The following is a 144,179-nucleotide window of genomic DNA, read 5'->3' as shown; positions in this document are numbered from 1 at the left end:
ACTGGCAAGAGCCCTGACTGGTGTGGCCCGCCCAGTGGATTGAGTGCCAGTCTGTGAACCTAAGAGTCTCTGGTTTGATTCTCACACATCAGTGTTTCTCTCCCTCTCTCCCTCCCTTCCTCTCTCTCTAAAAATAAATAAATAAAATCCTTTTAAAAAACTGACAAGATATGTTTATGGCACATTCTCTCATTCCCCTCTGGTCTCTACTAAAATGGATCTCACCAGAAAGACCTTCCCTGACCACCCAAAATGCAAGAGTGAAATGGCTGTCCCCAGCTTTCCTTTTATAGTCTATGTTTTCCTTGTTTAGTGTCTATTTTCCTCAACTAGGATATACATTTTTTAAAAAGATTTTTATTTATTTTTAGAGAGTGAGGAAGGAAGAGAGAAAGAGAAAGAGGGAAACATCAATCCGTTGCTTCTCATATACCCCCAACCAGAGACCTGGCCCACAACCCAGACATGTGCCCTGACTGAGAGTAGAACTGGTAACCTCTTGGTTTGCAGGATCATGTCCAGTCCAAGTTTACTTGGCATGTAAACAACTGCTGTACCAGGTTCAATTTGCAGAGAAAGGTCATGATGGAGATATAAATTTGGGAATTATATATGGTTTTCAAAACCAAAGAACTGCTTTAATTCATATAGGAAAAAATATATTCAGAGTAAAGAGAGGGGAGAGTCAGAGAGAATCCTGTGACTCTCCAGCATCTAGGGGCCAAATGGAAGAGAGATGGCATAATGAAGGAAGGGAGGGAGGGAGGAAGGATTGAGAAGGAATAGGAAGGAAAATTAAAAAAAAACAAGCATGTAGAGTCTTGAACATCAAGAGAAGAAGTGAGGATGCAACAGTTAAATTAGTATAAATTTTATGCAGGGAAAGTGGCAATATGTATCAATGTCTTAAAGATAATTACACTCTTTATTAAGTAATTCAACTCCTAAACATGTAGCTTATAAAATTATGAAAACTGTGGAACAAGCTTTATGCACAGGAAAGTTTTGCTGAAGCATTATTTCATAAAAGCCAAAAATTATGTACAACATAAGTGTCCAAAAATAGGGCATTAGTTAAATAAATTGTGATGCAGTCATACAATTGAATATTATGCAGCCATTAAATTATGTTTATGAAGAGCTTTTAATGAGCTGAAAAATGTTTGTAAGATGATATAGTGTTAAATGAAAAAAATAACAAGCAAATTTTTCTGTATAGTATGATCTCAATTATTTCATCATACATATGCATTAAATGCTGGAAAGAAATATGCTGAGATAGTAATATAACCTTTAAGTCATATAATTATGAGTAGTTACTGTTATTTTTCTTTGATTTTTGAATTTTCCCCAAATCATTATGTATTTTCTCAAAAAGCAGAAAACATTGAAAAGAATTCTTCCTTAAATTGAGTTAAAATCTGTCTCATTCTTATAAACTGGTTCTTTTTTATTTTTAAATTATAGTTGACACACACTGTTATATCAGTTTCAGATATACAACATAGTGATTAGACATTTATATAACTTATGAAGTGATAAGTCTAGTATCCACCCAACACCATACATAGTTATTACAACATTATTGACTGTATTCCCCATGCTGCACTTTGCATCCCCATGGCTGGCTTTATAACTGGCAGTTTGTACTTCTTAGTCACTTTACCCTTTTCACCTGTCCCTCCAGTCTCCTCCATCTGGAAACCATCAAAGTGTTCACTATTCATGAGTCTGTTTTTGTATCTTGTTGTCCCTCTACACAGATGACAATGTGAGCAGTCTACCCTCTTTTATCTGTGACAGCCTGCAAATGTCAGAAGGGAGCTGCCAGCCAAGAGCTTTAGCTTCACCTGAACTTCTGTGTCCCTCTGCCTAGCAAGCTTGGAGGAAATAAAGCACCTGTGTCTCTTTCATTGGTCCTAATACAGTCTTCCATGTCATTTATCACTTGCTCTGTGATTAGCCTCTCTAAACTTCAATTTTCTCACATACAAAATGGGAACACATTGTTGGGAGGCCTGCAGTTAGTGCAATGCTGTACATAAACGACTTTATAATCTAAACACCATACACATTTGGAAGAGAAGATGCACACCAGAGGATTATCAGAGAGAGTAGAGTGGGGGGGGGATAAAGCAGGTCACCTGACCATGCCCAACTCTGTCACTCACTACAGCAGTGGTCCGGCCAGTTGTAAGACCCTCCTTCGTCAAAGGGACTAGAATAGGTTTTCCTATTTAGGGTATTTTTTTTTCCTATTTACCTCTCAGGGTAGTTGAGAAGAGGTCAGATGAAAAATAAAAACACTATTAACCTGAGAAAAAAATAATGTGTATGCAGAAACATATTCTTTCTACTTTGGTACTTTTTTCTCTACCCACCCTCCCATCCTGTGATGCAGTAGAATCTACTGGGGACTTCTGATGCTGTCACAAGTGGGTGTACTGGCAGGGCACCCACTTTTCCAGGGAGGACCAGCTCACAGCCTCTGAATCGGTACATTAGCAACATCAAGAGATTACTCAAGACGCTAACTACCTGATCTCACCATCCATCACCAGGTGCTCTTTAGGATTTCCAGCTCATCCTTGAGGGTGCGGCCCCATAGACATAAGTTTATATTACTTTCATATTTACTTGCTACGTGACTACAAACATAATTTTTCTAGGCCTCAATTTCTTCATTTATAAAACAAGCCTAATAGCAGATACTCACTACAGTTCTATGGATTAAGTGATTAAAATATGTGAAATTTCCAACATAGACTGATACACAGAAGGAGATTAATACATCTTAGTTTTCCCTTTCCTTTTTACTCTCCTTCACTCTTTTTCTTTCTTTTTTCCCCAGGAATCTCTCCCCTTTCCAGGTCTGCTCTTGCTTATTCTGCCCATCTAATATGCTTTCCCTGTTTCTCTGAAAGTTCAAATTCTACTCATTCTAACTGACACTCAGGCTGTGATATTTCTTTGAACCTACTCCCTGAAGTATTTGTTCTTCCATTGTACACTTGCAGATTTAGTGATTCCTCCCCTTGGGACTCATCAGTTTTTAATTTGCTATTTAGCTTTGTATTCATAATTTTACTGCCTGAAATTAAATTTCTTAAGAGCAGGAGTGACCTCTATAGCATGGTGGATGTGTGAGGCCTTGTAATCTACTCAAGCACCTTCACTTTGAAGATGCATGAAGAAACTGAGACTCAGAGATGTGAGGGTATTCTGTTCAGTTGGAGACAGAGCCAGGACTGGGTTTGGATTTTCTGACTACCTTTTCTATTGGTTCACATCAGTGGAAGTGGATGAATTGCTGCAGGCTTTCTCCTCAAACTCTGCTTCAGGGCTCCAGCTTCCCCCAATGGTAAAAAAATGTCTCCCACCACCACTCCAAAACTGAAGGTCAAGACAGTTCTCAAATTTGAGTGGGTGAATGGCCAGCTGGCTACTTCTGGTGGGAAGTTAGGTATTGATCAAAGTTTTCTTTTGGGGTTGGTATTCTGTTTTCCTTAACTGACGACTTATCAAATGTCTTCTGCATGTTGAACCATTGGACATCTTATTGATTATACACAGTTAGGATCCAAATTCCACTGCAATTTTGTCTTCAATCCAAGGATTCTATCTTCCTTAGGAGAGTTCTCTAGTTAATTGGCATGTAAATTAGGTGTTAGAGCTGTGGGTATATCCAGGGCTTCCCATAGTTCTCAAAGACTTTCTCATCTCATTTTCAAGGCTATTTGCATACTTCCACTCTTAGTCCTTACACTTCTCTTTGAAGAAACCTCTTATGCCTGTGGGTGTTCTGTGTATACAACTCCCTTGACCTAACACTTGTGCTTTGCTTGCCCCTGAGCGATGGCATTGCCTTAGGTGAAAGTGACACATTTCCATCACTGATGAGCATCCTGAAAGACTCAGAAAGTGTCTTGGGTACTGGCTTGAATTTATCTAGACCCGGGGTTGCACATCCTGTCCTCTTTAGAGATTCCAGGCACAAATGAAAGAAAAAGTGACTCTTTCACAAATAAAGTTCCTTTCTCTTTGCTGTGCTAATTAGATTTAGATGGGTTTGGTGAAGAAGGTATTATTTTTTCTTCTTCAGCCTTCTGTTCAAATGGCATTAGACAGCAGTGTCTTCCTGAAAGATGAACCACTCTGCCCCTTGACCTACATTTTGGTCATGTTCCATTGTTGTGGAAGAAGGGAGCCCTTTGCCTTTTTCTGAAATTGAGTTTGGTGTTTACTGGTCACCACTTCTTTTCATATAACAAAAAGCATGTCACTTTGAATGATTAGATGTATTTTGTGTCATTTATTCATTCCTTTATTCAGAAAACAAATGCTAATTGAACGGCATTGCATGCCAGGCATGCTGCTGGATTCTAATGAAAGACATTCTGCCTCTAAAGGTTTTGTGGTGTAGCACAGGTACTTTGATATATAGTCGGGGGTGGAGTGGGCCAAGAATGAGGAAATGTGGATTAATCATGTTTTGTGATCCTGGACATGACACAAGGGAGGAAATATGGTTCAAAATGTACTTCCATGTTTTAGTAAATTTAGTTGCTATTGATTGTAAGATGGGCCTTATTTTATGAACCACTAAACTAGGATAAATTCTCTCTTCTCCAGTTGGAAATTTTATTTCAGTACTGAAATAGCTCTTTGAGATTTAAACATATATTTCCTAAATCGGACCTTGCTGGCATGGCTCAGTGGATTGAGTGCCGGACTGTGAAGCAAAGGGTCGCCAGTACAATTCCCAGTCAGGGCACATTCCTGGGTTGCAGGCCAGGTCCCCAGTAGGGTGCACACATAAGGATGTTTCTCTCCCTCTCTTTCTCCCTCCCTTCCCTTCTCTCTAAAAATAAATAAAACCTTTTTTTAAAAAATCATGCACCTTTTTGGATATACTCCAAAGGACAATTCAAGCAGAATAAAATAGAGGTTCAGGGTGGAGGCTTCTGCGTTTTCAGCTCAATGTTGCTAGTGGTTTTCCTTCCACATCAGTGTCTGCATCATCAGGAGCACTGGTGGTATGCATTTCTTTGAAAGAGGATGCCACTTCTGGTTCTGGTGGTGTCATTCTAAGCTACTGATACCCATTTAGTAAGTTTTGACACCGAAAGTTTCTTGGTCTTACCAGATGTGTCAGCCGGTGGTTTTCAGGCAACTACTAGAATTTACCAGCCTCCCTCAGCGCTTAGTTGACTGAAAGGTCTAAGAATGGAAGTTGTTTGATTATCCCACCTGTAATACTATGTTTCTTACACGCAGGCGATCACAAGCTTTTTAAGCTTACCACCTGGCAGACAATAATTGGGAGACATCCAGTGTTCAGAGATGTTAAAATATATGTGTGTGCCTTTGTGTGTGAGTTCATATTGCAAATGATGGCATAAGAAACAGTCTAATGAGGCATTAAAGCTACCAGTAGCAATGGGAACAGCAGCCATGACTGTGGCAGGGGATACCTAGACTTGCCCCCAATTCCATCCCCAGGACAGAGGAAGAAGCGGATCAGGCACGATGCTCTCCATCATTGACTTACTGGAGATGTACCAGCCCTGTGAGAAGATAACTCTGAATGGGGAGGACATCTGCGTCTTCTTAGCATCATAAAGTCAAGATGAAACTATGCTAATAGGGGGATTTGGTCCTCTGTGTATCCTAGGGAAGCAAGGAGTGTTAGTGGGGGAGTTAATTCGAGTGGCAGCCAAACACATCTGATTTTGAGCACTCTAAGCCCTGCTCCTCAATGTGTGGTCCAAAGACTAGGAGCATTGATGTCACTTGGGAGCACGATAGAAACGCAGAATCTCCAGGGCCCACCCTGGACACACAGAATCGGAATCTACAGTATAGCAACCTCTCCATTACAGTCTGAGGTTCACTGCCAAAGGGGCGTTTTTTTTCTCTCCAGGCAAACGTGTGTACACCATCGGGGCACTGGGGTCCATCAGTCCTTAAGAAGCAGATATCCAACACCTGAAGCTCTTAAGTGTGTCATCTACTTGAAATGTGTAGTGGTGGCTGAGCTTTAATTGGGTTTGTAGATATGAATGGAGAGTTCTGGTGTGATAAAACCAGAGGCAGAGCTGGCCTCTACATGGAGCAGGATTTAAAGGGAGAGGGCTGTGGGGTGCAGGGAGGTTTGACAGTGGGAAGAATCCAAGCAGAACACCCTCTGGAAGCCTGCAGAGAGAACACTTGAGCACCCCTGCTCCGAAGTCCCGAGGGGAAGCTTTGCTGTGGTACAGGGCGCACGAGAGCCGCAGCAGGATCACGCCTCATTTCCCCATCCCAGTCTTCTCGGCAGGGTTGGTGACACTCTGAACTCTCAAGGAAAACATTACCTAGAGCGGTAGCTTTCAAACTTTCAAATATTTCGACTTTCAATTCACAGTAAGAAATACAGGATGAGGCAAAAGGAGGTTTATAGTTTTGAGTGTGTGAAACAGAGAGTTCGTTCTTGAATTATCATTTATTAGTTGTTGCATTATTTTACATCAGTACAACTATAAACCTCCTTTTGCCCCACCCTGTATGTTTTATACTAGTTAAAACTGAAGTAAATATTCTATTTTATAAATATTTATTAAATAATAGGATGAATGATGATCAGTATTATAAATAACAGTATGCTTACCCTCATATCTAGTGCATTCCAATATTTATTCTATTATGTTGAGTTTAAAAAAATGACCTAGTAACATGATTTCAGTCCACCAATGGGTGATGACCTGCCATGATACACTAATGCAAGCTGTTTTCACTCGGAGGAAAGGGGTGAGAGGTATTAGGAACAAGTTCAGGGGGCACTCCCTTTCTCCCTGGGCTTCAAGGAGATCAGGACCCTGTGTCCTCAGGGTAGATACCTGCTTGGCCTGCAGACAGAAGCCCACCGATAATATGGTGAGTCCGCCCCCTCCTCTCAGGAGACCCATTCTGTGGGAGAGCAGAAATGAGGAGGAGGGGTAGCAGCAGCTGTCGCAGCGTCCACACAGGTCACGTCAGCAATTTGGTATCAGAGCACACTCTTTGTTTTCACAGCAGTCATGACAAAGTATTTTTATAATAGGACCAGAAAATTACACTGAAAATATCGATCACATTTTCTCTTATGTGGGCTTTATATGAAGAAGGCTTTGATTTGAGAGGATTTAAGGAACAACCAGACTTCGTACCTTAACCAAAGAGGTGGTCACTGTCATGTCCTTTTGGGCTGCTGTGACAAAGCAGCAGAGCCCGGGGAGCGTGGAAACAGCACTGGTTTGTTTCTCGCAGTTCCGGAGGCTGGAGGTCTGAGTTCGGGGAGCTGGCAGCAGCGTTGGGTGAAGGCCCTCTTCCAGGTTGCAGGCTTCTCACTGTGTCTTCACAAGGTGGAAGGGGTTGGGGGCTTTCTGGGGACCCATTTCTGAAGGCCCATCCTCATGACCTATGCACCCCCCACAGGCCACAGCTCCTAACACCTCCAGATGGGGCTTTAGGGTTTCACCGTGAACTGCGTAGGGACACAAGCATTCAGACCACAACAGAGACAGAGAGAAATGGACAGAAATGAGGCTGCAAGGACCAAAGGAAGGACCACAGGAGAAGAGAAAGAGTGGGTAGAGAAAGTTTGAGAAAGAAAAACTGGGAAACCTGCTATGCCATTGAGGTATTTATAAAATTCATACATTTCAAATACAGTATGAGTCTTCCCTTGACATACTACCCAACTCTAAGAAACCTTTAGAAAGGAGTTAATTACCCTTGAAAGTTTTTGTGGATATGTATATACATGTGCATATTTTGTGTATGAAGAAAAGGGCCTTAAGGCCACAACCAAGGGCCAGTTTAATTTGGATTACAGAAGTAAAATGAAACAGTAGCTTCAACTAGTAAGTTGACTCTTTGCTGGTTGAGCAACTGAGGGGGTCACCCAACAGGAAGGATGAGTGGGGCGCAGGTGGGTTACAAATGTCCGATTTGCACTCCTAAGCATTTGAATGCGAGGCTGCAAATGCTCCCTGTAAACATTTTCTCAGCGAGATCAGTGTGGGCCTGGTCAACCATGTGGTCTTTGTGTGTTAAAACATTTTTTTAAAATTTTTATTTATTTACTTATCTTTAGAGGGGAAGGAGAGAGGGAGAGAAACATCAATGTATGGTTGCCTTTCGTGCGTCCCCTGCTGGGAGTTGGCCTGCAGGGAATCCGCCTGCAACCCAGGCATGTGCCCTGACTGGGAATTGAACCGCAATCCTCTGGTTCGCAGGCCCGTGCTCAATCCACCGAGCTACACCAGCCAGGGCTGTGTGTTAAAACATTTTAAGTGGCCTTATAAGTTTCTGAAGGCAGTATCGATGTTGTCTCTATAGGCTCTGATCTCACCTAGGTCAAAGTCCTAAAATGAAACACAATTTTCTTTATTTCTACAAAGTTGAAGTAAATCTGTCAAATATTTATAGACAGGAGGTTTCTCTAGCTCCATAAAATTAAGTTCTCACAGAACATCAATTGATTAAAAAAAAAACATAGGTAAGAAGGGAGGATGAAACACCTTTCAATGAGATGTCCTGGGGAAGATGCAGCAACACACCGTGAAGCTGAGTGAGCCTGTTTCCCTACGAACAGAGCTGGGCATATTCCATGTGTTGAGATTATTGAGAACTATCCTACCCAAAGAAAAATATTGATTGGACTTTCGTTGAACTTGGGGGTTTGATGAGACCTCTAACTCCCCCCGTGTTCTAAGAGTCCCCTCACTTCTCTCAGCAGATAAGGATGTGCCAGATGAAGTGATGGGCAGGACATCAGGGTTCCTAGGGCGGTCTCCTTAAAAGTCAGGTTTTAGGAGTACGGAGGTGAGACGATGACACCCCACCACCCCAAAGACAGTAGATGAGTCCTCCTTATCCTCCGGGATGTTGCAGTGCTGTCCATGGGCTCTGAGAGGTAGTGGGTTTGTAGCCTTCTCTTTGGACGCCTGGCTAAACACTCACAAGGGCCATTTCCTTCTTTTGGTTTATCGTAGGGATATGTCAGGTGACTGTGCATGCAAACGTACTGCCTCAGCACCTGAGTAGCTTATGCTGGTAGCTAAGTAAAACAGACTGTAGGCAAATCAGGACTCAGAATAGAAAACAACAGCCAACCCTATAAGCATTATATTTCTTCTGTCTACCGATAGTCATTGGGAATTATATTTCTTTTACTGTAGATGTCATACATATTTTAAAATCTTCAAATGGGGTGGTTTTTTTGCATGTGGGGAAAGGCTAAACCCATGATTCTTTGCTTCAGACCATCCTATGACTTTCAAGAGCTCAGTTTTCCTCTGTGTCCTATTTCATCTTCATAAAATGAAAACCTCAGCCCAAGATTTCTAAGGGCTCACCCAACTCTATTTATTATTATTATTATTATTATTATTATTATTATTTCCAAGTGCTTATCACTGCCATCCTCCAGCGTGCTGGGGTCAGCTCCCCTTGGTCCCCACTGGCAGCTCTTCCCAAATTTGCCTTCAGTGATATCAGATCAGTAGCTGAAAATCAGGTATTCCAGGAGCAGGTACACCACAGAATTTGGCAAGTTAAACAGTCTAGAGTGCTTTCCTTCCTGGAGAACCAATTGTTGAACATTATCAGTGCCCGCCCTGCACCCCTTTCAGCCTGACAGACATTCCTATTTGAATTGATCATGGCATCTCAAATTCTCCTGTCAAAAGCTGGAAGTTGAGTCTCAAATTTCCTCCCTTCCTCTTCTCTGCTCCTTGTCTCATTTGAGAAAGGAACTACATATTTTTCAATCAGCTTTGCATAAAATCTTTTATCATCTTTATTTTATCTCTTTCTGCCCGCTGAGGCTATACAGAGGCTTAATGGCTGTTGCTTTAAAGTTTTTCTTAAAACCATCATTTTTCCTCATTTCCCTTGCCAACTTTCATCATGTCACACCTGAATTTATTCAAGAGACTCAACATTTTTTACTTCTGTCTCTCCCAATTTTTATACATGGCAACAAAACTTTGTTAAATCCTATCTTTACCCCAATTAAAAAATATCTTTCATGGCTCTGGTTCCCTGATCATATTTCATGTCTAACACCCTCTGCCTGGCTTATAAAACTCCTGTCAGTCTGGCACTATGTCAGGCATCTCATATTTTTTCCTACTCTGTCCCATCGCAGTGTTACAATGACTCTTCCTGTCACCTAACATAAGCCCCATCTCCCAATCTGTTCTCTCGAGGACTCGGGACACCATCCCTGCAACTGCAGGAAAGAAAGAAAAGCTGCAGTAACTGCTGACATGGCAGGTGAACCTCCCAGGCTTAACCTTACGTTGGACCATGTTGAGTCCACTCCCATCCACCTTCGATGGGCTCTCCTTTTGCTCTGTCCAGCCTGGCTTCATAACTTGGGATTACCTTTTTGTTTTGACATCTTTGAGAATGCCAACCTGACTCTGAATTGTTGATCGGCCCTGCTGAGAAGAGATCCCTATAAGATGCTGGTCCTAGACTTTGTGTGTACTCTGATCATATCCTGTTAACCCCACAGGTTCAAAGTCCTGAGCCCTAAGCCATGTACATGGAGAGAACAGANAGCTGCAGTAACTGCTGACATGGCAGGTGAACCTCCCCGGCTTAACCTTACGTTGGACCATGTTGAGTCCACTCCCGTCCAGCTTCGATGGGCTCCCCTTTTGCTCTGTCCAGCCTGGCTCCATAACTTGGGATTACCTTTTTGTTTTGACATCTTTGGGGATGCCAACCTGACTCTGAATTGTTGATCGGCCCTGCTGAGAAGAGATCCCTATAAGATGCTGGTCCTAGACTTTGTGTGTACTCTGATCATATCCTGTTAACCCCACAGGTTCAAAGTCCTGAGCCCTAAGCCATGTACATGGAGAGAACAGACATGCCTATTTATGCCTATGACCCTTTCCCTTTTATTTCATCATTCATTTATTCAAACAAAGTTTAACGAGCCTATACTGTATCAGGCAGCAGAGTGGGCAATAGCCTTGCATAGCTCAAAAGACATGATCTGGGACATGGGTTGGGAAATTGAGGCTCATGTGCCAAATCCAGTCCACTGACAATTTTTGTACAGCCTGTGAGCTAAGAATTGTTTAAACAGTTGGGGAAAAAATCGAAAGAAGAATATACAGAACTCAAATTTCAATACTCAAAACAGAACTTCTGAATCCCCCCTAAATTGGCTCCCCTTGCAGTTTCCCTGTTCTAGTTAAGGACAGCTCTCTTCTTCCAGTCATGAAGACATAAACCTTGGCGTCTGTCATTGACAACTATCAGTATGCTCACATCCCACAGCCAGTGAGCCAACGAGTCAGTCCTGTCAGGATCATCATCAAAATGTGTTAGGAATCTGATACTTCTCACCACCTAGGTTATCAGCGCCCTGGTCCATGGCTCTGCTCTGGATTATTGCTAAAGCCTTCGAAGCATTCTCCCTGTTTTATGCCTTGCCCCCTGCATACAGTCTACTCTTAACACAGCATCCTGAATGACCCTTCCCAGATCTAAGTCAGATCTGTCATTCTGTTTTCAGAACTTCCAACAGGCTTCTCATCTGAAGGACCAGAACTATGTCCTTGGTTTTCTTAGATAAGGGAAACCGGGTAGTTCAGTGTTTTTGGTTTGTATCCTTTGAGACACAGGAAAGGAAGAAGAGGCATTTGAATGTTTTTCATAGTCTATCCATGCATTTTCACAATGTGAAAAAATGCACAAAAACAATAAAATACTTCAGAAGGATATGAAAAAATGTGAAAAACAGAAATGGAGATGTACACCATGTCCATGAATGGGAGGACTCAACATCTGCCTTAAGCAGTTGTCCTGGAGAAAGTTTCAGCAGACCTGTAGGAAAGCGTGTGTGAGGGTGTTCATTGACACATTGGCTATGATAGCAAAGAAATGTAGTGCTGAGACAAACAGTCAAAAGAACAAAGTATGATTCAGTCACACAATAGATTGAGTCTTATACATCTTCAAGGATGACTTTGAAAAACTATATATTGAACTTGAAGAATGATATCATTTTGTAAATTTTTAGTAATGTATACTAATATCTGTATAATGTCTACCTCACTTGTGAATGATAAATACCAAATTCAAGATAACGGCTACTTTGGAGAAGGATGAAGAATAGGGTTGAGGAGGAGTATATGAGAGGTTTTATCTACACCAGATGGTGTATTTCTTTAAAAAATTATGAGGCAAACCTGGCAAAACTATTTACATTAGTAATTGTTAAATCTAATTATTGGATTTACAAATGCACATGAGTTGTTTCTTACCTTTTCTATGTGTTTTAAATATTTCACACAAGCAAAAATTTATTTAGTCTTTTACTTAAAGGCATTCACAGTGCGCACGTTCAGAGGAATACCGTTCTGTACCCGCAACTAATTTGTGTTTGGATTTTTTCGATGACCAGACAGAGTCCTTCAAGCCAGCTTCAACATGGGGACATTTATTATAAAGTCACACAAAGGACACTCACTCAAATTGAAGGACAGAAACCAAAGTACAGCCAGGACTCCAGGAGACTGGAACTGAGAACTGGGAAGTAGCCAGGAACCTGGGCTACTTTTCGTAGAGGCTGCAGGGTTGTGTATTCTCTCTCTCTCTCTCATTTTCTCTGGATTTCTGCTTATGTGCTTCACTCTGTGATCTCTACTTCCCTCACTCCTCTGATTCATCCATAGGAGTTAAGATGAACTTGCCCTTCTATCACTGGCAACTCCCATTTGTGATTCTGTTCCGACTGAAAAGGAGAGTATATAATTCATACATATCATTTCAAACCAGACCACACAGGTCTTGCATCCACACCAAGGCCCTGAAAAGGCCCCCTCCTATGCCTAATCTCTTGATCAATGTCAATGGCCATCCTAATGCAAATAGCAGCCCTGGCTGTTTCCCTGAGCAGGGACTGTGGGAGGTACCACTTACTACTGCTACTACTACTAATACAGCACTAATAGATAACACTTATTATTTAATGCTTACTGTGTTTCAAAGACTGCACCAAGCCCTCGACATACATCATCTCATTTGCTTCATACAGCAAACCTATGCCATAATGCTATTATCTCCACCTTACAGATGAGGGAATTGAGTGAGGCAGGGAAAAGCTAAGTAATTTACCCCATGTCAAATTGTAAATGGTAAAGCCAAGATTCTCAGGCAATCTGAGAATAGCTGGCAAGTTGAGTGGCATCTCTTGCTCTTGCTCCAGCCAGAGCCAGCCCAGATGGGTGTCATCCTACAGAGGCAAAGTGCAGAGACAGGAAAGGTGGCCATGAAACAGGGCGTGGAGGATGAATTGCACTTCCTACAATGGAGAAGACCGGGCTCAAAGGTGGGAGAACAGCAAGGAGAGTTTAGACACCCTGATTGGACCCCAGGCTTGAGATGGTGTAAGCGGAAGGGAGTAGAGAAAGCACACCAGCAGCATCCTTCACTGAGTGACCCGTGGCCTGAATTGGCTTTCTAACCACAGTCTTGCAGCAAGCTGCCTGATACACAGGCCACCCAGCATTTGGTGGTTACCAGATGAGAAGATACGAGGGGACAGGAATTTTTACTCTTAAGTGCTTTGAAGAAATGATGGGTTTTTATCATGTGACCTCCTATGGTCACAGTGGAACCAAGCTGCTGTCCCCTTGCCTGCTTTCAGTTGTCATCTGTCACTGCTTCCTGCACAACACCGTCCTGTGAGCCACGTCCTCCAGCCCAGGGATTCTCAGCCAGGTGTCCCATTGCTGGGGAGTTTTCATCAGTCCAGAGTTGTTGAGAGGGTGTTGTTACCACCGGTACTGAAAGTACTGACTACATACAAGCTATTGACTCCCTTCACTTTATTTCATCTTTTTAACATTGTTGTATCATGCTTCTTCTTCTGTATTAGCTTCTCCGATTAGCTTCTCTAGTGACAAAACTTTTGAAATAGAATGTTATTTTAATTCATCCATTCAAAATAGCTTTCTATTTCTTCTTTAAATAGCAATGCCTAGTCAGAGCAGGAAAAAAAAATCCAAGCAGGTCAAAAGGATATAGACTTCTCCTGACTTCTGTCCCCCGTCTCCTGGTTTTCACCCCTCAGGCAACCAATTTGCTGGTTTCTTGCATATCCTTCTAGAGAACAAAGAAACTATTCTGGTTGGGTGCGCACACCCAGCCCTGTATCTTTTCTCTAGGCCACAAATCAGGGGTAGAGTGCTCACCGCGTCAGAAGCTTGGGAGTGGAACAGAGGTGCTCTCTGAGCTCACACCCTACTCTGGCGCCTGCTGTTCAGTCCTTTCTGTGCTTCGTCACAGTCGTGAGTTTGTGGCTCAATGTCCAGGTCACAGGAGCCCAGCTTTGTGACGACCCCCCTTTCCACCTCATCCTGCCAGCTGCTTCTCCTGCCCAGGAACAACTTGTCATCCCCTTGAATGCTCCCCGGGCATGCTGCACATGCCGGACTCCAGCACTGTCCCAACAGCCATAATCATTGGAATCCTCCTCTGTCCTTGCTCCCTGTGAGTTCCTGGAGAACAGAAGCCCTTCATTGCAAATTTCTGTGATCTGACATTGGATAATCACATAGTTGGGGCTCAGTAAATTTTTGAAGATAAAAGAAGACACAAGCCCTTCCTGCTGGAGAGTGGAATCTAACTGAGATGTGATTGAATCCCAGGAGCAAACCCTGGCTGGCCTCCTCCTCAAGAAACTGTGAATTTCTCACTACAGCTCTCCAGAGGGGTCTGCTTCTCAGGGCTCGGTGTATGTTGTAGAATCCTGTGCACCAACATATTGCAATGCAGTAGCAGTGTCTCAGAGATGCATTAGATAGGAGGCAGTGCTGTCATGTATGAAATGGCTAGAGAAAGAGACGGCTCTTCCTCTTCCGATTTTGAAAGTTATCAGGTATTTTGGAGGAAGATGCAAATATCAGCTCCCTTTCAGATACACAGACAGGGGCAGACACACATGCGCACCCGGAAACACTGTGTCTTTGCTAAATATAACCCTTTGTAGAGACAGTATCTCAGTACTTTTCAAGTGAAAAAGATAAGGAAGGGGAGCCAAGTCTTTCATAATGAATGCAAGCCTATAGCTTCTAAGCAGGGCTAACATATGGGCCACTGATGTGAATGTGAATGCAAATTAGATACTTTTGATTGCTTGAAATAAAGTCAGCAGAATCAAAGCCTCACACAGCAAATGGTGCAGCTTTAACTACTTCTGTGCCAGGTTGGAAACAAGAGCTCTCAACACATCCTCAGGAAGACAGGCTTTCGGGCTGGCCTTGTGGACTGAGACCTTTCCCGGGAGAACAAAGACAGGGCTTGCCCTACTTCTGTGGCCATTCTCGTTCTCCTTGTATAGGAGAAGCTTTCATTTGTATTCACAGGACTAGATTAAAGATCTGCTCTAACCTCTGACCTTCCCAACATATTATGTTGTCAAAAATCTTGAGGTAGAAGAGCCTTTAGGGTCATTTTATCCAGCCTCCTGCCTTCAGACAAATGATGTCACACTCCCCGAGGTAGGCACTGTCCTAGGTGGTGGGGAGCCAGGGGGGACTAAAACATTCGCTTTGCTCAAGGAGATTGCCGGGGTTTGGAGTCCTGAGACCAAAAACCTCACTGTGGTGTTGTGCGGTGCTTGCTCTGGCCGAGGTGAGCCTAGAAAGCTCTAGGAGCACAGGATGGGGCACCTCTCCTGAGAGAGAGAGCATGGGTATGTGTGTGTACATGGTTCATGGAAGGGTACGGAAGGAGTGACCCCCACGGCAAGCCTTTGAAGGGTACAGAGTAGCAGGCCAACCAGAAGAAAAGAGACCAGTCTACCCAGAGGCACAGACACAGGTGAGAGCAGTGAGGTGCGCAGCTCCGTATGGGGAGAGCAAAAGAGGGGAGTAGGCAGGAAGTCCATGCCACAGAGGCAGCCCTGCTCCTGGCACCCCTAGCCACTTGATGTGGTCCCCAGGAGCTGTAGGCACAGGAGCACAGCCAAGAGAAAGCCTTTCCGAATGTGAGGCTTCTGTCTCCTTGAAAGAATGAAGTGCCTTCCAACTAGGCTGCACCGTGCAGCGGGCTCCCGCCAGACTCAGGCAGGTAAAGCGTGAGAAACAGAGCTGATCACGTGGCTCCTGGACCTCTGTCCTTTCGGCCCGGGTTTGAGTTGCAGCCTCCACAGCTTATTATTTGTAGGGACTTCTACTGTCAAACCAGCCCAACATTTCTGTCCCCTTTTAGTAAATGCAAGATTTTCCCCACCCCTCCCCTCCCCTCTAGCCTAGGCTTTCTCATTTTCACTGCTATTGACCTTTTGGACTGGACACTTCTGTGTTATAGGGGACTGTTCTGTACATCGTAGAATGTTTATCGGCATCACCGACCTTCAAACACTGGATGCCCACAACACACCCCCTATATACACATCAGTTGTGTATATGTCTCCAGACATTGCCAAATATCCCCTGGGGGTGGGGGCAGGGGCTAAATCATTCCCTGTTGAGAGCCCCTCCCATAGCTCGAACACAAACACACTTCTGGTGAAGGCTTGTTTCCCTGTTCCAGTGTCAGTGCGACCCTGATGGCGGCTTCTGGGCCTCATGGGAACCCCCACCCCCTGCCCCTTCTCAGCCAAAATGTTTACAGGCCTGGACCCCTGCTGTGAGCTGCTGCTGTCAGAGCACTTCCTCGGCGCTCTCACTGGACCAGGGAGGTGCTCACGCCCTTCCAGTCTCCACTCGGGAAGGACATCGTCAGCCTGGGAGCTGTTGGTGGCCAGACAATCACCGTAGCCTGAGCTTCTTTAAGAGTCATATTAAAGGGCAGAAGTCACAGGGAGCAAAGTAGGGTGGCATCTGCACTGATGGGGCAGTGCTCTCTGTCCAAAGACCTTCGCCTTTATGAGCACCACACTCTCCTTCACTCTGAGTCTGGGTAAGTTTAGCTTGAGTCATTTACACCCAAAACAGACCTAATGAACATATCATCCCGTGTTGAGGAAGGCCTGGTTGAAGGAAGGTGGCCAAGTCCACAAGATGAAGTGAGAGTGAGCTGTGTTTATGTCGATGCCTAGGGCATGGGTAGTCTGGGCTGCCCATCCCAGGCTGACAAAAAATGGCAATGAGTCAAACAACCCAGATTCGGGTCTTGTGTGGGATGAGACCTGTACCCCTCCTGCTTATCCCAGTGAAAGTTTCTGTCTCCAGAATTGTGACCTAGTAAAATGCCCCACCTTCTAGTTGTGTCTCATTCTTCCAGGGATGGAGTCAGGAGCGGAGCGGAGGTTCAAGGAGAGCTTGAACCTCTGTAGAAGACATCACTCCTCTACTTCTTATCCTTCCCTCAGTCCCAGTGACCTTGTTTTTCAGGACCATTGCCAAACAGAGATGCAGCTGTCCTCTCCAGAGAGGAAAACTACTGATCGTCCTTACAAAACCCGCTTCGCTTCCCTTCAGAATCCTCACCTTTATTCCCAGGATCCTGCAGGGCCTAGCTAGCGGGTAGATGGCTCAACTCCCAAAGCCTTTCTCAATGTTTGTCAAATGCTGCTTCCAGCATTGGAATGGATTTCTACTGGATATTCATAAAATTCACACCAAATCAGAGAATTTACAGTTAACCAGATCTGAGAAGTCAACTGCGTTTTATGTCCAATTTTAAATTCTAATCAGTCATATTTTTCAACCAAATTCAATGGAACATATGTCACACATCAAGGAGTAATGTGGTCCAAAAATCAATGTTAGCACCATCGGACCTCACCCTGTCTGTCCACAGCACATCCTCTGGTTCTAGTGGAAAATGAGAATGCAGGGAAGGGAAAAGAGAGCAAGCTACGTCCTTGGTCATTCACCCTATCCTCAAGCATGCTGTGTGCTGTGTTTAAACACCCTTGCCTTGGATAACCCAACCCATGTAATTGTGACAGAAACATCCATTTTGTCACAGTGCCACAGCCTGCTGTCATAGGACTTGACTCTGTAATTCTAAACAAGCCCATCAGCTCCTTGACCATGGCTAAGAGAGAGGTGAAAGGAAAAGTAACCTGTACCAGCCAACATCAGGCCACACCCGTGTCTGACTCCTTCAGTCCAAAAGGGCCCAACGCTACACATCCGAACCCTGCTAGTACAGAAGGAGCCTGCCCCAGTTCTAGAAATAAGCCCTACACTGGCTGTGTTCCTAGCTGTGGGAGGTTACGAAGAATGCAGCTGCACAGCTGCCCAAGGTTCCCGGGCGAGCTCTTCTCATCCCAACAAGTCGCTGTTTGGCTCATACCATTTCCTGCTTGCTCTACGTGGGGCATTGCTGACTGGGCTGGAGCCGTGGTTTGTGTTTTAAGGGTATCTGGGATTTGTTTTAATCAGTTATGCCAAGACATGCAGGCACAGGAATGACTGCCCATGCAGCTAAGGAGTTTATGCAGTTCCTCAGAAACAGGAAGCCTGGCTCGCCATGCAGGGCCAAGTGGAGAGGCACCAGGGTGGGGCAGGAGGCCAAGGGAGCCGCTGACCGTGTGGATATATGAGCAAGGGCCTTCCTCGTGGTTTCTCTTGGAAGGAAGAGGCAAAGTAGGGTAAGCAGGTTTAGGATTGGTGAGTTTAAATGTTTCAGCTGGCTCTGGGGCTTAGGGGTGGCTCCCAGAGGTCTGGTACCTTGCCCTGGGGTGATGGGGCCAGAGAATAGTAGCCTGGAATGTGAGAACCTAATGAAGACTCCTGATTAGGGGTGTTAGTTGGTTTGGGTATGAAAGGCGTGTACCTAGCTGAGTTGTTTATGTTCCTAGGCCTTACTGATTCAGCAAGGCCTGAGAACTCAAAGAACCATAATGTCCCTTTCTTGCTTCAATGCAGTTACTATTAATGTAAGTTTAGTGTGCTCCACTGGCCTGAAATGGCTGGGAGACCCTGAAGATTTCTCTCCTGTTCCCCTGAATTTTCTGAGTCTGTGTTCTCCTGAGCTACGGTAGCAATGAGATGACATTGCTGCTGTTATCGCCACAGTGCCTGATGACAGGACAGATTTGGAGGGTTACTCGAAACCTGGGCTGAAGAGTCCGTCTCCCTAATCATGGAACCACTGCGTGATGCCTGGGAACTACCTCTCATCCTGTTCCTTGTGCTCGTCAGGGACCATTCATTGTCCCCGCCGGCACCTCTGTGCCCTATTCCTTCCCACGTTCTTTCGTTGTGGGAAAAGCATTCATCAAGAGGGAAGAGTGAGCTTCCTGTTAGAAACCCAAGTTAGAGGATGAAGCCCCGTTGTTTTGCACTGTGGAAAATTTTAAGTAACATCTCCTAGAAACAGGAGGTCTGACAACCTACTTAATCACATATGGCTCAGCATCAGGCAGTGGCCTATTTTTTGGCGTATTTCTTCTTGATTTTGAATTCAGGACTGCGTTCTAAAGAGTTCAAAGATCTTGCCAGAAGGCTGACCTCTGAAAAAGCAGAATAATGCTCTACTTTTTCCCAAGGCAGCTCTTTAAATCCTAGAACATCCTGAACGCATAAGGAAAGCACCTAAGTGGAGGAATGACTTTGTGCTCAGTGGAATTGCTGTCATGTTAGCCCCAGAAGAAGCCTGCTGTGGGGGACTCAGACATCTTAGAAAGAGCCCTTGATGAAGATTTAGAAAACCGTTTTGTCATTCAGGTGCTTTTGCCGACTGGCTGCATGGTTCTGAAATCCTCTTTCACTGTCATTCATATTGACAGGAATGTTGGATGTTCAAGTGAGATGATTTATATAAAACTTTTTGAAATTTATACGGCGATCCATTTATGGGTTGTTACTGCATGTCATTATCTGAAATGAAAGTAGCATATGTGCAGTTAGTTCTGCACTTACTTTCTCGGCTTCTTAGATAATATCGAAAATTCGAAGTTCATTTTAACTCATAGGACAGGCAGGTGAGGGAGGAAACAAGCCCATGTGGAGATGGAAAGGAGCCGTCCTTGAGCAGATGAGTGATGGTGGAGGGAAGCAGCTGGCGGCGGGGCGGTGTTCCCAGCCGTGCCGGTTCTGGCATAGCAGCCTCGTACACTTCCAAAGCTTTAGGGGCTAGTACTTAAATGTGTAACATAAAAAGCTAAGGTATTTGAAGAATATGATAATTTCAAGGTTAATTTAGCAAATATATTTTTAAAATATTAATGGAGTCTATTTACATATGATTAACACACTGAGATTTGAATACCCTCAGAAATGTATAAAATGCACTGATGTGGAGATCAGCCCAGAAATTATTCAAAGATATGATGTGGAGATTCTGAGATGCTCTGTAATTATGAGGGGTTTTTTTCTTCTATCATTTTGGATTACAAAGTGCTAGAACCTCAAGTGACATAAGAGATACAGAGGTACAATTGTCTCATAATCCACCTGGTAAACCTAACTTGCAAGGTGGTAACGGACCTCTCCCAGGGTCATGCTCTAAATCTGTGTGATTTATACACTGGCTGCTGAGTGCTGGAAATGGGACTAGAGAAACTGAATTTAAAATTTTACTTCATTTTAATAAATTTAAACTTAAAAACGGATATTTATTAGTGACTGGGAAATTTTAAGTATGTCTAGAGCAACTCGGCTATGTAACCTGCTTTTGTAGATATAAAGTTTATGAAATCTAGATGCAGGTCAGTTACTTCGGAGGAAAAGGTAACATCTCTGTTGAGGTGTGCTGTGAGCATAAACCGTGCATCAGATTCAGAGACGTATAGTAAGTAATGCAAATATCTCCATAATAAATGATATATCAATAGTATGTTAAATAATGTTTTGGATATATTGATTTTAAAAATCCATTAAAATTAATTTTGCCCGTTCTGTTATGCTTTGCTTTAACGTGGCAGCTAAAGTTTTATTTACACATGTACTTCACGTTCTGTTGTGTAGTACTGCTCTAGAGGATAAAACAAATAAGACCAAAAATCTTGTTTTTTGCTTTTTGGTGTCTTCTTCCATTGGACTATGCTACCTATTTAGGATATTTTCTTATCTCCTCCATTATCTTTGCAAAAGCTGGTATATGGGCTTTCATCAAAAGTTAATATAAATTTTTTTAAAAAACCTATGGGTAAAGAGAGCATTTTGGAAAGGTGAAGAGGTAGGAGGTACCAGGTATCTGTCTCCATACCTAGATGACAATTGCACTGGCAGAATTTGTCTGATACAACTCTTTGGGAATTCTGAGATGTGTTGAAGGTTTGTAACTTCCAGTGGAAGCCTTAGGAGGTAAATTGCAGTTACTTTCAGTCAACTTCAGCTCTTACCACAGTAGCAGCAACCCCTCTGCCACCCCATGACCATCAGCTGTGTGTGTGGCTCTCAAGCAGCCTACACACAGCTTGCAGGAGACAGGATGGACAGATATGAGCTTGTTCTCAAAATGTCAGGGGGCTGTGCCCTGATCACTGGCTGATACTGTTCATCACAAAGGTGCAGACAAAGAGGTCTGTGCCCCTGGCTGGTGTGGCTCAGTGGATTGGCCATTGTCTCGCAAACCAAAAGGTCACGGGTTCTATTCCCAGTCAGGGCACATGCCTGGGTTGCAGGCCAGGTCCCTGGTTGGGGGCGTGCAAATGGGAACTGGTCTGTGTTTCTCTTGCACATCGACATTACTCTCCCTCTCTTCCTTCCTCCCTTCCCCTCTCTCTAAAAGTAAATATAATCTTATAGAACAAGAGGTCTGTGTTGCTGCAGCAATAAGGCTTTTCCAATTATAGTGACCCCCCTTCCCCCCACCCCAGCCAAAGTGACTTTCAGGGGATTTAAAGGCTTTCTGCTCTTCCTTTTTCTTTTGACCTGTTAGAAGCTAGACATTGAAGACTAGGACTTTCAAAAGCAAATGCATACACGGGAACATTTAGAGAGTGGCTACATGTGTCTGGGCAAAGGCTCCAGCTCAGAAAAGTTCTGAAAAGATCTTTGGTTTATGCTGCAGGGTGATCCTGGGTATGTGTTACAGAGACAGTCTACAATAGTAAACAAATGCAATAAGAACTGCCCACAACAAACAGTATGGAATTTTCTAAGAAAACTAAAAATGAACATGCTTTTTGACCCAGCAATTCCACAGTTAGGAGTATATCCTAAGAATCCTGAAACACCAATCCAAAAGAACCTATGCACCCCGATGTTCATAGCAGCACAAATTACAATAGCCAAGAGTTGGAAGCAACCTAGGTGCCCATCAGTAAATTAATGGATCAAAAAGCTATGGTACATTTACACAATGGAATTCTATGCAGCAGAAAGAAAGAAGAAGCTACTGCCTTTTGCAACAGCATGGATGGAACTGGAAAGCATTATGCTGAGTGAAATAAGCCAGGCGGTGAAAGACAAATACCATATGATATCACCTTTAACAGGAACCTAATCAACAAAACAAACAAGCAAGCAAAATATAACCAAAGACACTGAAATAGAGAACAGGCTGACAGAGACCCTAGGGGAGAGTGGAGAGAATCACAGGGGGAAAGGGGAAGGATTCACAGGAACAAGTATAAAGGATACACGGACAAAAACTAAGGCAGGGGGGTAGGAAATGGGAGGGAGGTGGGGAGCACTGGGGGGGGTAGGCTGGGTGGGAGTGAAAGACAGAAAACTGTACTTCAACAATAATTAAATTTAAAAATAAGTGTTAAAAAAAAGAACTCCCCACAACAACCCTGAAGAAGAGGGAAAATCTGATTTCTAGAATTACAACTTTATTAGATTCAAATGTCCAGTTTTCAACAACAACAAGAAATCACAAGACATAGGAAGAAGTGGGAAAATATGGGCTATTTAAAGGGAAAAATAAGTCAACAGAAACTGTCACTGAAATAGAACTGATGGCAAATCTACTAGATCTACTAGACAAAGACTTTAAAACAACTTTCTTGAAGATGCTCAAAGAACAAGGGATGTGGATAATGTCAAGAAAATGATGAATGAACAAAATGGATACATTGATCAAAAATAGAAAACCTAAAAAGAGGCCAAAATGAAATTATGAAGTCAAAAAGTACAGTACCTAAAATGAAAATTCACTAGAGCAATTCAAAGGTAGATTGGAAAACAGAAGAAAGTACCAGTAAATGTAAAGACAGGGCAATGGAAATTATCAAGTCTAAGGAACATGAACAGAGCCTAGGAGATCTGTGGGACATCATTAAGGAGAGCAGCATGTGCACTGTGAGAGCCCAAGGAGTAGGAGAGAAAGAGAATAAGAGGAAGAGAGAATATTTGAAGAAATAATGGCTCCAAACTTCCCAAACTTGATGAAATATGTGAATATAAAGATCCAAGTAGCCCTGTGAACTCCAAGTAAGATGAACTCAAAGTCTCTGAGACACAGTATAATCAAATGATCAAAAGTCAAGGAAAAGAGGCTATCTTGAAAGCAGCAAGAAACAATCGTCACATATAAGGCCTCCTCAATAAGATTTTTAGCAGATTTCTCATCAGAAACTTTGGATGGCAGAAGGCAATGGGTAGATATATTCAAAGGGCTAAAAGTAAAATCCATCAATCAAGAACACTACATCCAGCAACCTGACCTGTACAAGTCAGGAAGAAATTAAGACTCTCCAGATAAAACCTGAGGAAGTCTATTACCACTAGACCTACTGGGCAAGAAATGCCCCAAAGTGAAAGGAAACTAGACAGTAACTCAGAGCTGTATGAGGAAATAAAGGTATCAGTAAAGGTAAACTAATGGGCAAATCTAGAAGCTAGTGTTATCGGGACAATGGTTTGTAACTCTACCTTTTAAAACATAATTTAATAAACTAATGCATTTAAAGTAAGTATTAGTTTATGTTTTAGGGCACAAAATATATCTGGACTTAATTTTGTGATTTCAAAAACCAAAAGAGATGGGGATGGGGCTGTAAAGGAGTAGAGTGTTATGTTGTTGAATTAAGTTTGTACAAGTTCTAATTAGAGTGTAATAACTTCAGAATGTTAAAGTTAATCTCCGTGGAAACCACAAAGAAAATTGTGTATATACAATATACACAAAAGGAAATAAGAAAGAAATATGAACATTTCACTCCAAAAAGTCAACTAAAAACAAAAGAAGACAATATGCACATAAAAGAAGAAAATGAGTGACAAAAAAGGTTAGGCATATAGAAAATGAATTGTGAATGACAGAAGTCTCTCATCAGTAAGTGCTTTAAATATAATGAATTAAACTCTTTGATTAAAAGACATAGATTAGCGGAATGGGCAAACAAGCATTATTCAACTATATTCTGTCTACAAAAGATACAAATAGATGGAAAGTGAGCAGATGAAAAAGATATTCCATGCAAATAGAAAACAAAAGAGCAAAGGAGGCTATGCTAGTCAGACAAAGTAAACTTTAAATTAAAAACCTTTTGAAAGACAAGGGCATTATATATTAATAAAAGGTTCAATGCAGCAAGAAGATACAACAGTTACAAACATTTATGTACTTAATAACAGACCATCGAATTACATGAAGCCAGGTTGACAGAATTGAAGGGAGAAACACAGGTCTGCAATGATAATTGGGGACTTTAATGCCCACTATCAATAATGGAAAGAACAACCACAACAGTGACAAGTAAGAAAACAGAGAACTTAACACAATAAGCCAACTAGATCTAACAGAGCACTCTGCCTAGCAACATCACACCTATTCTTTAGTGATGGAATATTTTTTAGGACACAACATATGCAAAGCAAATGTCAATCATTTAAAAAGATACATGTCATATAATGTATCTTCTTCAACCAGGTGAAGTTAGCTGTAATCCCATGAAGAGACTTCAACTCAGAGGTTGGAACCTGAAGTCCTGTGGAGAATGACTTCAGGCCCCTGAGGGTAAGATTCGTCATTATTTATCTCTGAATCTCCTGCACTTAGTCCGGGGCCTGGTACATGGGAGCCCTTTCTTCAGGGTTTGTTGAATGACTGAGTAACAGATAATTATGACAGAAGAAGCTAAAGAAAGTATGGGAATTTCAGAAGAACTGGAGACATGGTGTTTGGAGTACACAGGATTGAAAGAAAACTCTAGAAAAGCTTTAGATGCAATACGCTTCATGGCTGTGTGGCCTGTGCCCATGCTTGGAAGGGCCCCAAACTTAATGCTTGGCTGTTGCTGTTCTGAAATTCTTTCATTTTGCACTGGATCTCACGAATTATGTAGCCAATCCTGGGTACAGATGCTAGCAGTAAATGGGAAATTAAATATTTAGAAAATGTTTGGAAAGATGAAGTTGTCCTTAATGGCTACATCTGGATGAAAGTGAGGAATGGGGCATTTGGAATCTTCTAATCTCTTGCTTCTCCTTAAACAAGTAAAACAGTATATGTAGTCCCTTGTCATCCTTGCTTTTAGGTCAGAAAATAGACGGGTAGCTGACCTGAGGTAGCAGTGAAATTAGGGGTGTGATTCCATCCGAAAGACATCAGAGTAAGCAGCTCTCTGCTGAGTGGGGAAATGAGAAGTTGAAAAACAAAACTCAACCAGTTGTTTGGAATGACAGATGACAACTTAGGCTATAATAGCAATAATTGTGATGGAAAAAGTTCAGTGTGTGCTGAGATAAGTATTTTACTTGTGTAGAATTCAACACCAAGTTTATTTTTAAATGAGTGATTTTTACTTACCTTAGTACATAAATGAAAATAGTCATCAAGACTCTGAAGTTTAGCAACTGATAAAACGAGATTCATTTCTACATGTGTGCCCTTTTGTATGCATGCACAATATATTTGTGCACGTGTGTATCTATGTAACACATGTTAATGTGGAAGAGGGTGCCAAGCCTGGTGAGTTCTGGCTACTCACAGACAAAGGAAACACTGATAAAGGGCCAGAATCATAGTGGAAAGACTGATTCCCGTAAGGCTGACTTCAGAAGCACATGAGAAGTTGAAGCCAAAGTCCCTTTGAAATACCTAAAGGAACTGCAGTAAGTAATCTTAGGAATTCACACATTTGGAAATCAAAGGAAATCTCTGGTCTGGAGACATGAAGTTGAAAGTCACCAGTGTATAATTGGTGATTGAGGTCTTGGCTGTGGGCTGAGCACAGAACTATGGGAGAGAGGAGCAGCATCAGGTGCCCAGTCCCGCAGAATAAATAAGCCGGCTTGTGTTACTGGGAAGGGGCTGCAGAGGAGGGAGGAAAGCCCACCCTGTGTTAAGAACAGACACCAAGGGAAGTGGTAGGGTATTTTTCAGGGTAAAGCATATGCTAGGTCACAAACTAAATGTCAGCAATTCAAGAATTATGGGGCCTCTTTACTGTTAAAAAGGAATTGCATATGGAGATAAAATTGAGAGAAGGTGGTGATGGGGGACTTCCTGCACAAGTTCAAGGGATCTCTTGGATGCTTAGCCTCTGTGCTCTGCAGGTACTTGAGATGAGGGTAGGTGGCTTGTTTTCTCTCGATGTTGTTTACTCAAATGGCCACTTCTGGCTGGAAATCTGTCATCAGACACCTGACCATACAGGCGAGGCCAGCTCTATTGTTGCAGTAAAAATTAATGTATGGAATTGTAGTTCACAAGGAATATTCAAGTTTTTGGTGTTTATCAGATAGACTTAGGGCACTTAGGGCTTTCTGGAGGCTGGAGGCTGGAAAAAATGGAGAAAAAAATGCTTGTCTGATTTAGCTTAATGGGCAGGCAGCAGATTTTTACTTTTCATAGAAAAAAAGAATTGTTAAAAGAAAAGATTAAATATTGTACATACTTACTCAAACCAGGTGAATTAGTCTTTGGAAATTCAGAATGCATGGGTACATATTTTAAGAGCAACATCTTTGCTACTTTTTACTATCGTCAAGGGAAGAAAATAGTCACATTAAGTGACGGTATTTCTGAGCACCAATCAATTTCTCCTAAAAGGCACTCTAAATACCAGAAACATATGACCGTCTTGGCACCCTCCCCAGACTGTGAAGGGAACAGATATGGGACTTAGGAAAGCTAGAGCTGCAGGCCGGGAGAGGGAGAGACTAGCTCCCCATGAATTCCTTGTAGACACCTCTGGACCAGGTGCAGGTAGAGTCCGTGGAAGCAGGTGAGAGAGGCTCAGGTGTGAGCCTCTGGGCTAGGGCACTTCTCTTGGACGCAGAGCATCTCGCAGATGATCTTTGCTGGGCTCTGCATTAATCTGGGTTGAAGGCTGAGAAGATACATGGGAGGGCAATAGTGCTGTGACCTCTAGCACTCACTTTTTGAAAATTATTTTATTGTTGTTCAAGTACAGTTGTCTGCATTTCCTCCCACCACTCCCCCACCGCCCGACCTCACCCATCCCCACCTCCCTCCCCTGCTTCCACCCCCCCTTGATTTTGTACATGTGTCCTTCATAGTTGTTCCTGAAAATCCTTCCCTCATTATCCCCTCTTCCCTCCCCTCTGGTTACTGTCAGTTTGTTCTTTATTTCAATGTCTCTGGTTACATTTTTCTTGATTGTTTGTTTTGTTGATTAGGTTCCACTTATAGGTGAAATCATATGGTATTTGTCTCTCACCACCTGGCTTATTTCACTTAGCATAATGCTCTCCAGGTCCATCCATGTTCTCACAAAGGGTAGGAACTCCTTCTTTCTTTCTGCTGTATAGTATTCCATTGTGCAAATGTACCATAGCTTTTTTATCTACTCATTTACTAATGGATAGTTAGGTCACTTCAGCACTTGGCAATTAGAAATTGTGCTGCTATGAACATTAGGGTGCATAGGTTTTTTGAATTGGTGTTTCAGGGTTCTTAGGCTATAATCCCAGCAGTGAGATTGCCGAGTCAAAAGGCAATTCCATTTTTACTTTTCCTAGGAAGTTCCATACTGTTTTCCACAGTGGCTGCAATAGTCTGCATTCCTACCAACAGTATACTAGGGTTCCCTTTTCTCCACAACCTCTCCAGCACTTGTTGTTTGTTGATTTGTTTATGATGACCATTCTGACTGGTGTGAAGTGGTATCTCGTTGTGGTTTTAATTTACATCTCTCTGATGGCTAGCAGCACTCCTTTTTAAATAAACTTTATTTACCAAGAGGATAGGTATTACATATCCATTTAACAAACAGAAGAAGCAGGCTCAGTGAGTGCAAGCTCTCCCAGCTCACATGGCTGGCAGTGTAGCGGGCAGATGTGCACTTGGGTCAGACCCTGTGTTATTCACTGTCACACATGATCTTTTCTGCTTTGTCCAAACTACCTCTTGCCACACAGTTGGTTTCCTCAGTTCATATATGTCTTGCTGATGACACTGGAAGGTGTTTTTAACCAGTGAACAGCACACACAGGTCACACGAATGCAGCCGAAGCTGCGTCATGGGGTCAGAACTACCTGCCGAATGAACTACGTGCCATTCATTCTGCAGTTCCCCCCAGTGTGATCAGTATATCCCTGCCGACAGTGTTTGCCATGCCTGCCTCCTGGCAACTGATTAGTTAATCGGCAGATACCTGTCTTGGTTCTGAAAGGGCACAAACAGTTCAACAGGTTAAAACTTTATTACAGAGGAAAGCAGAAGAAGCAAAAATAAGGAATGAGGGAAAGCTACAGAAAGACAGTAGTTGCCATTAGTATGTGACTGGGGCAGGACCTCACTTTTCCAGGGCCGCGGCCTGTTCTTTCATTTCCCAAGTCGCACAAAAACTCCTGCCTGCACTCCAGCCAGCTCATGGCACAGGCTGATGGGTGGCACAGGGAAGGCCAAATAGATCAAAGGTTAGAATTTGCCCCTACTGTCAAAATACTGGTTTATTCCCTTCCAGTACCTTGTCTGTGTGTATGCATAAACATTTACGCAGAGTTGAAATTATACCATATACATAATTTTATATTCTGCTTGCTTTTCAGTCAACACTGTATTGTTACAGCATGCAGAGTTCTATGGCAACACTGGAAAGCAAATGTAATTATTAGTTTTGAAACTGGGAAACAAATGCATTCTTCCGTGGCAGACAGCTCAGGGGTATCCAAGCGTGTGGTCTCTGCTTGGTGCATCCAGGCCTGTCTCTTCCCTGGACACCGGGCTAAAGCGCCTGCCAGGCCTTGTGCCAGGAGGGAAGACCTCTGACCCTCTCTGGGGCTGTGCCCGCCCCCAGTGTCATGGCAGCTAGCAGCAGAAACGGGGTGGGGGTGTTTGCATGTGGCTTCCCTGGATCCCTGGCCAAGGGCATTTCTTCCTTGATAGTTTTTGTCTGTAAAATACTACCTCCTACCCTGGCTGCCAGAGGTCAGTTCTGCAGCTTGGCTGCTTTATAATGACCTTAATAATATCGCTTCTTGGCCTTTTGGCTAAGATCAAGTGTATAATGACCTTAATATTGTGCACTTGGAGATCTGGCCATTTGTGCCAGTTTTATCCGTCCTTAGGCCTTTGGGCAGGAGGCTTGTGAGTTTGTGTGTATGGTGGGTGGCAGGGGGCTGTGCGTGATCCATCCGAGCACCATGGCCATGTAGGCTGATGAAGCAGACTTGAAGCAACAAGGTGCTCTAGGTTGTGCCCGCGCTCTCTAGCCACCTGTCCTTGCTCTCGATTTCATGGCTTTGGGTTCTGAGCTCTCTGTCCAACTTGGAGCACTGCCTCTGGTATCCTCTGGCAGCTTTCCTTCCTCTTGTTACTTCTCAGTCTTTGGCTGCTTTGGGCCTATGGTTTTCAGCATTCTGTGTTACCGTGTGGGTTTTCTCCATCCTAACCTCATGGCCATATGGGATTTCAAGGCTGGCCGTGGAAGCCCATTCTCCCTTTCCTCGTGTTGGGATGGAGCAGATTCTGACACTTTGCCTGTGTGTTGTTGGTAGCTCATAACCCACGCTGGGGCAAAGCATGAAGTCTCAGCCACTTTCCCAGCACTCGTACCTGGGGAATTCTGAGCAGCAGGAAGGAAAGAAAGTCATTGTCATTGTCCAAAGGAGAGCTGAGGAGACACTGGGGCTGACCCTGAATTGACCAGAGCTGCTCTTTGCTTTGTCGCCACCACGGCCTGCTGTTCTTCTTGTGGGGCAATTCTGGGATAATTCCAGTAAATGCCCAGGCTCTCAAGCCCAACAGGTAAGGACAGACAGGATGAGCAGGCCCACTATCCAGGCTGCTTGTCTGGGACAAGGCAGAGCCAATGGCCCCTCTGTGGAGGTATTCCATGGCCATGGTTCTCTGCCTCCCTTGGATGCAGGGCTGGTAAGCTCACTGACCATCAAATTCAGCCTGACTAGCAGCAGGACATATTCTCAGAAGACTTCAGAGCATCCCTTCAAGGGGGGGCCCTCTGGCCCCTCACTGTGGTGTGAGTAACATGACCCCCTTTCCAGAAAGCACTGAGAACCATAAACCGTAATTACATGTCCTTTTCCCAGACATTCTGTTTCCAGGAACCCGTCTTTTAGGGAATTACTAGGCAGGTAACTGTAAGATTGCTGATGACAGAGTTGGTTATTAAAGCCAAAGACACTGAAAAAGGAGAGGGAGGAAGGGAAGAGAGAGATTAATGTCCTACAATATGGAATTGGTTAAGTAAACCGTGGTTCATCATAACTGAAATACTACAATATAGAGCAACTTTTCAAGATAATTTAAGGATGGTTATTAGCCCGGAAAATGTTCTTGTTACATTGTTAAGTCGGAAAAAGCATTCTACCTGACAGTATCCTTTTAAGGATATGCATTAAATGTTAACAGTGGTTATTTGTGAGTGGTGTGATGTCAGGTGAGTTTTAAAAATTATTTTGTTTATATGCTTGTTTGGAAATCATGTATAACAACATGCATTACTTCTGTAATTAAAAATAACAGCCAAAAAGGAAAGTACCAAGTCGAGTAACTGAGCCCCAAGCCATTTTCATCTCACTGTCTGTGTGAGCAGTAGACAGGCACCTCTGGGCGCCAGATGCACCTTCCCTACCTGGGCACGGTGCTCGCTCCCGCAAATCAGGGCGAGGAGAGAAATCTGGATGAGAAGCTCACACTTGCCAGGCGGCCTCAGTATAAATCCCTGGTGTTGGCAATCCTGAGACCCCTTAACAGGCCAGGCCAGAGTCCAGAGGAAGGCTGCCTTCTTTTTCAGGGAAGCTTCTGCATAGCGCCACCCAGAGGACAACCAAGGAAATCCAGTGGCTCATTAGTTGTTCAGACCCCTTTCCAATTTCAGGAAAGAAGCTGCAGTGGTCTTTGAGTCCAGTAAGTGGGGGTTCTCCTGACCAGCTTAAGCCTGTAGGACCACCTGGGAACGTGTTAAAAGTTCACTTTCAGGTGCCCCATCTCAAACGGGGTCAGAATCTCTGTGGGCAGTGCCTAGAAATCTCTTTTTCCCTCGAAACCAGTCACTTTTATTTATTTACGTTTGCCAATTACAGTTGACATTCAGTATTATTTTTTAAAGATTTTACTTATTTATCTTTAGAGGGGAGGGGAAAGAGAGAGAGAGAGAGAGAGAGAGAGAGAGAAATATCAATGTATAGTTGCCTCTCGTGCGTCCCCTGTTGGGAACTGCCCTGAAACCCAGGTATGTGTCCTGACTGGGAATCGAACCGCAATCTTTGGGTTCACAGGCCCGTGCTCAATCCACTGAGCTATACCAGCCAGGGCACATTCAATATTACTCTATATTAGTTTCACATTAGACATTTACAAAATTTACTGAGTGATACCCCGGTACGTCCGGCACCACACACAGTTATGGCAGCGTTTTGGGGCTGTGGTTCCTGTTCTGTACGTCACTCCCCCATGACATGGAGCCACCCTGGTGCTGCTCTGCCCACTACAAGGCAAGGGGCAGTTAGGCCGCCTTCACCCCTGCCTTCTTGCACCCTTAGAAACTCATGCCCACTGAACTAATTTCTTCTGTCTTTCTATAGCAAGGTGGCCAGGTGTGTAGGAATCGGGAGAAGCTGAATCTCCATGAGTTCCTACCTTCATTCATTCTTACCGCCTGTCACTGGTGGTAAATGAGTAACCCTTTGCTTCCCAGGATAATGCCAATAGAGGGGATGCCGGCATGCAAACATGCCGTTATCGTGCAGGGTGTTAGGACTGTGAGAGGTCGCAGGCAGGGAGATGGAGACGTGACCAGCAGAGACCTGGGAGAGCCCTGGTGCGCCGGAGCAGCAGCTGCAGGGCAGGTGAGGGGCTGCAGCGTCAGGGAGGGACAGCCTGAGCCCACTGCACACTGAGGAAGCAGAGGAATTTGGAGTGAAATCAATCTGCTTGCGGTAATACAGGGAATCAGGGTTAGAAACAACTCTTTCCTGCACAGACATTGGCTGGGGTTCCCACCTCACATCCGGATTGCTGTGTTTGGCCTTGTGACGCCAGAGAAAGGGCTAGTTTTTCGTGACTTTGGTGTCATGAGTCCCTTTGAGAATCCCGTGGACTATGCATATGCACACATACTTTTGAAAAAAATACAGCCCCCTGAAGTACTCCTGCAATTTATAAGATTAAAACTCCTGACTCCCGGGAAGGGACAGAGGGAGGTGGGGAAGGGGCAGAGTGCAAGGAACTACAATCTAAGAAGATGTGCATCGTTGCTGGGAGAACAGGCCTTCATGAAGGGCGGGAGGGGAGCAACAGGGTGCGTCGGCCAGCTGTGTGGCAGGCTCCCGGCCAGCAAGCATCCAGAGCCATGACAGCGGACATGCAAACAGTATTTTGGGATCTCTGCTACACTTGCACGCTGTTACCTAGATACGCTGACAAAGGCCCTGGTTGGAGATTGTCCTCTTCCCGTTGTGGCCTCTCTGTCGAAGCCTGACAACCAAAAAGGGCGGTGGCCCTGGAGGAGACATGAGCTGTTGGAGTGATGGAAATGGTGCCATGTGCACTAAAGAAGTGTTCGGTTCATCTCCCACAGGCTTCCAGAACGTTCTCATTTGCCTCGTGGTGACACTGCTTTCCCTGCGGTGTCTGTCCCCCAGACATCAGTTACCCCGTTGCCTGGGAGAGCAGCCACCGTCCGTGTTTGCCTAGCCCGCCCTCGGCTGTTCGGGTCTTGTTCTGTCCAAATACATGGGGTCCACTCACTCTCAGCAAGTTACGGTTGCTGTTCGTGACATAAGGAGTGACAGCTATTTGGGTGACGGCTGGCATGAAGCAGCTGTTCCAGTGCCTCAATTAGGAGAAACTAGGAATGTAAGAATATGAAGGATGAAGACAGTTTGGTTCCTTAGACCTGAGATTGTGTAGCTCATCTCCAACAGTGCTGGCCTTGACACCTAGACCAAGGTCAAGTTAAAAAGTACTTAGAATATTTGCTCCATGGAACCTGTGTGTGTAAAACCTCCCACAGACAGGACGCTCCCAGACAAGCTCCCCTACCTCCATGATAGGAGCCCTGGAGGAAACCTTATGGGTCAGCTTCTGTTTCACACCTTGCATGGTATCGATAACTGGTCCTTCTGCTCACTGGAGGAAAAAAGTGAGTGCTCTGTGGGAAGCAGAGCATGGGGTTTGGCCCCGTGGAGTTCTGGAGTCAGAAGAGTGAGCCTCACCACCCTTAGCTGTAAAATAGGGACATAGCCCCATGCCACTGCAGGGATGAATCAGACACTTCATTCCCAGTGCCTAGTGCACTGTCAGGTAGACAGCACATGCTCAAAAAACAGTTTCTTCTCTTGACTCCCTGGCCCAAAGTTACTCTTCTGGAAAAGGGCAGAGCCAGCTGTTCTGCCAGCAAGTCCAGGAATCATGTCACACACCCGCTGCCACCCTGCCTGCTCTCCTGTCTTGTCAAGCCATCATGGAAAGAGCTTCCAATTCCCACATGGAGACTTGGAGATTCACCTTTCATGACAAAGATTCTTGCAGAATTAATTCACAGCCTTGCTAAGGTGGGGTGGTGGAGGATGCGAGTGATTTTTTTTACAGCGTTACAATAATTCATCATCTTCTCTCCAGCAGCCGCGCTCTGGCTGGCAGCTCTAAAAACCCCACGGTCCACGAGAGAGCAGTGAACGGAAATATTTTCAAGAGCAGATGGGACATACCTTCAAAACGCAGGATTGTCCCACTGAAACTGGGACATCTGGCAACCCTGAAAAAGCCCCAACTAGATGAAATAAAAATTATGGGATGGAGAAGCAGAAAAATATGTCTTTGCATTGATTAGCAGGGAATGTAATTAATCTCCTTCAACTCCCTTTTCAGTCCTGTGGTGTAAAACAAGGAGAAAGCGCAGTTGTGCTGCCTTCCCCTGTGACAATTTTTACGTGATAATTTCAAAGTGGTAGGTGTTTTAAAAGTTCGGAGTAACGCCCCCCCCTTCCATTGCTCGGAACTGTTCGGGGAGTGATAACATTCATTCGGGGAGTGATAACATTCATGCCCAAACTTCCTCAATACAATGCTTTTCTTATTAGCCTGGCCAGCAGGGGGTAGGGGGTGGGGTGGGAAGGAGGGTGGTGAGAACGTTTAGCTGACTAGAATCAGGCCAACTTTTACAGCTTTATTAGGAAATTGTACAAACACATTTTTTTTTTTTTGCCTGTTAGGTAGTTTTATTCCAATTTCTCTTTTCGTGGCATGTGGAAGCAGGAGGGGAAGAGCAAACCAGCCCAAGGAGAGGAGGGAGGCTCTGTAGCTTTCCTCCCCCACTGCCCTTCCTGCCTCTCCCCCTGGTTTGGCTCCCAGTGGCCTATGTATTGGGGCCATTTTCTTCTTCTCGAATGTACATTCCATTTAGACTCAGCGCTGTTAGCCCAGACACCAGTGTCAGTGTGTGGGCTCATACCTTCATCTCCTTTCGCGGCCCTGCTGGAGTCCAGCCTGGTGTCTGAGTCACTTAGGTGTGTAGTGATTGTGGCTGCGACCAGGCTGGACCCCTCCTGCCCACCACCAGCTCTGCATTGGGTCTGGAAGTCAGTGACCAGGGTTCAACATATCACCTGCTAGTGGGGAGGCCACAGGAGCAGGAGCAAGGACAAAATCTAAGAAGTAATCTTTTCAAAGCTACAGATATTATCCACTCTATGAAAGTGTCTTACAATTGCACACCCCCTTTGATGTGTTGAAGCCCCAATCCCAGCAGGATGGTGTTAGGAGGTGGGGCCTTTGGAGGATGATTAGAGTCAGAGCAGGCCATGGGGGGTGGGGCCTTCACAATGGGATTAGTGGTCCCATAAGAAGAGGAAGAAATGCACCTCTCTCCTTGAATTTGCTCCAAGGGAAGGCCTCGTGTGGACACAGCCAGTGGCGGTGGACACACCTGATGGCAACTGCCCACAAACCAGGAAGAGAGCTCTCAGCAAGAAATGAGCCAGCCAGCACCGTGATCTAGGGTTCCTGATGCCTGGAGCTGTGAGAAATGAGGGGTCTCTGTTGTTGAAGTGCCTGGTCTGTGGTGTTGTGTCACAGCAGTGAGTGACTAATACCAGGAGCAGTGTGTCGGATGGTTGAGCACCGTGCCCCGGGGCACACGTGTGCAGATGGAAAGCTACAAGAAAGTCCCATGTCTCTGACCCCAAGCCAAGAACAGTGTCCGCCACTCCGAGTGGCCAGCTCCAAGTTCATGACCTACTGTGTGTGCCTGACTCTGTGAACTGCCCGTGGTGTTGGGAGCTCTTCTATCCTAGATGCGGTTTCCTGGAACAGCCCCGCCAATGTTGAGCCGTGCATGAGAGAAGACCTGGGCTCGTCTCAGCCTTGCCACAAGAGAGCTGGGCAGGCAGCCGCCTGCTGCTCTCCGCCGAGGAGGAATGGGGATCTGTGAGAGTGTAACTGGATGGTACACTTAAAGGAGATTTGTGAGCCCTGGCAGTACCTTAAAAAAAGAGGTGGCACATAAATTTCAGTCCAAAGCCCCTCAGGGGTGATAGAGACTGTTTTTCTTACCTCGCAGATAAGGAAACTCGTAATAAACGGTGACCTGTGAGGACTAACCCTGCCGGAGTCACCTTCAGTTCACCCTTGAGCGGGAGCAGCCGAAGGCCTGGGTTTGCACAATTAAAGGGGGACGTCAGAGCCAGTGTGTTCCTTAGGCGCAGAAGGCACCCTTTCTAGGACCCACAAGACTTTCAGGGCCCATCGTAAATTTCTTGTAACATCAGAAGAGAAAAATGAACTTTAGGTTGAATAAAATATTTTAATATATAATATTAATGCACTCATCTTTATATCAATGCAGTTGTAAAATATAAAATTTTGGAACTGTTTATGAAAGAGGGGGCCTGTGAAGGCAAAAGTGCCACGGGCCCATAAAAGTCCTAACGCCAGCTGGAGAAAAGCACCAAGTAACGAAAACACTGGTAACTTCCATTTCGTGCACTGGGATTCAAGATTGCCCTGGAGTTCTGTAGCTGTGCTCGGCTCCCTAGTGTTCTCCTGCCACCCTGCAGTCTTTCCAGAGTCAGGTCTGCTCACACCGCTCCCTCTGTCTGCACCGTCCGTTCTCTCCACCTGGTGAACGCTCCAGCCTCGCCCACCTCTGTGCCCTTGTTGAACTGCACCCCAGCTCTGGGCCTCTGGGCTTTGGCCATTCTCATCATTCTCTTCACCTCTTGCTCTGTGTTTTAAACTTCCATCCAAAACTTGGAGAGCACTCTGTGCGATGCAGTCAAGAGCCAGAATTCTGGTCCTGAGTTTGAAACTTTTGCCATGTGCGAGCCGTGTGATGTTTGCCTAGACAGTTTGCATATTTACCTCTGTGTTTTAATCTGTAGAATAGGAGTAAGGATAGTGTTAACCTCACAGAGTTCTGGGGAAGATTATTTAAATACACACCCATGTGCATGCACAGTCAAATACCCCACTTTACTCCTGGGAACACAGTAAGCACTGTGTAATGGTAGGCATTGTCATTATTTATTGTTATTTTTATTAAGTATCCATTTCTAGGCCCTAAGGATACAAAAAGCTCTTTAAGGAGTGCACAGCCCAGTGGGAATAGACACATAAGGAAGATACATTGAGATGTACATTTCTACGCATTCTGAGAATACTGGAGGCAGCATGAAGCTGGATCCTGACAGAGGGTGGGGGTTCTTCCCACAGGGCTCATCAGGCTGCACTTCCGGAAAAGCCACACAGCATGGGCTGTTCAGGGTGAGTGGTGGAAATTATGGTAAGAACCCTGTGAGTCCAGAGAGCTGGGTCCCAGGGTCAGCTCTTGCACTTAGCACATGTGTGACCTTGGGCTAATTTCTGCATTGCTCAGGGCCTCAGTTTTCACTTCTGTGAAATGGGAATAGTAACTCCTGCCCTTTCTAGTTTATACAATTTTTGACTCAACCATTGCATAATGTGTATGCAAAACAAATGCAAATGTAAAAATTAATGCATAATGTGGGTAAAAAACCCCAGAGGATTGTGAAGTTGTCCACAGTGTCAGTGGTCTCTTTTCTTGTTATTCAAATGGTCAGTAATGAAAAGAGGACTGTTTGGGGTCTCTGAAGATTGAGTCATAGGTAATATCTATCATGTATTAATTTAGACCCTAAATTCATCTTTTTTCTTAAAAAGCATTATACATGTTTTAACTGTTCTACAAACTTTTTTGAATCAGCCTGACTACATTTCTTATAGAAATTTCTTTTCTCTGGCAGAAGTAACTCATTGTCATTGTCATCACTTCGATAAACACAGCTTTGAGAGCTTAAAATGCCCCTGAGAATAGAACTGATATTTGCCAAGGGATCCTTTGGTCCATGAATCTCACCAGTTTGTACAGTTCCGTGAATGAGGAGAAGGACCTGGCTCTTGGATCTGGGGCATCTGAACTGGCTCCTGCCAAGTGGCAGGGACAATTTTAGTGGTGCTGAGAGTCTGACTGCTGTTTCCACCCACTCCCGCCTCCCTCCTTCCTCCTGTCCTTGAGTACGCAGATGCTGCCTGCCTTCTGCTCTCTCCTCTACCAGTGTCTTGCATCTCCACGTCTCCTTGCACCCGTTTTCCTTACTCTAGACTCTCACTGAGGTTTCCTCTTTGTCCCACGCCATACCCCTTGTGCACAGCTATGTACTGCTTGGTTTCTCCACTAGATCTGTGCTCTCTCTTTTCTTATCCCTTGATGGGGCACAGACTAGGGGGAGCAGGGGTGATCTCAGTCTTGTGTTGAATCCTCAAAATGCAGTGATAAGAATCTTCTCCCAATGTGACCAGTATCTTCACTTTCTTTTTTCTTTTTCTTTTTCTTTTTTTTTTACCGATTTGCTGTACGCTTCCATTAACCAGGCACCTGTCTCCACTCTATCCCACTCCACTCTACCAAGTCACCCACGGCACTCAGAGTTAACTTCCTAGATATCAGAGCTGACCATGTCACTTCTAGAATGCTCCAGTAACCCCAGATAAAATCCGTATTCCTCAGCTTCACATTCAAGGTCACTGATCATTTGGTCCCTTCTTATTGCTCCTAACTTGTCCATTTCCAGCTACACGAGGAACATACACTTAATGTTGATCTCTGTTGGCATTGCTAGTGAATGAATGAATGAATGGATGGATGCTAAATGCCCCACAAGGGCAGTCGCGTGGTACAATGAAGAGGGTGTGGATTTTGGGTTGGGCCTGTGCTCAGGTCTCTGGCACTTATTTACCTATTGAGTAATTAGCCTTGCTTCGCCTAATTTTCTGTGTATATAAGAATAGTAACTCATGCACTTCCTCAGGGCCAGGACTAGGGAGAGGTAAGTAAGTGTTCACCTTGGATGCAAAATTTAAGGGGGCACCAAAAAACCTCCCAAAGTATTATTTTAACATAACATTTTTAAGAATCAAAATCAATGCAAAAACCCATAAAGAACACAATTTTAAAATTTAGTGAAAAAAGTATTTGACCCTGTGTGTACAAGACCCACCTTACTCTCTTCATCCCGCCCTTCTCGTGGGGTCCCCGTGCACACTCCACACAGGTTGTGAACGGCACCGAGCCCAGGGCCCCTGGCTTCCACTCTGACTCAGGCTCTCTGAGAAACCGTCAGGCCCTGAGTGGGGCCCACAACCAGTGTTGATCTGTAGACCACTGTTGGTCTGCAATGAGATTTATTAAGTGTAGAAGCTATGAGTATTTATATGTTTTCATTATAATTGGACAGAATGACTTTATGTTTGTTCAATCCCTTTACAAATATGGGCTTTTATTTTGTATGTCTTTTTTTTGGTCTTTTTTAGCAATTATTTTGTATTGTAGTTTACAAATGTTTTGGTGAGCAGTGGTTTGGAAATAATTTTATGAAGCTGGTTTCACATGCACTTATCTCAAGTTTGAGATGGCTCAAAAAGCCTGTGATTTTCTAGAATCGATTCATTTGCTCCTATCATGGAGGTGAATAAAACTGGGAGGAAGTGGTCCAGATAATACTAATACCCTGGGACCCAGGATCACTGCAGTCCGTGCAAATGGTGCCCCCTGGTGTCGTGAGTGGAGCAGCCCTCTGTGGGTCCTGCCCTGCTCCCCAGGATCCATGCTCTGAATCCTCTCTCTGACCGTTCAGGTTGGATTTTGTTTTTGCTTTTTATTCATTGCTTGCTGCTGGATTTATCTGGACAATGTATCCATCCGTCTATCCATCCATCCATCCATCCATTCATTCATCAAATGCTTATGAGCCCCTACTGTGGGTGGGGCAGACTCACGGATGCTGGGAATGAAGTAATGAAAGGAGCTTACAGTCTTGTAGTGAGGCTGATGAACAGTCACACAGATACATCAATGACAAACTGGTGACGTATCATTTTGTAAAAACTTGACAGAGTGCTTTGATACATCAGAGAGCAAGGCTGACTTCTAGGCACATTTAGTGAGGCCCTTTCTGAGGACAGAAACCCTGGAATAACGAGGTCTTCCCATGCAGACAGCCAAGGAGAAGCCTTTATAAACAGAAGGGATGAAACACATTAAGCCTGTCAGAGGGAAAGGGCCTGCTGTGCTCCAAGACCCAAAAGGAGGGCAGAGAAATTAGACGCAGAGGGAGAGAACAGGTGAGCTTGGGGGTGGTGGCCACACCCTGTGGCATCTGCAGGCCACAGTAAGCTGTGCACTCCCCACTCTCAGTGCAGTGAGGTCTGTCCCAACTTTCAAACAGGTGCCCCGTCCTCAAACTGTGTATTAGTGGGATGTCAGTGTGACTGACAAGCCAGCTCAGCCTGTGAGGCCGCCTGTGTAGGACACTGTGTTCCTCTGGGCAGGGAGCCTCCACCGTTGTCCCCTGTACCTGCCCACCTGTCCTCCACTTATTTTTGTGCAGATGCTGATCCTGGGGAACCAGGTCGGGCAGGTGTGATCTGCTTGGACTTTGTGGTTAGTCCTGGTTGGTCATGGGAAGTTGTGTGACTGAAGCCCCACTCATCAGGTGACTTCCCTGAAGTTGTTCTCACTGGAAAGCTGTGGGATGGACTCCAGCAGACTGTGACCACATTGCCTGCCTCCAGAAGAACACGTGTGTGCACTAGGAACAAGCGGACTTTTCCCAAAGCCCTATAACAGTTCATCCTTTGGCAGATCTCCACGTGGTCTTAATGCATCAAAGCTGAGAGGCTGGCCAGCGCCAGCAGGAGCAGTTTGTCTGGGTGGCTGCATATTGTCGTGTGCCCATCTATCCATCTACTTCTCCCGCTCTGAACCTGGTGACCTTTAGCATCCATTGCAAAACCCAGATGTTCAGTCTGGCTTGGAAAGCCCCTGGAGAACTGACTGTTGGTGTATTACAGAGGGGCAGGTAGATATTTTCAACTGCCAGTGATAAGTTAATGAGGAGGTGGCTTGTGGAAGTCTTGGAAGGAATGATCTACTGCTGGAAATTGGATTTTTCTGTGGCTTACTCCACTTTTAAGACTAAATTCTGCTGTAAATCCTAAATTCTTACTGCAGAGCTCATGAAGGCATCGTTCTACGTAGAAAGGTATGCCCACTTTAAGAGGACCATTTGTACAAAATTCTGAGCTTCAAGACACATTAAAAATGCACTTGTCATTTGAATTTCAGAATAATTCTCTTTATACATTTTTCCTATCCAGTGATTCTTATAAATATTCAGCTTTTCCAGTTCCTCTGAAATGGACTGTTTGTGACTTCTTGTGCATATTTAGTGGAAAGAAGTGTTTAGAGTATGGCGGGGAATGCATGTGTTCTGAAACCGAGTATCGACTTGGAAGCTCTAATCACCTGGCTTTCCTGATAAGAAGACTGGATGCCCGATGTGGTCACGTTTGATCCTGGGGAGGTTTTTGCACGTCTGCAGATTCCTGAGGCTCTGTGGCTGAAAGAAGGGTTCCAGGTGGCAGTTAGTGGGGCAGATTTGGGGAGCCGCTGCTGAAGCTGATGAGGTGGTGCCTGAGAAACGTCCCTGGGTTCTCTTTACCTGCCGCCTGCACCATGACAGGGGTGTGGGGAGAAGTCTGGGCTGGGATTCGGAAGCCTGGGTTAGAGCATCCAGGATTAGGGCCTGGTATGGATCATCCAAATCACCCTTTTACAAGTCATTTCTTTCTCAGGCTTCATGGGGCTTGTTCTCTACCTGGGAATAATCCCTGCCCAAACTCTCAGTATTGTGATGGGATTTAAATGAGATTTTACACGGGAAAGTGCTTTCTCTTTGGTTTCTGAAACTCACCAGAGGTTCACTATCATCCTCCTCATCTTGTCCATGGGATCCTGGTGCTCCCTCTGCCTGGAATGCTCCCTCCCTGCATCACCACAGGGTGTATCAGCTCAGACTCCAGCACGAAGCAGATTTCTTCCCAGGTTTTTTAATGCAGAGACTATTGTGAAGAAGCAGAGGTATGACTAGGGCGAGGGGAATGACCAGGGAAGGTGAGAAACCTGGGGAGTAGCAGCAGCACCAGGCCGTTGCTACCTGTCAGGCCAGATGGACCGGAACTGGGAGCTGGACCATAGAGGAGGGCCTCGGTCCCCACCAGTCTGCANTGGAATGCTCCCTCCCAGCATCACCACAGGGTGTATCAGCTCAGACTCCAGCATGAAGCAGATTTCTTCCCAGGTTTTTTAATGCAGAGACTATTGTGAAGAAGCAGAGGTATGACTAGGGCGAGGGGAATGACCGGGGAAGGTGAGAAACCTGGGGAGTAGCAGCAGCACCAGGCCGTCGCTACCTGTCAGGCCAGATGGACCGGAGCTGGGAGCTGGACCATAGAGGAGGGCCTCGGTCCCCACCAGTCTGCAAGGGCTCGGGCCCTACACGGAAGGAGTAGGAGAAATAGCACCCCACCCTCCCTCCTCCAGCTTGGGGGGTTCCCGACCTCAGCCAAGTCCCACTGGCAGCTGGTGGGAAGGGAGTCGGGGTAGGGAGGAGTGGAGCAGGGATGGGGGCGAGTGGAGAACCCCCAGTTCACCTGGCTAAACCCTTCACGATAGTGAGTCCTTACCTGTTCAGAAGGCCTTTCCTTGCCGCCCAGTCCAAAGGACTTTGTACCAATCCTTTTCAGCTTTACCACCTTGTGGTATTTCCTTCATAACTGTTACTACCGCTTGAAATCATTTTACCGTTTGTTCGCCCGGTTATTCATTGTTGGCTCCCCTGCTAGGGGGTCCAGTCCATTGGGGTGGAGGGGGCCTTGTTGGTTTTGTTCGCTGCTCTAACTCTAGAACTTGCAACCTCGTAAATGCTTGTTTAAAACCTCGAGAACAGTGACAGCAGGGCACTCAGGGAGAGGCAATGCCGTCAGAGAGGCCGTCACATGCATACCCAAGTGGTAGCTCTGCCGGCAGAAATGACCTCCATTCTGACCCCTGGCTGCTCACAGCAGTCAAGTCTCACCATCCCAGAGACCTCAGACTGCCCGCTCAGGCCAGGGCGGAGGGTGCTCACCAACGACGTGCCCTCAAGGACGCCCTGCTTCCTCGGGCTGCTGGTCCAGGGCAGTGGGAACAGTCATTTCAGGCCAAGCCCAGGCAGCACCCAGGCCTCTCAGTTTCCGTTGGCATCTGGAAGTGCGACTCTGCTATTTTCAGGATGTCCAGCCTCTTGGCATCTCTGGGCTGCACTGGAAGGAGAGTTGTCTTGGGCCACACATTAAATGCACTGCGACACGTCATCATAAAAAAATCTCATACTGTTTTAAGTAGATTTCCGATTTTGTGTTGGGCCACACTCAGACCCATCCTGAGCCACGCACGGCCCATGGGCTGCAGGTTGGACATCCTTGCTACACGTTTCTTATCACGTTGCCCCCAGAGCCCTGCACAGGTCAGGTCGTGGCAAAGCCTGAAATACTAGCGATCCCCTCTACTTATTGTATACAGTGCCTTAGAGAGTAGGATACACTTTCCTACTCCTCATCCTTTAATCCTGACACTGCCCTGTGAGAGAGGCCTCTTGTTGCTGTTGCTGTTTCTTACCTAAGGAAAGTAAGGCTCAAAGAGGTTGGGTAAAGTGCTGTGTAGGCAAAGGGGAGCTTAGTCTCCCACCCAGCCACCTTGGGAGCTGTTCCCCCAATCAGGATCATGGAAGAGAATGGAGAACTCTACAGGCAAACAGCCTGTCACAGGCCAGGAAAGCCCACGGTGGGAGGCTTGGAAGGGTCTTGTGTAGCAATTGGTATGGGTTCATTCGGCCTTTGTTAGTTGCCTAGGGAGCTGGGTCAAGTAACAAAGACATGGATTTTGGACTCTGACCTAAATGTAAGGCCTTACCTTGGGACACATTGGCTTTTTGATTTTAAGTAAGTCACTTGTCTGAGTCACGGTTTTCCCATGTCTCCTACATGGGCTAACAACACATCTTCCATAGTCTTCTGAGAGTCATCCTGCCCCGAGTGGCACCATCGGTCAAGGGCACAGCCAGGCACTGATGCTCAAGTTTCCCTTATGACCTGATAGCATTGAACATGAGACTGGAAGTTCCCCAGGCCCTAAATCTCATTTGCCTGCTCAGCCAATCTCAGTGATGTGCCCACCCATTGTTAGAAAAATGAGGGTGGGGAAGGGAAATGGGACTTGACATGATGTGTCCTTGACCTTCAGCAGGTGTTAAGTCTGAGCCTAGGGGAAGTAGAGGAAGCAAAAGATAGGAGCTTAGGCAGAGCGTCCACCCATCTTCCTCCTACTGGGGAATTTATCTCGACTAATCCAGGCCCAGAGTCTGTGTCTTCCAACTATGAGACTATTCCAAGATCCTTAGCGTGTGCCTACCCTATCCCCCCACCTTCACTTTTCAGTGCTCTCACTAAGGGGAAAGCAAAATCCGGGGGTCCCTTTGATGCCACTGCCTTGGGGACCCACATGAAGCAAAGGGCAGGAGGCTTTCCTGCTGTTCCTGCCAGGCAGCAATAGACAGCCACCCGTCCCCAAGGGAAGCGGACCTCACTGCTGATGTGAACAGAAATGCCCGGATTGCATCCCGAGACGATAGCAGGAAGGGAGTCCTTGCTGCTCGGGAGGGCAAGTGGACTTTGCAGTTAATCAAGCAGCCGAGTAGGCATTGCAGTTAATCATGTCACATACTGTGGCATCAGCTCTATTTGAAACAAAAGAAGGGCAGAGGTCACCAGTGGCACCAGGCAAAAGGAATGACAGGTGGAGGAATGTTTCAGCTATGAGTTACCCTTTAAAACAGAAAGGCAAAAATATGCTGGTTGTGGTTTTACTGTGGGTCAAGGTTACTTGAAACATGAATGGCAGTTATTCTTGTGAGGCAGAACCGGCAGTGGTAAAGGCCCGGGTTCACCCTGAGAGAGGTGCTCCCACCGTCAGATACTTGAAACTGGAGTCAGCTTCCTTGGCAAGTAGAGTGATTCTCATTTCTAGCCGTGTGTCCAGCAGACTAGGAACACATGGGTGACCATGAGGGGGATATGTGGGGTGGATTCAAACCACTGGGTGGCAGGGAGTGGATGATCACTCCAAGGCTTGGATGATCTCATATTGTTTAAACCATGCCGTGAACATGGCCATATCAGGAGAGTAAGACTTGTAGCCCCACTGCCTATGAGACCGATTGCTCAGTTAATGCGTGCATAATAATGCGTACGTATAGTTATTAAACCCAGGGCCTACCAGGTATTAGGTATTGTGCTAAGAGAGTCACACAGCATTCAAGGCCTAGCACCTACAGGTTGAACGGGGGTACAGAACCTGTCCCCTGAATGTTGGCCCTTGCACACACTGTCCCCAGCCACTGCTCTCTTTAGGGTGCTTGCCGGTTAGTAGATGTTAACCTGAGAAGCCAGCTCACACAGTGGTAGCAAGTGTTGTTACCGGGCCCTCAACATTTTGGTGATGACTTCAATGCTTTAACACAAATGTTCAATGTATGAAGTGTTTGGGCACCTCGTAGAGGTTTGAGGGCATTTGAGAGGTTTTCTTCAGCTCCTAGCCACTTGTTGGAGATCTGTGCATTTGAGAGGGTCAGCTAAGTTCATTATCATATTCGAAAATGTTTTGCCAGAAGTGAATCTTCAGAGGAAAGGAGACAGGCATGCTGCTAGGCACTTGAGCAAAATTATCATTTAATCCTCACAATGACACAGTGAAACTCATGTTATTATTTATATTCTTAAACTAAAGTTTAGAATGTTTTCCCAACTTAACAGAGGTCATGTAACAAGTAGCAGAATCTACTTTTAAATACAGGTCTCCAGCCCTGGCTGGTGTGGCTCAGTGGATTGAGCATCAGACTTCAAACCAAAGGGTGGGCAGTTCAATTCCCAGTCAGGCTACATGCCTGGGTTTACTGGCCAGGTCCCCAGTAGGGGGGTGCATGAGAGGCAACAACACATTGATGAGTTTCTCTCCCTTTCTCCTTCCCATCCCCTGCCTACAAAAAAAAAAAAAATTAAATACAGGTCTTTACAATTCCAAAGTTTCCTAATCTAGAAAGTTTTGGGGAAATTGGGAAAGGTGTTTAGTCCACTGTTTCTAAAACTTGCTGTGGGAAAAGCTGCAACCCCTGTGAGATATGCATGGTCTAAGATACTGCTTAGCCCGCCCTGCTTTTGGAGATTTTCAGTGCCCATTTTCAGTAAAGATCCTAAGAATTCCTGCTACGAGAACTGTTTATGTTGAATCAGTGTTTTCCAAATGCATTTGACCACTGAGGCTCCCTTCGACAGCCGTTCGTCGTTGTTACTACCATTCTGGGAATTGTTCTTTGTTTCCATGTGGAAACAATATAATTAATGGTCTGCGGTCCTTGACTTATAATTTGTGAAAACCCAGTTTTCTTATGAGAGAGTCAGAGTTGTATCAGAGACAGGCAGCCTTCAACAGTGTCTTTGTGCGTGTGTGCCTGTGTGTGTTCACAAGAGAAACAGAGAGAGAAATAGCACACCTGAGAGCTACAACATGCCTAATTGGGAAGAGGGAGCAGGTGACTGCAGGTAAACAAATTCTGTCACTTCGCTTCCTTTCCCCACAAGGGAGCTCAAGGATCGCTCCAACTTTCCTTCCTGCCCTTCATTACGTGAATACTGCAAATGGGGATTTCATGGGGAATAATTTTGTCAGAGATTAGCCTGTTTTGCTGGTATGGAGTGCAGAGAGAAGGAAAAGAAGGCAGAGACGTGAATCTACTTGGTGGTGTGGACGGATGAGGCTGGGGCTGGGATGTGACAGAATGTACCAGCTTCTCTTAGGAAAGTGAGGGGGTGGTGAGGACCCAGCTTCTCTGAGCTATTGCACTTGTGCCCCTGACCACCAGCCAGGGAGGCATAAGTCCCCTCTAGAAAGAGGGGCTGACAGGAAAGTTGGAGGATGTCCTGTGAGGACTCGGCATAGCTTGGCGTCCACCTGGGTACATGTTCTTCCACCGTTCTGTGTCTCAGCTGGATGAGGCCAGACTAGATGGTGTGCGAAGCTTACAGCAGGTTAATGCTCAAATGAGACTGGACGATCTGACCATCTTCACAGAAGGGCTTCTAGAAATTGATCGTATTGGAATTCTTCAGAACTCTGCCTGGTCAGAAGCCCAGTGCAGGCCCTTGAGCTGTATGCTAAACCAATCATGAAGATGTGGAATGAGAGAAAGTCCAAAGCATTAGAAACTGAGATGTATAAATAACTCATTGTCATGATTTGGAAAGTCTTGTCATTAAAAAAACACAAATGGAATTATTTTAAGAAATAAAGAAGTACCAGTGGTGACATGACCTGGTCTAATGTCATAGAACAGTATCATTAAGGCAATAATGGATGTTTTCTTCCGTTCACAGTATCTCCTCAGACATAAGGACAAGGCCCTGTATCCATGAGATGAGCAGGGTGTCATCCCCCGTCCTTTGCCTCCTACACGCTTTGTTAACTCTGAGGCGGGGACTACAAACCTTAGAACTCAACTAGGTGACATGGAGTGCAGGGCTTGGGCAGCATGCATTCTGGAAATTTCCATTCTATAAAGAAAACAGTGAAGCCCAAGCCTGAGGAAGGTAAAAGTTTGCAGAGCACAGCAAGTTGGTGTGACCAAATTTTCTGTACTGCGTGGACTCAGAGCAGGAGAGAAGTAAGGCAGGAAAGCAGCAGGAAGAGGACGCCCTAGTTAAAAGCTCACTAGAGACCGGCCATGGATCCAGGAGATGTGCTCACGAACCCACCCTCGGACTTCAGATTTGAGAAGGGAAATCAACAAGTGGGAACAGAGCAGGAAAAGGGCTCCTTTCACCCTGTCTAAAAATAAACGTGATGAATCACTAGATCTCACTTTTCTTTCAGGGTGGACAATAACAAGAGGAAAACAGCATGGGGACTGTGAAGGGAAATGACCCCCAAATAGGAAATCTGGCATACCATTGGAGAAAATAAGGAAAGGGAGCTGTTTCTTTGAGTGATCCATCCATTCACAATCCCAAAGAAAACTTGGGGAAGTGATTTGGTGCATTTGGCATTGAGCAGAAGGACACAGTCAGTGTGACATGTGAGCAGGAGCCATGCAGAGGGGTCAGACTGAGGATGAGAGGTTGGACTCAAATGAGGTACTATGGAATTTCCAAGGGTCATAAAGCACTGGAGCAGCACTGAAGTTGACACCGAAAGCAGGTAGAACTGAGGTGTAAACAACGTATCGATTCATGAGAGACAAATTTGTACACTTTTTCCAGAATGCAGATGCAATGGACAAAAGAGGAGAACAATGCCAAGCAAAAAAGATGATGCACACTGAAGACAAATATAGATGACCAACTTGCAAATAACTATTATTTCAGAATGGAACCCTGCGAAAAGTAGAAGCGACATAGAATTATAATGAGAACATTTTCTGCAAATTCCTCCAAGTGTAAAGTCAAAGAAATGACACATACACCTACCTAGACATTTGCATAAAGGCAAACAAAGTAGGATAAAGATAAAAATCAATTATGATCTGAGTGAGAAAAACAGGTTTTCTACCAAGAAACACACATTAATTTAGCTCAGTTTCTCATTTACAAACTTAAATGCCAGTAGACAATAAAGCAGTGTTTTTTCTTTCTCAGTGAAGAGTGTTTTAGACCCAAGAATTTTAGACTTGATCAATTGCAAGAAGGCCATAGAAATACATTTTCTGACAAACAAAAGGTCATAAAATACACCAATCACATAGTTATCTTACCTGATAAAATTGTTTGAAGATCCACTGCAGTTAACCAAGAAGTGAAGCAAACTGCAGAGCTCAAGAATGGCTCAAGAATGGCGGTGCCATAATATAAACAGGGTGAGTTTGTGTGCAGGCTGGGCTGGGTAACAATTCCCTGTCAGAGCACACATCCGTCAGCGCCTGGACAGGTGCACTGGTGTGGATGTGGGTACACAGGTATATTGATGTGGACATGGATATACACATGGAGATATCTACATATACAACTATAAGCAAGGTTATATATTATATGATTATATGAATAATATAATTAATACAGGTGATATAAAATGTCACACATCCTTACAAGCTGAGAAGCTAAACCCCAATGCCTGTAAAACATACAGAAACCAAATATATGTTAACTCATGTAGACAGCATCAAGATTTCCAAAGAAACAATGCTGGAAGCCTCAGGGTCTTGATCCCTGGCCTCGTCCAATCATACAAGACTTTAATAATGAAAGGTTAATCTGCGAAAGCATCAGTAAATGGAAAAGCAAAGTCTTCAAGTGAACCAGGTTGAGTTTTTGGATTTTGGGTTTCAGCTGAAGGGCTCCCTGTGGGCAGTCCTGGGAAGACAACCACTTTTGGTGGCTCTAGTCTGAGGCATGGGTATGCGATGAAGAGGGTGTCGCATTGCCCACCTGGGGGAAAGCCAGCCGTGAGATTTGTAGAAGACGGGACTTTTTTCTTAATACCTCTTATTACCAAGTGGTGCCTCACCCTTCAGGTCAAATTGCTTTTATAACAAATGTAAAGAGGAAATTTGACTCCAAACTAGTCAAAAACGTCCTGTGGAGAATGAGAGAAACAGAAAACGTTTGCCAGATTGGGAATGTGCTCAGTCACTGACTGTCTATCTCAGAAACACCCAGGATCGGAGCTTCACCAGGGAGGGCAATAGTATCACTAAGTCCCATTCTCCACCTCCCCCTTGGTCTGCCTTGAACAAACTTACCTGAAATATTCATTGTTCTTTGCTTCAGTTGAAAAACCAGTTCTCCAAGACTGTAAAGTCTGCCCGGAAGTCCAGGCCCCGACTTCTGGCTCTTCTCTAAGCCCTTCTCCGTGGGCTGCCTGCAGTGTGGTTGCAGGCAGGGGGCCTGGCAGTGTCGCTCAGGGCCCCTTGGCTGTGCCCCACCAGTGGTTTGGGGTGGCTCTGCTTCCTTCCTTGGCTTGGGTGTCCATCTGTGTCCTGTGCCCTGTGCCCTGTGTCCTGTGCCCTGGGCAGCGGGATGTCTCTCCCTGGAGCACAGTGGCTCAGATACCATCTCAGTGGCTTGCAGTCCTTTGGGGGCATGAAGGCGGAACCGCCTGTGGTCCCCTGGAGCCAGGGTGGGTCACTCCTTCAGTTCCTGAAACAATAGCTCTTCACATGCATTAACTACTTATTAACTAGCTCTTCACCTGCATTCACAAGCTTATTAACTATTACCTAAAACTAAAATTTCCCAGCTCTTGAATTCCCTTATCAAACTCTGTGTCCCGGCTCTACTTCCACGAAGAGGGCCAGGTTGCCAACACGTGTGTTCCTAAAATGACTAGAAGGGACAGGGGAATTCAGGAATGTCTCAATACCTTTCAGCCAGGTGTTGTTCACTGCCATTCCTGCTCCTTAACAGACCAAGAGGGTATGTGCAGAGGGGCCTATGATTCTTTAGTTGTAAAGAAATATTTTATTTAGCATCACTTACTTTGTGCAAAGGTTGTAGATTCATTCCACTTTGGTGGGAGCAGGAAAGGAGCAAGGAAAGACTGTTGCATATGGGAAAAGCTTTCATAGGGACAATCCCATGATGCTGAAAGCACGAGAGTAGCCTCCTAATCTAACTGGGCCAACGTGTTTTCTTTCTCAGTGGAAAGAGAATGGACTCTATCACCAGGCAGAGCCACTCCCAGCCTCGCTGTGGTGGAACGACAGCATCTTAGCCGATTTCCACCTGTGCCATGATGTTTGGCCAGTGGCCTAAAATACTTGGCCGCAGAAGATGGAAATTAGACTGTGAGTAACTGGTGTGATTCACTCACCTCTAAATTTAGTGTAAGCAAAACTCCCGTGGGCGGTGAGGTGGCTGTGGGGAGGGAAACAGGTTCTAGTAGTTACAGCACTTGTTTTCAGCCCTGAAGAAGAAATGAGCACATGAACTTGAACCCAGTGACTCATCAGTAATTGAGAGATAAAGTACCAGATTCGATCACACAGTCTGGCCACATTCAGGGACTCACAGATCCCCTGAGCTGGTCTGCAGCACTCCATGCATAGGGCTTCTTCTCACAGTAAAACCTTCTAAGGCTGGGGCTGAGCTACAAGTACGCAATGCATCTGGACTGTTTTTAAAGCAAATGGATATCTATTAATATTTTTGTACCTCAAGACCACACTACCCTGTCAGTCGGGAAGGTATAACATTGTTTTCCCCATTTGCCAGATAAGGAAACTGAGGAACAAAAGGGGTAGGCAGCTTGCCAGAGCCAGTCAGTGGCTGTCCAGTTCTTAAACCCACAAGTTACGTACCATTTAAATTTACAGAGTCTCTCATACATTCCAGATTCCTTTGCTCCAATCCCAAGCTCTTCCCACTGTATCGACGTGTGTTGTCCTCAGGCCCCACATCAGGGTCACTTTGAGTGTCCCCCCAGGCTCTTGGGCACAGCCCCGGCCCTGCATTTCCACCAGACCAATGTTCAGGATGGTCAGCTTTGTCTCTGCCAGGTCTAGGATGAGCTGTTGGCAAACTCACAAAGGTTTTAGAAACTCTTCTCTTTCCGAGGTTCCACGGACATGCTCTCTGTCCCGAGTGGTCTGTGCCTTCTGACCTGTGTACCCCCAAGGATTAAGGAAGACAAAGACAGCCCTAGCCAACCTACACAAACCATGAGACATGTCTGGGTGACAGGAGGACGAACACCACAGGTGAGTGAGTGGACAGGGGAGGAAGTTCTGCATGTGCTCTTCCCCCATCCCTGCCACCCCCACATCGCCCTGGGAACACTGTGACCACCCTGTTACCTCTGAAAATCAAAGTCAGCAGCCCGCCCAGCAGGGCTCGGGGATCCTCATCAGGGTGGGATTGGAGGCAGGGCACAGTCAGAGCTCATAGCCACAGATATGTGACAACTGGACCAATGCATAACTGAGCTTTTCCTCTTTAATCACTAACCTTCCCACCCCAAGGGGCTGGTCAGGTGAGGACCGGTGAGAAAGAGAGCCAGTGCTAAGGTACAAATGCAGCCCCAGCTCTCCTGCCAAGGGGCATCCCTTTATCCCCCACCCACTACCTAAACTCCTGTGGACGTAAAGGAGCCAGACTTCAACTGTTTCCCACAGGTACTTATCACCACCTGAGATACCCACTGTGTCCATGGGAACATGAGCCCAGGGGAAAAATAGCAGCGTAGCTGAGGAGCATACCACACAGAGAGGAAGAAAGCAACGGGCACAGCCCACAATGGAGAAAGGAATGTTGGTAGACCCTATCAGGCAAGACACCACCCCAACCAAATGATCAAACTTAGCATCGCTAGTAATGGGACAAATCAACTTCATGTGATGCTGGATGTGCTGCACAGACAAGATCGCACTTAGGTACCATGTACCAATATTGTTCTTCTACACCAGTGTATTAGTTATGGTTCTTCAGGAAGTAGAACCAGTAGCATTTGAGCTTGTGCGTGTGTGTGTGTGTGTGTGTGTGTGCGCGCGCGCGCATCAGAGGGTCTCTCTCCCTCCCTCCTTCCTATTATCTCTCAATATATAGATATCTATAGAGAGATATGCATATATATATATAGAAATAGACAGAAAGAAACAGAGAAACAGAAGAAAATGATATATTAAAGAAATGGCACTATAAACAGGAGTAAGGAGAAGTATACTGACTGGAGATTTTTAAATGAATGATATTCAGAAAACTGGCTTACCATATGCATAAAATAAGTTTGGGGGCACACTCTATACCATATATGAAGGACCTACCAAGATATAAAAGGTCTGTATAAAAAAGTAAAGGTATAAAACAGAGGAAGAGAAACATGATACCTATTTTAATCATTAGGTAGGGAAGTACTTCTTAAATAAGAATCCCAAAGCACAAACCATAAGGCAAAACTTGGATTGACAACATCAAAATAAAAGACCTCTGTTCAGTGAGCCACTCTATAGATTACTCTAACACATGGGTGACAGATTAGGAGAACATATTTGCAACTTTAAAAAGCAATAAGGGATTAATCTAGAAGATACAAGAGAGTTCTATGAATCAATGAGAAACAAAAATGAACACAATGGAAAAACAGACAAAGCTTATGATGATCCGATTTAAAGAAAGGAAAGCATAGAAGGACAACAGGTATATGAAGAGATTCTCAACCTTGTTACTGAAAGTGTAATAGGAGAAACGAACGTTAAAACAGTGCAGCCACATCGCTTCACAGCTCTCTGAATGAAAATCAGATAACACCCAGAGGGAGCAGGTGCTTGGGAAGCGGGGGTGTCTCCTGAACTGCAGGCGGGAGGCTGGACAGTACAGCACCTTCCAAAGAGCAGCGTGGAGAAGTGGGGTGACCGCAGGAACACATAAGCCCTCCCGAGGTGGCAGTGGCCTGGCCTGTGGTGAGGAGTGGGAACCCTGATGTCACCAAGGAAAAACAGAGCAGCAGCCAGATCACGCGGTCCCGCTGTGGTGTAAAGTTCCTGTGGCTGTAACAAAGTGGCCCATCGATGCTGATGCTACCCACACCCACCCTCGTCCCCACCCGAAACAGCAAAGGGCACCGCCCAAGGCTCCTGGCCTCTCAGCTATGGCACGACTTTCACTCTGTCAGGCCAGCGGAGACCTCTAAATTTAGGAGGAGTCCCCTTGAGTTAAAAAAGAGACCCGAGGGAGCTGTGACCATTCAAACGCCATAGATCTTTGGTCTGAAGTATATCATTGTCCCACAAACAGATGAAAAATCTAAGCTTAGCCATATCTAGGTCATCATTCTCACCAATCCATGACTCTGGACCAGCCTTTGTAACTTTGTCTAACTGACCCTGACCCTGACATCTGACTACTAGGTGTATATCCCAGAAAAGCTTATATACAGGACACGAAAGACATGAACAAGAATACTCACAATTTCGTTGTGGGGGATGGGGTAGCACTGGAGCCCAACTGAGTGTCTTATCAACAGTGGAATGGATAGGTAAAATAATTGATTGGTGGAGTCTCATATGACGAGTGGGAACTATACAGCTAAAGAAGTAAGGGGAAGTTTGTCCCCAAAGAGGAAATAGCATCTACATGGGAGTAATGTGTTGGGAAAAAATGAAGAAGACCATTCAGGTACTTTAAACAATTACATGCTAAGAACTGGGTGCTGTGGTCGGATCACTGCTCACAGAGAGGATAGACTGGAGCAAGGGGAAGTGAGAAGGTGGGAAGACATTCAGGCTTAAACGGGACTGGTGGTGGCGATAGAGAGGAAAGGGTAAATTTGAGAGGGATTTAGGAAGAAGAATATGATGCAAATGAGGAAGAAGGGACACATTTAAAGTAATCCCATTGCTTCTGACTTGAAATATGAGTGGATGGTTATATCATTAATTGAGATCAGAGATACAGGGGAGTATATTCTGGGGTTGACAAGTACAAAGCTATGAATAATTAAGTCATTGGTTCTGTTCAGAATTTTCAAGTTCCGTGAACATAAAGCCACACAGACAAGTGGTATCACAGCAATTAGCACAAGGTAGTCCTGGCATCAGGGAGGGGAGATTCGCTGCCCTGGGGGCACGTCCGTAGCAGTTCAGAGTACAGACTGGAGTCAGCCACCAGGGTTTGAATCTAGTTCTCCCTCTGACAGATTGTGTTCCTTGACCTTTCCAGGTCTCGGGTTCTTCGTCTGCAAGATGGGAATCACAGCAGTGCCTGTCCCACAGGGTTGATGGGGGGTTTCATTAGGACAGTGCTGGGGATGTACATAGAGCTTCAATAAATTGGGGCTAAGGCATCAAGGAGAGGTTTATACAGGGGAAATCTGCAAGCCCAGCTCTGCCAAAGGGATATGGCCCTTTCCTCCTGATCATATGTGTATCCTTAGGCCATTTACCCAGTCTGCCTTGGGTAATTAACCCTTTTGGACTGACCTGTCCCAGAGCATCCATTTGGGCTCTTGTGTGACTTGGAGCAGGCCTATACCTGTTCTTGGTCTTTGGGGACAGTCAGGTTTATGCTTGTGGCCCAGGGCCTCATCTTCTCTGACAAGTCACCAGAAACTTGAGATGCTGAGCATGGGGTGGCACCAAATATAAGGTGGAGACATTACTCCTTTCATTAGCTACAGTCCATAGTCTTCCTGGGAATGATAAAAAAAATCAGTATGGTGAAAGGAATAAGTTGAGGATAGATGGGCCATTTAAAAGGGACGTGAAACTTTAGGATGCTAAGCAGAGAACAAGAGTCCAAGTAGCAGCAGGAAACAGAACCTGGGGAAATCAGGCAAGTGCAAGAGAGGTCAAGGGCAAGGTGGAAGGAAACAAGCCAATTTTTATTAGGTGGAGACCAGCCAGGACATTGGAGAAGGCTAAGGAAGATGGACAGCAGGCCATCTACAATCACTGGGGCATTATGGAAAATGGTCAGGAGTTCCCCGAGCCCAACCCAACAATTTACTGACTGTGTATAACTCTCTTTTAAGAAAATGTGCTAAAGGCAGTATTACATGGCATCAAGAGTATTCAGACTTGGAGACAGAAACATGCATTGTAATTACAGGCCAAGTGACCTTGGACAATGGAATTCACCTTTCTGAGTCTTAGCTTCTTATGTGTTAAGTGTAGGAGGGGGAAAAACCAACCTTCCTGCCCTTCGATCCAACAGGTCCTTAGAAACAAGGTAAAGTAATGGGTGTTAAAACACTTCACAAAGCCAATGCTAAAGGCGCACGTTAGAATCATTAATGTGACTTCAGTGGGGGGAGTAATGCTAACAGTCAAGTGGACTTGCTAGTTCAAGGGTTTGCCGTTCCGTGGGAACAGGGAAATACCAAAGACCGAGGGCTGACCTAGGGATAGGATTACCACTTCATTCCACCTTCCTTTCAGGGCTCCGATGACAATTAACTTGCCAAGTTTCAACCACAAGACCATATGTTTCCCAGATCATGTGGAGAAATGTGGTTTATTCTGATTATTTGTTTGTACTAATGTTCTTAGTGCAGGGCTTCATTTATTACATTGGCCCAAATTCAGTCTGTCAGGAGGCCTCACAGCACGTGAACATGTAAAAATACTCTTAACTGCAAGTGTTTTTTTTTTTAAGATTTTATTTATTTATTTATCTTTAGAGGGGAAGGGAAGGAGAGAAGGAGAGAAATATCAATGTATGGTTGCCTCTCGTGTGTCCCTTGCTGGGAACTGGTGGGCCTGCAACCCAGGCGTGTGCCCTGACTGGGAATTGAACCACGATTCTTTTGGTTCCCAGGTCCGCACTCAATCCACTGAGCTATACCGGCCAGGGCTGCAAGTGATTTTTAAAACAGGAGAACCCTAAGCTCACCTCCTGCCTCACAGACCATGTTGGAAGTGACCTTGGACCCTCCACAGAGTGGCGTTCATGCTGATCACAGTCCTGACCCTTTGTAAAGTGTCGAAGGTCCTTCTGAAGTGTCAACAGAACATTCATGTGTACTAACGACAGCTTTCATGTTGAACACACTCTAATTATTCTAGTTGTGTGGCATTGGTATTCAGTGTCCCGATTCAAACTCGGTCATTTCACCAATCAGACACCCCATTTGGTGAGCACACGGAATAACTAAACGGACACTCAACTCCTCCCTTCAGTGCTTCTCTCTTGCAACCACAAAGAAAGTGCTAAGTTCAGTCATTACCGAGCGGATTTGTTCCAGTACCCAAATTCCCAATGATCACTTTCTGAGTGGCACGTCAGCCCACCAGCTGAGGCTTCCTGCTTCTCCAGCCTCATCCCTCCCTTTGTTCCCACCATGCTCCCTGTTTTAGCCGTACAGATGACGCTGCAGCTCCCAGAACGCATCGTCCTGTCCCTCAGCCTGTGCCCGTGTGCATGCCACTCTCTGCTTTTCCCACCTTTCCCAGGGCCTCAAGCCTAGCTCACCTCTCACTCCTCAGGAGAGCTCCCCCGCCCCTGAAACATAAGCTTCAGGACTCAGAGCAGGTGTGATCTCCCTGGTGAAGCCTACTCAGATCCCCACTAGGTAGTGGGCCCCTGTCCCTGTGTGTCCTCCATCCTCCGCTGTGTGTGTTATTGCTTGTGGCTCCCAAAGGCTGCAGGCTCCCCTTGAAGAGAAGAGCCATCCAACCCCCTTCTGGGCCTTTTCTGGTCCACAAATCTGCTGGGGCTCCTCAAAACAGGAAGTCTCAGGGCCCTGTTTTGAATATTTCCTAATACAAACAAGATCAGGAGAACAGGTTTTCCTTAGGACAAGGGGGCGTGGATTATGAAAATGTTATGCGAGATTAGTCAAATGCCACACTGTTCCCTTCAGGAACCGCCCAGGTCCACAGCCAGCCCAATTCAGAAAGCAGAGCTTCGGCTGCAGGTGGATGGAGGCCACCGAGGGGCTGGACGATCAGCTTCCTTAGGGCAAGGACTTAGCTTGTTCCGAGCCGAGCGCCTACTGAGGGAGGTACGATGATTTACTAATTTTCTTTGTGCCGTGGCAGCCTCAGTGTTCTCCCCATCCCTGAAGGTCAGCTCCCTGCCTCCCTCTTCATCCTGCGTGTGAGAACCTTGGGACCGTGACCCAGCAAACAGGTGCTGGTGGAGCACAGGAGACACTGGGGAGGCTTCGGTGGTTGCGAGAGAAAGGTGTTAAGTGCTCTTGGTGCTGAAGGGGTTGAAAAGTTCACTGAGGACCAGACCGAAGGAGAATTAAATCCGAGTCTCTCTGTGGATGGGGCAGATAAAAAAAAAAAATCAAAGTCGTGGTTTAGAGTAGACAGATTAGTGCTGTGGTTGTGAGAGCTAGCCTCTTCAGAGGAGGGGTGTGGAGGGGAGCGAGAGACACCAGGAGGTAAGAGCTGCTTGCAAACGTGGTGCTGTGCTTCTGGTTTCCAGATGGTGATGTTTTTGCGTGAGGCTGTCATTCAGAACAATGTTCAGAATGCCATAATTACAGTGGTATTTTGGTACTTCATCTTTAACAGATATAAGTTGTCACAATGACATGTGCCAAATACTAATGCAATTGAATGTTCCAATCAGACAATGGAGCCTATTTACACAATTTCTTATATGTTTATGTATTCACAGACACACACATATATACATATATATGTCTGTCTCTGTCTGTCTGCCCCCCTATAGAATAAAAGCACTTGTAGTTTCAGTGGATACTTTGCTGAAATCAGCCCAGGCCCCCCCTTCTCCTGGTTCTGCTGTGAGGCAGGGCCCTTTCATCGCCTCCCCTGGGGAGCCGGCAGGAGAGAGGGAGATGGCACCCTGGTAATTCCCGGACCCTGTTTGGTCCCGTGCTAAGTAGCAACTTCATTGAACCACTTCCCCAGCTCCTCCAAGACAAAGGTCGAGAAGTGAGGGAGTTTGAGAGAGAGAAAATTGGTTTTTGTTTGTTTTTCTGGAAAATTAGAGTAGGGCTGCCGTTTCATTCCTCTTTGGTGCTTTTCCACTAGATAACACATGGAGTGATAAGTGCAGTGCAAGGAACAGTCTGCCTTCTGCAGCCCCTGTCGAGAAAACTAGAGAGAAACGCCACGGTGGTCAGATTTAACGTAATCATTTTTAAAAAGCAATTTCAGTTCTCTTATCAACTTTGATCTATTCTGTCAAGTGGGTAAGCTAAGTCCTAAGACTACACATTTCCCCCCAGGGGGATCAGTAAGGTGAAGTAGTAAAGAAAGGTCTTTGTCTTTGTCATCGCCAGTAATAACGCAGCTCAAGAACTTTACAGTGTATCTTCAATTGCTCTGCTTCTAAAAACTTTCTTCACCCACCCTCTGTTATCTTCCTTAGTTTACACAGTGTCAAAACTTGTTTATGATTCTGCCTCTATCCAGAAAAGAGAGCTCTTTAGTTCAGGGAGAATATATCTTATTTTTTTATATCTGTAGTACCTAGAAGGCAAGCCCAGAGATGATGCTCAATACATACTTGTTGAAATGCAATTTGAATGAGTACATTTGAGTTCAGATTGAAAACCCAGCCTAGATTCTCTTAGCGAGTGCTAGACCTATGTATCCAGACTGCAAACTCTGTTATTATTACTGTCTTCATCACACACGCCATCGCCACAAGGCACCTCATGGTGACCTTGCTGAGTGCGAAGGCCATTTCTCAGGTCGCTGCAGTGACCCCCCACAGTAACTCTCCAAGGAGAACATTTGTAAAATGAGTGCCTGCGTTGTACCGCCGAGAGCACTGAGTCTCAGGAATCGAGACTTGCCCAGTGTCTCACAGGTGGTTAAGTGTTGGAGCCAGAGCTGGACCTAAGCACTTGTGGCTCTAAGTCCTAGGTGGTGTAAGACTTGGGCATTTGGGACGGAAACATTCTTTGTGCATAGGTGCAGTGGCTGTTGGGTGTATTACAGCGTGCTTACCAGTTTTCTTGGCCTCGATCCAGTAGATACTAGTAGCATTCTCCACCCTACCATGACAACCCAAAATGTCTCCTGGCATTGCAAGAAGTCCCCCTGGGGGCAAAATTAGCTCCAGTTGAGAATCACTGATGTAATAGCAGGCACAATGTGGTAAGTGCTGTGGGACAAGCATAAGCAAAAGAAGGGTAAAACAGAGGGTCCCCTTCATGGTGAAGGTAGAATTTGATTTGAATCTTGATTATAGAAAGATTGGATTGACTGAGCAAGGTTTACTGTGATGAGTGAATACCAAACAAGTGTCGAGCATGTGTGATGTGTCAAATATAACTCTAAGGAATAACATATAATAAGCATTGTTGAATGTTCTCCTAAAATGAAACACCTTCTTAACAACCATCAGGTGGAACATAGAGCTATTTGGGGTCACTTAATCTCATGATATTCATTTTGCATCATATTACCTACTAAAGATCACTTGGGAAAGAACTGTCTCCCATTTATTTTTGTAGCTTCCTAACCTATGTCAGTCAGCCCCAATCATCATTTAATTGTGCTGTACACGGAGTCATTATTTTCTAGTCAGTTTCTGGCTCATTGGGAATGTTCAAAAAACTTTTGAGCTTGATTGTCTTTGCGTGAAGGTGGAAGGAAGGAAAGCCCTTCGGCTCTCGTCTCTGTGTGGTCAGGGCCATGTCGGCCCTACGTAGAAGCTCCTCGACAAACAACAGCCAGTTCTCTGACTTACCTTGATGGAACCAGTACAACTGGGCTAAACCTACTTCAATTCAGAATCATGGAAAAACTGAGAAAGATTCTGACATCTCTGAAAAATATGCTCTCCCTCCCTGAACTAACCATTTGGAATGTGTAAGAGCTATTGGTGTAGTCTTTTTGGAGAACATATATTATTGTTAGAAATACAGATTTCAGAATTGGATAGGCCTAGTTTTACCTGGGCCCTGGCTCTGTTTATTATGACTTGTATCACATCTGTAAACCTCAGGGTCCTCATCTGTAAAATGAGAATGAAAATAAATATATAAACTATATTTAATATAATTAAATATAAAATACAGTTTATCTAATATTAAATATAATAAGATATATAAAATATAATTCCTACTGGCACCCTTCAGAAGGCTGCTTCACACCAAGGGGATTATAAGTGAACCCAGTTATTTGGGAAGATACTTAAACTGTGCCTCTTCTTTCAGCCTGTTTTCCCAGGATGACCCTTTAATAGTAGAAGCATTAGGCAGGGGTTTCTGAGACCTTAGTTCTAGCCTAATGTTCCAAAAATTTATTTTGTGATGCTGTCAAAATCATTTAACTTTCCTGGGTCTTGCTTTCCTTATGTCTTCCATCTGTTATAGGGAGTACTGTGTACATCCACAAGGACCAAGGTAACGGGCATGATTGACATATTGAAAACATGGAAAATGAATGGCGTCTCTTTTCCAGTCTCACTTCAGTCCTGCCCTCACCTCCCTAGTAACTGGAGCATCTCTCTCTTCTAGTCACTTCCTTCTCCCTAACTCCTTGACTAACTGGTATTCTCATTTAGGATCAAGTTTAGACTGTATATGTTCCAGGATGCTTTTTCCTTTTTTCAAAATGTTTTATTCATTTGGCTATTACAATTGTCCTAATCCTCCCCTTTGCCCCGCTCTGTCTGGTATCCTATTCCCTCCAACAGTCCCCTCCCTTAGTTCATGTCTATGGGTTGTACATGTGAGTTCTTCGGCTTCTCCATTTCCTATATTGTTCTTAACCTCCCCTGTCTATTCTGTGTCTACCAATCATGCTTCTTAATCCCAGTACCTTTTTCCCTATTTTTCCCCTTCTGCCTCCAAGCTGTTAACCCGCCGTGTGTTAACCCTCCATATTTATAATTCTGTTTCTGTTCTGCTTGTTTGCTTAGTTTGTTTTCAGGTTTGGTTGTTGATAGTTGTGAATTTATTGCCATTTTAATGTTCATAGTTATGATCATCTTCTTTTTCTTAAATAAGTCCCATTAACATATCACATAATAAGGGCATGGTGATGATGAGCTCCTTTAGTTTAACTTTGTCTGGGAAGCACTTATCTGCCCTTCCATGCTAAATGATAGCTTTGCTGGATAGAGTAATCTAGGTCATAGGTCTTTGGTTTTCATCACTTTGAATATTCTTGCCAGTCCCTTCTGGCCTGCAAAAATGTCTTTCGAGAAATCAGCTGACAGTCTTATGGGAACTCCTTCATGGATAACTATCTGTTTTTCTCTTGCTGCTTTTAAGATTCTCTGTTTATCTTTGGCATTTTAATTATAGTGTGTGTTGGTGTGGTCCTCTTTGGGTGCAACTTGTTTGGGACTCTCTGTGCCTCCTGGACTTGTATGTCTATTTCCTTTGCCAAATTAGAAAATTTTTCTTTATTTTTTTTCAAATAAGTTTTCAATTTCTTGCTCTTCCGGCACCCATATGATTTGAATGTTGGTACAGTTGAAGATAATCCAGAGGTTCTTTATTCTCTTCACTTTTTTTGAGTTCTTTTTTTCTTCTTGCTGTTCTGAGTGAATGCTTTTTTATTCCTTTTGTTCCAAATCATTGATTTGAATCTCAGCTTCATCCCCTCCATTGTTGGTTCCCTGTGGATTTTTGTTAATTTCACTTAATGCACCCTTTATTTCTGCCTGGGTCGTTTTTATGCTGTTGCAGTACTCAGTGAGTTCCTGGGGCATGCTGATCACCAGTGTTTTAAACTGTGCATCTGATAGGTTGCTTGTCTCCATTGCATTTAGTTCTTTTCCAGGAATTTTGCTCTGTTCTTTCATTTGGGCCATATGTCTTTCTCTTGTCAGTTTGGCAGCCTCCCTGTGTTTGTTTCTGTGTATTAGGTAGAGCTGCTTTGACTTTTTTTCAAAATTTCAAAACTAGGCTGAGAGTTCTTCCTGTGAGATCCCATAGAACACTCTCCTTCTCCCCCGAAAACACTGAGCAACCCTCTTGTCACTTTGATTTACTTTGTTGCCTTCTTCCCTAGACAGTGAACTACTTCGACTTTCTATGGTTTTTAAAAAATATTTTATACATTTATTTTTATAAAGAGGGGAAGGGAGGGAGAAAGACAGGGGGAGAAACATCAGTGTGTGGTTTCCTCTTATGTGACCCCTACAGGGGATCTAGCCCCGAAACCCGGGCATGTGCCCTGAGTAGAAATCGAATCAGCAACTCTTTGGTTTGCAGGCCAGCACTCAATCCACTGAGTCACACCAGCTAGGGCTCAACTTTCTTTTACGTATCTCTATGTCACTAAGGAGAATATTCTTCTGGGTGGTGGAGACAGACATGCAAGGGAATTGTTCTGTGTGGAATATTGTTCTTAGCATAACAGGGTATTGGCTGTCAATTGTCCATTGCATATATTTTGAGATATATGACATCTTTTTAAAATTTTAATGCAGAAAGCTTTTAAAAATAATTCAGTGATGTGCACATTATTTTTCTAAATTATTATGTCTCTGAAGAGGAATTGATTTTCCCTAAACCATTCTAGTAGAAACTGGGTTTACATAGGGTCCTGTTCTCCTAATTTCTAATGCAGATTTCAATGCATTGTGTTCTACAAAATCCCAATAAATAAACTACACAAATAAATTTATGTATAACTAATGGGTAATTAAAATATGGGTAATTGAGGGTTTCTTTGTAAATGTAATTACATTTCTATTTTTATTAATATTCACTTTTATGAAAATCATTTAAAATAAAAACTGTTAAAATAGAAACTTTGTTATCTAAGTGTAGTTCTGAACATCGTTTTTCAATTAAAACATGCTTTGTCCAGGAGCCTTTGCCTGAGACCACACCTCCTGATGGCTGGTGCAAAGGTCTCAGTCTCCTCAGGCCTGAGTGCCCAGTGGCTGCCACAGGAGGAAGAGGAGGCCGGGTTGTGAGCTCAGGCCTGGAGACACTCCTAGGCTTCTGAGAGGAGACATCTCAGATGCTGGTGGTGGAGCGGGAGGAATTCTAAAAACCAGGGAAATCTCCAAGGACAGGTTCAGGGACAGTGCAGAGGGCCATTCCAGTCCCACTGACGGGCACTAGGAGCTCTGCAGAGAAACCTCAGCTGCTGTCACAGAGGGAGAGGGAAGAGCTGGTAAGGCCCTTTCCCTCCTCCTCCTCCAAGACAAGCTCAGCACTTCCTTTTTATATGTAGGGGGTTCCTGTTTGTTTGAAATTCAATATAAGCTGAAATGCACAAGGTGTTTTCCATCATTTCCAATTTTAGTAATGCAGGGTATCAAAATGAAGGGTATTGCTGTCATGCATGACTCAAGTATGTAGTAATTATTAGGTAGTGATTTACTATTATGTCCTGTACAAGGACGCATGCTGAATGTGACTGTGAAACTTAATGTTTAAAAAAGGAGGTTCATCATGTGCTTATTTTCCTGTCTCAAGTGAAATTGTCTGAATCTTTCAACTGAAATATTTCATAGACACTGAAATTTCATGGAGGATAAGACTGACTGTTAGCCATCATAGTTTGGTGCCTTTTTTCTGTGTTTGGGAGTATGCATGTATATCTATGTTTTGCTCCCTCTAAACTTGCCAGAAGTTCCTGAAAATTGAATTTCCACCCCGAACATCAAGTTCTGCTGTCCCTGGTTCCAGTGATGGTTTGCAATGCAAATCATCGAGGCTGGTGACACGCAGCACCATAACCATGGTAACCAAATGAAGGCAAGTTTATTCTACTTCCTCCGCTAAGTATTTTTCAGACCTGCACTCACAGCTCAGGCTTCTGCCAGCAGGTTAAAGGGCATGGAAGAAAAGCAGAGGGGTCCACAGAAATAGAAGCTCGACTGGAGCCATTGTGTTCGTTCCCCACACACTCTTCCCCTGAGTCCCAGGCCCAGTCCTCGCAATGCCAGCCACCTCTAACTTCTTTCTCATGACTTTCTTCTCTCTTTGGAGGGCTGTGTACAGAGAGTGACTATGTATCCGTATCCTCAACTTGACCATGGATTTTGGCAAGAACACGCCCTGGCTCTCTATGACTAACTTTTAAGTAAGAGCAGATGGAAACTCGGGTTTGAGTTCTGTGGTCCCAAGGACATCTCAGTGTCAGCAGCTGTGATGCTCACGCAAACAGGAAGGCGTCCAAGACCTCTGCAGGCACTTCAAGAACAAGCTCCAAGGGCCACTCCTCTGCTAAGAGGCTGTTATTCTAGCATAGTAGCACTCATCATTTGTGTTTGTTTCCAACCTGTGGGGGAGGGATTATTAGTTCTCTGCTCTCGTTTTCTCTCAGTTGGAATGAAAGGGCAGCTCTGGCTTGTTCTGAAAATTTCTCACCTGCTGCTGTGTGACTGGGTGAGTCCTAGGAAGAAAGACTATTAGCAATAGTCTTTGTGGCACATTCTGGCCTGGATGATCCCAGCATCCTCTGTTCCCTGGGTAGTGCCATTAGCATGGGAAGGTCTGAAACACCAGGAAGGGAGCTGTGCCAGGCTCCGAACCGTCAGCTTCTTTCCCCCACATTGTGAGTGCTACCTCAAGCAGGTGGGACACATAAATTGTGTTTTTCTTCTCTGTGTAGCTATTCTTTGTAGCTCAGGACTTTTGTATCACGGTTACTGATAACTTTTCTCCTTATCATCAGAGAGAGGTCTGATCATTAAGATGAAGCGAAAGAGTTAAACTCTGGTTTTTAAATAATTGGTGAATTCACTAAATATAAAAACTGAGCTTGAGGTGCTGGGGCCCTGTAGGCTGTTTTAGTACAGGTGGAACTTGTTACCGAAATGAAAACTCCTTTTGAAAGAATGGAGAAAACTAGGCTTTCTCTTTGGTAGAGTGCCGATAGGCTTGCCAAATAGATAAAAGACACCCAGCTACATTTGAATTTTAGATGAACAGCAATATTTTTGTATTAAATATGTCCCAGATAATGGGCCGTACTTATGTTAAAATCATTCATTTTTGATCTGAAATTCAAATGTGACCCCACGTCCTGTATTTTTAGTTGCTAACCCATGCAACTGGATTTAGGGATGAAAGTTGGAGAAAGTTTTAAGAAAACAAAAGAGCATCCACTTTTCTCATTATAAACGTTTCACTATAATTTTCCACTGAAAAATCACCTGATTATCATTGTCTTATTATGCTGGAATTATTAGGAATTATTCGATAACGGGGCTAAAACCTTAAAAGGAAAAAAAGAATAGTCAAAATAATAAACGAGTTCAGAGTTCAATGATGCTTGCCTCAGGGTGTTACCATGAGGCTTCTTCTCATTTGCTTCCCAACTAGATATTGAAATTGATTATGATCATGACTTTATGTAGGGTTTATGCCTGGTTGATGGTTAAGGCGCCAGATTGCTGCCTGAATAGACTTGCTCAGCGCTTCTCCACCAGTGTGCCCAGGGGGTGTCCTGTGCGCTGGCAGGCACCGATCCCCTGTCCCTTGGCGCTGCCCCTTGGGGCAGGCCTGGGAGAGCCTCAGGGCCAGTCGTGTTCCCAGCTGGGCTCCTCCGAGGGACTGTGGAGAGAGCCACAGGGGGCTGCACACAAAGGTGGTCTCAGAGCATGGACCAGGCACAGAGAGGGCCGCCAAGTGTGTACCCTGGGTGACCTCTGCACATGACAGAGGGCGATCAGTCAGGATCATGAATGTTTTAGGAAGGAGAAAATAAGCACTTGTTTTACAATGCTTGTAATTGTACTGCAGGGTACAAAAGAAAATATTTTATAGTATTGATTTGTCTTTCATGACATTGCTACTTTTTTTCCATAGAATAGGTTGGTCACTTTGTACAATGCACCTCAGATTGGTCGTGCTGGATAATTCTTTAAGATTGGATGCAGTTTGTGCATGTTGGGTAGGAACAGCACAAAATGGGGAGACGTCCTTTCACTGCATCACATTAGGAGGGTCATAGTGTCACAGTGACCCGCCCCTGAGACGTGGCTGTGACCACTTGTGTGACGTGGTGCCTGCTGAGCTCCCTCACCGTGCGGTTACTCTTCCCCTTTGTACTTCTTAAAGGGACATGTTGAGGAGGTCTAGATATCCTGTTCCCCATGTAACTCTTACCAGCTCAGTTTTGCACCTAATCACTGAAATTGTTTCTTACTACGATGTGTTTCAGTTGGTAATTTTCTAACTTCACCTTTCCTTTTACCACTATTTGTTGACATTCTACTCTAAGAAAATAACTTTCCCTCTCTCCATAGTCTGCACCTTTTAGACATGGATACATATTACCTCTGCTTCCCAGGAAGGTTTGTTAATTAATATTTTGACAAATATTGATTAGTGTCCACTTCCTCACCTTCCGGGTGATCTTACTCTAATGAATTTCTGTCGGGGAATCAAACATGGTCATCTACTATGTGTTTTTTTAGTTTTCATTCCTTGAATATTAATGAGTGTTTCATTACATCTATGTTTCTTAGTCATTCATAGATTTTCTGTTTCTGAATTGCCTGACTTGGCTTCTACTTCCATATATCTTTTTCTTACTGATTTGCAATTACATGTCCTCCATTAAGGATATGAAAACTATAATGTTGCATATACTACAAACATTTTTGCACTTATTTGTGTTTTTAACTCTTTGACATGTTGGTCATTTTACCACAGTGAATGTCACGCCTCACCTGGTTAAAGTCAGTGTGGTTTCCCTTTGTTGCCTTTTGGGTCACCTCTCTGCAGGCAGCCCTCACCACCTCGGGGCTAGAAAATGTTTGCCCAGATTTTAGTCTAGGACTATTTTTATGTCATTATTTTTCACATGAAATCCTTAGTACCACTGAAATTTATTTTAATGAATTATTTCAACTCTTTTTGTTTTGCTTTGTATTTTGTTCATTTTTCATTAACTTTCAAATGTAGAAAGAATCGTAAATTCGCATCGAGTCCCAGGAAATTATACAAAGTCCGCCTGCCTCAGTGGGGGATATCTCTTCAATGATGCCTGAGTAACTTATTTCTGCATGCGTGGGTTTTTATCTAGGACAAGCTTTGTCTCCCCAACGTAATCCATAGGGACAAGGTTGTAATGTAACAGCTTCATGAAATCACTGCGAATGATAACTGCTCCTTCTCTGCATCCCCTGAGATTTTACAGTCATGGTTGTGGTGGGAAAGGAAGGTGGCCAGCCCCTCTGGTGTCAGAGGGGTCACAATGGCACAGTTAGTGGGAGGGGGTTAGACTGGGGAGCTGGCTTCAATCCTGGTTCCTTCTCCTCACTACCAGATATTCCTTTGTGTTTTGGGACAGAACACTTCCTCACCTGTATAATTAAGGATTTTACCATCGTGATCCTTTCCTACAAGACTGAAATATAATATGATTTTTATTGTACAATAATGTATTTTAAACTTGAGATCTGCACAATTGAAGATCTTAAAGTGAATGACTTAGCCAGCCATTTATTTGATTTTTAAATTTGTTGGGGTGGCATTGGTTAGTAAAATTATGTAGGTTTCAGGAATACCATCTGTATATTGTATTGTGTGCCCACCACCCCAAGTCAAGTTTCCTGTCGCCGCTACCATTTACCCCCTTCGCCCCTTCCCCTGCCCTCACCCCACTTCCCTCTAGTAGTCACCATGCTCTCATCTTTGTCAATAAGGTTTTTCCTTTGTTTAATCCCTTTACCTTTTTCACCCAGCCCTCCAATCCCTACCCCTGGCACCCCAACCAGTCACTTTTTAAAGGTATTCAGAAAGGTGTATGGAAGGGAGGTGTAACAGAGCTCAACTAAACATACTCATAAGAGAAATCACCACCTGCTTTGGTCAGAGTTCTAGGGGGAAAGGAAATAGACTTTATATATTTATCTCTATTTCTGTATTTATCTACATCTATGTAGAGAGAAAGACAGGGATAGAGAGACATGTCTATTTCTACATCGCTTTTTATGAGTATAGATTTATTATAAGGAATTGGTTCATACAATTATGGGATGCAAGAAATTCCATAATTGGCCACCTGCGAGCTGGAAACCCAGGGAAGCTGGCGGTGTCATTCCAGTTTGAAGCCAAAGCCTGAGACCAGGAGTAGTGATGGCGTCGATCCCAGTTCCAGAGCAGGGAGAGGCTGATGCCCCAGCCCTGGGAGCACAGGGAGGCAGAGAAAAGAGAACTTTCCCTGCACCTGTTCTTCTATGCAGGCTCTCAGCAGACTACACGAAGCCCTTCCACACCGGGGTAAGAGTCTGCATCACCCAGTCTGCAGAGGCCAGCACTGCCTCTTCTGGAAACACCATTGCAGACATACCCAGCAACAGTGATTAGCCAGATATGTGAGCACCCCATGGCCCAGTCAAATGGAGACATAAAATTAATCATCACCCCATCAGTTAAGATGACTTGTGATTCCAGTAAGCTAACATTGAAGAACATCTGTTTAATTGTTGCAAAGCCACTGCTTAATAGCCCTTTGGTGGAATTTATGCTGTAATTGCTTGCATACATTTCAATCCCCTTGTCTGGAACCTTCACCTATCCATTATCTCATCTTCAAGAACCAGAGCCAAAACTTCTCCTTCCAAGAAACCTTTCTTTATGCCCCTGAATGAACATTTTTCTCCTTTAATATTTGAGAACAGTTGTTTTGTACTTCTCTCAAAAGGCATATTATATTCTGCTTCAGTATATATAGTTAATAAGTTCTATTTCTTGTAATCAGCTGTAAGCTCCAGAAAGTTTCTTTGCACACAATAGACAGTGTTTAATTTAATTAAATTGGTAGATATCATTACTGAACACATATATCTAATAGTTCATTTATATAGTGTGCTTTTGTGAGCAACTCCTAGCACACAGTTCTGTGCCTGACCTGATGGAAATCACAGAGATGAGTCAGCCACAATTCCCACCCACTGAGAGCAAAGACAGTCCACGGTCGAAAGTAATCATCCACTCATTAAACAGTTATTGCTAATCACTTACTATCATTCATGTCCTAGACTAAGTACTGTGGGTACAAAAATACCCAAGTCATGGCCCTTGTCCCCAGGGAGTTCATTTAGTTGAGAGGGAAAGAAGAAACATGAATAAGCCATGTGACTTGAGCGTGGCCAGTGCAGCAGCAAGCATCACACAGGTTGCGGGGAGTGCCGGAAGCAGGCCAGGGTGGCAGAGGAGAGGGGTGAGGAGAAGTTTTATAGAATAAGCTCTGTGGAATAAATTCCATTTGAACTCGATGAAATGGTGCTCAGGAAAGACAAGGGAAGAGCTAGTAGGGGAATCCGCACCTGGTGGGCTCAGTGACGAGGGTGCCTTTGAGAACTGGTAGTCTTGTGGGTCCGGGATATGGTGTGCATTGGGGGACCTGCATTGCTGTGGGAATGGGGGCCCTGAGGTAGACCATAGATACTCCCCCTTCCCTTCATTCTCCCCCCTCAGGAGGAGGCAAGGCAAGTGTTGAGAAGACAAGAATGGAAATGAGGAGAAAAGAGGGATTCATTGAGAAAGAAAAAACACTTTAAAGCTGAAAGGGGATTGGAACAGGGTTAGTGGTAGGTAAATCAGTCGATCCAACATTACCAGCCTCGAAGGCATTGCAAGTCTCCAGGAAGCCATCTGATGGTTCCTGAATTAATCACCTTTTGCTTGTTTTCACCAGCAAAAGATGAAACCTTGAAGTCCAAGAGAAGTGGCTTGGGCTTCCAAAGTGGGCACAACTGCCTCATCTTTAAATCCAGCTTGCTCCGAAGTGGCAGGACTGAGCACCCTTCACATATTTCATGGTGGGAGGAAGCCACCCACGGAGCAAGTCATCACAGGCTGCTTGTTCCTCCCAGCCAAGTGCTACAGAACACTCTCTTCCCCGGAATCTTCCCTGACTTCACTGAGTCACTTGGAAGTCTTTACAAGTGTTTGTGGGACTTCGATGCTTGGATGGGGAGGAAGAGCAGAAGGGCATTGCTTGGCTCCGCTCTGTCGCTTGAGTTTCTGCGTGATCTTCCAAACTTATGAGTAACAGGAACAGTGTTTGGTTCTTCTGACTTTTGTAGTTTTGACAGACACAGCTTTAAAATATTTCTTAAATTCGAGCTTCATTGGTCAAATATTAAACAGTCCACGTGGAGGCTAGAGACAGAATAATCAACTTACCTAGGTATCTCATCTCATCCAATTTTCTCATACATTCCAAGACAAGTTAAAACCACATGCTCAGTGTCAGGCAACCGATTAACTGTTTGTTGATTCATTAAAATAAATTTCTTTTTTGTTTCCCTGGTAATGAATTCAGATCTAAGATCTTTATCTGCTGGTTCGCTGTTGGAAGACACATAGGAAAAGGTAAAAGAAGGTATTACTCAAAAGAAGATAGTTTTGGTCGACATGGCAGCAGTGGACATCAAGCGATTACTCAGAAAACTTTGCTTCAAATGGAAGTAGAAAAATATGTCGCACACAATACACATACACATATACATATGTGTGTATATGTGTGCATATGTATAAAATCCTTAATGATTTCTTAAGCACATTTGCTTTGGTATTTCTCGACTCCTCGTTGGCTTTCATTTAAACAGGCATTCATTTAACAAACATACACTGAGTACTACCTTTTTTTTTGTACAATTATAATATGAGAGCTAGGATCTCAGTCCTGAATAAAAGCTCAGTGTGTTTAAATGGAATGCAAACACGGACTTACCAAAGCAATGTGAGAATGCTTTAATAGTGTTTTACACTGAACTGTGGGATTCCAGAGGAGAAATTAAAGCCACACTCATGTAAGGAGAACATGTAGACAGAGAGGAGAAGAAGGGGCTGAGGACTGAGGCATAAGTCACTCAAAACATAGAGGCCAGAAATGAGGAAAGCAGGGAACAAGCCTCCAGAAAAAGCTGTGAGCAAGAGAGGAGAAAATCTGGATGAGTGTGGTGTTAGAAAATAAATTAAAAGACTGTTTTCACCAAGAGAAAGTGGTCTACTCCGTCAAATGCTGCTAACCATTCTAAAATGATAAGAACTGATAGTTGACCAGTAGCTACTGATTTGCGTGGGTCATAGAATGGGAGGGACTGTATTGGTGTCTTTGCTGTGATCCAAGTGAGATGACAGGTTCTCATGGACATGGACCTCAGGTTGGTGGCCAGGAGGTGGCTGGTCTGAGATACATGAAGGGCCCTCCACCTCTCTCTTTTTTGATGGATGAATGTGAAAGGATTGGAAGAATCAAAGAAGACTCAGAAGTTCTTGGACTGAATAGTAGTGCCGTTTATTGAGGTGAGAAACACTGGCACAGGACAGGTGTGTGTGTATGTTGGGGTGAGAGGTCAAATAGAAATCAAGGAAAGAATAAGGAATTGAGGTTGGCACATGCTAAGTTAAAGATGTCTGTAACTATGCAAGTGGAGGTGTCAGAAAACGGGGAGTCTCCCATTCAGAAGCCCAGGCACCCTGTTTAAAAGCTCTGGACCAGATTTGGACCTGTGAATTTGGGAACCAACATCTGTTTCACAAAAAACTAGAGTAGGAGGTAAAGGTTGAGGGGGTTCATGGGGAGCACTTTTACGATGGGAAGCATTATAGCATGCTGTAAGTTGAAGGGGATGACCCGGTGGGGGGTGAAATGATGCCCAAGGACAGTCAGTAGGTAGAATAGGAGGGATGCTTGGATTGGGACTCTGGAGGGTGTTCATTTACACTAACCAAGTTGACCATGGGCATCAGTGGAGAAAACATTGTTGGAAGTCAGCAGATTATTGAACTGAGTTGTTAGGTATTATTGCATCATCTAGACTGACAATGAAATCATTCAGAAAGACAGTGGAAATGCCATTTTACGGTTCTCAGTAAGTGAGGGGAAGTGCCATAGAGGTGGATGCCTGTGTAGTCTGATGTACATGCTTCAAAGAACCAAAGAAACAAAGTCTGCCAGCAGCAGTGAAGGACGTGGATGAAATGTACAGTCTCTCAGGCTATGGTCCCGATTCAGTGGTTGAAAAAAGAAAAAGCCGCATCTTGAGAGAGTGACAAAGGAAGTCATGTCCACATTTCAATTAGAGAAAGGCGGTAAAGGGACCTACAGTGAAGAGCTCCGGATAAAGGGGGTTTGGTGGTGGCAGTCCATGAATTCCACAGGGCACAGGGGTTGGGAGGGTCTAGGAAGGGTGGGAGACTAGACCAGATGAGGCAGCATTCAGTGTCATAGGGACATGGCTCTAGGGCATGACGGGCTCAGTCCTGCAGGCTCCTAGGTAACAAGTGTGACTCCATTCTCTTTGGGCTCTCTCTTCATGTGCTGAGGGAGACGAATGGCATTGGGCTCACGATAATCATCTTTTCTAGAGCATAGAGGTTCTGGAGCTTTCCCTTTTGAACTTCTCTACATGGTGTTATAGCTGGGAAACGGGCAGATCTTCATGGAGCACACGCATAGCTCTATGTCGACTTCTCTTGAGTCCTGTTACTGGGGCAGTCACCGTGCATGGAGGGAGCAAGGCAAGCCTGGGTGCTATTTCAGATCTTAGGAAGGCTTAAAGAGAGCTACGGCACTGAGGATTCATGACAGAGACTTGAAGACGGTGAGGTCCTGCTCTGGCTGGTGTAGCTTCATTGGCTGAGCCTCAGTCCACAAAGTGAAAGGTCACCAGTTCAATTCCGAGTCAGGGCACCTGCTTAGGCTGCGGGTTCGGTCCACCATTGTGGTGTGTGTGAGAGGCAACCAACCAATGTTTCTCTCTCACATTGATGTCTTTCTCTCTCTCTCCCCCTTTCCCTCTCTGAAATAAATAAATAAAAATTTTTAAGAAGATGGTGAAATGCCTTGTGGGCTCAGTGCCTTGGGGCTGTTTTTTCATTATGGTATTTTCTTTTTGACCACAGTGGTGGCCAAGGCTGAGCAACAGCCTTTGACTGTAATCTTGAAATGCCGTCCATAGTTGAAGGAATTTCCAGACTTCGATGTGGCCTCTGATAGGCTCAGGGACATCTGTGTCTGCAGGGTCACAGAAATATTTTATTCTCACATTCCCCACGCATATCAGCTTCTCAGGGATCTCGACCCACGGGTCACCCACAAAGGAGAGTGTTGCATTTGTCTCCTATGAGAAAGGTGCTGCATTAGCTGGTGGTTCTGCTTCTCCCAGTGACAGTTCTGGACATTACAGTGACCGGAGGCAATGTGGAGAGGAAAGGGAAAGAGGAAAGAAAAGCTGACCGACGTGGCTGTTGATTCTGTTATGCACATTCTCATCACTGAGAATGATGAGAATGGGTTTTGGGTTTCCCAAAACCCTGTAGAATACTTATTTGGTACTCATTAAATGAGATTGTCATCCCTGGCTGGTGTAGCCAGTGGATTGAGCACAGGCCTATGAAGCAAAGGATCACAGTTCGATTCCCAGTTGGGGCACATGCCTGGGTTGCAGGCCGGTTCCCAGCAGGGGACGCATGAGAGGCAACCATACATTGATACTTCTCTCCTTCCCTTCCCCTCTAAAGATAAATAAAATCTTTAAAAAAGATTCTGGGTATCTTATAAAAAAAAGAGATGGTCAGAGGTGTTAGGAAATGTCCCCAAAGAGATGCCAGGGAAGCTGCAGAGCTGGGAATAGAATCTGGAGTTATCTGACCTGAAAGCACCTGCTGCTTTAACCACGTAAAAACCAGGATACTGGCTCTGACAACCCGATGTGCCTTCCCCAAATGCCCATGCAGTCAGTTAACAGACGGAGGTTATTCACCCTGGGCAGAGGGCTGTGCGGGGACCTAGGGGGAACACAGAGGTGGATAAGGAACAGCCCCCAAGTTCTAACATGAGCAGCCTGTGTGCAGGGAGGTGCAGAAAGTTAGCCCCAGAGGACCAGACCATATCATTGCTGCTGCTTTTAGTGTCAAGGTATCAATGCCGTGACTTTGCTGTGGGCTGGAGGCTTCCCGGTGAGCAGGAGCATGGACAGTTCGGTTTGCTCAAGTGAAAGAATGTGTGATGCAATTTAACGTGACAAAGCCATTTTTTCCTCATTTTGATAATTGTTAAGATTTTAAACCTTGATAACATTTTTTATCCTCACCCAAGAATATGTTTATTAGTTTTAGTGCGAAAAGAAGGGGTGAGAAAGAGGGAGGAACTGATTGGTTGCCTCCCCTGCGTACACTGACTGGGATGGAACCTGCAACTTTTTGCTGTACTGGCTGATGCTCCAACCAAGTGAGCCACCTGGCCAGGGCCTTGATAACATTTTAATACATTGCTTTTTGTTTTTTTAATACATTGCTTTTTTGTTTTGTTTTTTACAAAATTGAGTTCTTGGTGTATGGACAGTTTTGCATTGTCTTTTAAAAATTAAATATGGTAAGAAATTTCCCACATTAATGGAATTTCTTCATACACATAAGGATTAATGACATAGTAATCAGAGTAGAAACAATCTGAAGACAGGTAAGGGACCACGTGTGGACGAGGTGGTCCAGGAAGAGGATGCACTTTGGCCCAATCAGTGTTGGCAAGAATTTGGTTCCAAATGACCTGGGGACAGAAGGGTTAACTAGGGGGGATCATCAGAGGCCACATGCCATAACTTCCACATGTCAGTCCACTCAGCAAGTCGGGGCTGCCACCTGCTCTGTGTCCCTTTGCAAAAGGCTACTCTGGAGATCAAGCCAGTGGGAGCCAAAGGGAGGTCATTCAAGCACCAGAGAACCCATTTCCAGGAGCAGGCGTGTTCACTGACTGGGAAGGCATCTTCCCAAACTGGGAGCAAATGAGTGTTTTTATAGTGGCCCCTGACTCTGGCCTTTAGCCAGGGCCACCACTTTCCCCCACAGGCTTTTCCCTGCTCCAAAGCCAAGTCCAAGTGAGCTGGCAGCACTTTGATTGGAAGTCTTGATAATGTTTTATGTTATATTTGAAAAAGGGGTAACGAGGCTAAAATTTGACATTAGGGTCTCGCAGCAGTGCTTGGGGGCCATCAGCTTTGAGACAGCGCCTGCCTCCACTGCAGAGCAGAATCGTTCCTGCCTGTAGGAGCAGGAGCCCGCCTTCAGCCGGGCTCGATAACGGTGAGATTGTTCTGGGGGTTTTATTTTTCCATGATACACAACTCCTTTACACACCCTGATGCTTTACCGAGTCCGGTAGCCCCATATGTGTGTGGTTTAGCGTGAGTTTGGGGTCGTTCCTCCTGGTGAAATCTTGTGCTGTCAGTTGATGCTCTGATTATAATTCACACGCACAAGATACTGCCAAAAAAACCTTTTTTTTTACTCAAAAGACCCAAAGCTTATGTAAAATTAAGTAACTAAAAATTAAATGCAGCTTCTGTAGGTTATTTTTGTATATTATGAATTCTGGTCTGCCAAGCAGTTCTGTAAGGGTTAGAGATATAATTTGCATTATTTTTGTCTTGTGTCATCATTGAAATGTTTATAAACATTTGTCTCCTCCCAGAGGATATAGTTAACTCTTCCTAGTTAACTTTCTGAAATTTGCTCTGCTCTTTGTTAATATAGATATTAACTGTCCACATTTTGCCCAAATTTTAACTAGTTAAAATTTCCTAGTAATTGCTATTTTTACATACAATTAGTAGTTTTCACAATTGTCATTAATTTTTGCAGTAGTTTACTATTGCAACAATAAATGCATGTTTATGCTTCCCACAAATGATAGGATGTTAATATATAAAGCATGTAAGGAGACTCTCACTGCCAGTTGCACCTAGAATGCTCACCTGTACTTAGGATATTCAGATGTTTACAGTAAGTCTGAATGACATGCCTTTTTGCAACACTGATGAGAAGTGGTGGTCTACATGTCATGTGACCAGGGATTATGCATAAGTTTAGGGATGTAAGACAGGCTGCAAATGTGGGTATTTGACTATTTGGTCATTTCTCTGAGCTTAAAGAATAAACTAATGCAAATTCAAGTATATGACGTGGAAAGAAGTAGTCCAAAAAATGTGGTTTTGAATCCTCACTTTGCTATTTGATTTTGTACATATTTATTTAGCACCTACTATGTGCTGAGAATTCAGCCATGTACTAGAAACCCATCTGTGGGTAAGAGGGAGGCTATTGTTCTCTGTGTGCTGATAGTCTGGGGTGTTTAAACAGCTTCCACAACTGCGCTAAGCTTCTGTCTCCTCTCGCTGTCCGAGCCTCGTAAGGACATTAATAAATGTCCAGTGAGATCACGGGGCAGCACATGTCTCTTGCACTGTGCACAGAATGTATTTATGAGCATTCTAATTGTCCTGATAGGGTAGATAGCACAGTTTCACAGTCACAGAAACATGAATGCAGGCCAGGACCTAGGTTTGAATCCTGGTGCCACCGTGGCTTTGGGTTTGCAGCTTAACCCCTCTGCTCTTCAATTTACTGCAGAATTGTAACAATTCAGTTACTTCCTATATTGACAAACAGAATAAATAATGGGTATATAGAATTCAGTATGGAATCTAGTACATAATAATTATGCACTGAGGTAAACAGTTATGAAAATTCAGTACAATTTATCCACATTTAAAAATAAGGGAATGAAGAGAGGTTATATCATTTATACAAGGCCACACAATAAGTTGCAGAGATAAAACTCAGCCAGGCAGTTCTGTTGCCAAAGCCCTTGGGGATTTTTTTTTCATATTTTGGGTGTCTGAAAATATTTTTATAGATGTAGCTTGGAAAAATTAAAGGCTACCTATTATGTTCATTATTTAATCAGTGTTTTTAAGCTTTCTCATTGGCTGAGCGTGTCCAACTTTTTTCTCCCTCACCGCATTCCCCATCAGCAGCTTGAATCTACCAGAGTGTGGGTGTGGCCTGGTGACAGGTAAGGCCACATTAGTCCCTGGTGTCCAGCTGCCTCTCCATTGAGAAGGGACCTTTCTCTGCATTGAAACATGGAGCTGGGCTCAGGTGGGTGAGCCAGGCAACTGAAGACAGTGAGCCTGGATCCACTCACTGGACTGTGAGTATCCAACCGTTGCCCACTCCTGAGCCATTCCCAAAAGCTGACTCACTGTGTCTCATTTGTGTTTGTTTGAAACCAGCCTGCAAATTACTCTCTGATAATGATGGAGGTGTCACAGGGATCTGACAACCCTCGAGGAGACCGGGAAAGGAGCAGGAGAGACATCCTGAGGTCCACCAAGAAGGCATGGGCTCCCCTGGATGAGCAGCTGCCTCCCGGCCTCTCCATCCCCAGGCTGGGTGAGCATGGGCCCTCGGGGCTGCCTGAAACCACCCTACTTTGGGTGAAGAGGGATGTGTAGCAGCTTTTGGCTGGGGGCAAATGATTTTGGAACAAGGACTTGGCTTTGAAGATACCAGTGTTCCTGGCATGCTTCCAGAAGCTTCTATGAAATGGCATTTCTGACTTCCCCTACAGACACTCAAAGCACAGACCTTCTTGATGGAAACAGATAGCTGAGGAGTGAACTCAGCCTCCTTTCCACTCCAATGTGCCCCATCCTAAGCCCCCAGGGCACCAGAGCCGTGCAGAGTCCGTGTCAGGGACATGAGGCCACACGCATTCCATTGAAAGGTTATTTGCTGGGTCCTACAAGAGCAACAGTAATCACCTAACAGCTCAGAGTAATGACTAAGAAAACCCTTCTTCCTCCACTCAGGGGCACCCAACCTTTTGGCTTCTCTGGGCCACAGTGGAAGAAGAAAAGTTGGCTTTGGCCTCACATTAAATACACAAACACTAACAAAAACCAATGAGCAAAACAAAAAATGGTTTTAAGTAAATTTATAATTTTGTGTTGGGCTGCAACCATAGCCATCCTGGGCCACAGGTTGGACACCCATTATAACTGTTTGATGGTTTTTCTTGTTTGTCCACCACCAATGTACTCTGTCTGAACACAGTACCTCAGCTAAAGAATGAACACCTCCACGTCCCACCGGCCTTTTGGGTTCACCAGACAGACACCTTGGGAGGGGGTCACTCAGCTACCTCACTGTTGGGTAGGATAAGGTCAAAGAAAGTCATCTCAGAGGAGCCTGTGGGCAACCAGAATGGAAACAGATCTTTAACAGGGAGCGCTGCCTTTCTGTCCTCCCCTCTTTGCCTGGTGACTCTTTGTTGTGCTGGTGATAAAGATCCACCTTAAAAGACCAGGGCCTTTTTAACACAGGATACCTTTGGCAATCCTGGGAGTCTAGTGCAATTTGTCCCTGGAATGCATGCAAATTTGGTTTCTAACCTGGCAGAGAACTCCTTGCAAATAAACATCCCTGGCTAGCTGCCTTAGGTAAATGTTGTGATTCAATCAGGAGGGGCTCCAGGGTGATTTCCATCCCACAAGAGAAAGACAAAAGTCTAGTGTGCTTCTCCACCTTTTGCACTCACGCCAGGTAATTTAAACATTATTCTAATATCTCCCGCTCTTTGGTGGTTTCCTTTCCTTCTCTTTTATGTTTTCTTTTTTTTTCTAAGTTACAGTCTTTTGGCACATTTCTACTTCATTTTCAGGAACGACCGATTATGGAAAATGTGAATATGCTCACAGAAACATGTAACTAAATACGTAGGAAATGGAGTTGGGGGGTGGTGGCTGAATAACGAAACAGAGTCATTTCAGTGAGTTGTACTTTGACTGACTGTTCTGGTTCCTTTCTCGTTTGTAGAAGATCCCAAACAAGAAAGTATTCGGCAGTGGCTGGACTCTGGATCCTTGTAAGTGTTTGTCTGTGCCCTTAAACATTTCCCTCACAAAGATCCATGAAAACAATGTGGGGAGCACTGCTGGGGCAACCTGTGACACACCGGGACTTTCATTTCATTTCATTCATTTATTTATTTAATTTTAGAGTGAGGGGATATGGGAGAGAAGGAGAGGAAGAGAAATATTGATGTGCAAGACATATATCAGTTGGTTGCCTCTCACCCCCAACTGGGGACCCAGCCTGCAACCCAGGCTCGTGCCCTGATTGGGAATCCAGTTGGTGACCTTTCTCTTCACAGGGAGGTGCTCAATCCACTGAGCCATACCAGCCAGGGCAGGATTTTCATTTTATCTGGGTGCTTGACAGATTACCTTCTATTATTGTAAAAGTTATATGTCAGTTTAAAAGTACAAGACAGAATACTGTTTCAGTCTCTGGCTTCTCCTTGGTTTCTGAAAGTCCTTTTTTAATAAAGCCTAACCCTGCATTTACTCTCATCTGTTTAACTAAAAAGCATCTTAGCGTAATTTATTTACACACCTTGTTGGATTCACAATGCTCCTGTTTCCTTCTAGCGCCTCTGTCAGTGAAAACTTTCAGCAAGTCATGGACCACCCTGGTAAGGCGAGAGAACCCAGGAGCAGTCATGCTTCGTAAACCCGGGTAGGAGATACATTGACACGTCTGGGCAAATAAACCATCTGAAGATGAGAATGATAAGAAGTTCTAAAATAGAACAGATCTCAGACACCATCCAGTGTCATCACTCTGCTTGGTGTGGGGACTGAGGTGCAGAAAGGGTCAGGGGTGGTCCAGCGGCAGGTGGGGGCTGCCAGGCAGCTCCGACACTAGCAGAGAGCCCACTGGGTTCTAGGAAGGCATCTTGTGAGAAGTGAGTCTGGAAACTGTTTCATTTTCCCTCTCAGTGTATTGTGGTTTTATTTCTCAATCTAGTTTCCTTCTATTCTGTAGTCTCAGAATTACATCCTCTCTAACGATGCATTTGTTCTAGAAAAGAATGAATGACTGAACTTTGCATCAAACAATGCAAGTCTGCATTGCTGAGGCAGGACATGCATCAGACTTGTTACACCGAGATTTGAATAAGAACAGTATAATGAGAAAAAGAAACTTAATTACAAGTCTCACAGTTTCTATCTTCATTAAGGGAAATACCATATTTCATAGATTCTAAGACTCCTCAGTCATAAAACGCACTCACACTTTGTTAAGTTCCAATTGGATGAGAACATGAACAACAAGCCATAACAATTACAAGCAAAAGGCAATCCTGATACGTCCTGATTTTGCACATGTTAAAATGAGAAAAAATGTGTTTTTAAATTGATGAAATGCCATGAATAATGTATATAAAAATGATATAAATTAGGTGTTTAATGGTTAGAGAAAAAATTACTAGTCTAACGGTTCCTTAATTGGTTGTTTTTAATTATTTCACTTTTTCCACTGCCTTTTAAGTTAAGTGACCATTGGCTGCAAAGCAGTTGAAATTTGGAATTTTTACTTAAAAAGGTGTATCATTGAAATTTTCTTCTTTTCCAAGCTTTTTTTTTTAATGTAAAAGTTCCTTGATGCCAAAATCTCTGGAGATATTTGTCCACAAATTGAAATTAAGCACCTCTCTTCATCATAGTTCAGACTCAAGGAAAGACAAGAACTTCAGAAATGTAGATAGCGTTTCACATCCCTGACGTTTCAAGTTGCCCAGGTCAGAGCGCGCCGCTTGGCACCAGGTCTGGGGTTGTCAATAACTGTACTAAAAACTTCATTTCCCCCAAATGAAGCACAAATCATGGCCCTTCCTCCTCTGAATCAAGTCAGTGATCTGAAGCAGCTCAGACATGAGGTGAGGACCCGGAGGGAGACAGGAGCTCAGAGTGGCTCTGAGACCCTGAGATGGGAGATGCAGTTTCCGTCTGCCAGCTCCCGTTTCTTCAGCAAGGTGTCTAATCATAATAGAATGGCTCCTCACAGGTTTAATGGAGCCTTCCTTTTTACACGGCCCTTTCTCATCCATCACTTTATTAACCCAGTGACCTGCATAGTAGCAAGGCGGGCGTTCATTTGTGTTTTACAGGTGAGGAATCTGGGCATGGCAGGGTCAGGTGCCATGGTCGCCAGTCACGGCTGGTTAGTGGCAGGTGGAGAAACTTGAGGCCCAGCCCCCCATCAGCCCCTCTGTCTGCTGATGAGAGTCATGGGGAGGGGGATACACACTGAGTTTAGGGAAGCCAGGGGCTGCACCGGGCAGCGTGAAAGCTGGGACAGGACCAGCATCTGGGGAGCTGAACGTCATGCAGAGAGGGGCAAGGAGAAAAACTGTGGTGAAATGAAAAGGAACTGAGGAGGAAGAAGAAAAGTTATCATGACTGGAGGGGAAAGCCTGCAACAACCCCCACGATCCTAACAATGCAGAGTCGCGCAGTGGTTCCAGGGGCGGTCGTCCTAAGTTACTGTGAACTTGGCTGCTTAAAGAGAAATGCATTCTTTCCCAGGTCTGAAGGCTGGAAGTCAGAAATCAAGGTGTCAGCCTGCTCATTCTCTTCTGAAAGGTTCTAGGGAAGAATCTGTCTCTGCCTCCTTCTGGCTCCACATGGTCCCTGTCCACCCTTGGCTTCCCTTGGCTTCCCTTGGCTTATAGCTGCATTGTCTGTTCCCCACCCACATTCACACATGGCTATCTTTCCCTGTGGGTCCTCTCCTCCTCTTATAACGACACCAGTCATTGGATTTAGGACTTGGGACCCTTCAGTAATTCTATCCTCAAAGACTTTGTTTCTAAATAAAGGACACATTCTGAAGTGCAATTTCAGATACAGAAATAAAACTGGGGGTGATATTATTCAACCCACTCAAGTGGAAATCATTCTGAAGCTAGTTTCCTTCCGTGATCACTTCCAAAACTTGATGCACTGAGGTAGCAACAAGATCCAGGCGCCTGCTCATCTTCCAGGTGCCCTCATACCGCCCACAGGAAACTGTCTAGTGGAAACCAGGCCTCACAAGGTCCTTCAGTCCTTCAGTGGGGCTCAGATTGCAGGCGTCTTGGGCAGCCGCCCGACTGCTTGCAGTTACTGTACTCAACATGGAAAGAAGCACTTACAAAGTTGGATAAGCAGTTGGTAAAAGGGCGCAGTTAATTAAAATGACAGCTGGAAGGAAGAATGGAGACACAGGGGGTTTCAGGAGGTACATCAGCTGAGGGGGATGATCAGGTGGCCCAAGCAGTCCCGAGGTGGATGCGGCACCTCTCACTGGCTGCCCTGGAGCAGTCCATAAAGCCAGGTCTCCCCTCTGCAGTCTCTGCTCTGGGGGCTTCCAGGGCTCTTCTCCTGCAGCATCACCTACCCAAGTTTGTTTACTGATAGAGTGATTTGGGCTTCTCCTCTATGACACATACCTGCTCTTGCCCCTTCTTTAGCTGCCAGTGATGCCTGCATCTCATGTCTCACTAAAGCACCTCACAAAGGATGGACCCTCCCCAGTCTGCCCTGTCTGTGAGAAGTATTAAGGCATCTGAGCTGAGTGGTCTGACAGTCTCATGTTTAAGCATCTCCAGGACATCGTCCTCTCAGGGCACATGGATGGTTTACAGGGAAGAGCCACGTGGGCATCCTTCAATTTCTTACTCCTTTCCTCTCCCAGAAGCAGCATTGCTGAGTGCAGGTTAACTCCTCTCAGTGGTCACCAACTGCACAAGCAAACACGTGTGATTCTCAGTTTGGGCTCAGTGAGGATCCACAGTTGATGGGTAGTTAATGCATTTGTCCTTTTTTAATATTTAGATATATCTTCTCCAGTCCCCAAGGAGGTCCCTGACAAGTAAACTCATCTCTTTCCACAAGGACTTGATTAAACCATAAGAACTTACAAAATGAAATTCTAAACATTGTGGTCTCAATTATAAGAAAAGGTCAAAGTCAATCCAGTGAAACCGAGTAGATGTTCCCTTAATGCTTATCAAAAGAAAGCTTTCAGAGCTAAGAACTGTGCAAAGCGATGCGTACAAAGGTGTAGAGTCTGTGGCTCCTGCTTTAGGAACATCACTGACTCTCTGGGACCATCACAGTCCGAACGCAGCCTGGACCAGTTTTCTAAAAGATGTTCTAGTCTTACCTCTCTGATTACATCCCTAGTTCTTTTTCTTTCTTCAGCCAGTTACTTCTGCCTTAACATCTTTTTGGTTCTGCTCACCTCTCACCCTTCTTTTGAGTCCTGACTTAAGTTCCATGTTCTCAGTAAGGCCCCTCCTGACATTCGCACTAAGAGATTCAGTCACCTTTCTGAACATCAGTCACATCCGTTATGACTTCTGTGGCCTTTGGTCTGTGCTACTTCAAATTAGTAGGGAGATGATCAGCCTCACAGACAAAATTGTAAGTGCCCCTGAGGCAGGAGTCCCCTCTGACACATCTGATTTCTCCAAAGTGAATCAACAAGAGGATCTTAGTAAGACTGGTCCCTGACAAAGACGGTGTAGTCAGGTCGGGAAATCTTCAAACAGAAGGTGAGACTTGAACTAGTCAGTCAGAGAGAGCTGTGGTTTTGAAGAAAACAAAGAGGCAAAGCTAGACCAGTTATTTGGTAGAAGCAAAGGGAGCTTGAACAAAGTCACAGGTTGCGAAGAAAATCAAACGTGCGCAGGAATGCATTCAGACGTGGTCAGACTGGAGCGGTGGTTTCAGGCTCAGGAGCAAAGGTAGAAATGTGTCCGTTAAATCTATTAAGTAGGGTGTCATCAGGTGCCTTCAGATCCGGAAAGGAGTCTCACTCGATGCCTTAGGAGAGGGGTGACAAAGCAGTGTCATCTTGGGTTCCAATCAAAGGACAGGTGGCTGTAACTGGGGTGTGTGTCGAGTAGCATTTTGAAGCCCTACCTTTGTCCACCTGAACAGAGGGTCACAAGTCGTAAGTGACAGATGCCAGTGGAGGAGGGCGCGCACCTCGGGATGGAGCTACTGTGACCTCACACTCAGGTGGATGTCAGCAGTGGGATAGAGAGGGTGAGTCAGCGGCAGTCACATCCATTGTGGCTACTATTTGTGTGGCACCAAACAGGTGTGTGGATAAAGAAGAGCCAAGAATTACAGTTGGCTTTGAAGTTTTACACATGAGTGAAAGGGGGAATGAAGACTGACTCTCTCTCAGAGTATAGATTAATAATTCACCAAATGAGACAAACCCTACTGACTGCCTCTTCTAAGTGCCTCGGTCATGTAGGAGTTAAGTATACAGAAAGCTGCAGAATGCTATTATTTTAGAGCCCTGTGAAAATGTAATTTGATTAGTCTATTGGACGATATTCCAAAGAACCAAATGTCTTCCATGAATCAGTCAGAAATGCTTAGGAAAACCAAAATAAAAAATGCTTTCTAAGCCAATAAAGGTGCTAATTAGTGCCTTCTGCGTATCTCACGCCATCTTCCCCAGTAATACATTTTGCAGGGTTAAGTGCGGTGTCTGCTGCTTCAGATGGCAGGCGTCCACCGAACAGTCGGCAGGGTGGCTGCAGGCTCGAGTCTCTAAAAGGGAATCAGAGCTGGCATTTTCACCCAGGCAGTGGGCTGCATTGATAGGGCAGGGCACGTTTTTTCTTGCTGCAATTCTCCAAATCAACCCTTGCGAAACTCGGGAAGGGTAGGGCCTTTATTTGTTTTTTCCTTTCTTCACCCCCTGGTGCTTCTAGAAAGTAAAATCTCATTTTATAAAACTAATAAGGGTATCTTGGAAGGGGAAATCATTGGAGAATATATCAAAACCAAACAAGTAAAGAAGTGAGTGAGGAATGAAGGAGGCCCTAGCAAGCAGGCTTTGTGGCGAATGCAAGGACCTCTGTAAGGGTCTCAGCTTCTGCCCAGGGCAAGCCTGGTGCCTGCAGAAGCTGGAGAAGATCTGGGCCAACAGGAGCAGTTTGCTTACTGTTGCTCTGATCCGAGCAGCAGACTCAAATGCTCCCGGGAGCCAGGCAGGTAACCACTAATGAACCGAGCAGGCAGGACTAAGAACAGAATTGCAAAGCAAGTCGCCCCCAAGAGGCTGCTGCCCCCAAGAGGCTGGGGCCTGCGTTGCTGGATTTTCTGAGCTTTAAGGAAATTCTCGGAATCCCAATGCTGGTGAGCACTGGGCCACCAGCTTGTGCCACTCAGTTCAAGTTCATTATTGAAAACAGGTGACCTGACCCTGCTAAACCCTGATCAGGCTCCAGGTAGTTTACCTTCCAAAGTGGCAAAGGGAAAAATAAAAATAAAGCAACAACAACAACATTTCCACACCAGGCAGGAACGATAAGGTCACACTTCTCTGTGCAAGACTCTCGGCTGCCAGGTCAGAGTGTTGGAAAGGCCAGTGGCGCTGTTACCAGGACCCAGGGCGCCCAGACATGCCAGAAAGAAACGGAGCGATGAACCAAATTAATTTTTCATAATTTTATTGTGACTTTAAAAATGGGCTTCTCTTGTGAATTTTTAAAAAATCATATTGATTTTCCCTGGCTGGGTGTTTTCCAAAGCCTGAGCTTGGCAGCCAAGCAGGCTTATGTGTCTGGATGTAGTAGGTGGAGATAGACGTTTGTGTCACTTTAAACGAGATCAAGGAGAAAGTGTGTGAGTCCAACAGAGGATGTCAAAGCTGAATCCATGCATCAGAGAGGGAAGGGTCAGGTGAGGGGGTTCAAGCACCCCAGCTGTCCTCCCTCGGCCCCTGATGGCTGGGCCTGATGGGGAGCTGGAAGGTGGAAGGCGAGAAGGCCCCACCCCAGCAAGGCTGAGGTTTTGTAAGGCTTTCACCTGTGTCATCAGGCCAGGAAATACCCTCTGGGTGACCTGGCCCGAGCCATTTTGCACATTCCCTGGAGAACATGGTGCCTTTAGGGGCTTCTTTTCCTCTTCTGGCTTCCCCTGGTTTCCTGGCAACCAGATTGCTCCTGAATGCGGATGGCAGGGCCATGGGCTGTGGCCCATGGAGTGTGGGCCACCAACTTTGCCTGGGCACTAGAATCTTCTGAAGACACCCTGAGCCAGGACTGCAGAGTCTTCCGATGAGCAGACTTTCTGCAGGGCCCGGTTGTCTGAAACCGCAGTGAGGCCGAGCTAACTCTCCTCATCCACATCTGAACATGGAGCGTTTCCTCTGGGACAGTTTGAACAATTCACGGTGGCCACAGCCCCAGATCCCCAGCTTGGACGTGCACATCCGTTCGTTCGCACGTCCCCGGAAACCCAGAGCAGAGTCAGACAGCCAGAGAAGACTGAGACCATGGCCAGAGGGGCGGTCTGGGCAGGTCCGTGGGATGCTTTAGGGGGAAGAGACTGTCAGAGCTCCAGAATTTGCTGCGCAGGCTGGCCAGGCGCAAAGGGAGCCTGCCTTCCTGAGTTACATGCAAAGCAGTGGGTGGAGACGGTGGTGGTAGAAAGGGGAGCAGGGAGAGAGAGAACACATTGCTTAAAATTGGTAAGTATTTCTTTTAGCTTCCACGTTGGGCAGTGTATTTAATTTATTTTGGCATCCAGTCATTAATGTGACTGTCAAAAATTACACTGGGCTTGCATGTGTGACGTGGTTAATACAGTGGCAAATGGGCTCTCCCATGTGACAACTTCAATCAGGCGGCAAAAGCCATGTGGTTTGGAAGCCCTGAGACTGGGCCGAGTTCAGTCGAAGGGCCACCTCGGGTTAGCCAGACCTGCTGTGGAGGGGACTAGGTGCTGAACAGATGACATCCTTCCAACGCTGGGCCTTTCAGGTGCCTCACGAGGTGAGGGGAGTGCAGATGGGACCACACTGTCCCAGTGGCTCCCTTTTTATCTATGTAAGTTATTAGAATTTTGCAAAAGAATTTCTCTTCTAAAACCCACACTTTTAAAGCCACTGATGTAATGGGCAAAAAAAGACTGGAGTTTTGGTTCTAACTTGGTACATAGGTTTGAGTCAGATATTTTGACTTAACATGAGTGTCTGTCACCAGATGTCACCTAGGACATTTGAAAAATGGCACATTTGTATTATCGTCATGGTCATTCACCTCAATATTCCATCCTTGGCAGTGGCTCCCTGGAATGTTAGTGATGAGTGGTTGTGTATTTTCTTCATGTTAGCGAATTCTGAAATTATTGTTTTTCCCCAAAACCCACTCATGCCGTTTATTCCAAACAAAGGATGGCAGATGAGCTTTATCTCATTCCGTCACCTGTTAGTGACTTTCTGGCGATTTGGGGAGCATGCCGAGGCTCTGTGAGAAAGTGAGGCCATCGACTGCTGACATCTGCCACTGGGGCGGGGCTGGGGGCAGCAGCACTGGGCCATGCCTACTCCTCCCGTTTGTGAGCCTGTGTCGTAGATGTGTGTTTTAACCCCCTGTGGTTCTCATGCTTACGGAGTCCCACTTGTCGTGTGGGGCGGACTGTTATCTTACCTGTTCTCTAACTACCTCTTTCAACTGTAGTTGTGCGTTCAGGGCCGAGCTAAGAATATGCCATTTGCTCACGCCTCGGTAACATACCTCTTGTTCTCATCTCCCTAGACCAGTGTGCCCTTCCACCCCACACTTGCTGGGCTGTGAAAAAACAGGTAAAACTATGGGCATGCTTATCATCAGCCCCACAATTTAGCATTCAGAGACAGGTTCAGCAGTATCCTGAGATCTCTTCGTAGATGCCTACCCAGACGAGAGCTCTGGCTCCAGACCAAAGGGCCTGTCCTTACTTTCAGCTTCCTTTCATAGGTTTCAGCCACTCCGTTTGTTTTCCCAGGTTTCTCCCAACCTGTATTGTCTTTCTCACGGTGAAAAACGTCACATTTTCATAGCAGTGCAGGGTGACAACAGTCCCCGATTTTATCCGTGTCACTCATTGGCACCTAGGAGAGCCACAAGTGACAGGACATGAGAAGACTGGAGAACCTTCTGAGGAACTTGCCCTACGTTCCGGATGTGTCCTTGCACCCAGGAAGGACTCGGCTGTGTGGTGCCACATTGTGACATGGGTCCAAGTAGCACAGCAACCCCAGACGGGCTTCTCTGCCCCCTTGTGTTCAGCTGTTCTGCTTGCCCTCAGCACCGCTAATCAGGCAAATGGACTTCTGGCATTATCTTTCTCATATTTATTCGTTTGCTCAAAAATCTTTCATGGATTTTTGTGTCCTGACAAATACATATAAACTCTTCTTTCTGATTTTCAAATAAGCTACGAGACATTCTGTTGACACTATGGTATTGTAAAAGAAAAAACACCCAGCAACTCTCAAAAACAAGCTGTGGTATCCTTTAGGCCACTGAAATTTTTTTTAAATATTTTATTTATTTATCTTTAGAGGGGAAGGGAAGGAGAGAGGGAGAGAAATATCAATGTATGGTTGCCTCTCGTGAGTCCCCTTCTGGGAACTGGCCTGCAACCCAGGTATGTGCCCTTGACTGGGAATCGAACTGTGATCGTGTGGTTCGCAGGCCCGCGCTCAATCCACTGAGCTATACCAGCCAGGGCAGGCCACTGAAATTTATTCAATCCCTCTGAGCCTCAGTTTGCCTCTAATAAGTGGGGATTAATAATACCTATTTCGTGCATTTGTTGTGGGAATTAAAAGAGTTTGTGCCTGTACCTTGCTTAGCACATTGCCTCGCACAAAGTTAGTACTAAATAAATAGTAATGTTGTTGCCATAATGAAAAACAAAGGTAATGATACATTTCTGGATCTGCAGCTTTTGACTGTGTGACTTGGGCTTGTTACTCAAAAGTGTATCTCTTTTTTCATCTGAAAAATATGGGCGGGTCGTAAATTGTAAGACTGTTGTGAGCACAAGATGGTGCAAATGGAGGAAAGTTGTTCAGTGAACGTGGAGTGTCCTGCACATGGTTTTTGCCTGTCCCCACCCTTGTTTCTCGTCCTGCTGTGAACCACGAGAGAGAACTCCAAAATGCCCTCTGCTCCGACAGCCCTGCGGCTGAGCTCTGCCCTCGCTATCAGCTCTCCTCTACCCCCCGCCCTGCAACACCTCCCTTCCAACAACCCGATTCTCCTCATCCTTAAAAACCCAAGACAAGCACTGCTCCCTCCACAAAGTCATTGCTGACCTAGAGCAAGGGCCACAGTTCCTCAAGTGGTTGTCACATAGTTTAGCCATTAATTGCATCCCATCTCACTCACTGCAGAGAGGCCTCGCTTCTCATGCCTGTACCGTCTCAGACGTGGCAGTCAGTCGCATGTCAGTTCATTTGAGGGTGAGAAAACCTTCCACGAGGTAAAAGGAAATCAAGTCTCCTTTCCCCCTTTTTGTTGCAGCTTTTTCTCCCGAACAAGGAATGGTCCACGTGACCGTGCAAGACTACTTGAGGTAGGTGGCAGCGTCGGCGCCACTTCCCTCCGGGGTTTTGCCGCCACGTCTCTTATTGATGAAGTTGCAGTGAAGGGGGTTTCTTAATAATGACATAGATCTTGGGATCTTGTCACTGATTGAGCCCCAGTGCCTAGAATGTTTCACCAGCCTTGAGAGAGAAACAGAGGTTCTTAACATGTCATAAAAGCATGAGCAAATTAAATCAACAACTGCTAACTTGGGGGGATTTAAGAGGTGCATAAATGGCATTCTGCTATAATTTAGCAGAATTATGTCCATAAGGACCTGTTCATAAGACAGTTACATTCATGTTTTCATATTGCCAGCATTATTAATCCCATGCTCTTTGCTGGACAGTAATATCTATAATTTTCAATGTTAGGTGGAAAGCAGTGAGAGTCTCTTAATTCAAGGAGAGGCCAGGTTTCAAAGCAGTTCCAAACAGCAACATCCATGCCACCTGAGAACTTAGTAGAACGAATTTGATCCCCACTCCAGATACCTTGAATTGGAAAATCTAGGGATAGAGTTCCAAAATTGGTGTTTTTGCAAGACTTTCGTATGGCTCTGGGCATGCTCTGGTTTAAGGACCCCTGAACTGGACCATGAGCTTTTGGAGGTCAAGAGCTCTGCTTCCCACACTTCAGCCACTCTTGCACTTTCAGGATAATTCCAGTTAGCTGAAAACCAAATATTCAGCACTGCATCCCCCGGCCCCTACCAATTCATATCAAAAATGCTACTTTGCCCTAGTTTCCCCCCTTAAAGAATTAGTTGTTTTTGCTGGTCAAAAAATTGTAGAGACATAGAAGACAACAGAGGCAACTCATTTTGTTGAAGAGGAAACTGAGGGTCAAGGTCAATGAGTCGCTTATGCTCCTGTGGCTTGATTAGAACTGGGATGACAGCTGGCTTCAAGGCGAGCCCAGTTGGGAGAACTCTGCTGAACGTTACAAAATGGGGTGTGACCCTCAAACCCTGAGTGAAACAGAATGATAGTGGGCCTAGCACAAACTGGGGTGAAGCAACAAATGGGAGGCCGTCCCCTGCCAACCTTCACAGCTCCCGGTGAGCCCGGCTGTCTGTTGAAACAGTTTACAATTTGGAGACTTGCACTTTCTTGGCCTTAAGGCAGAGAAGCCATTGAACAAAGAGGTGGGGCCCAGCCGCTCCTACTGACAATGGACTGGACGAGGGTGAATTCAGCTGCCCACCAGGACACCTTGGTGTCCTTGGGAACATTGTTGTCTATGTTGTATTCTTTGATAAATTTCAATGCTGTGACAACTGGGTGTTGTATCTGATGAGGCAAAATGCAGCTCTGGTATGTTTGAGCTCCCTACCGGCCAACTGTATCATAACAGGGTTCCATTCTCTTTGGAAATGCCTTCCAATGCCTTGCCGCACCAGCCTCCTTGGGTAGAGTGGTGCTGGGTTTTGCGGTAGTGAAGGAGTTTGTTACCCTCTGCGTGTGGTTTGCCCAGGAGCCTGGGGCTGCACTCCGAGATTGCTAACCATGCACTGTGAAGTCCTTGGTGATGAGAATGGTGAGGGTCACTTCAGTGGCTGCTCCCTGTACCTCTCTCATCACATAATTTTACCTTCCTCCCGAAAGTCAGTGCCTAGCAAAGATCGTTCCTGAAAGGTTTCCCAGTGATTTGCCATCTGTCTAGAGTGAGACGTTCTGTCACCTTCCTAATGAGCACAAGCGGGCACCTAACACTTAAATTCTCACGCCTTCTATAACACGACACTCGTGAAAAGCAGGGCAGCACTTCCTCTGCTCTGCCTTCTTCAGAGCCATGGCGGTTGTGGGGCTGTTAGAAATGATGAGGGCGTGCAGGTCTGCTCTGGAAGGGAAATACTCGAAATGGCCTCCCAGGGGGCTGTCTAAATGGACACATCTCATTGGTATCCACCCTCCCACCCCACCCCCCACTGTAGATCTCTGCACCAGTTTCCAGAAACTCCCACCCTGTCCAGAGGGACCAGTTTCAACTCCTGCCATTCTGCAGCAAGTACACCACAAAGGTAGGTGGTTGCCAGGCACTGTGCATCCAGGAAAGTCACTGTGTGCAGCAGTGGATTTCGTGAAATTGCAAGTAGGCACTTGAGAAATACGCGAATGGATGGATGAGAGAATGAATCGGGATTTCTAAACTCCAACTTGCAAGAAGAGTATAAAGGGGTCAGTTAAATCAGCTAATTATACATCAGTGAGGAAATGGTCATATATATTATCAGCTCCCTTTTTATGGAATTCCATACAGTGACAAAAGGAATAGGTAGTTTTATATACAATAACATGATCTTCAAGTTGTATGTTCAGGAGAAAAAAAAAACAAGATGCCAAAAGCTCCATGGAGTATGTTACAATTTATAAAGAAAACATGCAAACTGTGAAGCGTGTATGTAACTACCTAGAAAAATGTCTGTAAACATACTCATGTGTGTACATTGACCAGGAATGGGGGTTAAAAGTGGTAGGGGTGGTGGCCGACAGGAAAGAGATTCTTATAGGTAATACAATTTTTATAAGAAAGTGAGTGCATTTTATGTTAGGGCGACTAGAAAAAAGTGGCTTTTGGTTAAGTGAACTGTTAATGCATATATTCGTTTTCTTGTAAAATTAAACAGAAAATAGTTAATGGAACTGAAAATATGTTTAATGACAAATCAGTCAATAATTTCAGTCTTGGCTGTGAAGCTGTGAGCCTTCGGAAGACAGGACTCTGCCTTTGCTCCTTTTCGTGCCTCAGGTGCCTTGCAGGGAGCTTAGGTCCTGACAGATGTTTGACAAATATTTGTGTCGATGGGTGAGGTGGAAATTTGTAGAACAAGGTAAAAAGACAGCAGATTAAATCTTTCATGCACAATATATTCAGCATATTTCTTGCAAGCATTTTCCCCCTTGAGCCTGTTTTATGTCACAGTGTCAAGTGATTGCCACCCCCAGCTCTCCAGTCTTTTTCAATAATAAGACATCCAAGCCGAGCGTCGAAGGCCCACAGTAAGGTTCATGGCTGATCTCTGCAGTGATCTAATCAAGAGCAAAGCACCAGACCCCTGTGGCTCACTAGAAAGTGTCAAAGGGATGTTGGGTGGTGCCTGGTAAGTGGGCCTGCCTGGTGAGACTCTAGGTGGCTGTTGTTGAATGTGTGAATGGGTAAATAAGTGAATTGTAGTTAATTCAATTTCAACAGTGGAATCATGAAAGTACGTGTCCCAACTACTGGGGTATCTCAGGTGAGCTCCTCAGGGTTGCATGTCAAGTAAAGGCCAACAAACTTCAACAAAAGAAGGTAGCAAACCTAGAAAAACCTCATGAAAAGTTCTGATTCCCAAAGAGCCCAGGAGTTTTCCACATTCAGTAGCACAGTCAGTCACTGAGAGGTACAGTAATTAGGCAGTGAGTTTATATCCACAATTTCCTGATAACTGAAGGTTATCATTTTAAGTGCCAAAGCTGAATAAAAACAATTTGATGAAAGCACTTCTGTTTCTTACTCAAGTCCAAAACTACACAGAACGTATTTTAACCCAACCTAAAATTATTGTCTTGAAACATCACTCTTTGTAGCCTGTCTGCATATCCTCAGCAAGGTTGTATAGCTGGGGATGGCCCAGCCTGACACTCTTTAGAAATAGTCTTCTTTGAGTCTACAGTTTCAGGGGTTTTCCCCTGTTTTGTGTTACCATCAACTACCATCTCACTGTGGTTTTCAGGGCAGTGCCGTGGCTTCTCCCCTACCATCCCCCTGCCCTGTCGAATTTAACATTTGCCTATTGTACAATGGTAAGCCACATAAGTGAAGTTGTGGGAATTGCATGTAAGGTACGGGAAGCAGTCCCTGAGCGGGGGTGATGGGCTGTCCCTCAAGTACATCTGAGCTCTAGGAAATGCACCATCTGTCTGTTCAGATTTCTCTCTCTCTCAATTTCTAGCAGACTGGGGTGTTGAAGTGACTGGGGAAAAAATGGCTGTTGGTAAGTGAACTGTTACTGTATAAAGATATTTCTGTCTTTTATTGCAGCATTCCTGAATGGCTGGAATTCTGGGAAAAAGATCCGGTGGAGATTCTCTTGGATCTGGGGTTTGGTGCTGACGAGCCAGACATCTGCACACAGATCCCAGCCAGATTCCTGGGTTGTGCCTCCGCGGCCAGAGGAATCAACGTCCGTGTTTTCCTTGAAGCTCAGAGGCAGCGCATGGACATTGAGAACCCTAACTTGTATGGTAAGTGAGGACCACATGGCTTCCAAATCTTAGCAGTGGCAATTGTTACCAAGCCAGGGCTGGCTGCCCAATAGAAGCCAATAGTATGGCACTGGCTTTAAAAAAAGAAATAACTTTATTGTGAGACCAATCAGCAAGGAGACAAGAGGCAGAGCTCAAATCTGTCCTCTGATCCAGGGTTTGAAGAGAGGCTGAAGGGGTTGAGGGGAGAATGCTGGCACGCAAAAGCACTGGGAGGGCAAGTTTCAGCTAGGGGGCTTTGGGACTTGGCCATTCACGGTAAGCTATGGCAAAGGGCTTCAGCACCCGACCTTCCTAGACAATAGGCCGTTCGTTTCTGAGAGGATTCTGGCATTCAGTTTCCAGTTATGTCCCAGCCCTTTGGTTCCCTGGGATGGAGAGACATCGGTTCTGGGTGTTATTGAAGTTACAGTTCTCTCCTCTATGCATGCTTTGGCCAAATGCTGTTTTCTTCTGTTGTCCCTGAAAAACACCCCAGTGTCCTGTTGGAGATGGAATAAGACCAGTCGTTGCACCGTGAGCAATGCGATGAGCCGTAGGATGAGGAGGGATGGGCTGGGAGATACATGCAGTGGCAACCGGCCCCTCTGTTGTGGCTTAGAATAGTTTATATATTGACCACTCAACATGTCCACTGCAGGCTGCTGCTTGTGTTGGGGGAAGGGAGATGTGTTCCATGTTGTCTTTATTCATGAACTTGGCCCTACCACGGGGAACATCCCTGGTTGCAATGACAGAGAAAAGGTAGAAATGGAGAGCTGTACTTGATTCTTATATCCTCTGCTCAGAATATGCACATACCAGGTCTGCTCACATTTCATTGTCCCAAGTACGTCACATGGCCACACTTAACTCCAGAAGGGTGAGAAGGAGCAATCCCACCATATGCCCAGAAGGAAGAAGATTGGCAATACTGCTTAACAGCACTAATGTATACGATAGCCACTTATCCAGGAGGCAGGACACCAGGATCTGCCAAGGCTTCTCACGAGTCAGTGGGTGACACCTCAGTGTCCTCATCTATGAGGCTGAGAATACTACTCAGTCCACCATGAGTTCTAAGTGATGGTTGTTAACCTGTCAAATCTCCATGGTTATTGTCAGGCCTGCTCTTTTTCTCTAACTGGTAGTTAGTGGAATGCTCTTTTCTAGAACATTCCTAAGGATGTTCTGGGGGTATGTGTCCTGTGCCTAAATACTTTGGGGGAGAGATGCCTGGCATTTAAACAGGTTTCTTTATTGCGGGATTTGGTTAACATGTTGTGGTGCATTCTCAGGCTCAGAGGCAGCGTTTTCCAAAGCATTTAAATCCAACACCCCTCTCAGAGGAGTGATGAAGAACATCTCCTTGGGATGGGTTTTGTAGAATTTGGGACTAAGGAAAATGCCAAAATTCTGCTTTTGAAATAAGTTCTGTTAAATAAATAAATTCTCTGAAAGGAACATGAGATAAAGTGTTTCCCTCAAAAAAAATCTCTTAGATTATTCTTTTAAGTTTCTGTTTTTTCCTCATCTAAGGAGTTGTCTTCATCTGGGAGAATTTGATCTCAAAAATCTCAGCAATCAGATTTTCAAAAGAGTATGTAAACCTGAAGGTGTTGCAGTGTAATGTTTTGGTTTTAGGTGTTGTTTTTTTTTACCTTTTAGAAGAAATTAATATCATTCATTATTGTCTTCTCCTCCAAATCACAAAGAGATGCCCAGTTCTTCAGTCTTTATTTGGAGGGGGGGGCAGTAACACTTACCAATATCTGAGGAGTATTTGAGCCAATCTGTAAAGTCAACGTTTTATAGATAAATTGACATGTGGGTCACAGAGGGACCAGGGATTGGCCCCCGGTCCAAGGATGGCCCACTCACTCTTATTCCCACCACTTAACACTTGGTTAACAGTGCCGTGTAACTACTCTCATTCGACTTTTACTGGTAGCTACACTTTGGATTCAAGAAAGCTGGGAAGGTCAAATGTAAAATGAGGACTAATAAAGACAGAAGAGAAAAGTACATGTCATTCAAAGTCAATACAAAATGTTCACACTTGGGATGAGAATCAATTGGTTCCTTGCTCCAGCCCTGCCCAAAGGCAAAACAAGCAAAACCTAGTCGTCCAACACATCATGTTACTGCACTCTCTGAATCGACTGAACCAATTAAATGGATAGGTTTTTGTCTTAGTCGAAGTATAAAAATCTGCTATAGGATGGATGTTAGTACAATCATAAAAGTGGAATTAGGATTCAGTTGTCCCCTTGGGCTCACAAAAGAGATTTAGTTTCAACTAAAGCTGAATTTAAGGGTGAAATGTAGTTAGAATGCTTCTGAAAACATTCAGAACAAGAGATTTCCTCCAGGCCTTGAAGGAATGTTGCAGTCCTTTAGGAGAAGCCCCTCCCAGTTTTCAGAGTAGAAGAAGGAATAGTCAATACCTTCCCCTTTCAGGTGAAGGAAACGGGCACCAAGATGTGGTCACAGAAGAGTCAATAGCCTTGCCGTGATTTCTGGCACAACTGAACAGCATCCTCACCCAGCCTCATGGCCTTCGTCACTGCTGAGCTGGGCCACCCCACACGCCTCACAGGGTTCACAGAAGGTGTCCTCCTAAAAACAGAGTGTTCTGTTTCCATTACCATTGGTTTGTGGTATCTGATGGTACCAAAACACCAAAAGTATTTCTCACCACTTTTTCAAAGGGGTAATGTGTCCTGAAATCAGCCCTTGTTGCATTAGATCTCTCCCGTACACGAATTAGGTCGGTACTTGCGTATTGCCTAAATAATTGAGGCCAGATCATCCCTAAAGATTTACAAGTTCAGAAGCTGGTTTGTCTGGAAAAGCAAATGGGTTTTCACACGAATGACTGCCTTTTCTTAAAAGACTGAGGACAGCCTATTTTCTTCCAGTGTCTTGCACATTTATAATTTTAACAACTGTTATTTCTATAACATTGTGCTTTTAACAACAGATTCGAGAGATGAAGACAGGTATTATTGCCCCCATTCTATGCATGAAGAAACTGACCACTTACTGTGTGGCACAGGGCAAAGCAGCACACACCTACTAATTTAGTTACTTTGCGGTCACACTTGCAGTGATTGGTGGACCTGGAATTTGGGTCCAGGCCTCCTGACTCTGTCTGCCATGGTTTTCCCACACTCTCAGATGATGATAGATGGAGAGAATGGAGGTGAGAGTGATGATGTCTTCTGCCAAAAGTGGTGGAAGAAACTCAAGTTCACTTTGCATGAAAGAGCTGGGTTCATTTTTTGACATTTAGTTTAATTCACAAGATTAAACTCAAAATATATCCTTGCCTGTCAGTTTTATGGATCTGCACACAATTAACTATCAGCATGTATGAATCTATCTAGTTATGCATGTACAACTAAATGTAAAAAGATACTCACTTTCCCCATGATACAGGCATGTCTCCTTATATAAGGGAATCACCTTCATAATAATTAGTAGCATGTGGAGAAAAATAGTTTCAGGAACTTAAAATCCTTCCCATCTTGAAAACCACGTGTGTCAACCAAACTTTTCAGTATTGACTACCTTAATGCAATTTCTCTAAAAAGACCCATTCTAAAAATTATGTGTTTCTTATATTGTTCAGGCCGTTTCCGACAGCTGGAAATCCTGGATCATGTGGCCAATGCCTTCTCATCTTTGCTGAATGAGGTTAACACTCTGCAAAACAAAGCTGAAGACAGGGATGGGGAGGAAAGCGTGCAAATAACCTCCATGGGTGGAGCCAAAGAACATCAAAGAAGAGTGGGTGAACTTCTCAGGAGAGCCTCCAAGCAGAAAGCCAGGGGAGACTGTAGTTCCAAAGTGTCAATGTCACTGAAGAACTGGGAAGAATTTTCCATGCCCTCTGCACAACAGGGGGACCATGGAGCACAGTTACCAGCCGTGACAGACAGCCGAGACCACAGCCATTTGCCTCCTTTGGCCGAGCATTGGTCTCTCCAAGCCTCTGATGACTTGACACCTTGTCATCACCCGCAAGCTCTTCTGAAAAAGTGGTGGCCTTCCACACTCATGTTAGACAGGCAGGCTCCCCCTTCCTGCATGTCTGAGGGATCAGTCAAGGACAGGATGCTGAAAGAGAACTGGACCAACAAGCTCAGGAGCTTCTCCAGTGTGGACAGAGCGCCAGAATCCTTCGAAATGGAGGAGGTCAGTGCTGCTCCACTGTGCTCAGTTGCCAAAGGAAGGAGTCATGACATTTTCTGTCCTCCTTCAACCTCTTCATCGGTCATCCCCTTGGCAGGATGTCTTATTGTTCCAAACTCCTGCCTAGTCTAGGATGCTTAAGGTCATTCATTGTATTTGCTTCATTTGGAACTAAGTGAGTGTGAAACCAGCCTTTGCTGGTGCTCGCTGATTTATTATGCATCTCAGGGTGCTTTTCCCTTCTCTGACTTTCCATGTTTCACCTTCCTTGAGGGTCAGTTCAACCTCTCCCGGCTCAGTGCAATTCCTCCTCTGCACTCTCACAGCCTAGGCAGTGAGAGCTTGCTGCGGAAGAGACTGTGTGTGTGTTGTCAATGGCATCACCCCCACTGGCTCCTAGGGGACTAGGTTTTGTCATCAAGGGGATCTGTCTTGGAAATACTTCCCCATGATGACTAATGTAGGGCCTAAGGCAGAGAAGTAGGGTGGGTTTGGTTTTTATTTTTATGGGACCCTTATTGTGTTTCTTCACTTCGGCGGTTACTGATACCCATAGCTTGACCCCCATTTCACACATCTCTGCTTTTCTACCCACACCTTCATCCATTCATTCTCATGCACACCGTTCTTTGGATGACACCCCCACCTGTGCTTCTCAGTGTTTTTAAAAAATATGGGTACACATTTTTCACTCATTTCTCATTGCTTTTTTTCTTGTTGTTCAGGTACAGTTGTCTTCATTTCCCCCCAAACCCCAGCCATCCTTACCTCTCACCCTCGCTCCTGCCACCTTTGGCTTTGTCCATGTGTCCTTTATACATGTTCCTTGATGATCCTCCCCTGTGATAACCCTCCTCCCTTTCCCCTCCCATATCTCCTCCCACCTCCTCTCTGGTTACTGTCAGTTATTTTTTTATATATTTTATTTATTTATTTTTAGAGAGAGGGGAAGGGAAAGAGAAAGAGAGAAAAACATCAGTGTGTGGTTGCATCTCATGTGCCCCCAACTCGGGACTTGGCCTGCAGTCCAGGCATGTGCCCTGACTGGGCATCAAACTGGTGACCCTTTGGTTTGCAGACCTGTGCCCAATCCACTGAGCTACACCACCCAGGGCTCAGTTCTTTATTTCAATGTCTCTGGTTCTCTTTTGCTTGCTTGTTTGTTTTGTTGATTAGGTTCCAGGTAAAGGTGACATCATATGGTATGTGTCTTTCACTGCCTGGCTTATTTCACTTAGCATAATGCTCTCCAGTTCCATCCATGCTGTAGCAAAGGGTAGGAGCTCCTTTCTACTGCTTAGTATTTCATTGTGTAAACGTACCACAGTTTTTTGATCTGCTCATTTGCTGATGGGCACTTTGATTGTTTCCAGTACTTGGCTATTGTAAATTATGCTGCTACAAACACAGGGGTGCATAGGTTCTTTTGGATTCTTAGGGTATAATCCCAGCAGTGGAATTGCTGGGTCAAAAGGCAGTAGTTCCATCTTTAGGTCTCTGAGGAAATTCCATACTGTTTTCCACAGCGGCTGCACAGACCACATTCCCACCAATAGTACCCTAAGGTTTTCTTTTCTATTCTTTGATATAATTACAAAGAAAGTGCAGAAGAGCAAGTTTTGCTCTTTTTTCATGTTAAATTACTCAGAAGTGGGGCAGAGTATTTATATGTAAATCCCATGGGTGGGATCTGGCCATGTCTCCTTTGAGCCCTCTCCTGAGTGGCATTCTGATAGGCTCGGGGGCAGAGACTCTGCCCTGCAGGGGACCACAGTGTAGTGGCGAGGAGGGGCACAGGAACCAAGAGCAGGGCAGAGACAGTGACAGGGCTCCTGATGAACTTTTTCATAATGTTTGGGATGTTTGGGATGTCTGGGGAGCATGGAAAGAGTTCTTCATCAACCAGGAAACTGAGTTGATCAAAGAATTTGTAAGAAGGAAGCCTTAACCACATTGTCTGGGCCACACTGGAAGAAGAACAGTTGTCTTGGGCCACACACTAAATACATTGTGACACAAAATCACACCAAAAAAAATCTCGTAATGTTTTCAGTAAATTTATGATTTTATGTTGGGCCACTTCCATAGCCATCCTGGGCATATGTGGCTCATGGACGAGGTTGGACACCCCTGCAAAGAAGAATATGATTTAGCTGAATATGCCTATTAGTAGCCCTGCACATCCCACAAAGGTATAAAAATCACTTCAAAATATGTAGTTATTAATATCTTAATGTCTATGCATATATGCTTATATATACCTATGTTTGTACCAAAAATTATTTTAAGAACCTTAAAACCTTAATCTGAATTTAAGACAGTAGCCTAAAAATGAACAAAAATTATAAATGAAGAAAAAGCAGACTTTTGGTCAAGTGCCCTGATTCAAAGATAAACAGATGGCACTAAAAAAGAGTATTTTTAGTTCAATCTTGCAAAGATTATTTAATTTCCAAGTTAATAGTTAAATCACTATAAAGAATATCAAGAAAATCTGCAATTCATTAGTCAGTCGCTCTATTATCTACCAAACAAGAAATTTCACCACACTCCAGCCCTTTGGCAAGCCTCTTTTACCCTTACTACACTTCTTCTGCTTCAAACTAGACTGACTCAGAGGATGACAACTTTGATTGGATGCCATCTACATGTAAGCGTAAAGGGCAAGAGAAATATATTCAGCATAAAGAACTAGGGAAAAAATGTCAGTCCGTGTATGGTACGCTCTTAAATATTCTTAAATGGTAGTCGAGGAAAAGCTGTGTGTGTAGGGGTGGGGAAGAAGAAAACTCAGACACCGAAATGAAAGAAAGCAAACTCACATGGATTTTGGCACGTAGTAGGTATACAGTAAATACAGTAGGAATGAGTAAATTAAAACTAGTTGATAATATCAATTTATTCTTTGGGTAGCTTCCATGGAAAATAGAATATTCTGTTGAGCTTCGTGGTTAACTGTGTTTATGGTGTTTCTTTAACATGTGCCCAAATTTGTGTGTGAGAGCGGGTGTATATACAACGTAAGGCAGACAGAGCCCTCAAAACAATAGAAAAGAAACTCACTACTTGAATTTTGTTTTTCTAAAAAGTATATTTAAAATATTACCTCCCTATCATACAGGCTGTGGGGAAATATTTGTTTCACACAATATCATTGGATAAGTAAATGAAGCTTGGGTAGTTTGCATCTGAAATAGGAGCAAGTTCCAGATGTAACAGTCATTTTTCGATGACAAATTTAAAGATACAGTTATAGGAAATGAAAAGTACATGTGAAATAAACAGACTTTCATGTCATTTAAAAAATAAACCAATCAGAATTTCAACTATGATTAGCTAGGTCTGGCCTTTAGATCAGTGTATGGTATGTTCCCGCAAGTCCTGCTAAAAGCTGATCGTGGCAATACAATACATTTGGCTTCTCAAAAATCATGGGCCCATCAAAATTGCATGTGGATTTTTAATGTAAATATCAATATGTTTTGTATTTAATTTTACTTACCAAAACTGAGTCTTTCTTTTCTAATTCCCAAATATATTAAGAGAATTTAATTTTTATAAAACTTCTGCAATTATAGACATAAGGTGGGGGGCTTCTGTATATCTGCAGGAAAGCACCCGAAACCTTCTCACTTGCACGCAGGGGTCCTGCTCGAGGACTCGTATGTAAGAGTGTTACCCATATTGTTAAACAATACTACTAGTCATCTTCACTCAATGGGAAATGTTTCAAAAGTTCTATTTCTTTACTTAAAATTTCTTTATAACTTACTAAGTTTGGCTCTGGCAGAATAACCAGGAATACACCTGGTTTCCATTTTAAATTACTGAGACTTTTTTGGCTTTTGTTCTTTGCTCAATAGACATATATGTATATACTTCACATTGCATTAAGTGGATTTTTCTCCATGATAAGGCCGCAGCAAAATAATTTTCTGGTTATACTTGAAGTAGAAGTATGTTTAATTAACTACAAGTATAAAGTAGCTCCTTTTGAGGAAAAGAAATAAACAATTAAAAGGAGAAATAAATATTTCTTACATTGCTGAGATATCTCTTGGTCCTCTCCTTGAGGTATCTTCTTGAGGTATCTCAAGGTCCCCTCTTTATTACTGGGTTTAAAGGTCATTTTGGGTCAAATGCACCACAGTGTTTAAGTCAATACTCCCTGACTCAGATTCCAATATTCAGATATTTATTAACTTAAACCACAGTGTTTAAGTTAATACTCCCTGACTCAGATTCCAATATTCAGACATCAGTCCTAAATAATAATATGAATGTGGAAACAGATTCATCTCAGTGTTATTTCTAATTGCAAAATTTAGAAAACATTCCAACATTAGGAAAATCATTAAGTAAATGAATGCACCTTTAAATATGGCTTATTGTGCAGTCATGAAATATGGTGTTTTCCAAAAAATTGATGTCAGAAAAAAATTTCTCCTTCAAATTTTGAGTGAAAAAATTGACTATGTAACTATATCCAGAATAAATGGGTTATAAGAAGAACCCTGCACAGACACACTCTAAAATATTAATAGCAACTCTTTTCATACATGTTCTGTCTGTATTTGTTATGGTTCTATAGTAAGCAATATTATTATTTTTAAAGAAATATTTTTTGAACAATAATTTTATTCTCATTATTAGAGTAGTATTTATCAATTTATTAAAAGAATTTTAAGACTAAATTCTTTATCAATTTGAAAATCAGATTTCCTTTGAGCTGTCTAAGCTTTATGTAGCAACTCAGTCATGAATTTTCTGAGCTGCTCTCTATAAATTTACCAAGTCATAAATAAATTCCTTAGAGAGCCAAAATTAAATATGGGAAATAATTTGCTTTCCCCAAATATAGGTAAAGCTATTGGGGGGGATCCATAATCATAGAAGTAATAATGTTATTTAAGTTTAGTTCATTTGCCCCATGTTTCAGGCGGGCCTCAGTCCCTCCCACCAGAAGTGGTCTTCCCCTCTGCTCCTCCTGAGCGCCTGTAGTTCTCTGAGTCCTTGTGTCCAGTGCCTTGTACACACTCTGACTTCAGCAGACTGTAAGCTGTTGGAGTTCAGAAGTCATATTTAATCCTTGTAGGAGTAGCCAGTAGATACTCATTATGTGTTGACTGATTAAATGGAGTGTATTTATTATGAAAGCATTACTGACAAGATGGATGCATTTTGGTGTCTCAGGTCCAGAGCTTTGAAGAGGAGAGTGGTGATCCTCCCAACCTGACGTCAGGAACTGTAGGTAAGAATGCATCCAGGTGTGCAGTTTCCTCAGTGGTCTTTCAGAAACAGAATGTAAGTAACTGCCACTCCACTTTCTTAAGATGCAGAATTGAAAATATTGCCAGGCAATGCCATACCTGTTACTACTACTATCTACTGCAACTGCATTTTCTATCTACTACTATTAAAAACTTACTAGCAATGCAAATGTATGTGCCAATTTCAAAATACCATGGAAGTGTTTAATATGAGTGGTGCTAATTTAGTCTGGTGTTTCTACCATTAACTCTGTATGAGCTGGCCAGGACAGCAGCATGGGTTTCACACAGGACTGGCATTAACTGGGTGAATACTTTCCTAGTTCTACTGCCAACTGCTTGATGTTGTGCAAGTCATACCATGTAATTGGACTTCAGTTTTGGGCTTTTTTTCCCCTACCTGTTACAAAGAGTTAAGTACAGTTCATTTTTTCTCTGCCAATACATATCCTAAATTCAGTGATTGTATGACCTTCATATGAAATGCTCAGGGGAAGCAAGAGACCTAGATATAGTTTCCCAGATAATCTCTTAGAATGATCTCGTATTGTCCTAGACAACAGAGAAGAGAGTCTGTCTCCACTCCTGGTTCTTATGCCCTCGTTCAGCCATCATTGTGATTCAGCATTTCCATCATCCTATAGCAGAGCTAAAAGTAGACAGGGATTAGTGAAGCAAAATAAAGCAGATGAAGCTAGTGTATTTTCTGGAAGAAAATATGCTAATTTTAATTTAATTTAATGTGGTGTCAAACACATCTTTTTTATTACAAAGTGCATGTGTGGGCCTCATTTTGCTAAATGCTATTTAGAAATAATGCCTTAGTAATTACAGGGTCCTTCTGATTACATAAACTGTTATCCAGCTCTCCAAGGTAATTACCACATAACCTGCATTGGGGTTTATAAGATAAAAATAAGCATCGGTTTTCCATCTAATTGAATGCCCTCAATGAAGCTGAAGGCCCCCTGCCAATAAGAGCTGCCTTTGTTGGGGCAGCTCAACAAAGAGGTGAGTGGATTAATCCATGCAATTAAGAGGTCTGTTGGTATCATGCAAGTCATCCCAATTATTCCAAAACATGATTTGGGAAGTTAGGCAAAAGCACTAATCTACATTTAATCTCAAATTTAGAGAGTAAAGCAATATGGGTGAAGATTAGCCCAATGGAGAAAATCTGAATTACAGTTAAAACAAATGTGAGTTCATTACTTTCACAAACAGTGTTGTTAACCCAACAACAACAAAAAAATAGGACTGAGGGGAAAAAATAAGTAAAACTAGCTCAATTAATGGAGAAAGGGGAAAATTATTACTTTGCTATCTATAGGAATGTATTACCTAACTATATATATATATATATATATATATATATATATATATATATGAATGAGTTTTTAACTCATGTATATATGAGTAAATTTTTGACTCAAAGTTTAAAAAAGTGACTTCATTCAAAAGATGAAGGCATGTGAACTGTTTTGACCAATAGGAGGACATGGCACAAGTGATTCCATGCTACTTCCAGAACGTAGTCTTCAACCTACCTGGCGGCTTCCTGGGTCTTGAGATACCTGGTCTTGGAATATTCTCTCTGGGAACTCAGCCTTTCTGTTGTAAAAAACAAAACAAAACAAAACAAAACAAAAAAGCCCACACTATATGTGGATGCCGCATGTAGGCACTCTAGTGAACAGCCTTGAACAGCTCTAAGAAGAGTTAAAGTTAACTGTTAGTTACATATATTTAAAAATTATCTGAGTCCAGGGACCACTGAGACAATATCAGAAGGTCAAATATACATGCAACTGTAGTCAGAAAAGAGAGGGATAGAAAGAATTGAGCAGGAAAAAATGTGAAGAAATAATGGTGGAAAGTTTTCCTAATTCACTTGAAGATTTACATTTACATATTTAAGAAGCCTAGTAAATCCAAGTAGGACAAATACACAGAAAACTACACTTGAATGATATTATGATCAAATTGAAAAGTGTCAAAGATAGAGAGCAAATACTCAAAGCAGATGCAGAAAAATGACATACTGCATACCAGGGAATAAAGATTTGAGTGACAAAGACGTTTCTCTAAAAACAACAGAGACCAGAAGACAGTGAACCAGAGTCTACATGCAGCAAAGGTACCCTTTAAGAGTAAACATAAAATAAAGACATTCCAAGGTAAAAGAAAGCAAGATACCATCATCAGCATACCTGCACTGCAAACAATGCTAAAGGGAGTTCTTCGGACTAGATGCAGACAGTGAATTGTGGTGTTTTCACCGTATGTCAGTGTAACGCCTGTGACCGTTACAGCACAGAGTATGGGGAGGTTGCCTGATGGACCAACACAATTGTAAGGTGACGTTATTCCGTTAAGTGGCACAATATTAAATTTAAGCAGATTGTGAAATAGTAAGGATACAAAGCAACCACTAAAAATATTACACAAGTATACTAAAATGCTAAAAGGGAAATTAAAATATAATTTAAAAAATACAATGATGACAGTAAATGACAGGTCAAATACTGCAGAAGAATAACAGGATTATGAAGGTAGGAAACATGTGAGAAGTTACTGAAGAACTGAGTGGAAAAAGAAACGAATATAACAAGGAAATGTCAAGGAAGATAGATCAAAAAAATATTACATAGATGTAACAGGTGGCTATGGTTAGATTCTTCATGTTAGGTTTGACTGAGGTTCTAAAAAAGATTAATATCGATACAAAGCTGATGTGTTACAAACCTGTATGTGCAGCTTTCCTGAGGAAACTGTAGGATCCAGTTCCACAAGTCTTGAATCTTTCAGCTGGTGGTGTACATTAAGCAGAGACACACTGCAGCAAGACAGAAAAGATTGAAGATGCTATTTTATTAGCAAACTTGAATGCCCACCTGTGCTCCCATTGCAGCATTTGGAGGAGGAATGGGGGTGCTAACTTTTAAGCCATAGAAGTAAGAGGCCTCAAGGAGACTGACCACCTGCAGCACCAATTTATTATACTTAACAGAAGCAGCCCCAGAGTGACAGGCCCTATTTTACGTGCTTCATGTGCATTACATCACTTAACCCTCAAAATAACATTGGAGGTGGGCACTATTGTTATCCCTAATTATTAGATGACTAACTGAAGCACAGGGAGGTTCAATACTTTCCATAGTCTCAGAGATGGTAAACAGTAGTTCCCAGTTTCAAATTCAGGCCATCTAGCACCAGAGTCTACTCCCTTAAACGTGGCACATGCAACTTCGAAGGATGAAGGACCCCAGTGCCCTCGGAAGGCACCCAGCCCAGGCATAAGGATAGTAATACAGACTATGGAATGGACTGTGACTCCAGGTTGACACCTTCTCAAGAACAGGTCAAGATGGCAAGAGAAGAGTTGACCACCAAATTTCATAAGTTAGAAGATGACCAGATACAGAAGGCCCTGGCTGGTGTGGCTCTGTGATTGGGGCATCGTCCTATGCACCAAAAGGTCGTGCTCTTGACTCAGGGCACGGGTTGCAGGTTGAATTCCCAGTTGCGGCATGAAAAAAATGTCCTCAGGTGAGCATAAAAAAGATGCAGTTGATGACAGGTCAGTGTTTTGTTCGCAGAAGTTTTTTTTCCCTAGTGGTACATAAACATTGAGAGTCTTAACATTAATGGTACCTAATACCATTTGTTGGCAGTGGACATAAAGAGAAGGAAATCCATCTGAGGAAACTGCGGACCCTGCAGTGAGTTGTATGCACACGGCCATAACCATGTATATGTTATTAATTGGTTTCGTTTTGAGAATCAACAAATAGACAAGCAGGAGACTTCATTCTGGTCATAGAACAAATTGGAAATATCAAACTGGACACTTTGAAGTCAGAAATGCTGCGATTGAGAAGTGGTAGATGGAAAGTCTGAAGAAAGGGTAGAGGAAAGGATATGAAAATTAATATAGACATCATTTTGAAAAAACAAGGCATTTTTGTGTATTGATGTGGAAAGGTCTCCGAAATATACAGTTGTTAAATGAGGGGAGAAATTTACGTGCAAAGATTCTGTGCAGATATCTCTTAGAGTTAAAAGAGAGTATCCATTTCTGCTGAGGGGGAAAGTGTGCATGAATGCTCTGGAAGACGAAATGAAGAAGCGTTAATGGCTATACCTTAACAGAAGGAAACTAACATGTTTTAAATTAATTAGCATCTTTTACTTTTCTTCTATTACCATGTGCATATGTTATTTTCATAACACCATTTAGCAAAAAATTCTGGCAATACTATAGGAAATTAACATAATAAAAATGGGAGGTTTTGTCATTGTTAATTTATTGCCCCATTCCCCATAACAACCAGTCCAAACATTTGTGCTTGTGGTATTTTTAATTCTTAAAAAAACTTTAATGAAACTGATACATATTTAAGGTATACAAATGATGATTTGATGTACATATACACAGAAATAATTACTATAGTGAAGCTAATTAACGTATCATCTCTTCACATAGTGACCTTTTTTGTGTACATGATGAGTGAACCCGAAATCTCTCTCGCAGATTTCCAGTATTTGATGCAGTGCTATTGCCTCTAGTCGTTTTGCTGTGCCTTAGATGTCTACACTGACTCATCCTTCATCCCGGCCCATCTTCCCCCAAATGGAGAGACTTTAATATTCCTCTCCTCTTCTCCAGGTCAAACAGGAAATAATAAAAGGTGATAAAAAGATATTAATATCACAATTGATATTATGCACTTAATAGAAAAATATTGAAATAAGTATTCTTTGCCAGTGTTCATTAAATATTTAACAATTTGTAAATGCAAAGATTATTTTTTTCTTACACACTCACACTCTTACACGTAATGTATAGATCACTTTGTTACAGATTTAAATGCAGTAATATTTAAATTCAATAATAAAAATATAGGCAACGCTCTCCTACTCCAAACAAATAAAATGAAATACCAAACCCAAGGACTGAGTTCTCCAAGTGCAGAAAGTGCTAAGTGAAAACAATAAATGAGAATCACTTGAATGATAATATTTTATTTAAAATTGGAGAATTGGAACAGAAAAAGTAATCTGAGGCAAATTCATAGTATTAATTGCTTTCATTATCAAACAAGGGAAAAAACAAAATAAATATCTGACTCAAGAAATAATCATAAAAACAATAAAATAAATATACAAAGTAAAAGCACAAAAAGATGGAAGGGAAAATATTAAGGATCCTGGTTAATTTTGGGAGGGTTTTTACAAAACTTAAGTAAGTAAGGGACAATGTTGCATTTTAATGGAGTTGGTGAGTGGTTATGGAAACCATCGCCCAATGTGAGAAAACTTAAGAAAAAAACAAAGGTGTAAGTAGGAATTTTCTTCAATAGAATAATTCACATAGAGCAATTATTAATCTCAGTAGTAAGTTAAGAAATACAAATTTAAATTATACTAAAATAGTTGAGCAAGTTACTAAGTTGATGGAAGTTTAAGAATGATATAATCTAATGTTTGGGAGGATACACATTGCTTTCTGAGGGTGGTGTAGCACTGTGTATCAGGAAGCTTCCATGTGTGCTAACCTTCTGACCTGTGTGTACCCTTTATTTAGAAAGTAATCCTATGGTGATTGTAAAGAGGTGTGAACAATAAGAACTAGTCAAAATTGCCAATATAGAGGAGTATTTAAATAATGCTACATAAAGTGGAATATCATGTGGTCATTTAAAATGAGAACACAACTGCTATTTTGTGCCACACTAGGTAAAGACTCAAAGTTAAGAGAGAAAAACAAGGCATAAAATAAAGCAGAAAAATAACTCACTTAGATACAAAAGTGCATATGTAATCTGTATAACATAAAATTGCCCATGAGAGGAACTACAGTTAATAGTTTGGTGACCATCTCATGGTGATGAGCTTCAAGTAGGATTTTTTTCTTTCTTCTTTTTAGTTTTTATATTGTACAAATTTAAATTTTTAAAACAAGTGTCTAACCTTCACCTGCCACAAAAACAAAAAAAGAAAGAAAGCTGGATGGATGGACAGAGGGAAAGGTCACAGTGTCCACAAGGGCGATTTCTAGTCAATAGAATTGCCGCTGGTTTTTCCTTCTTTTGCTTCTCTCTGTTTTCTGACTTGTCCAACAGAACAATCATTTGACAAAGATAATCCTAAATGTTCATTTTTACTGCTTGAGTGTATTTGGAGATTTGGTGAGAGCTAAATTATTAAGGCTTTGCTAACAGGATTTTTGATCCAACGCAGATTTGGGAAAGGTAACTTTGAAGACAAACCTTTTATATCCCTTCTCCTGGTGGTGTGCTTCCTCATCACTGCTCTTGCCCATGGGGAGAGAGAGTGCATGTTCTCTCTCTCCCCGCCTCCTTTCTGTGTTATTTCTAAGGGACCGGTATACTAATTTAGAAGAACATAAAAAAATGTCCCATTCTCCTTTCTTTGGTGGACAGATTCCACAGTCTCTCTGTTCTGGTCCTCCTCATGCTATTGCTATGCTTGGCAAATGACATTTCTACAGGGCTCATCTGGCAGAACAGTAATTCTTCGTTCTCTTATGCTGAATGGTGTCCTGCTTGAGGGCAGGAATCGTGTCTTATTTAGCTAGGCCATCCCCAGGCCTAGCATGGTGCCTGACCCAGTGGAGAACCCCATACTTCCTTGCTGCCCCCCACACTGGTCATGTTGCCATCTGGGCTTCTCTTGTCTTAGCCAGAAGAGTTCCCATTCTGACTGACCAAAGGTGATTTATCTTTGCAGCAGTGCATGATGGGAAGCGTATAATGATGATCTTAATACATAGTATAGGATATGTTCAGAGAGTTTACTGGCATGGATTTCAACATTTGTAAATCAGGAATGTATCCGATTATTCCTTTCAAACTGAGGAAGTGGTGCTTTGTTTGCGGGTGTTGCATTTTGCCCTGAGTAATGTGCGCTTTATTTGCTTCGGTGTTGCACACTGTTTAAGCAACATCTCTCAAAAAGCTGGTTTTGCTAAATATACCTGGAGTCTGTTATTTAACTGTATATTCCAATCAATTACAATTATTATCAGGGAGCAGGTGATAGTTAATCGACAGTTCACATAGGTAAGCATTTTAGCAGGGTTGCCAAGCAGTTGCCATCACATTACTTAATGTAATCTCCACACTATTTTTTTTCCTTTTTAGAACTAAGACATCAACAAATTAAGTGACTTGCCTAAGTTTATGTAGCTGACAAAGGGCAGCCAGGATGTTTTGAATCCAAATCCAGTTCTTCCATACTGCATTCATTCATTCAAGAACTATTTAATGGGCACTTACACAAATTGATATAAGAACCTGTTCTAGGTGCTGGTGATACAAACATGAAACACTCAGGTCTCCAGGAGCTTGTTAATATTAGGAGGAACCAATTAATTATTGACTAACAATTGTGGTAAGTGTCATGAAAAAAAAAGCCAAAGATGACTTGAAAGCTTCTAACATCCCAGAAAGAGCGCCCGTACAGATGTGAGTGCCTTGCCAAAGCATCCCTTTAAAATCTTGGCAGTGTTAGGGTGCTTCCCTGTGCCAGCTGCAGCTCCAGGCTCTTCACGCTCAGTAATTCAGGACTCCTTCCTTGGAGGTGGCTGCTATCCTTATCATTCCGATTGCACAGATGAGGAAACCGAGGTCGAGTGACGGTGTAACTGCCCACCACTGCAAACCTCAGAGCCAGTCTTCTGTTTCCACGTGCCTTCTGCACTGACCTGGAGAGGATACCCCAGGTCGTCAGTTTGTAGTTCTCGCCCTAACCTCTAATGCACAGAACTATTAAAGCAACACAATTGCTCAAAGATGAAATGGACTTAGGTCACGAGACTCAGAAGACACTGATTTCTGTGGTGACCTCCTGTATGCATGAATTGACTTTGCTGTCTCTGGTTTCATCCTTGAACCATTACCACCCGCCTCCCTGTTGGCATGGGCTGCTCACTCAGAGGCAGAAATGGACTCTGTGGGCACTGGGAAGAGGGGCCTGAGTGCTCCTCTCCTTTTTGTTTACTTTGGGTCTTGTTATTGTTCTCAGGGAATTAGCACACAGGGAAGAGGGATGGCCAGAGTGAAAGGAGCTGATCTCTCTTGCCTGCCTGTTCAGGAGACGGATTAGGACCAGGTCGCTGGGGGAGCCCAGGCCTCAGGGGCCCTGTCTCTTGGCTCAGTCGCCTGGCCTCAATTTGAGTCCAATTGCTTCATTTTCTGCACGCCCCACAAAAGCCAATTCCCATGCTGCTCTGTGCCTTCTTTATATTTCTCCATAATGCCGTCTCTGGCTGTTTCACTGCGGCAGGCTTTATGACAAGGGTTGTTGTTTGTTTGTCTTTTTTCTTCCTTGGCAGTAGGCAAAGAGACACTCAAACTCAAATAGCCCTGAACAACTTACACAGAAACCAGGGCATTTTCTAGGCTTGTTTTGAAATATTACAATTTTTTTATTAGGCAATTTTATCATTGTTATAAATAAGTAATTGTACTGGGGAGAAGGGATAATCCTTATTTAATTAAATTCATCTATACTCCCAGGTTGGCAGCAGCAAGACATATGTGAGACTAATACCCACAGCCCGCCTCTTTGCATGTGCAATTAAAAATTCACTCCACAGTAGCGCTGGCAGTTTAGGGTTGCTTTTGGCATTTACAAATTCTTTTATTTTGTGACTTTTTTTTTTACCATACACATATGCTGGAGCAGATGTTGCTTATTTGTTGTTTATTCAAATCTGTAGGCTCTGGCAGCTAACTCCATTGTTCTGTAATGAAGCTTTATTCACTGTCCTGTATTAGGACCCCGCGCCTGCACAGAGGCTGCCTTGGTTCCCAGTAGGACGCCACAGTTATTGCCCTTGTAGTTGGCTGTGTATGGTTAGAAGCTTGCTCGTGGGGGGAGAAAAGACAACCACAACAAAGGGCTGGGTGGTGGCTGTCGGGTGAGTGAAGAGAACAGGTGGAAAGGTCACCACCCCACGATGTTCTGTCCTTTGTGTGGTTCTGTCTGGTGGCCTCTGCCTGGCATCCGGGCTCATCTGCTGTGGAGATTTGGTGTCTGAAGCTGGGAAGCACTTTCTTCCTGCTCCTTCTCTTCCTTTCTTTTTCTTTCCATAGTTATTTAATTTGTTCCCCACCCCCACCCCACCCCTTTATTTCCAGCGTATCCTTAGATTCGTTAGCAGCCGCACTTAGCCCAGGGAGCTCTGTCCAGCACAAAACTATTACTTCCGCGTGTCACAGCCTCATCACATCCTTCCGCGCCCGCACACTGGTTCTGGCTGGCCGTGTCTTGGGGGCAGCCACACTTCATAAAGTCGAGAATGTCAGGTCCGTGTTGACCGAAATAAAGACCTGCTCATCCCTAGAGCTCCGATGCCAATTTGGAGACATTCGCCTTCTGGAAAACCCCTGTCTTGGCCAGGAGGCAATCAATCAGAGATGTAACCACCTCCATCTGGCACATTATGACATTGAACCTCACTATTAACACATTTGTGATTCATCTTGTCCCAACGAGTGGTGCCAGGGATCAAACCTCACCCTCCCTCCCCGTGGCAGCTGGGAGCACTCTAGCTTCCCAGCATGCAGAGCTAACACATTGGCTCCCGTGACATCGCAAGTAACAATTCTTTTAATTATCACACCTTCCCTCCCCCTCCCCACCCACTCCACAGACATTTTGGCACCGTGGGGATATTTTGCAGCCGGCAATCAGTACTTCTCTTAATTGACTGTGTATGTTCCAATAGCACGAAGCCTGGTATTATCCACCATCGAATGGAAGGGGCAGTTGCTCCAGGCAAAGTTCTATAGATAAACCTCCTGCACTTGTTTGGGAGTTTTTATCTCACAAAGATGCTTGTAGTGTTGGCTCGTGATTTTTTCTTAAAAAATGATTTCTCTGAACTGTCTGTACATGAGTGTGAATCTCCTTAGGTTTGAAGGAGATTCAAGGTCTTTGCCATTCTGGCTTCAGTCCATCCTGATAGTCTCCCTTCCTCTCCTGCAGCCTGAACTCTTCATAGATTGGGATGCTCAGCACCCCCAAAACGGCCCACTTTTGCATCTCTAAAGCTACAGCGCTCCCCTGTCCATGGCCTCCACTCCCGAGTCCCTTTCCATGGCCAAAGTCATCCACCCTTCAAGGCCTCAGTTCTGTTTCACCTCCTCTGTTATCTCCTCCAAGGTCCTAAACTCTTTCGGTGCCCCTCTAAGTCTTGATAGGCCTTTACCTTACCTTAACACGAGTTTCCCTCGGATGATAATTAGCTGGTTCAAAACATACGTCCCTAACGAAATAGTTACATCCTTTAGGGAGTCTTTGTATACATCTTCGGAGCCGTCTCTTGCCTGGGGGCTGGCATCACATCCACAGAGGTGTCAAAATGCGGAATGGGGTCAAGGAGTAAGAACAGACCTGTATTAAGAAATCTGGGTGCCAGGCACAAAAGGCACTTTACATTCTTAATTCATCCTCAAAACAACCCTAGGAGTAAGTGGCTTTTACTCCCATTTTACAGATGGGAGCTGGGGGTCAGAGAGGTTAAGGAATTAGATCAAGGTGATCTAGCTGCTGAGTGACTGAGCTGGGATTCGTGGATCTGTCATCCCAGAGCCTTTATTCTTGCTCAAAGACTCCTCTATTGCCCTAGCAAAAATCTTAATGCTGTTATATTAGAATAGTCAAGATATAGCCATAATATAAATATGTCAGTGGAAGTGGATTTACAGTTCAGCAGAGAAAAAATGGCTATATTTCTAAGGGAATATTCAATTGAAAGTATATTAGTGTTGTTGAAATTGTCCACACCACAAAAAGGGAGCAAACCAACGTTTATGATTTCACCAGGGGTTGAGTTTATTTAAATTCAGGCTTCATCATCATCGTCATCAAAACCCCCACCGCACTGTGCTACGTGGGAAAATAAATAGGCACATGCTTTCTTAGGCCCCTTCTAAAAATTATTTTTTTGTTTAACAAGAGATGTGTTTCAGAGTTTTTTCAAATGACACTTTGTCTGAGATATGAAAAAAAGATCCATTTATTTTGTTTTAGCTTAAGAGATTGTTTTAGAGGGAGATTAGAAAGTCCAGCTCTGTTTTTGAGCTTGGAAAGATGATTATGAATGGAAGGGACAGTGTGGCCAGAGTAGTTGCCAGAAGCCACCAAAGAAGGAAGGGAGGTAAAGTGGATGTATTTCACTTGCTCTTTAACTTGCATTTTATCCTGTATTCTTGCCCCAACATAGCCTCACACATTTCCCCCTCTCCTTCCTAGGTCCCTTTAATTACTGGCCAATGGCTAGTATAAAACCATTCAAGGTGAATATCATATTAAGAAATTAGGTCACTAATTAAGAGATTTGTGTTTTGCCAAACATCTCAGGTAGTATGAAATCAATGGCTTAGAGGAGAGCAAAGGGAAAATCACACCTTCCCATCTCCTTTTTCAGGATCTATTAGAAGGAAGTTGCCAGTTCTTGTTCTGTGTAGCAAACCGCTTTCTGTATGATAAGCATAAGGCCCTGGAAGTAAGTTGAGCAAATAAGGAAACTGGTGTTAGAAGAGGCTTTGACTGTTTCGACTCTTCTCTCTGTAACTGACCTTATTCTGACTGTTCTCACCTTGCAAAGAGAGTTGGCATTTCCCTCTCCTAGCCTTTCCTGGGAAAGTTGAAGCCAGAGGTGAGGCTGGTCCTTCTTCCTGGGAAGGGAGGTTAGAGAGGGGCTCAGAGCCAGAGCAGCTGAGATTTTGATTGGTTTCTTCTGCTGCCAACTGTAGTCTGCTGCTGGTGCCCACACGTCGGAGATGGTATCTGACATGGTCGATTTCCTTCAGCATGTGCAGTTCGCCCACCTGCATGGCATCCGCGCAGGTTTAACTTTGGTCAGGGCCTGACGCATGCATGAACCACGAAGATCTGAAATGTATTTTATAAAATAGAATGTGATAGGAACTTCAGATATTCTGTTTTCATTAAGTGACTTTCTCTGAAAACTATGTAGACTTGTTCTACAGACAGTTTTGTTTTTGTCATTGTTGTATCACTATTGTTCCCAGTGCATTAATAGGTAATAGTAGGTCTTGCCTCCTGGGAAATAAGACTGCTTTGAAAACCAGTGCTTGCTCTTTGTAAACTGTACAGTGAACAAATTACGATCTCCTAGCAGACCCAAAGATCTTGATGTGCATACTCTGGTAACCTAGAGGAGGGCCTGGCACCTGCCGAAAGCTCCAAATGTGTTTGTGCAGTAGGTGAATAAGAGCAAGAAAGATTTCTCACGGGCTACATTTCTACCCACGATAAAATAGACCACAAAGACCAAGCTGCTCCATCAATGTCTGCATAGAGAGCCAAACCCCGGTCCAGAGACTTACATAAATCTCTTAGATAAAACTTTGCAAAGATAATACAATCCAGTATCATAGATTTCTGTGGATCTGAGTTGATATGGCAAAGGTACTTTGAATTTAAAGGAAGACAAGATTTCTATGCCCATCAGATTATCATTTTTCAATATTAATATCAAGTGTTATATCAACCACAGATTCCATTAAGGGTACTGAAGAAGGAGCTGAAAGTTTACGTGGAGCTACTGACACTGAATAAAATATATGGACCAAGATATTTCTGGCAAAGCATTTTTTTCTTTATATTTTCCTTTCTGCCTACTCTTCCTACGTGATCCAATACCTTCTGAACATATTTTCCTTAACCAAAGAAAATGTTTATATCAGGTAAGCTAGCAAATCTGATAACTTCAGTTTACCCTTAGCATCTGCCCTTAGGTGATATTCATTTTCCCCCTCTGGATAGGACGACTTCACAGCCTGCTGTGAAGCTGTCACCCTTGGGGATTTCCCTTTGCCTTTTTCTTAGGTTAGGTTCTGTCTTTTACGGGGCTCTCTCCTTGGTCTTTGTACTCTCGCTCACTCTCCCCCCCCCCACACACACACACTCCCCTTCATCCTCCAATGATTTCTTTACATAAAAAGGATATCGAATCAGAAAACAATGCTCAGCTCTCAGTGTACCTTTTCCATAAAGAGGAAGTGGCCCTTAATGCCCGGTGCACAGTTGGAATTCTAGGGTATCTTGCCATCATCAGTGTGGAGGTTCCCTCGCATTGGGTGTTTTTTGGATCTCCTGTTTTTTGATACGTCTCTGTCTTGATTGATGCCTTCACTTTGATGGAGGACTATCTCCAGGAGCTTTTCAAGGAGTGTGCGGAGGGGTCACTTTTTTAAAAGATCACGTGTATCCGGAAATGTCTTTTTCCTGCTTTCCCACTGATGAATAAGTTGGTTCAGCACCCGGTCATGTCTTTATTTCCTTCAGGATTCAGGGGGCCTTGCTCCATGGTCTTCTTGCTTCCAATTTCTGCTGCTGAGAAGTCGAAAGCCACAGTGAACGCTGTTTTATTTCTCCCTCCCTTTTGAAGTGTACAGATTTTTCTCACTGTTTCTAGTATTCTGAAATTTTATGATGTGTGTGGTCCTATTTCTGTCATTGGCCTGGGTGTTCAGGGTCCAGTGTGATCATGAGTTCATGCTCTTCAGATTTAAATTATTTGTTAATTTTTAATGCTGTTTTCTTCTCTTTCTGGAAATTCTGTAATCTGTATATTGGCACTAATGAATATATCCTCTAATTTTCTCAAATGTGCCCTCCTAGTTCTAATTTCTTTGTTTTTAAGCTCTGGTTTTTAATGTTTTTTTCTGTTTATCTTCCAACATGTCTATAGAATTCATTTCTGTCTTCACATATGTAACTTACATGAGGTTTATGTTGTCACAATGCTATTTTTCCTACAGCATCCTATTCATGGGTGTGATTGCAATGCTTTTTCTTATCTCTTTGAAGATATCAAGAAGAGTTTGTGTGCTTGCAAGGATGCATCCTCTGTGAACTTTCTTTCTCACCATGTAGTCTGTTTCATCCTGGCTGATTTTTTCAACTGCTTACTGTGATCTCCATCTTTCATGTGTTAAGTTATCCTTAAATACCTGGCAATTTTGGGTTGAGTGCTTATGATTAAGAATGAAAGACATTCTTTAAAAGCTCAGTAGGAGTTCTGAACATGTAGAAGAGGCTTTTGAATTTGAGCTTAACTGTGTTGATGTAGAAAAAACAGTTTTGGGAGGGATCCCTGTGTGGATATATTTAGGTCATCTCTCTTGGACTGGTCAGGGTCCTCAGAGAGTGTTTTTCTGATCTCCTGCCTGGCATAACAATCAGGCAATCAGAAATCTGGGAACCTAGTCAAGAAGAGCTTAGAGATTTTGGCATTGGGCATTTAATGTATGTATGTCTATTATATGGTGATCATTCCAACAGCAGAAGGTCATTGATTCCTAGATCCAAGGATCCTCTATATTCTCTGATCCATTGAATAAACTTCCATTATTTTGCTGGGGTGCATGCGGGTACCCACTCAGTATTGTGGGCTTGGGAGGAGGAGAATCCAGGGTCTAACTGCTCCTCAGACAGCTCCCTGGCAGTCCCTGTTGTTTTTATGTCCGCTCTCACCTCCAGTTCTAGGAGTTGCAGATTGCTGTCGAGGGTTCCTCTGTCTTTTGATGGTCCTGAGTCATAATAGAACCAGTTCTCATTGTTATTGTTTTATGATTCTGCTTCCTCTTTCTAAGTCAGTCACTCTCTCCCATCAGCTTTCTAGCTCTTAAAACTAGGTGTTTTTATCTCCTTCCTTCTCCCCTTATGTGCTTTGTTCAGTCTTTCATTTATTCTATATAACAACTTTATTGAGATATAATTTACATACCATAAAATTCACCCATAATAAGTATAATTAATATGTATAATTCAGTGGGCTTTATTTTATTTACAGTTATGCCACCAGTATTACTGATTTTAGAAGATTTTTATTACCTCAAAAATAAACCCCATACCCATTATCAGTCATTTCTTTATTCCTCATGCTCCCTCCCCAGCCTGTGACAATTGCTAATATACTTTTTAGTCTGCATATTTCATATAAATGAGATTGTATAATATGTGGCCTTTTGTGACTGGCTTCTTTAACTTAGCATGTTTTTGAGATTCATCTGTGTTGTAGTATTTATCAGTACTTTCTTCCTTACAATTGATGAGTGGTGTTCTAATCTATGGCTATGCCACATTTTATTTATCCATTCATTAGCCGATAGATGTTTGGGTAGTTTCAACATTTTGGCTATTATGAATAACACTGCTTTTCAATACTAATGTATAAGTTTTTGTGTGGACATTCATTCTCACTGCTCTCATGTATACTTAGTGTATACTTAGGAGTGGGATTGCTGGGTCATATGGCAGCTCTCTGTTTAACATTTTGAGCAAATGTCAAATTGTTTTCCAAAGCAGTTAAACCATTTTATAATCTTAGAGCAATGCATGAGGGTTCCAATTCTCCTTATCCTTGTCAACACTTGTTATTATCTGCCTTTTTTATTTTAGCCATCCTAGTGGTATCTTATTCGTATTTTCTTTGCATTGTCCTAGCGACTAATGATGTTGAGCATCTTTTCATGTCCTTATCAGCTATTTGTATCACTTGTTTGGAGAAATGTTTTTAAGTTATTTGTCCATTTTAAAAATGGGTTATTTCTCTTTTTGTTGTTTAGCTTTTTTAGTCTACCTAGAAGTTTTTATGTGTTAAAATCACAGGTGTGATTTTCAGATATGTTCTATTCAATATTTGTGGGTTGTCATTTTATTTTCTTGGTAGTATCATTTGAAACTCAGTGTTACATTTGGATATAGTCCAAAGTATGTGTTTTTCTCTTGTTGCTGGTGCTTTTTATGTTGTATCTAGAAACCAATGTGTAACACAAAGTTACCAACATTTACTGCTATGTTTACTTCCAAGAACTTTATACCTTAGCTCTTACAAAATTGTTTATGATCCATTTGAGTTAATTTTTGTATACAGTGTGAGGTGGTGGGAGGTCTAACTTTACCTGTGAATACTTAGTTGTCCCAACACTGTTTGTTGATAAAACTACTTCTAGTAATCTTATTGAAAATTAATTGAATATAAGTGTAATGGTTTATTTCTAAACCCTCTCAGTTTTATTCCAGTGATCAATATGTCTATCTTTATGTCAGTGCCATACTATCTTCATTACTGTAGCTCTATAGTAAGTTTTAAAGAAGGAGGAATAAGTCTTCCAAATTTGTTCTTCTTTTTCAAGATTGTTTGCCCACTCTGCATTCTTTGCATTACCACATGAATTTTACAATCAGCTTGTCAATTTCTGTGCAAAAAAGATGAAACTGGGATTTTGATAGAAATTGTATGAAATCTTCAAATCAGTTTGGGGACAATTGCCATCTCAACAATATCAAGCCTCCTGACTTACAACATGAAATATCTTTTATTTATTTGGTCTTTTGACATTTATTTTAACATTGTTTTGCAGTTTTCCATGTACAAGTTTTGCAGTACTTTGGTTAAATTTATTTTAAGTATTTTATTCTTTTTGATGATATAAATGAAATTGTTTTCTTAATTTCAGTTTTGGACTGCTCTTTGCTAATGTATACAAAAGACATTGATTTTTATATATTGGGCTTATATTCTACAACTTTGCTGAACTCATTTATTAGTTCTAATAGTTTTTTAGTGGGCTTCTTAGGATTTTCTACATAAAGGTTTACATTAACTGCAAATAGAAATCATTGTGTTGCTTTCTTTTCAACCCAGATGTCTTTATTTCTTTTTTTTTTTTTGACTAATTCTACTGAAAATAGTAGTGAAGAGAGTGGACATTTTTTTCTTATACTTAATCTTAAAAGGAAAGCATTCAGTTTTTTACCACTAATATGACATTAACTGTGGTGTTTTGTAGATTGTTTCTGTGCAGATGTTGAACTTGCCTTCACTGTTCTAACTACTTATAACTCCACCTTCACTTCCTATGCAGAACCTCAAGGTCATCTGGAGGTGAGAAATGAGGGTCTTTTCAGATCTTTGCTGGTAACTCACTCAGCCCTGAACATGAATATAGCCTCCTAGATGCATGGGAATATATCAGCACTTTTCAAAGTCCCCTAAAGGTAGGAGCTGGCTTCTGGTTGCTCAGCTAGTCAGTCACCACCTCAGGCAGCTGCAGTGTTAAATAATCACCATTGGTTGTTTTCAACAAATACCCTGATGATACAGCTTTTCTCACCTAAGGAGCTGCAAGTCAGGCCATATAAAGGAAAGTCTAGTGAATAGGGCTTTGACAGAGAGCTGCTGGGCAGGTCAGTAACCGCTAGGGCTGCTCGTTTTCACAGCTATCATTGTTTCAGGAGTGTTATTAACAGGCTAATTTGGAGCTGGCAAGAGGATGATGGAGTCAGAGAAAGTTAAAAATGCCACAGTTTACTGTTCTCAGTTATATCCTGCTGTATTTTCTTGAATCGATGTTCCTTAGATTGTTACAAGCCGTTGGTTAATTCTAGAGTTCTGAAAAAGTTGATTTTGACAGTTTTTGCCAGTGTTCTTGTTGCTCTTGTGGAGTATTGGGGTTGGGGGTTAGTTTTACACTACTCCAGAGTGTTTTTCTCCCTTTATGTCTTTGTAATAAAACACACTTTCCAATGTAGTTTTAGCGAGATGTCCGCAAGGAAAAAATTCTGTATGTTTACTCCACCACTTTAGTAAGAGCCTACATTTGTTGTATTGTTCAGTAACAATTGATTTAAAAGTTTCTACTAGTAGAATATCAGGTAGTAAGACACACCAGAAGGAAAGCTACTCTTGGTTAAGGTCATCTTCCTTTGAAATCCCCATACAATCATAGTCTGTTTCACATTAGTCTGAAGCCCAATCCCAATAGTTATGTTTATAGTTACATCATATACTCCACCTTCCTGAGTTTGGAAAAGAAAAGCCTTCTCAGAAATGCAGATATCATTTTTAACTCTTTATTGTTCTTTGTATAGCATTATGACATTAAGTTACATTCGTGTCATTCTTGCCATTGAATGGTTTACAAAATCTATACTTTATCTAGTAATTTAACAAATACTTATTGAGCCCTGACTGTGTTCAGAGCTGTAGATAATTCAAAGCCTCTAAAAAAGGAAGAAATGACATGCACTTAATAGGTTTATGTACTTCATGAATACAGTAATTTTCTGTTCTGTTCAATTCTGTGTACCCAGATCCGCAGAACATGTGCAGATCCCAGTACATAATGGGTATTCTGTAAATAATTGTGGAATTAATTAACTAACTACTAATAATTTCAGGAGATTTTAAAGCCTATAAAAATATCAAATGGGGTAATGAAGTTTATGGTGTCCTGGCACAGCTGTGTTATGGTGGATAATTTAGGTTTTCTGAGGCAAGAGTATTGAACACCCTTGTTATCAGATTTTAGAAAGGTCATTGCTTATTTTTGAAATCTACTTCAGAAACAACCACTGAGAAAACTCTTGAGTCAGTAGCTTCATTTGTACTTTCAGATCACAAGGAATCCTGGAATGTCCTCTGGTCAATTGCTAATGTTCCATCACCATTAGCCAAGAGATTAAACGGATATTTCTTTTTAAGACATGAGCTTTCAGCTTGAGAATGTAATTTAGCGTAATTAATTTTATATTTTCTTAAGGAAAATAAGGGTGGCTTTGAGAAAGTATATATTGACTAGCAATATGTATATTGCAATATAGTATATTGCAATATAGTAATATATAGTATTGTATAGTAATATACAATAGTATATTGTATATAGTATATAGTATTGTATAGTAATATATAGTATTGCAATATATATATTGCACTATATATATTGACTAGCAAACCTGTAGAAGTTACCATAGTCAAGAATTTTGTCCCTGAAAATAATATAGGTTCATTAAACACATACTGTCAATGTGTTCTTATTTATTCTTTGAATGTGGATGTAAGACTGACTCATAAAAAAAAGATTTTATATGTGTGCTTTAACGGAAAAAGCATGAACATAAGGTCAGGTCATGTATATTACCTACCATAAATTATCTGAGGGCCACAAATGTCAGTGCTTCCATTTTCATGATGGACATTGTAGAATATATCCAACTTGGAAGTTGTAAGAACTAGAAACATGTATAGAACATGAAGAACAATAATGGCAAGAAGAAAGTGGTAGTGCTATTATTATTACTATGGATCCATCTTGAAAGTAATTAGCAAATTCTCTTCTCTCATTTCTATATTTCTATGGAAAAGATACAAAGACATGATTAATAGTCATCAATGTATCATCCCTAGTATACTCTTAAGCACAATGGGACCTTAACTGACTTTAAAAAGCAGAAATTCTTTCTTTTTTTAAAAAAGATTTTATTTATCTTTAGAGAGGAAGGGAAGGAGAGAAGGAGAGAAATATCAATGTATGGTTGCCTATCGTGAGTCCCCTATTGGGAACTGGGCTGCAACCCAGGCATGTGCCCTGACTGGGAATCGAACCGCAATCATGTGGTTCGCAGGCCTGCGTTCAATCCACTGAGCTACACCAGCCAGGGCCAGAAATCCTTTCTTGATTCTTATGAGCAAAGTATGTGTAATTACATAGACATTAATTTTCAGATATGATCAACATCATTACTACTAATATACTAAATGACTAATTAAGAACTAATACAAGCAATATGCTAAGGTTTACTGAGGATTCTAATTCAGTTGTCTGTTAAGCTTGTCAGCTTCTTAACAGACAACTGAATTAGGCAAAGCTTAGACACTGTTACAAGATGCCTACTATGCACATGAATATGTACATTGTTGGAATTCTTGACTTTTTCAAGAATTATGGTTTGCTTATTAGTAATATTACTTTCAATTGATCATGACTTTTAATTGTGGCTTTTCTTGATTTTTAAAAATATAAATTATGGTTCATTTACTTTTTCATGTATTAAATGTATGGTTAGCCCTTCAGGGCCTAGTGATAAATATTTTACATATTTGAGCCTTTTGCTTTCAATAATTAGATTCTTCCACATGCCAGTCCCAGAGTTCAGTTATGAATCATCTCTACCCTTTAGACTGGGTTCCCCAGAAGTGGAACTAGGGAGAAAGGTTTGTGTTAAAGTGATTCTCAAGTGCTCTCAGGAAAACCACTGGGAAAGTGAAGAGGGCCCGGAAGAGAGGGGGTTAACACACTTTGTAACAGGCTCTTCCACACACCGACAACGATGCATTTTCTCATTGTCTTACCGATTCCACAGGAACTATCGGTCATTTTAGCTTTGGAAATAGCTAATACCTTCAGTCACACAGTAGCTTCCCCAGAGAGCTGAGGAAATAGTTTTCAGTGGCTTTCCCCCCAGATTTCCTTTATGCCCCAAAGGAGAAACAGCATGAGGATTATGCACAAGTGGATGAGACCCAAACAAAACACAAAACCTAAAAGGCTCCTAGAATGCATATGTCATCAACATAAAAATGATAGCTTGTCTTTCAAACTGCTGTCAGCCTCCCGAATCTCTCCTGCCTACTTTCTGTCTTTCCAAACCCCAGTGCTCTGTTTATAAGAGGAATGATTTTAATCTCCGTGGTTTGATGCACAGTGCGGTTGTCCCGGTCATATTTCAGTCTAGATAGTCTTCTCTTCCTCAAGCCCCCTGTTGCTTGCATTGCAGGTGGCATTCTTCTTTCCTTTCTAACCAGCTGCTCCTGCGCAGCACCGTGAGGTGGCGAACAGCTGGAGGGGGCTACCCCCGAGAAGGGGGCTCATCAGCGGAGCCATGCTTGTCCCAGTGCAGTTTGTCTATCAGCTTGTTCAATTTTTAAAGCATTCGGCGTCTTTCAGGGAGAAAAGCCTGGAGAAGGGACAGCCCTATTGTGACTGCGATCACCTAGGTAGATCTGCTGCACTGCTCCGATTGGGGCAGAAATCCCACCGGCAGTTAAAAAAAGTGGCAGACCTCTGCTGAGGAGGTGCTGGATGCTTCTCAATGTCAAGCATTTCATTGAGAAATATGAAGGCTATAATAAAATTAGCCTTCAGTTTTGGATTGCCAGAGGTATCATACCCCTCTATGCAGTGTTAAGCATTTCTAAGCTAGGCAAGGAGGGCATTGACATAGTATCCAGATATCCCCAACAGGTTCATTAAAAGAAAGTGTATCATAAAATCAAAACCATCTTGCTTTTTGTGAAGAAAATGTCACCGTAAGTGGCAATAACAGAGCTCAGACAGGCTGACTCAGAGGAAACACATTTGACTGCTGTCCTTCATAAGCAGACGCTGTTTAGACCAGTCCCTCACCTTCCAAATCTTTCGGTGTCTTGTCCAGGAAGGGAAAAACAGCACCCACACTTTCTTATGGTTTCCTACTTCTCCTCTGTGCCCCTTCTCACTCCCACAGTAAGTTCAGGATGTTGAGTTGAAAGAGTGGAGATAAAAATAATTGAATTTCAGAAGAAAATCTTTGACTTCAGAAGAAAGGTACTTAAATTCACCTCTAAGACTACGAATCACTGCAGGAAAAGAAACTAAAGTTCCTTTTCTATTTGTAGCGAGGGAAATGGTGGAGAAAGAATTTCAGAAGCATACATATGTACTGTCGTTAGAGAAACCGCACCTGCTGTGCAGACATTTCCTGGTGTCATGACCTCCCTGGGGCCTTAAGGAAGCCGTGGGAAGATGGAGCCCACTGAGCTCACAGACTCTCAGGAAGTGTTGCACCGTCTGGGCACCATCAGGAGCAAGCACCGTGATGTCTGTATCCAGATCAGAAATGTGATCATTTTTCCAAACTTAGGATCATTTCTACTTCACATACATCTCAAATCAATCACCACCCAGTTTGCCTCTCCCGCCAAAACAGCACTGAGGCCCCATCACAAGTAATTAGGGCTGCCCCTGGGAAAATACGAAGAGGGGCAAGTTGGCATCGTTCTTCGGAGTGCCCCGCTTTCGTTCTTGTCCTCTGATGCAGCGCTGCTGGACACTTCTGGGTGTTGCCAGCCCCAGGTACCAAGGTTTGCACAGCTTTAGGTCAAGAAAGGGAGGGTGCAAGACAAACTGGCTCCAGAAGGCTCTTCCCATAGAGAAGGTAGAGCTAATGTTAGAAAAGGCTTTGAGCTACGAAAGCAAAAGGGAGCCCAACAAGGCCAAAAGCAGATGCCCAAAACCTTCTTCCTTGATTGGGTTGCCACATAGAACCCCCAAATTATAGTTCTGTATTAAGACTTACCTGCCATTATTTCTAATCTGTGAATGATGACACCAAGATTGATGAAAGTTAAGTAACTCACTCAGGCTGGCCCAGCTGGAAGGTGCTGGCATCAGGACAAAACCCTGATTTATCTGACCTCAGAGGGCATGTCCTGCAAACTCCAGGCTGCAGAGAACCCACCGGTGTAACTTTATCACAGCATGTGCTCTGCTGCTGCAGACTGCCTGCCTCGAGAAGCCACAGTGGGTGAGATGGCTTATGACTTGCTTCCTGAGGGCCTGGGGGACACGAAGCATTTCCGGATTCCCTCTGTAAGACTTGACTGCTCGCCACTTGACTGTGTGTCTGGGACAGCACCTTCCCCCCTGCCCTCCTCCCTGACTCCCTGCCTACCTTTGTCTTCTCCCAGTGTCTAAAAATCATACTTGCTTTACCTTTAGTCTGTCTATGATAGCCATAATATTTTATTGGCTTTTTAAAAAAATATTTTATTTATTTATCTTCAGAGGGGAAGAGAAGGACAGGAGAGAAACATCAATGTATGGTTGCCTCTCATGAGTCCCCTGCTGGTAACTGGCCCGCAACCCAGGCATGTGCCCTGACTGGAAATCAAACCGCAATCGTGTGGTTCGCAGGCCCGCGCTCAATCCACTGAGCTACACCAGCCAGGGCTTATTGGCTTTTAATATGGATTGAGTCCCCCTCTTTGTAAACACCTGCAAGGTGCCCTTCCTGTGTGTCCATGGGCTTTAGTGAGCCGTGTGCATATTTGCATTAGATACCTAGGGGTGAAGGTGGAGTGAACTCATTTTCAGGCCACCAGAGTTTCGCCATTGTAAAATGGAAGACTGAATGACTGCATTTCTAGGCCAACCTCCATACTTTATATATGAGAGGGTAAAGGCCCATGAGGTTTGTTCCTAGTGCCAGTGATAATTAATGACAAATTCAGACCCAAGACTCAGTCCCAAATCTTCCATTCTGAGTGTTTGATGATTAACCACTGATCTGTGTAACATGTTCCTACCTTACTCTTTGTCTTAACTTTTTGTGTGAAGCTAAGTGTAAGCAGCTTAAATCTACTACATCATAGTATTTCAGTGGCAGAAATAATGCCTCATTTCTCTTCAATTCCCAGAATTGACCTTCATGCTAATATATAGCAAACTTTCAAAAGTATGTGTGTTGAAGCAACAGGCCATCAATGACGTTTTTTAAATAAAGCATATTTTTTAAACAGATAAAGAATAGAGTAAGCATTTATTAGGGTGCCTTTTTAAAAATCTTTTATAAAATGAGGTTATAAGTGCTTAATCAAAATAAAATGATCTCTCCTAAAATTAAAGCACTACAGTTCAGATTCAGCTTCACTGAACATTAACAAGACAGTTCTTCATTTACAGATACTTGGGAATGATAAAAGTCTTCTGTAAACTTTGTGAGGACTTCTTTTTCTGTGACTAAATCTGTGATTTTTCTAATGTTAAAAGGAGCTGAAGCTGATTCTAAAATCAAAGAACAGACAGAAGTTCAAGTGGGTTGTAAACTTGGCAAAAACATGTTCTATCAAGAAAAAAAAGGATTCCGCCTCAAACCTGTCACTGTGCATGTATCTTCCAATTTTCCTTTTGCAAGAGCAAAGTCCAGAAAAAAGAATCATAACATCACATAAAGCAATGGAGTATATTTGTGACTAAAGATATTAAAATCGCTTGTTTGAAATTAGGCCAATCATCGAATGCCTTCTGAAAAGTCAATCTGAAATAGGCCACCTTCTGGCTACAATTCATGCTTTAAGTTTGGGTGAATGCCCTTATGTTCCGAGTGTTGCCATTGATAACATTTTAAATTGCCATCACTAATCTGATGCTACTGGTAGAAAAAAGTTTTTCTAATTAATTTTTGTTTGTGTCTTAGTATCCATAGACCCAGGATTTTTCTTTTCCTCTGTTGTCCCACCTCCCTTCTCCATCATGAATATCCCAAAAGTAGATACAGCAGTCTGATTGGACTGTTTCCCCATAGTAGGTACTCAGGATTTCTCTTCTGAATAGGTTTTAGCATCTGAATCCCCCATTTCCAGGTCTGTGAGACTGGCTCTAGAGGAGGAGCCAGGGCTGCTAGGGCCCCAGATAAAGGAACGTAGTTTTAAATGTGCTCAAAGGCTCTTGTAAAGGCAGTTTGACTGTGAGGGCTAAGGCCATGCTCAGAGTTCCTTCCCAGAGCGTTAGAATGTGAACTTCAGGAGTGGGGAGGTATGGTCTCCTTCCCTGCGTATCCCTGGAATTGAGCACATTGCCTCACACACAGTAGGCACTCAGGAGATAAGTATTTGTAGAGTGAATTTATAAATACAGCAAGCTTTCTTTTAGAGGGTGGCTAATCATCTGTTTTAAGACGATTTTTTTTATTTGGTTGCTCAGAAGGCATACCTTGTGAATTACATGTTTCTAAAACAAATATGTTGGGGAAGATGTTCTGGGTACTTTTCCTTGTCATCAGTTTAAATTAAAGAGCATTCCTAGTATTTTTTTTACCATCTATTTTACCCTTAACCTGTGGCTTTGCCCACAGACAAGCTCATCAGATGCTGCGCTGTGTTTTTCAATTCTCCCCACCGTTCACCCAGGGCTTGCCACAGAACACCCGGTCAGTAAATGTTGCTGTTAAAGGAGTGGAGATTATATATAAAATATGTTTTAATAAAACTTTAAAATTACTTGAAAGCAATAAAAAATAACGTTAATAATGGGGAGAAAAGGGGACATGAAGATATTCTTTAGAGAATCATTAAAATGAGCAAGACCAAGAGACAAAGGTGATGAAATACGACAGTTACAGGGAGTAGTGTCCCAGGCCTCTGTCCATCTTTCCTCCAAGCTTGCCTGAGGTAAGGTCACCCCTGCCTCTTTGTTCATGAAAAAGCAGACTGATCAGAATTAACCTGAAAAGATACGGGGCTGTGTGAGCACTAGTGAACCATGGCATTTGTGATGATCTGGTCCACGGTGCTGAGGGCCTGTCACTCTGTCAGGGAAGAGATGCACATTCAAAGGGCTTCACTGAAAAGATTTTTGAAAGAACTATAGACTGAGGGGGGCTGGATTCCAAAGTTGGTAAGAGGTGGACACACCCTAGGCCTAGCAGGAGTAGCAAGCTGTGGCCACCCATGAGTGTGAAAAAACAGAGGAGAGAATTGTGTTCCTGGAGCCTGGCAAAGGCGGAAGCCTCAGAAGGGGAGCCCCTACCAGGAGCTCTGGCCAGGACGATCCATAGCTGTTTTCAAAAGGAGGCGATGGGGAATCAATACCCCATGCTCCTTCTTCTGCCCTCGGTCTCCTACTGCTACACGCGTGACAGCCCAGAGCACAGATGGGGCAGAGAATGACTGGAGTGGGGACAGTGGAGGTGAGGAGGGGCAAAAGGGAACCAACACACCAACCACCCGGTGGCTCTCCTTGTCTCTGATGCATCCATGTGTCCTGCACAGTTCCCGGAAGGCAGTGATGGGGAAAGCATGAGCCTGGTTTCTGATGAAAATCTTAGTTCTCCAGTGCAGCAACTCCAGTTTTCTTTCCTTTTCCATCCTGGATTATGACTGTCGATCGAGTAGGCTGCCGTGCGCAAGGACTTCTGCTGCCTCTGCCTGTCTGCGCATTTGACATAACCACCCGATGGTCAACTGTTTGCTCCCAGACAGCTGCACAGGAGCACAGACAGTTGGACTGGTTGCCTCCACAACCACAACAGTTGAATCAGTACAGACATGAAAAGCTCCAGAGAAACTGATGTTACAAAACTTGCAATCCAGCTATTGTCTCAAGTGGTGATGGGGACGGTGTTCATTTTGTGCTGGAGATGTCTTCTTCCTGTTGAAATATAAGAGAAGCACTGGGTCTAAATTAAAATCTGTCATCAGATTGTTGACAGACAATCTGTCTGTCTGTCTGTCTTCATTGTTCTTCCAGGACAATGAAGGCAAGTGTGCTGTTAAAGTTTTAACTTGTTTCATCCCACAAGTGTGCATGAACAACCCCTGACCACTTCATGCCGCTTCGCTCCAGGCACACTGGCCTCTTTCTCCTGAGGGCAGAAAGGCAGCTTGTGGGGGCGGAGGGGGCAGGGAGAGGTCGCCAAGTCACTCGCTCTGAATATTTTACTCCACAGTATCTTTTCAATGTGCTAAGGTAGTGTGTTGTTAAGACAATTTTAAAGAACATGGTATTGAGAAGATGCCAGAGGAAGAAGTGGGAATGATGTATTTTTAGAATACAGCACTCAGACCACAGAACCAACAGAGAAGGTTCTTTGTGCTCATTTCCCTCTCAACCAGCATCTGCCTGTTAGATGCCAGGAGATCACGAGGGCTCGTCTGTTGAGTTTGAAAGCAGAAATCTGGCAAATGGAGAGTTCTATACCCTTTCAAGTTGTCTGTGGTCTGTTCTCTTCAGCATATGAACAGTGACTTGGCCCACAGCACAGTGTGTCTCAGGACTGTAGATAACACACACAGGCTTCAGAATGGAGGCTGACATTAGCCTTGACAGGAGGGAACCATGGTCCCAGACGAGCTACATCAAATTCCACAAGCACACAAATGAAGTCATTCCTTCGATTTTCAAAACATGTATTTCTCCGTGTGGAAACAGAGGCTGACCTTGGACTGACAATGCTGGGAACCACTCATCCAGATGGCAGCAGCCTCAGCTGTGTGTAGACGTGAACTATCCCGAGGCCAGAAGGGGCCTCCTCTGCTCCATGCCGGTCAGAACACATCGCGGCCTCGAGCTGCAGGTGCCAGATTTCACCTCACACATTGCCGAGAGCTTATTCAAAAATACCAGACACAGTGGCCTGCAAACCCTACCCTGCGAGGGCAGACTCCAAGGCTCTGGGGAGATTGACGCTGGGGGGCGAGGCCTGGGGAGGCCAGGAGAGCTGCCTTGAACGGGGCTGGTTAGACTGTTCTGCGTTACTCCGCAGAGTACATTTGGTTCAATGTAAAAGCATTTTCTGAAGCGCATGATATGTTCTGACTACGTGAGAGGAGGTCCATGTCACACAAGTATAAAAGCCATGGCTAGATGGCCATCTCTAAGGAACGTTCTGGAAGGGATTTGTGCATTGGATGGCAGGTGGCTCCATCCTGTCTTCTTACCTGGGTGCCTGCGGAGTGACCGTGACCCCCTCTCAAGTCCAAACAACCCACACTGCTCCCTATTGTCTAAATGCGGCTGCTCCCCATGTTCGCTGCTGCCCAGCCTCTGACGGCTGTTGAGTCTGCCTGTCTGAAATGTCCACCTCGAAGATCACTTGCTGCCGTGCCTCAGCTTCACTCCAGAGTTGTCACAGAATTTTCCGCCATTCAGGGATGGGAGACAGAGGAATGTGGCAAAGGACTAGGCAAAGTAGAATAGTAAAGAAAAGATGAAGATGGCAAGCCCCAAAGAGTCTAAGGTTGAATGTTCCTTTGGCTTGACACAGGGCACCTCACCCCCAAAAGACTCCTGTCAGTTTCTCTGCCCTCGTTCACATCGTAATTCCATAGGCTTTTCCCCCTGAGCTGCTAGGAACTCAAACTAAGTTAGGTGTGAAGCTGGCCAGTAGGATTCGGAAGCTTTTATGAACAAGCCAGCTCAGAAAAGGAGCCCTTTGGTGGACTTTTCAGAGCCACACAGGGCCCTGGCTCCTCTGTGCTGTGCTGTGGTCGGTGTGAGGCTGCCACCTGCTGATTGTTCGGACAAAGTGCCCGAGGCGGCTGTCTCCTTCCAGGCAGAGGCTTCAGAAGGTGGATGGGTCCTTCCCAGGAAGGATCCACCAGTGTGGGGGAGGCAGCATCTAACTCTGTGAAGGGAGTCCTGTGCTGCAAAGGGGAATCTCTAATAAATATTAATACTTATACTCACTAATGAAATTGAATGATATTAATAGTAATCAAATGATATCAACAGTGATTGAGTAGTTAATATTAAGATGCTATTCAGCAAAAATTTATATATATAATTATATCATCTTTCTATATATGCATGTCTTCATGTATACATTATTGGATAGTATTCTTATTGCAACCCCACAAGTGAAATACTGTTACCATATCCATTTTTCCCCGGAAGGAACAGACTGAGAGCAAAGTGGTGTGCCCAAGATCATGCCCTAGTAAGTAGGAGAGTCCGAATCTGAACGCAGCAGCTCCTGGAGGTGTAAGAAGGGGACGGCAAACGTTTTACTTTAAGCCTTTGTTCCAAAACAGAGATTGTCTAGAAGGTTTTAAGAATAGGGATGCACCAGGACCCTTCACACCTCACAGTGCAAACTCTGCACCAAAGCATGTAAATAGGACAAGAAGTTCCAAATCTATTTTGTCCATCCTTCAGCAAGGTTTGGCCCTCTGGGTGAATACCTCTGGGTTCCCCCTCCCCCCCCACTTCCTTCTATAGCCTGGGGCTCGAGAGGAAAGGGCAGAAGGCAGTGCTGTCTGGCTCTCGTCTTCTGTCTGCGTGCTCTGTGCCCTGCATGGGAACAACGCAGGATGCAGGGGAACAGGCTGTGGTGGGGCCTGAGGCACACAAGGGGGCTTTGAACAGGAGGTTTGCATAGAGATAGTCCGTGGAGAGGCTCCAGCCCTTTGAATAGCACCAAAAAATTTTTGAAATTCTGCATTGAGCTTTTGAAAGGTTTCTGCTGCAATCACCATTTATTTTATACCCATAGTTGCTAAAGTAGAATTTTTCTAACTCTAAAAGGATCTGGAGAGTTTTAATATTGGCCGAGTTAATTATAACAAGAGCAGTGAAGTGTTAAATATTGCACAATATTGTAGAAATCCTTGCACGATTTTCTGTAATAGTACACAATGTGTGTACACTATTTCCTTTGACAATAAGTAAACAAGTGTTCTGTCCACCCAGGTGAAAATCTGGATAAAAACTGTGCATCACAGTTAAAGGAAAATTTTACAGACAGTTCCTTACATGCAAATGAATCAGTTTTCTAACAGGTGTTTTTTTTTTCCATTGTCTAAGTCTTTGTTATAAACCCCACACTACCTTGTATAATTTTTGTTTATGTAGTCAAGTGTCTTTTAGAAGATTTAGGTAACAAATCTTTTAAATGCACCCACACAGGGTTCTTTTTCTTTCTTTCAGTATTTTAAACATGTTACTCCACTATCTTCTCACTTGGACTATTCTGATGAGAAATCTGCCTTTCTTACCTTTGTTTCCTCCACATGTAATGTTTCTTTTCCTCTGGCTTATTTTAAGACTTTTCTCGTGGTCATTGGTGTTGGACAATTTCATTTTGATGTGCCGTGTTACAGTTTTCTTCCTATTTCTTGTGTTCCAGGTCGGTTCACCTTCTTGAAACAAACTCTTCTTGGAAACGTGTTGCCCACTGTGCTCCCTCTTCTTTGGGATATTCCAATTACCCATGAACTTGGGCTGCTTGGAGTTGTCCTGGTCTCACTGATGCTCTTTTGATTTTTAAAATTCCTTTTTGTAATTTCTGTCTTTTATTTGGGATTGTTTCTATGGCCCTGTCTTCAGTTTCACTGACTTTTCTTCTGCCATCTCCAAAATGCTGTTAATCTCATCAGTATAACTTTTACCTAAGACACTGTAGTTTTCATCTCTAGAATTTTAATCTGGGTGTATTTGACTATCTCGTATTCTCTACTTAACACATTTAATCTTCTGCTCCTCGAACATATGGATGATCGTAATAATCAGTGTTTTAATGTTCTTGTTTGCTAATTCTCACATCTGTGTCAGTTTTAGGTTCATTTCAATTGATTGATTTTGATTTTTCTTCTCCCTAGGAAATCTGGAAAATGAGCATTCATTTTCAGATTCATTCAGATTCATTGCACACTTAGTAGTTTTTTATTAGATACCAGATATTGTGGGTTTTGCCGGTGGGTGCTAGATATTACTGTGTCGCTATGAATATTCTTCAGCTTAGGTCTGAGACACAGTTGAGTTACTTGGAAACAGTTGGATCATTTTAGGTCTTCATTTTAAGAGCTGTTAGGTGGGAACAACACTCACTTGAGAGCAGATTATTCCCCAGTCCTAAGGCAAGACCCAGCTGCGTGCTCTGTCCTGCCAATGCTCTGTGAAGTGCGGGGCTTTGGCCTCTGGCTGGAGGGAGCCAGCACTATTCCAGGCCTGGGTGAGTGTCGGGCATTGTGTCTTCTAATCCCTCCCAGTGCTCCTTTCCACAGTCTTCTGAGTGTTCTCACGTGCACACGCCGATCAGTACTCAGCTGCACACTCGAGGGGGACCCTGTCGAGTTCTCTCTTCATGCAGCTCTTTCCTCCCCTGTCCTGACTCCGTGAGCTCGAGCCGGCGCCATCTTTCCAGACTCTCCGTTCTGCCTCCTCAGCCTGGGGGTCGCTGGCCCTGCAGCAGGGCCTGTAAACGTTGTCAGGGTGACCGCAGGGCTCACATGATCTGTGTTTTTAATGACCTGAGGTCCATTTTCCTGAAACTGTATTTTCATAGACTTTGTCCAGTTTTTTAGTCATTTAGGTGGTAGGGAAATCCCATTTTTGTTACTCCAGCTTGCCAGAAGCAGATGTCTTATTTAGGGCTATGACTAGTAAGTATTTTTTATACTTTACCCTTAATTATATGACAAGAAATAACAGCTGTGTGAAAAGACATTGTGTCCTCGAAACTTGGCTCACATTCCCTTCATATCTCTAGGCTTCAGCCATTGAAGACTGACATCCTCTGACTTTTAGCTGTTCATTTTATTTGAAGTGAATTCACAAATGTGGAGTTTATAAATTTTTAATTCTACAAGTCTAAGCTTCCTCCTGTCTACGTTGACCTCAGCGGGTGGCACCTGGGGTGTGGGCTGGTAGACACCACACGCCCCCACCCCAGACTTCGTCTCCACTTTGTCAGACGCGTGGGCAGGAAAGGCTGGTCGGAGGCAGTCCTACAATGGAGGAGGCGCTGCTGCCCTTGTGAGTGGAGCTGCCCTGGACAGTTGGATCTGGAACATACATGCAGAGGCTGGGTTGTTCATCTCCCCCCTTTGAAGTCTTCTGCAGCAGCTAGTCCTTCAAGCTAAGAAATTTTCTGCTTCTCATTAGGTACCAGATATCCAAGCACCGCACCCACCACCGTCAGCTTTTCCCTTCTGCCCACTCCCCAGACTCAGGCCAAGTGTTGTCTTCTCTCCTCCTCCTTCCGCTTTTGGTATTATGAGGAAGCTACATTCCAACCACCCTCTTCCCGACACTTCCTAGTCTAGCCCATACTGTAGTGTAGCTGAAGGCATTGCTCATTAAAGAAGAGGGGGGAAAATCCTACAATTTCATCTTTAGCTGGATAACTCCCTAGCAACCACCCACTTCCCCAACTCCCATTAACACAGCCGGATATTTATGTAAGAAGTTATGGACAGGCTTAGAATTTCAAGATGGTCATGCTTAGAGAGTCATTGCCTGCTCACACTCACCATTGCTCCTTCTCTGCCCCTCCCAGCCTCTCCAAATGACAGGATCAGCATTATCCAATGTGAGCAGGGACTGGTGGTCATATAAGCAGAGTCCAGATGAGGCTTGTAGGGGGTTCCCAGCCAACATTTAGCCAAAAGAACAAGAATATGTATGTCTTAGTCCACTTGGGCTGCTGGAGCAGAATACCATACACTAGGTGGCTTAACACAGAAGTTTATTTCTCACAGTTGTGGAGGCTAGAAGTACAAGATCAAGGTGCCAGCAGATTCTGTGTCTGGCAAGGGCCTGTTTTCTGGTTCGTAGATGCTCATCTCTTGCTGTGTCCTCACCTGGTGGAAGGACGGAAGGACAAGGGAGCTCTCTGGGGTGTCCCTTATAAGGGCACTAATCTCATTAATAAGAGCCCTGACCTCATTGCCAGATAACCTCCCAAAGGCCCCACTTCCTAATACTGTCACCTTGGGGGTTAGAACTTCAGCACATGAATTTGGAGAGGGGACACAGACATTCATTTACATACAGACCTGTAAGTTTGGGGTGTTACTATTTATTTTTAGCCTGACTTGTAAGGCATGTGCATTTCCTTCTGGATTTTCTTCCCCTCAGTAGAGATCACTGTTTCACAATCACTGTTATTCTAAGAGATGGTATTTTCTCTCCTCTGTTTCGTGGTTTACTCCTTGTGTTAGGAAACCAGTGATGCAATTTGACATGGATGCTCTGACAGTCGGGGTGGGGGGGAATCCTCGGAATTACCCGTCTCACTTCTCCTTCCCCTCAGTGGGGATCTACAGCACGTCGGGCCCTCGGGGCCTTTGAGCCCAGTTGTGCCGGCCCTTTCGCCGCACCATGCTCACCCCGGCCTCTCTCTTTTCTTCTGCAGATGCCACAGTGAGTAGAGCAAACAGCTGCCAGTCTGACAGCAGCGGGTTCCTGGAGGAGCCACCGGAACCACCAGCCTGGCAGGTTAGGCGGCCACTGCAGAAGGGGCGCCATAGTGTGGGAGGAGATACAAGTTCCCAGTGTGCTGCCACGATGGGAAAGGGCAGCTGGTGCTTAGAAGACAATGCCATAGGGCCCCAAGGAACAGGGGACATTAAACAGGGTGCCAGGAAGTTCAGCATTCCTCTGCCTTTTACTTCCTTTTAATTTTACTAAACAAGTAAGCTGAGCCTCATGATAGTAATGATAAGGGGAAAAAGAAAGCACACATTAAGCCTAGTGCCCCCCCAACCTTCCTAACACCTTTGCCTCCACCCTGGTTTCTTCCACAGATGCCTTCCTTGCCTTCAGGCCAGAGCCCTGCTGAGGATGGATGCACAAAGCCAGGGGGTCAGAGCCTGTGCTTAGGATCAGCCCAGCACTGCCAGCGAGACTCGGAGGAGTCTAGCTCCAAGAGTGGGGCAAGTACGTCCTTTTCCAGCCAATACTGGAGTGTCTTAGAAGACAAGTCCCTGGAACCTGAGGTGGAAAAGGAGTCTCAGCTGGAGGCCATGGGGGTGCAGCCAGGACTTGGAACCTCAAATGTGGCCCTGAGCTGGGCCACCACTGGAGGATATCACCCAGGAAAAGACAGCCACCAGAGGCAGGCCCCGCCCATGCCCCAAACTCAGCATGAGGCCAACATCAGCAGGACTCCCTGCCAGGGTGACTGTCCCCTGGAGTTTCTGGTGACCCAAGGGGGCGAAGGGTTTCTGAGACCTGAGGGAGCCAGGGAGGCGCATGTGGAAAGCCACCCCTGGGATTCTCACATATCCCCGAGAATGGATGGTGTTCAAGACAAGTCACTGCCTGCCAGGTCTGAGGCCCCAAGAGGAGCAGGAAGCAGTAACACCTGTCCTGACTTCAGCCACTGCTCCCAGTCACAAGGAAGTCCACCACCGCCTATCCCCAAGCCCAGCTCAGTCAGGACCTCTGCAGTGGACCTTAGTCACACATCCGAAAATGCTGTACTCCACCTAAATAAGCTGTCTGGGAGTGCTACTCCTCAAGCAAAGCCAAAGTGTGGGGCCTTGCGTCAAATACCACCCCGGGCAGAACCTGAACTGGGAGCCCTTCCTTTTGGTGCTGACTCAAACGCCGATCGCTCCGAGTTGGTGACAGTCCAGATGTCCTCCCGTCTGGTGTCAGCTGCTCAGAGTGCTGTGGCCTGGGGGACTCATTCTAGAAGAACAAGTTCAGAAGGCACTGTGGGTGACCCTGTTAGCATGACACAACCAGTTCTGGGGACAGAAATCAGACAGTCCAATGATGTTTCTGTCCAGACTTGTATGTGGGAGCCCAGGTCCTGGTGCTGCTGTTCGGTTCTGAGTAACGAGGCCCTGCCCCTCACCGAATCCATCTCCCTAGACTCCGGCTTCCCCAGTAGCTGCCCCGTGTGCACCTGCTGTGCCACACCTGCCCACTGCCGGGGCTGCTGTCACCACCATCCCCACTGCCACTTGGAGGGGCCAAGCCCCGGCCCAGTGTCCTCGGCCTGTAGGCACGGCCTGCACTCACATGGTCATCTGGAAGCCCAGTTCACGAAGACTCTGGAAGTCCTGCAGGACACCGCGGTGAGGGAGCTGTGCTCTGTGAGTGTTGATCTCTGCAAAGGGGGGCGGGGCGCAGATGAGGCAACAAACTCCAAAGGGGTGATGTTTGGCCTGCCTTCTAAACATAAGCTCTTGGAGTGTGCCTTCCCATTGCAAATCACGAGTAGTGTTTGTGGAGAGCTTTATGGTTTATGGTCTTCTCTCACAAATGTCTGCTTATTTTACACTTCCTGTTACCTTGTGAATTAAGGAAGGCAAATTTTATTATGAATTCATATTGTACAAAGGGCTGTAGAACCTTATATACATCCTTATGAAAGATTATAAACATTGCTGCATTTGAACCTCATCTACAGTGCAGTCTAACCAGTTCTCTGTCTTACAGTCACTTAGCCGTGTGATCTCACACAAGCCAACCAGTGTCTGTGAGCCTAGCTCTGAGCAGCCCCAACAGTGTAGAGAAATATGGCCACTCGAAAGGGTCGTTCCTCTTGACTTGACTGTGACCTATAGCAATTCTGCAGGAGGTGAGGACTCCTGTGGCCCAGCCTCAGACTTGTGTGTAAGTCTTTGAAGAATAGGAGTTTAGACGAGTGTGCATATCGCCATCCCGTGTCTTCTAATACCTGGTCTCACATCGGCTTAGTCCTCCCGCTTCTTAGAATTTGCAATTATACCAAAAAATGATATTTTTATATCAAACTGATTTAGCATTGCATATCTGCTGAAATGCATACTACATTGGGTGTTACTAGAAGACAGTGCATTTCTCTTTATTTAAATCCAAGGAACCACAAGCATACACTCAAAGGAAACACACATAAACGTGCATATTTGTACTCCTATGTACACACGCACAGAGGCAGAAAAGCAAGTGAAAATAAGGTATTTCATTCACCCCTGAAAGAGGCTACTTAACCAAATGAAAGAGCAGACTCGGGAACAAAGAGAAGAAGCCTCCACAGTGANCTTTATTTAAATCCAAGGAACCACAAGCATACACTCAAAGGAAACACACATAAATGTGCATATTTGTACTCCTATGTACACTCGAAGGAAACACACATAAACGTGCATATTTGTACTCCTATGTACACACACACAGAGGCAGAAAAGCAAGTGAAAATAAGGTATTTCATTCACCCCTGAAAGAGGCTACTTAACCAAACGAAAGAGCAGACTCGGGAACAAAGAGAAGAAGCCTCCACAGTGAGCAAGCCGGGGTCTGCAGGCCTGAAAAATATGCTGGAGAAAAACAGCTCCACGTTGGATGCTGGGTGCTAGCTAAGGATAGAAAAGTTCATCACTCATGAGAAATTTGTCTAGAAAACAGGTCTGGGACCCAGTGGAGATGACAGGCAGAGACTGGCGCCGTCTCTCACACGGCAGTGGGAGTTCCAAGCAGAGGCTGAAATGAGAAGTGCTTTAGGTGGAAAGTTCAGGAAAATCTCCCCACCGCACCCCCTCAAGTGGCAGCAGGTAACAGTGCAGAGAGGGACACACTTGGCCGGTCAATGCCATTTCCATGGTCTCAGGAGTCCCCTGAGACAATGGTTTACTGACATAATTAAATGTTTGTGCCTAAGTGAATTCTTCACAATGATTTGTTAATTTAAATTTTTTCAGAAAAGAAGATGTATCATAAATTATATTTTTTGGCATTAAGAAATTCTTTTATAAAGCTTATTATTTACATTTAAAGAAAAAAGAAAGCACCCACAGTTTAGCCAGTTCAAATTCATTGTTTCTTGGTGGCGTGGCTCTGGCCACCGAAGCTGTCCTAGTAGTGTGGGCCAGTAGGGCAGACCTTGTGTGATGTTGTGTTACAGCGCAGCTCTTACATTACAAAAAAAGTCCAAAACAGTCCCCTCTTTATTTATTTATTTATTCATTCATTCATTCATTTGCTGAAGCTTTTCTTTTCTTTTTTTTTTGGAATTACTTCAATGCTTGTTCTCCAGTCCAAATGTATTTTCAGTGTTCCCAAATGGCCAGGAGATGGCAGTGTTTCAGAATTTTCCACCTCATTCCCTTGACAGGGAGCCCCAGGCTGGGTATCTTAGCCCCCATCCAACCTTCCAAGTACAAAACCTAAAATAACTAGAGGAGACAAACCATTCAGTGATGATGATGTCTAGCCTACTTGAGCAGCCTGTTTCCATGTCCCTGGTCTCATTGACTGTGGCATGGTGTCGCCCTTTAGGAATCTGCTAGGACCACACATCAGCTCCCTCTGAAGGGACAAATAGCTTCTCTGGGCGGCCAGCCACACTGCGGTCCCCGCTGTGACTCAGAGAGAAAAAATGACCTGGCAGGCGTGGGTTTGACATCTGACTGCCACATTCTGACTTGGGACAGTTGGTTAACCATTCCGGGTTACAGCACTTTATCTTGAAAAGAAGTTCTTCGTAGTCACTAAGATCTTATGTGGCTTGAAGAGACACAATTGCCACCTTTCAGACACTCTTGCCAACACCAAGAATGCCTCAAATGTGCCTCTAACGGACTCAGGTACACTCACACGGAAGCAAAAGTGACTAGAGAGCTCTGCTATACCAGCATGTTCTTCGACACAAAAATTAGAGGATAGAATCAAAACTGAACTCTCCAAGCAAAATGATGGAGAGCTTCCAATAGAAAATAGCATTCCTAGGAAAATAATTTTTATTATAATTCCAGTTTTTAAAAAATATATCATTGGGCTGCCAGGATCTTGGCCATGTGGTTTTGAGGTGAAGGGTAAGAAATCCTGGGCTCCTTTAAAGCAGGGCTGGGTGGAATTAACATAGCTGTAAGACTGGTTTCCATGGAAAGAGGAAGAAAAGGTTAAAAAGAGGCCTTCCTGAGAAATCAGTTTGCTTTCAAGAACTTCCCAGAGGGCCAACTTCATGGCTCCACTTTCATCTCATTGCTTGCCTGTGTGCAAGGAATGCTGGGGAATGTAGTCTTTTTACTTAGACTCATTGCTGTCCCTAAAATATTAGAGTTTGCTTGTAAGAACAAAGGGGAGAAAGATAGTGGGTAGGCAACTAGCAGCCTCTGCCTCACCAATCAGAAAGGGGGTCCAAACCCATGGGCCTGGTAGAGAGAGCATTAGGCTCCAGCCAGTTTTCATGTCAGTCAGGTGGGTAGGGACGATGGGCTTTTGGTTGATAAATCCACTCAAAGCATGGTCCAACCTGGGCTGGAGAACAAGATGCCTGGTAGGAACACAGCGAATCAGCAGAGTGCCTGACAAATGGGCAGGGCTTCGTGGCTACAAGAAGGTATTTAAATAAGGAAACCAAAGCACACAGAGAAAGTAAGGGTTAAAGAATGATTCCCATCAGGAGCGGTGCAGAGCAGGCCTCAGAGGATGGTTTAGTCCCTGGTTCCAGTTCATGGCAGGACGGGTGCCTAGTGGTGCCTGGCTTCCTGTGGGTGGGCTTGTTAGCTGGCTGGAGGTGACCCCAGACTTCAATCACTAGGGACTGTGGTTAAGCCAAGCTAAGACAAATAAAAAATGTTCTTAGAAGACTTTCTCTAAATAAACATAACCATCTGAACAAATGTATTCAGTGCTATTGAGGTTCCGAGTGAGGTGGTGCTCAGCTACAGTTAAACAAGGTAGACTCGACTTCTCTAACCACACGCCCGCCCTCTGGCCATCTCCCCCACCACTACCTACAATCTCCCATCCCTACGTCACTAGTCCCCCAGACTGCCTTCCCACCCATCAACTTCCACCGCCCTCCTGTCTCAGCCAGTGCTGCCTCCAGTGGCTTGGAGAAGCCCGAGGCCCTGCTTTCCCTGCTCTCTTCCCCACACATTAGCAGTACGGCAAAGCGGTGGACCCAGGTGGGATGGCAGGCTCCACCGTGGTAAACTGGCAGCGAATCAGACAGACGTCCTTCTGAACTCTTTCTGTTCTCAGTGCACAGCCCACGAGATGGAAGCAATGAAGAGGCTCTGCCAGGGTTTCCGGGAGCATTTAGAAGAAATGGAACAGCACCTTATAGGACAGCAGGCACTCTTTTCCAGGGACATGTCGGAAGAGGAGAGGTAATTATACTTTCCTCTGAAGGAACCATAAGGGTGAGTACCAATCCCCACACCTGAAGCCAGGAAGAGTAATCAGGGCAGGACAGAGCGGCACCCAGGAGCCCTTGGCCAGCTTTGCCCTGGTTTTCATGTTCTTGATTTCTCAGTGGGAGTCTTTGAGAGCCATTGGCTGGACAGCCACATGAACTCTTGAAGGCCAGGGCTCTCTGTGGTTAGAGGTGGGCCGTAGTAGGTCGAAGATCTGCCAGAACTAGAAGAAGTCCTAGCCAGCAGGGTATCTTTAATCAATGTGACAGTCTCATGTAAGTACTAATGGTGGGCTTATGAGAGTTAGAAAACCTACATTATTATCACATAGATTAAAAGTGCATAACCCAAAGGAGATGGGTAGTCGCCTGAGGTTAGGGGTGGGACTAGGGGTCACCTGTAAAAAGCCACAAAGGTTCTTATTGGGAAGGCAGGAGTGTTGCAAATCTGGGTGGTAACAGTTGCCCAGCTTAATATATTCACTAAAAATCATTGCATTGCACTCGACCTAGGTAAACTTCATGATGTGTAAGTTACTCTGCAACAGAGTTGTTCAAAAAGAGAAACCTTGCCCTGGTAATATACCTGTGTCTGCAACTGCTACCAATGAAGAAGGGGACACTCTCTTGGGAGAACTAGCAAAGAAGTGACCTACATTTTGAGAGGAACAGTGGAAGATGGCACTTGGGTGGAGGCAATTGTGAAATTTGACTTTCCATTATTTGCCGGCAGGAAGGAGGCAGAGGACCTGCAAACTTTACGCAAAGCCCTGCGGCAGCAGGTGGAGGAACTGGAATTTCAGCTAGGAGACCGGGCTCGGCAAATCAGAGAAGGGATCCTGTTGGTACGGGGCAAGGGGGTGTGGGGTTGGACTGCAAGCTGCCCACATGGGCGGGGTGCATTCAGTGGGAAACTGGAGTGTGTGGTCATTTCCAATTCAGGAGCTAGGTACCAGCGCCTTCATTTTAAGTACAAAGAAATTGAACTCCAGAGAAGTGAATTGGCTTGCTCATGGCCGTATGGCTAGCTGATGGTGATTTAGGATCAGAACTCAGGTCACCTGACCCCATGCCAGTCTTTCTCCCTGCCCTGTAAACAGTGTTATTAACCCATTTTCCAAATGAGAACAAGAGACATAGCTTTGGACTGAACGTGGGCTCAGTCATGGCCAGCACCCGCTGTTACCTCACACACCCACTCTGGAGAACTCACCACCCATCCATGCCTCTCCCACACGTCTGAGTTAGCTGTTTTGGTGTGTAGAAGGTAAGTCGCCCACTCTTTTTGTTGTCATTTTCCTTTTAGCAGCTTGAGCTTCTCACAGGAGAACCCCCTGAAAACTGTACAAATCTGCACCAGTATGACTGGACAGAAGACAAGAAGGGCCAGATTCCACATGCCCAGACCCACCCAACCTTGTCCCCTGGGGCTCCCTTCCCTGCTGACAACAGCCAGGAGGCTTCCTACCCTCATGTGAGCCACGGGGCTGCCTGTCCTCCACCTGCCTTGGAGCGCCACACCAGGATGTCTCCTCCAGCTCTGGAAGAGTTAGGTGCAGCCCTTTCATCCCAGCATCCTGTTGGAGAAAAGGAGACAGACATGTGCCTCTAAGTCAGAGTGGGCTTGATGGCCTTCCTGCAAAATGCAAGAGCACGTTCTAGCCAGAGAAGGATCTCTACATTTCCCCAATGAGACTTATTTCTTAGCCTGTTATTGGCTATGTTTAAAAACATTCTACTGTATGCCTAAACCTGGGAGAAACTCAGAATATTCTAGTTCTCATTCATTACAGAATAAGTGAGCAGCTACTGTGTGCCTGGCAGAGAGAGTATGTGGCGGCCAACGTAGGTACAATTAGTCCTCTTTTCTCATCAATACCTTCTGTGACTAGAAGCAAAACGTTGTATAATGAAACCAATTTTGCCACAGACTAATTGCTATAAACAAGAGTTAAGCTCCCGTGGCATTTAATCAACGCCATAATGAAATGATGTTGGAAAAAAGGCACGTATTCAAGGATCTGCTGTATATCTCAAAGTACATATGGTGTACGGTCCTCACCCTGCTCAAATCTACCGTCCTCTTGGGGAGAGAATGTAAATAAACATGTATGAATTGAAAAAACCTGTGTGAAAATGCTTTGAAGGAAATAACAAGATTTACAAAAGAGAAACGCAGCTGGGAGTCTGATTTAGGCTGGGGGATCGGGAGGGCCTGGTGACAACCAGGAGTGATAACAGGAAATCCAGGCACAAGGGCCAGCCAGAAGTACCAGTGAAGCACTGACCATGGGCCAGCGAGTCTCCTGTGCTCGGGACAGAACGGTGAACAGACAGAGCGGTTCCTCCTCGCAAAGACTTGGTTGAAGAGTGAGAAACAACAAATAATTCAACCCTGACCAGTGCCGTGGTGAGGACGAGTGTGTGGTGTGGGGCGAGAAGTGTGCACAGTGGTCAGATTGGCCGGGGACGACCTTGCTAAGGCAGGTGAGGGAGACAGAGGAAGCTGTGTGGAATCCTGGGGAAAGAACCATCTTTAAAGCAGAAGGAATGAGAGTTTCAGGCCCTGAGGCAGAAACAGTGAGCAGGACTGAGGGCCTGAGTGATGGGAGAGGGGAGGGACAGAAGTGGGAGAGGTGGGCCGCAGGGCTGGCTGGAGGCTGGGAGCCAGGGCCCTTGGGTGATGGAGAGCCATTGCAATTTCACACAGGGCTGTCATGTGATCTGATTTGCATTAAGAAGTCAGTCATTGGCTGAAAGTGGCTGCAGGAGCACTAATCAGCCCCCAGTCTCATCAGAGAGCTCTATGTGCAGGAAGAGCAGGATCCAGCCCTCAGTCAAGGCACTGAGGGAGTGGCAGTGGGAGATCTCATCAGAGTTGGGGGGCCAGTGCTCAGAGAGGTATGTGATATAATAACTAAAACACTTCATTGTCCAAATATACCAACAAACCACTGCAGGTTATATTCATGTTTCTGTCTATTGCTAATGTCTATTGCAGTAGTTTTTCTACCCACTAGGATAGAACTTGTAATATTGAAGTCACACATAATGTCCTCTTGAAACTATACCTGCTTCCCGCTTTTTGCTCTCTAGGGACAAGTACCTTTTCCTTTGTGTCTCTAGTGTACCCTGTGATGACTCCATCTTTAACTCCTGTGCCTACATGGCACTG

The 144,179-nt window shown here is 44.1% G+C and overlaps 1 protein-coding gene and 1 long non-coding RNA gene across 5 annotated transcripts; one reads left to right on the top strand and one right to left on the bottom strand.

Annotated features, from left to right (window-relative positions):
* Positions 1-39,644: 39,644 nt before the first annotated feature.
* Positions 39,645-42,396, bottom strand: LOC118983683 (uncharacterized). Its single transcript, XR_005065760.1, has 2 exons — positions 42,287-42,396; positions 39,645-39,805 (listed from the first exon to the last, which is right to left on the bottom strand). It is a non-coding gene; the product is annotated as an uncharacterized LOC118983683 (long non-coding RNA).
* A 14,679-nt stretch (positions 42,397-57,075) lies between these two features.
* On the top strand, positions 57,076-143,129 carry ITPRID1 (ITPR interacting domain containing 1). Of its 4 annotated transcripts, XM_037041190.1 has the most exons (15): positions 57,076-57,152; positions 74,992-75,098; positions 77,090-77,249; positions 78,675-78,723; positions 79,289-79,332; positions 89,008-89,059; positions 91,007-91,093; positions 93,097-93,299; positions 96,934-97,499; positions 102,690-102,747; positions 135,287-135,369; positions 135,678-136,976; positions 140,851-140,978; positions 141,738-141,849; positions 142,311-143,129. In XM_037041190.1, exons 3-15 carry the CDS (start codon positions 77,111-77,113, stop codon positions 142,614-142,616), a joined length of 3,126 nt encoding a protein of 1,041 aa, XP_036897085.1. In that variant the 5' UTR covers positions 57,076-57,152; positions 74,992-75,098; positions 77,090-77,110; the 3' UTR covers positions 142,617-143,129. The 4 variants fall into 4 exon arrangements, with proteins under 4 accessions (XP_036897085.1, XP_036897087.1, XP_036897086.1 ...); XM_037041192.1 differs by lacking the exon at positions 74,992-75,098 and having other exon boundaries at positions 57,081-57,152; positions 135,678-136,958; XM_037041191.1 differs by lacking the exon at positions 74,992-75,098 and having other exon boundaries at positions 57,081-57,152; positions 142,314-143,129.
* Positions 143,130-144,179: the final 1,050 nt, after the last annotated feature.

The sequence above is a fragment of the Sturnira hondurensis genome, unplaced genomic scaffold, assembly GCF_014824575.4.
Source record: "Sturnira hondurensis isolate 20B ecotype Veracruz unplaced genomic scaffold, ASM1482457v3 Scaffold0002840, whole genome shotgun sequence".
Lineage (NCBI taxonomy): Eukaryota > Metazoa > Chordata > Mammalia > Chiroptera > Phyllostomidae > Sturnira > Sturnira hondurensis.
Note: the sequence above shows the minus strand (reverse complement) of the source record. Positions and strands in the feature narration are given on the sequence as shown.

Bases quoted from the DNA above. Each gene is read 5' to 3' on its own strand.
- ITPRID1 (XM_037041190.1), top strand. From the start codon at position 77,111: ATGATGGAGGTGTCACAGGGATCTGACAACCCTCGAGGAGACCGGGAA. The intron at 136,977-140,850 runs GTGAGTGTTGAT...TTCTGTTCTCAG, and splicing joins CGGTGAGGGAGCTGTGCTCT to TGCACAGCCCACGAGATGGA. The intron at 140,979-141,737 runs GTAATTATACTT...ATTTGCCGGCAG, and splicing joins GACATGTCGGAAGAGGAGAG to GAAGGAGGCAGAGGACCTGC.